General features: G+C 53.3%; 6 protein-coding genes and 2 long non-coding RNA genes across 16 annotated transcripts in view; 5 read left to right on the forward strand and 3 right to left on the reverse strand.

The window, feature by feature from the left end:
* The window catches only part of Disp2 (dispatched RND transporter family member 2), a 15014-nt gene extending 14220 nt beyond the window's left edge, over positions 1-794 (reverse strand). The window contains exon 1 of the mRNA XM_021640589.2: positions 557-794. The gene's annotated coding sequence lies outside the window, so the exon portion shown is untranslated. The remainder of the gene's footprint in view (positions 1-556) is intronic.
* A 16362-nt stretch (positions 795-17156) lies between these two features.
* Ccdc9b (coiled-coil domain containing 9B) lies at positions 17157-26130 on the forward strand. 2 transcript variants are annotated; one of them, XM_021640604.2, is made up of 11 exons: positions 17157-17632; positions 18424-18537; positions 18840-18947; positions 19517-19672; positions 19757-19885; positions 20496-20695; positions 20955-21010; positions 21571-21624; positions 21707-21797; positions 22310-22349; positions 22432-26130. In XM_021640604.2, the coding sequence occupies exons 1-11, from the start codon at positions 17621-17623 to the stop codon at positions 22966-22968; spliced, it is 1497 nt and encodes a 498-aa protein (XP_021496279.1). In that variant the 5' UTR covers positions 17157-17620; the 3' UTR covers positions 22969-26130. The 2 variants fall into 2 exon arrangements, with proteins under 2 accessions (XP_021496279.1, XP_021496280.1); XM_021640605.2 differs by having other exon boundaries at positions 17622-17632; positions 18770-18947.
* Positions 26131-30889: 4759 nt separating this feature from the next.
* Inafm2 (InaF motif containing 2) lies at positions 30890-34063 on the reverse strand. The gene has a single exon (XM_021640607.2). The coding sequence runs from the start codon at positions 33671-33673 to the stop codon at positions 33215-33217; it is 459 nt and encodes a 152-aa protein (XP_021496282.1). The 5' UTR covers positions 33674-34063; the 3' UTR covers positions 30890-33214.
* A 15459-nt stretch (positions 34064-49522) lies between these two features.
* Positions 49523-70041, forward strand: Plcb2 (phospholipase C beta 2). 3 transcript variants are annotated; one of them, XM_060371413.1, is made up of 32 exons: positions 49536-49726; positions 52937-53014; positions 53531-53599; positions 54251-54391; positions 54500-54579; positions 54671-54724; positions 54970-55045; positions 58271-58371; positions 58524-58690; positions 58785-58931; positions 59085-59242; positions 59472-59554; positions 59837-59921; positions 60569-60731; positions 60802-60914; positions 61028-61124; positions 62497-62581; positions 62693-62817; positions 63362-63516; positions 64073-64237; positions 64800-64899; positions 65570-65674; positions 65812-65906; positions 66040-66115; positions 66333-66377; positions 66513-66723; positions 66809-66974; positions 67066-67142; positions 67234-67329; positions 67818-67875; positions 68413-68499; positions 68835-70041. In XM_060371413.1, exons 1-32 carry the CDS (start codon positions 49643-49645, stop codon positions 69036-69038), a joined length of 3546 nt encoding a protein of 1181 aa, XP_060227396.1. In that variant the 5' UTR covers positions 49536-49642; the 3' UTR covers positions 69039-70041. The 3 variants fall into 3 exon arrangements, 2 of the variants coding, with proteins under 2 accessions (XP_060227397.1, XP_060227396.1); XR_009587302.1 differs by lacking the exons at positions 66809-66974; positions 67066-67142; positions 67234-67329; ... (1 more) ...; positions 68413-68499; positions 68835-70041 and having other exon boundaries at positions 49526-49726; positions 66277-66377; positions 66513-66616; XM_060371414.1 differs by lacking the exons at positions 65570-65674; positions 65812-65906; positions 66040-66115; ... (6 more) ...; positions 68413-68499; positions 68835-70041 and adding an exon at positions 65022-65314 and having other exon boundaries at positions 49523-49726.
* Positions 70042-74006: 3965 nt separating this feature from the next.
* Ankrd63 (ankyrin repeat domain 63) lies at positions 74007-79152 on the forward strand. Its single transcript, XM_021640606.2, has one exon. It carries the CDS (start codon positions 74861-74863, stop codon positions 76025-76027), a length of 1167 nt encoding a protein of 388 aa, XP_021496281.2. The 5' UTR covers positions 74007-74860; the 3' UTR covers positions 76028-79152.
* Positions 79153-79911: 759 nt separating this feature from the next.
* Pak6 (p21 (RAC1) activated kinase 6) lies at positions 79912-110402 on the reverse strand. Of its 6 annotated transcripts, none has more exons than XM_060371743.1 (11): positions 109982-110402; positions 108648-108730; positions 97209-97316; positions 88403-88611; positions 86930-87577; positions 83955-84452; positions 83675-83808; positions 83362-83488; positions 83142-83267; positions 82535-82669; positions 79912-81531 (listed from the first exon to the last, which is right to left on the reverse strand). In XM_060371743.1, the coding sequence occupies exons 4-11, from the start codon at positions 88604-88606 to the stop codon at positions 81364-81366; spliced, it is 2040 nt and encodes a 679-aa protein (XP_060227726.1). In that variant the 5' UTR covers positions 88607-88611; positions 97209-97316; positions 108648-108730; positions 109982-110402; the 3' UTR covers positions 79912-81363. The 6 variants fall into 6 exon arrangements, with proteins under 6 accessions (XP_060227726.1, XP_060227725.1, XP_060227723.1 ...); XM_060371742.1 differs by having other exon boundaries at positions 108648-108726; positions 109522-110402; XM_060371740.1 differs by having other exon boundaries at positions 108648-108726; positions 109518-110402.
* On the forward strand, positions 84448-87018 carry LOC132649020 (uncharacterized). Its single transcript, XR_009587409.1, has 3 exons — positions 84448-86095; positions 86661-86788; positions 86896-87018. It is a non-coding gene; the product is annotated as an uncharacterized LOC132649020 (long non-coding RNA).
* LOC132649021 (uncharacterized) lies at positions 98436-100665 on the forward strand. Its single transcript, XR_009587410.1, has 3 exons — positions 98436-98600; positions 98947-99208; positions 99305-100665. It is a non-coding gene; the product is annotated as an uncharacterized LOC132649021 (long non-coding RNA).
* Positions 110403-129091: the final 18689 nt, after the last annotated feature.

The following is a 129091-nucleotide window of genomic DNA, read 5'->3' on the forward strand; positions in this document are numbered from 1 at the left end:
CTAGTTTTTACCAGACACAGGGACTAAAACCAGTATGTACACAAGCAGGAGGCCATGCAGGGGAGACAAACAGCCATATGCTAGGCAGGCGAGCGACCGATGGGAAAGGGCAGACAAGCAACTGATGGTGACGGACAAAGACAGTCAGTCCCGGACGTAGACCCCGAATGTCTGCCCTCTCTCCCCAGGACACCTGCTTTGGCCAGCCCCTCTTTCGCGTTGTACATGCACACCCGTTTGCAGACTGACGTAGCTGCGGATGTGAGGCCCTTTGCAAAGACGCAAAGGCAAGGCCTAGGGGGAGTCCGGGGAGCTCCAGAGGGCAAGGAAATGGACATCTGCGGCCTTAGGGGAAAAGGGAGAAGGGTGGGTGGGGCAGGCCCCCGGGAGGTTAAAGCAATGAGAACTAGCATTATTGAGTGTTGGTGAGAGGATAAATTAACCAGGCGAGATGAAGGTGTGCAAACATACTTGCTCCCGGGGGAGGTGCGGGGGAGCTCTCGGAAGGGCTGGGGAATGAATGAGGGTGATACGTGGCGGCGGCTGTGAAGGATACCTGATGCAGGCGAGCCGAGACGATCTTCCAGCGGGATCTACAGAGAGCTTCTTCCTACTTGTCCCGGCAGCTGCCTTCCGGGGCTAAACGTATTCCCCTCAGGCCTCTGTTCGCTCTTCAGAAACTGGCAACGAGATGAGAGATGATCGTTGCAGCAGCTGGGGCTGCTACCACCGTCCATGCCCGTGGGCGGCGCCGCTGTCCGGGCTCCGGTGCTGAAGCAGCGGCAGCGGTGGGCTCCCGCGCATGCGTCAACTCCGGAGGCCAGTCACTGGGCGGGGCCGAAGAGGAATCCGCCAATGGACACAGGGCAGGAAGGAGGGAGGGGAGACGGGGACACCAGCTGCTGCGGCGCCGCAGCATCGGGGGCTGGGGGTTCGCTGTGGTTAAGGCCGCGGGCTGCAGTACAGGCCTCTCTCCCCTAGCCGGGTCCGATCATTGTCCTCAGGGATGTGGCCAAACCGCTGTTCCTAGACGCCACGTTCTCTTTACAAGAAACTAGACCGAGGGGTTCCACACTTCGTAGCGGAGGGTGGGGGCAGAGAGGTCGGGTCTTATGAGTGCCCCTGTTTCTCCCGGCTTCTCTCCGTGTTCTTCCGTCCTCCCCAGGGGTTAGGTATCCGTTCGGGTTGGGCCATTCTTCCCATTTTGGACCCGGTCTTGAGTCTGAGGCCTCTTCCTACGTTAGAGTTAGATTTTTAAAAGTGCGCAACAAGGGGAAAGGGGAAGTGAGGGGAGGAGAGGCACTCAGAGAGATGCCAGGCTGCTTTCACACCATCAGCACCACTCCCCCACCTCAGCCTTACAGAGACCCACCTCGGAGCCCTTGCCAGCCCCCGCCAAGAACTGGCTGGGGAGGAAAAGAATGTACCGGGGTGCTGGTCAGAGGGCAGGCTTGGCTAGAAGCAGAATTACAATGGATACCAGAAGTAGGAGACGCCTGAGTGCAGAAGAGTGGAGGAATCCCACTCTTGGATAGATTTGGATTGGCGAAAAAGGGTCTCGCAGCAAGCAGGCTGTTCTGAGCCTGGCCGTGTGCGTGAACGTGCCATGCTGAAAGCGCCGGGCTGAGGAGAATCAGACTCAAGAGGGTTTGGATCGAACCTATCTCTTAAGCGTGTCCAAGTGCTGGTCTAGGCAAGGCAAGGGTTATAGGGCATGGGCTGAGTGGATCTAGAGGTTTAGAAGGGACCTGAGTGACTTACAGATGGAGGAAGAAAAAGGCAGCCCTCAATTGTTGCCGGGTGGGGAGGATATGGCTAGACTTACAAGATGGCTGATCCCATCTCTGTTCTGCAGTTTGTGGCAGAGAAGAGGCAGGTGCAAAGAGAGAGGTTTCTTGTAATGGAAGTTTTGGTTTCTTTGTATGCTATGTAAATACGCTTTTGTTTTAATCCCAAGTGTGGGATTTTAGTTGGGCCGAAGTCTGTCCACACATGTTAATTGTCACATGTGGGGCGTGATCTTTGCGGCACAGAGAGGGGCATGGTCTGGGACTCTGAGAGTATAAATATGAGGCCAAGAAAGAGACTGGGTGGCCTTCTGTGTGGCGTGGGGCAGTTTGGAGAGACCAGAGACCAGAGACCAGAGGCGGTGTGGCGGTTTGTAGTAGACAGATGAAGAGAAACGCTTCAGGGCTCAGCGGCGTGGAGGGGGCTGCTAGCTGGGCCTGCAGTTGACAGAGACTGAGCCTTAAAAGAACCCCTTGACCCTAACTAGCAGGAAGAAGTAAAGGGGTCTGGGCCCCCTCTACCCACTAACCTTTTCTCTCTCTTACTTAAGGTTGGGGCATTGGTGGAAGGGAGGTAGAGGCCTAAATACTCCAAATAAAGTAGGGTTTTTTAAAAGACCCCTGCAGGTGGCCTTCAGCTACAGTTTCTCTCTCTATTAGTTTGAATGGAAACTGCCTGGAGACAGTGGGGCTGCAGCTACCTTGGATGGCTTTGAAGATGTGGAGGTATGAAAGACAGGGAGAGCAGGCCTCACCTGGAGTGGGCTCAGACGACTGTAACAGAAGAAGGTTGAGAGGTCATTGTGCTTTCAGGAAGTGGTGAGGATGGCTGCAGACAATAGGGAATGTCAAGTCCCATCAGATGAGTGATCCTAAGCAGCCCTGTACTGTGGGTCCCACCTACTCAAGCTTCTGGGAATGCAAAGATGGATGCCTGCTTTGGACAGTAAGGAAACTCAGACCACCACGTGGATGTGAAGAAAGACAGTCTCTGAGGAGAACAAATATGGCCTCCAGGAGGCTATTTATTTGCAAGGGGGAAGTCTGGTTTAGACCCCGTGCCAAGCCAGCTGGGGATTCTATGCAAACTCTTCATCTTGTGTCTTCTTTTCTTCTGATTTCTCAGTGATGTGGACCGGGATGATGCCCACAGTGCCCTGGGCCATGGCCAGGGGGTGGGCCACCAGGCCCTGGAGGGTGGCTTGCCCCAGGACAATGCCCTGGGCCATGGCCAGGGTGTGGGCCACCTGGAGGGTGATGTCCCCCAGGACAGTGCCCTGGACCATGGCCAGGGTGTGGGCCACCTGGAGGGTGATGTCCCCCAGGACAGTGCCCTGGACCATGGCCAGGGTGTGGGCCACCTGGAGGGTGATGTTCCCCAGGACAGTGCCCTGGACCATGGCTAGGGGCTGGACCACAGTGAGGACGACCCTGGCAATGGGTCTGTGGAAGGAAAGCCAAAAGAGAAATGTCAGAGTCCAAAGCCAATGCCAAGGGTTGCAGTTAACTCCTCTTTACCTACCCTCCCCAAGGGACTCAGTATGCCTGAGCATCTTTGGGGGATCGCGGTGGGAAGTTGGGTGGCAGAGGTGATAAGCAAGGGACTGCTCCTAGCCCTTCTTCTTTAAGGACTGGGCAAGGAAAAGGGAAAGAATCTGGATGTTTTAGGTTTATTTCTTTTGCAGATCTGTGACCTCTTTTTCTGGATCTCAAAAAGAAAAAAAACAAAAAAACAAAAAACAAAAAACAAAACAACAACAACAACAAAAAACAACCAAAAAACCTCACAGCCCCCTTTCCTATCCCAGGGGCCCTAGCAGAATGACTACAAGTGTTGTCTTGCTAGAAATGACAGCTCACTATATTGAGGAGCAAAGGTGAAGCTTGAGAAGGCTGGGTAAGAATTCCCTGACAGCCAGGCAGGGAGAAATCTGGGCTCTGGAGAGAAGAGCAGGTCAAGGCAGGGGGTGAAAAGCAGGATGTGTTTGTGTATAGGTAAGAAGTGTGCGTGTGTGTGTGTGTGTGTGTGTGTGTTGTTATTGTTGTTTTGTTTTTTGGACAGGGTTTCTCTGTGTACCCTGGACTCGCTCTGTAGACCAGGCTGACTTTGAACTCACAGAGATCCACCTGCCTCTGCTGTCCTGAGTGCTGGGATTACAGGTGTGTGCTATCATGCCCGGCACAGAAGTGTGTTAAATTAATATACGATAGCTGTGGTTGTGGAGAGTGGTGGCATAGGACTTTAATGTTTTGAGGGGGAAGAGGCAAGTGGGTCTCCAGAGGTCTGAGGCTAACCTGATCTATACAGTGAGTTTCAGGCCAGGGCTATAGAATGAGGACCCGCCTTTAATTTTTTTTTTTTTTTTTTTTTTTTTTTTGGCCAGGCATGGTGGTGCATGCTTTTAATTGTAGCACTCAGGAGGCAGAGACAGGAGTTCAAGGCCAGTCCGATACACATAGGGAGCTCCAGGCCAGCCAAGGCTATGTGGTGAGATCCTGTCTCAAAAAATAAAACAAAATAAATAAAGATAAATAAAATAAATAAATAAAGATTTAAAGCTATGGCTGGGTATGGAGTTCAGTGATAGAGATTTTATCCAGAAACTACAAACCCAACAATGCAGAAACCAAACCAAACTGTAATTAGATAGCTGCGTCTGGGTATGTGCCCGTGAGGAGGTATGTAAGCAAGCATTTACACTTGCGCAGGTGTCCAGATATGAGCCCACAATGCCTCTGAGCAACTGCCACACCCAATCAGGAAGAAGAGAAAGATAACCTTCCCTTCTCGGATCCAAGAGGCTTGGGAAAGTGTTGTTTAACCTTCTTTTCTGGCTGGAGACCAGGAGTGTTTAGCGCTGGGGTCTGGAGCCCCGTGGGGCAGAGATGGGGTTATGCACCCCCTGCTCTGGGAGTAGATGGCTTCCTACTCTGCCTTGGCCTCGCAGGAGTTTGATTAGGGAAGAATACCGGGAAGCCATTTTCCAGAACTTGGGGCTTTCCTCTTAACAGCAGTTCCTGCCTCATCTAGGCTCAGCCATACTAGGAAACAGCCGCTCCCCACCCTTCTCCTCTCTTCTATGGTGGTGTGGGGCTATGGTCCAGTCCAGGGTGCTGGTCTGCTGCTGGTTGGGAGGGGAGAAGGGGCAAGCAGACAGCCTTCCCTTCCTTGCCTTCCTAGCAGAAGCCTGTCCTTGGAGCCCTGCAGGGTGGCTGGGGTTTGAGAGGTAGCCAGCCACCCAGCCAGGGGAGCTCACCCAGTCTGGGAAGCAGCAGGAGAAAGGATGAGCTGCTGGGCCAGGGGAGGGAAGTGAGGAAAGGAGAGAGACAGATGGGAAAACAGAGGAGGGAATGCCAAGGAGAAGGTTGCAGTTGGCAGGGGGGTGGGCGGATGCCGCAGCACCCCGCCCGCCCTTCCCAGGCTGCTCCCGACTTCGACTTCGTTTGGCGGAGTACTGGTCCAAGAATGAGGTGAGAGGCCTGGAAGAAAGGACCAGGGCCGGAGTGGGGGAAGGGGCGGTGGGCAGCGGGCTGCAGAATGCTCCTACCTTGCAACCTGTGAGAGGGAAGAAAGGGGGAAAAGAAACAGCAGCTTCAGTCATTTGGTTCTGAAGGGGACAACTTGCCCCTGCCTTCTCCCCGATGCGGCTAGTTTTGGGTTCACCCCCCCACACACACAAGGCTCCTCAGCCCTGGCCGCTTGCCTGGCAATCATCCCTTCATTCATCCACCAGCAGCAGATCCATATTGAAAGCCAATACAAAGCTCACTTGTGCATCCCTGTGGGCTCAGGAGCTGGCTGAGTCCCCCTGGGTGGCACCGGGCCAGGTGGGAGGAGGTTAGGGTTTTGTCCACACTGCCAGTGGTCTGCCCTCTTAGCCTTGGTCAGATTTCAGGGCACTGAAGTGGAGAGGCACTCCGCTGTGGTGAACCCCGGTTCTTCCCCCTCCATCTCCCCCTAGGCCCCAGCAGCCTTCCCCCGTTCATCCATGTTACGTCCACTTACAGCCCCTCAGAGCTGTGCGTTGGCTTCTCCTTATATCTTGGTTACAACCTCCTAGTCCCCGCTCCGGGCCTTTGCTCATGCTGTCTTGTCTGCTGCCTGGAAATTCTCTAGCCTCACTCTGCCCTACTGTCCCAGTGCCACATCACTGGGACAGAACTGCTCACTGCAGAAGCCACCTCTGTGCTACTGGGTGTCCCCAAAGGTTACCAGGAGTCCTAGTTTCTTTGTATCTTTTTTGAGGGGAGCCAGTGGTGAGGCTAGGCCCTGCCAAGAGCTAGGCCCTGGGCTCCAGACCCGATGGTGCTTTCATGGTCTCACCCCGAGCACAGTGCCTAACTTCCCTGGGCCTCCTGTGCACCGTGGGAGAGGGACCTGCCTGTTTGTCTCCTGAGGTTAACGAACTGGTGAGCTGAAGGATGGGTAGACTCGTTTCTTAAACTATAAAGTTCGTTTGCATTTGAAACTCTGCACACCCACCTGTACATACACCTGTACACACACACACACACACACACACACACACACACACACACAAACACACACGAGCACACTTGGCATTCAGTAGATATGGCTGATCGCGTGCCTCTGCCCTCTCTCTCTCCTCTCTCCTCTCTTCCCTCTTCTACCTCCTAGACTTCATGCGCTTACCTGGATCCATCTTTCTGCAAGCAGTAACCAGTAAGCAGCACACGGAATACCTGCAGTTAACAGATGAAGTTTTGGTTGGCAGTGATCTAAGCCCACAGTCTCATCTCTTTCCTTTCCTACAAACACAGTTCCTTCAAAACACGAAAGGGGAGCCTGCCAGGAGCCCTTCCCCTTTGGTCTCTGTATAAATACCTGGTAGAAAGGTGGAATAGGGATGTTTGGAGGGCTCGCTGTACCCAGTAGGGAAGGGCAGCACAGATTATGAGCGTTGGCTCCTGGGGACCCAGGAGAGTTTAAGAACTTTGCTCTTGCTGCACAGATGAATAGATAGCCTTCCAGAGCCCTCGCTGCTTATTATTGTCTTCTTCCACAAGGATTGAAAGAGGGTGGGAGGTTTGAGGTCTGAGTCAGTCTGTCATTCACTGAGAAGCTGTCGTGGGGGCTCTTGGGGTCTAACCTCATTTTTTGGAGCCTGGCACACAAATCACAATTGGCAACCCCAGGATGGACCAGTATCTCTAACACAGTACATGAGCATAGATGTTTACACACACACACACACACACACACACACACACACACACACACACACAGCTCTAAAGCAGAAGGTCTAGAGCTGCAGATCAAGTCTAGAGCCTTGTACTTGGAAATCAGGCTCTCTACCACTAAGCCTGACCCCAGCCGTACCAAACCATTCATTTTTTTCTTGGCTTCTGCGTGTTCAGCTGAAATCAGACCCATATTATGCTCCAAGTCTTTCTGGCTCTCTCTCTCTCTTTTTAAAATTATATGTATAGGTGTTTTGCCTTAACTTATGTTTGGGCACCATGTTCTTGCAGTGCCCACAGAGGCCAGAGGAGGATGCCAGATTCCCGGGAACTGGAGTTACATGTGGCTGGGAGAGGCCTTGTGGGTGCTAGGAACTGAACCCAGGTTCTCCAGAAGAGCAGCCACTGGCCTTAACTGCTGAACCATCTTCCAGTCTTGACTGATCCTTACTCTTTACCCTTGACTAATGATGAGCTTGGAAGAGTCTCACGAAGCTGGACTTGGGGGGTGTGAAGGAACGGGATAGGAAACCTTGGGGCCAATCAAGACCTGAGTTAAAAGGGCTGGCTCTCTAAGCAACAGGAACTGTCAGTTCTAGACGAGACTTTGCAAGCCCATAACTCTCAGGTAACCTCTCTACCTGGCAGGTCAGTTCTAACTCCTGCAGAGTGGAGGTATAGGGGCTCTGCAAGCTGGGGAGGACAGACATGCGTACAAACACGCAGCCACCTGGCACAGGCACACACAATCCTTTAGAAACAGATCGACATGTGTGGACATACAACATCCCCAGACACACGGGAGCCAGTTTAGTGCACAAACACACATTCGGAAGAGTCTAGGGCCGCACAGGCACCCAGTCCACCCTCAACAAGCAGGGCCAGGCCCTTACCTGAGAGTGCAGTGTAGTCAGGAAGCCCAGGCTCTTCTCTCTCAGCCCTCTCCCCTCTGGGGAGTAATTTATACAGGAGAGGGTGGGGCTAGGCCTACTCCTGTCCTATGCTCTCGGGAGAGGCTAGAGCTGAGGGTTCAGGGAACGAAGGGGGATGGGCTAGTCACTACCTGGGGCAAAGAGCACTAGGAAACAGGCTGGGGTGGAGCAGTTGAGGAGAGTAGGGAACATTCTCAGAGTCAGATGCGAGGTCACAGGTGACTGCTTCACGCAGGGCTAACGCACTGATTTCTACCAACTAGGCAGGCCCCATGATCTCCTCCCTGCATGTGAAAGAGGAAAAGTGACCCTGAGTACATCCTTGCCTTGGGTTCCACGGCCCAGATGAGTTCTTAAATGGCTGCCCAGTCTAGTGAGCTTATCTGGAAATGGAGATCACACACAGAAAAGCGGACAGCGGGGTCGAGATCTGGATGAGGCAGAAAAGATGAAAACTTGCTTGCCCAGTGCCTGTCAGAGCACCCCAGCTATTGCTATGTGCTGCAATACTTTGCTTGGTGTGCCTTCTCGGGCAGACCAGGAGCCCCTGCTATGAGCTTTCTGCCTCCTGGGATCCTCTCTTCTAATCCCTCTTATCCCCACTGACCTCTGCACCCCTCAGATTCAGGGACTTACTGCTCCCTCAGTCACTTGGCCGTCATCTCCTGGCATTGTTATTTGGTGAATGATTTTTTTTTTTAATTTTAAGAATGTTCATGTGTATAGGTACCTTGCCTGCATGTATGCCTGTGTGCTCCATCCACGCAGGGTCTGTGAAGGTCAGCCAGGATCCCCTGGATTCTGAAGAGGCCTCTGGATCCCCTGGAACTGGAGTTACACACAGTTGTGAGCTGCCATATAGAAGCTGGGAACCGAATCAGGTCTTCTGGAAGAGAAGACCGACTTCTCTTAACTGTGGAGCCTTCTCTCCAGCCCCTTGGTGAATGAGTTTTGATAAATTTTCCGAAGCTGGTTGTTGTTGGGTAACGACCGGCTTCCTTTTTTGAGGTTTATATTTGTCTGGATTTTTTTTTTTTCCCTTCATGATTATGTGGCTTTAAAAGTTATTTTCCGGAAGATGGTTGTGCTCTGTCTTGATACCACAGCATTGCTCAAAACAAGATCCTTACCAGCTAGGCCACAAGATCCTTACCAGCTAGGCCACAGCATGAGAACCATCAAAAATAAAAATAAAAACAAGGCTGGCAATGGTTCAGTGGGTGAAGGCTGGTGCTGCTGCTAAGCCCGACAACCTGAGCTTCATCACCCGAGCCCGCGTGGTGGAAACAGAGAAATGGCCCCCAAAAGTTTTCCTCTGTTGGTGCAGGCCTGTGCTCAGGTAGAGGCAGAGGCAGAGGCAGAGACAGAGGCAGAGGCAGAGGCAGAGGCAGAGGCAGAGGCAGAGGCAGAGGCAGAGGCAGAGGCAGAGGCAGAGGCAGAGAGGCAGAGGCAGAGAGGCAGAAGCAGAGAGACAGAGAGAGGCAGAGGCAGGTTTCCATGATTTCGAGGCCAGCCTAGTTCTAGACCTAGTTCTAGACTGCATAGTAAGACTCTGTCTTTAGAAGAAAGAATGAAAGAAAGAAAGCAAGAAAGAAAAAAAAGGAAGGAAGAAAGAAAGGAAGGAAGGAAGGAAGGAAGGAAGGAAGGAAGGAAGGAAGGAAGGAGGGAGAGATGGCTCAATGGTTAGGAGCACTGGGTACTTCTCTAGAGGACCTTGTTTCAAGTCCTGGCACCCACATGGCAGCTACAACTATCTGTAACTCCAGTTCCAGGGGATCTACGGCACCAGCTACACATGTGGTATATATACATACATGTGACACACATGGAAGCAAGATACCCATACACATAAAACAAATAAAGACAAAACAGAAACAGAAACAAGCCCCAAGCCACCCATCACCCCAGAGAGAGACAGAGACACAGAGAGAGAGAGAGAGACAGAAAGAGAGCAGCTCTTCCTACTCGTTTTGGGACTAGCTAAAGACTGAGACAGTCTCTAACTTCCCCCACTACGTGAATTAATAAACCAATTGTGGTACATACATCAAATAATATGAAGGAATAAACAACTGACACCAGCCATACTATGGCAGAATCTCAGAATAATTATGTGGCGCGAAGAAGCCACTCACAAAGAAAACATGCTGTATGTTTTTGTCTAGAATAAAAATACCTAGAAAACTGATCAGGACAGCAGACCGTGGAGAAACGGGGAGAGGGAGGAACGATAGGGTTGGCGTTACGGCTACTGTCTTGCCTGTGACCATGGCTTCGTGGAGTATACACACACCAAAACAACGTGCACAGTTCAAATATGAATGGCTTATGGAGTGTCCTAATTGACCTCAGTTAGGGCTGTAAAATAAAAAATACCGTGGCCGCCATTAGAAAACAAGAGCAAAGCATTGAGGAACAGGGCGAGTCTTCCTCATCTCGGTGCTGGGGAGGAAGGCCCTGCCAACCAGGATCTTCTGCAGTCTCAGGGAGCTTGGATCAGCTCTAGGTGGTGTTGTTATTTTATATCTAGGTTATAGGATTATTTGGGGGAGGCATTGTTGCACCCCACTTGCTACTAAGTATCTATTAGGGGTTTCTACCCTACTTTAGGCCATTTAGTTCCTGAATAAAAGACACAGAGACCTTTATAATAAGCTTTAAAGCACTAGTTGGGCAGTATCCGCCCTGATGCTAACCTGCTATTTCCCAGGCCATGTACCCCAATATTACTTGCCATATGTTTCATTTGGGCTGCTTCTGCCCACATCCTCTTTCTCCATCTCTTCCTTCTCTCTGCCACACACCCCCATTCTCCCACTTTGGGCTTGTTTTGCACATGTGCATGAGTGTGTACGTGTGTGTGTGTGTGTGTGTGTGTGTGTGTGTGTGTGTGTGAGTGGAGACTTACTCTCTCATAGCTGAGACTGATCTCAGATTCCTGACCCTCTACCTCCACGTCTGGAGTGTTAGAATTTTAGGCATGCACCGCCACATCCAGCTTTATCTTTCCTTCTTTGACAGGTTTTTAAAAGAACCTTAAGAGGTTTGATAGTGTGCTGTAGTCCTAATCAGAGGTTGCTCGGATCTAGATCCTGGGCTTTTCTTAGGTTGAGCCATTTTCCTTTAAGGAAGGCACTTCTAAAAAAAAAAAAAAAAAAAAAAAAAGCACACACACACACAAAACAAACAAGCAAAAAAAAAAATAGCTCCTGCTTTGGAAACTGCCTTGGAAGTCTGTGCTGCGCAGAGGACTTTGGTTTATGAGTAGGCAGGAACTACAACTCTGTGGACATTTGTTGCCATCCTAAGGAGAGGAGCCAGGGCAGAAGCAGCAGACAGGCAGAGCCCTGGAGGAGGTTTACAAAGGTGCGGTGCCTGCTCTCACCCTGCAGTCCAGGCCGGGCCGATGGTCCTGCCTACGCCAACCCCTGTGTTGACCAGCTCCCTTCTTTCAGAGAGCTTCCTGTTCTCTTGAAGGGATACTGACACTACATCTACCCCCCTGCCAGCCTTGGGAGGAGGCTGAAAAGAGCCCTCTGTGTCCTCATAGATGCACCCCTCGCCCCCAGGGAGGGAGCTGGGAGCAATGAATGCCCTGGGCTCCAGATTTGGAGCCACGGTTCCTTCTTTCCCTAGAGTCCTGGCCTAGGGTAGGGAAGGCTAAAGCAGAGGGGCTGAGGGCTTTTGAAGAAGGCTCGAACTTTTGCCTTGATGGGATAAATAGAGAAGATAAGGCACTGTGGGTAGTCTGGGGGCCAGAGACCTTCAGGGACAAGGGGGCTGCCACAGCAGTGATGGGCGCACTGGGGCCAACTTCTGACTGTGGCCTCTTGCCCATCACAACCCTCAGATTCTGAGGGCCATCAGAGCCTCAGCTGTATGGGCATTGCCTCCCATTAAATGTGTGCACCTTCAGAGAGTAAATGCTTGGTTGACAAAGGGCATCTTCCTGTCAGTCATCCCTGGAAAGGTAACCGGTGGAACATGAGGGCATTTTTTATGGTGAGAATCTGGGATCAGGATCATCATGAGAAGGAGATTAAAGGGCTTCTTTTGGGGTAATGGGGGGCAGGACATGGGATCTTTGGGTTGATCAGGACATTCAACAATCTCCCAAAGCAGGATGCTAAGCCTCTCTGCGACCTTCCAATACTTGTTGGCAGAGCTATCAGGCCACTCTGCTCCCTGGCCTGCCCTGGAGGAGGAGGGGAGGTTAGATAGCCAGGTGCCTTAGCCTATGCCTTGGTGGCTGTGCTGACAAAAGGTTAACCCGCCCTGGATATGGGCTGGAGAAAGTGCCAGGGAGGAGGGAGAAGGCCTCACCCACAGGGGCATTTAAGCAGGTCGCCGACCTTGCTCTCCACAGAGATGCCAATAACACCAGCCCGGGCTCATTCACAGCATCTGAGGAGATCAGATGACGTCACAGGTGTGAGACTCAGCGAGCATCGTCTGTGGGTGCAGTATGGTACTGCAGTGAGTCATTGTAAGAATGCCTGGCCTGTGTGACTCTCTGACCCCATCACCCATCCCCTTGCTTCACACTGGGCATCTGGTGGTGGACACACCACCACCTTTGCCTTTTGCGTCCTTCAGAAAATGGCATGATGGCTCCTGAGGGACCCCTTGCTCTCCCTGTCTCTGTCGCTGGAACATTCAGGAGGATGAACATACATTCTGAACAGAGGACTTGGCACAGGGACAGATCTGGTCAAGCAGAGACAACTAGCCACCCTGTCTCTTCCCCCACCCCTCAGGGCTGCCAGCTTTTTCTCATCCATACTTCAGCCTGCTCATGAGCTTTTGTCCTGCCTCCCTTCAAAACTGTGTTAGGCCCCTCTGTTTCCACCGGATGTGGCCTCACCCATGCCGGCCTGAGGTGGTGAGGCTCAAGGTGGTTAGTGCCTGTGTGGCCCAAGATGGCCTTGCAGCTTCTGTCTGTGGGCCTCTACTCCTTCCTCCAGACCCACACGAGCAATGCGCTAGGGAGACACAGCAGGTCTTTCTGCTTCCTGCCTCCTTGAGGGCTCCTGGCTTGAGACTTCATGACTGTTCTGGCTCCGTGTTCATGTAGGTCTCAGTTCCCTGAAGACTTTCCCACTCACTCTTTCCCAGATTCTCCCATGCCATGCCCAGGTGCCACTCTCTGGTGTCTGGACACTGCCTTGGAATGGCCATTCCAGTTCCCTCAAATGACCCATCTAGACTTTCTGGCTTCAGCGTCCTATACTGTCACGTGGCCTCACCAGCCCTGCAGCGAAGCCTTCAGAGAGCTCCCTGATGTCACCTCTCAGGCTGCCCTCTAGTGAACCTCCCCAGTCTGGCTGCTGCCTTCCCCAACCTGACACCCTCTTGTTAGTAAAGGCCACTATGCACACTAAATTCCAGCACTCGGGAGGCAGAGGCAGATGGATCTCTGAGTTTCAGGCCAGCCTGGTCTACAGTGGGAGTTTCAGGACAGCCAGGGCTGCACGGAGAAACCTTGTCTCAACACACAAACACACACACACAGGGAGAGTGAGCGAGAGAGAGAGGGAGAAAGAGAAAGAGAGCGAGAAGGAAGAAGGGAGGAAGAGAAAGAAGGAGAGAGAAGGTCACCATTGTCTCTGCTTCTTCCCACATAGTTCTCGCTTATGTGGCCAGGTGAAGCCCACAGTAGATGCTCTGCCAACGGCATGTGATGGGCAGGCCCTGATGGAGGCCACGTTCATCCTCTACCAAGGCTGGCAGTAGGTAGGAGATGAAATGCAGGGTTCTGGGAGAACTGCTTGAGTCTGTCTCCACCATGAAGAATAGAGGCCCAACCCAAGGAGATGGGGGTGTGGGGGTTCAGCCCCCTACCGGAGTTTGACTCCCAATGCTAGGCTTGGAGTGGCAGAACATACAGACTGGGGGTGCCCTCGGGATGGGCAGTGCAGCCTTGGAAGTTGGGAATGGAGTGAGGTCCCAGGCGGCAACACCCATCCTGAGGACAGGTGGGTCACCTGCTCCCTCTTGTGGCATGTGTGCTTTTGGTAAGGTGGGGCCCAGACTTTGGAGCCTGCTCAGGACTGGTCCCTCCGGCTCTACTTCATGTACCTGAGGCCTCCAATCCAGGCCTAGGAGTCAGGACAGCATTTCATGAGATAGGAATGTCCACAGTAGGAGTGGGTGGGGTTGGGGTCATGCGGCAAAGGAATGTGCTTTGATCTGCCGTCTCCTTCCATCTGGAGGGTGGCGGCCTACCTCACAGCTGGGCCTTATACAGCCTAACATTGTCTATCCTCCTCCTCAGGACTTCCCTACCAGGGACCTTTAAGGACTCGGTCCCAACAAAGAAGATCCATTCCTGAGCGATGGAATAGGAGTTGAGAACAGCCTGCTGGGATCTGCAGGCAGGCAAAAGACAGGCTCTGCTTCCGGAAGCACCAGTGCTGGACTGGGGCCTGAGAAGAGAAGCAGACACAGAGGGTTTCCTGGAGCGTGTGTGTGTGTGTGTGTGTGTGTGTGTGTGTGTGTGTGTGCAGGAGCCTGACTTTGATATGTGGGGTGGGAGTCAGGAAAAGAGATCCAGAAAGGATGCTAAAGGGATACCTCAGGGAATCCCTAGTACAAATAGCCCCTATACACTAGGTGATTGCAATGTGCTCAGACCCCCAGGACTGAGGGAGGCAGCCTTGGGCAGTCCTTAAGGTACATGAAGGAGATGTCTACCGTGAGGTTACCTGAGGCACGAAGAGAACTGTTTGAACCTTACTCCGGCCACACATTGCTCCAAACATGTATGTTGCTAGGGATTTGACTGTTATCATCGTATGACTCACTAAAGGATAGCCACCTGGTTGTAGAAGAGTAAAGACAGAAGGCACACGGCCTGTGAGGAGGAAGGCAACTGCCTCTTAGACCACGGCTGAGGAGCAGGACAAGTGCAAAGAACCATTCTCAACCAACTAGTGGTCCACGGGGATGGTGGGAGTGGGGACAGTCCACAGTGGGGAAGAGGGTCTGAGCAGCGCTACCTCCATAGCGGACTCCTTAGCCTTTCCTCTTGGGCATCTCCCCCCGTTTCTCCCTAGAGAGAAGCTTGGCCATCCAGCCATCTTGTTCTTGGAAGTTAGCTCCAACTGTATTTTTTCCAGACACGACCAATAAATAAAGTTTGTCTGGCGTACGCCCTGAGGGTGTGGCTGCCACCTGCGTTGGCGGGCGGCCTGGAAGGTGGGGAGCCAGTGGGGGGGGGGGAGGGAAAGTAGTGATCCAAGCCCAGGCGAGGTCATCCCGCCCAACCCCAGGATGAGGAAGAGAGACTGTCTGCGGCTCAAACAGGCGGGACATCCCGAGCAAGAAGCAACACCTCTCTGGGCCTGTTCCCTCATCAATAAAATAAAGCTTCGACCACCCGGTAGTCTGTCTGTCGTGATGGAGTTGGAAGGTGGGGTTGAGCTAGACGGATGTGGGAGATGAAAGTCAGGAAGGGGCTGAGGGGAGGAGAAACTTCTCCCCACACCCATAGCCAAGCTTTTGGAATGCTTCTGCCCCTTAGTGGTGACTCAGAGTAAAAGACCCCTGCTTTGGGAATATCCGGCTGCAAATCCTCCTGCGTGGAAGGTCCAGTTTCCTATGTCCACCACCACCCCTGGGGGGGGGCTCCTTCTTTGCTACCCAGCTGTCCTCTTCAGCTTGTGTGCATTCTGAGTGGACACAAAGGCTTTCCCAGCGTGCACACAGGCACCCACAGTGATGTAGAGCCGTGCTAGCGAATTCCGTACAGACCATGAAGCTCTGAGGCATGAGGGCCCTGGGCCAGGCCCTGGGGAACTGGGGAACCTCGGGGCACTTAGCTCAGCATTCCCTGCTCTTGGGCCTCTGTCCAGTGTGAGAGCAGACAGACGAACGGTGGGCTGCGAGGAAGTGGTGAAAGAACGTGGGGGCTTCTCAAGAGCATGACAGGCCGTGTGAGTGACACATGGAAACGCGTGCACAGCAGCTATGGGTTCAGTCTTGACTGTGGGTTTGTCCAGGATACATGGTCCTTCAGCTCCTACGTTCAGGATCTCTTCCTGCTGCCCCTCCAGAGGGCTGGGTGATCCTCTCTGCGGGGTGGGCAGGTCTCTGCCTATGCCTCCTGCCCCTCTGCTCTGACCCTGGCCAGGCATGGGAGCCAAGAAGGACGAATCGAAAGCTTTGCCTCGTCTCTGTTGTCTGTCTTCATCCCTTCTACCTAAACCTGGTCAAGGAACTAAAATTACAAAGAGCAGGGAGAGCGCCAGGTCTCTCTGCTAGGACTGAGGTCTGTGGACCTCTTGGCTGAATGAAGAAGAGCAGGGGTGAGTATGATGGGAAGCTTAGGACTTCCGAAGGTTCCTGGGATAAGGCTGAAAGCAGCATTTGTGGGGCGGGGTGCAGAGAATGTGGGGAGATCATGTGTGTGTCTGTATATGTGTGTGTGTGTCTGTGTGACAAAGGGGGAGGAAGACACACATACACACACACACACACACACGGTGGCGGGGGGGGGAGGAGATCTAGGAGCTTGGGTGCGTCACTGTTGCTGGGAAAGTAGACAAGAGTCTGACTCAGTGGGAACATCCGGCAGGAAGGGAGGAGGGTACACTGTGGCCTTTACAAGCAGGATGGAAGCTCTGGAGCTGCAGAGATGGGGTGTGGGGCCAGGGGTGAAAGCCTGGACAGCAAAGGGGCTGCCGGCGGTGGCAGGAGAACACAGAGGGGGTAGATGGCTGTGAGGGAAGAGAGCTGAGGCCTGGTCAGCCAGGGACATAGGGCACGCCAGAGTTTGTGATGCTCATTCCAAGGCCTGGCAGTCAGGACCTCATAGGTACTGAAGCTGACCTAGGCACCACTTTGCCTCAGCTGTGTGAAGACTCCTGGGGAAGGGGCCTGTGACCTTTCCTGGGATCAGAGAGTCTGGAAAGGTCTTCCCTGGAGTGCAAGGCAGAGAAGGACCCCTCGAGAGGGTTCCCAAGGGAAGAAAGCTGTCGAGTGCTCTGAGTGGAAGTGTTAAGAACCCCGGTGAAAGGCCTGTTCCAGCAGGGTGTGGGACCGTAGACCGGCAGTGTTGGGCCTCCAGGAGCGGCTGTGCTTGGAGTATGGAGAAAACCACATTCTATCTCAGGGACCGAATGATGGAGAGTAGCAGCATTTTAGGTTGTGTGTGATGGCCCTGGGGTGGGGGGAGGGAGAGTGTCTCACTCTTATCTAATAATTTAAACCTACGCTGACTGGACAGGCCAACAGAAAAGCAGAGGGGCCCTCAGGAGGTAGAACCTGAATCCCTTGCCTGATTTTGACTATTGGGAGGGATGAAGGCCTATGTACTCTGACCACTTATCTCATTTGCAGGCAAATACAGGCAGGGGTCTTACGGGGACTCAGGACCAGAGGTGAAAGTGGGCCCTGGGTGCCTAGGCCTCCTGTGTGAGGACACTGAGGCGGGGCAGGGAGAGGTGTTAGACAAGACCAGCCGGCTGCTGGTGCCCTGGTCCTCGCCCTCTGAGAGTGGAAGGGTGGGGGAGGCGGCCGGGCGTTCCTGGCTGGGAGCCCAGAGCACTCTTTTGTAATCACAACATGATCTCTTGTGCTGAGCAGCAAAGCTGAAGCCGGCAGGCAGAGGCATACAGGCCCGGCTCTGGTGGCTTCAGCTTCCCTCCAGCTCTGGCTCCTGGGAGCTGCTTTGGAATTCTCTCAGCGCCCGCTGTTTCCATGCATTTGGCTGTGAGTGGCACCCCCTTGTCTTTGGCGGGGAGCTTCTAAAGGACGGGGGGGGGCTGAACTACCAAGTAGCCACATTCTGGGGACAGCTGGGGACAGCTGGGCCTGGGAGGAAGAGGACCATGATGAGGCAGGTGGTGGGCCGGGCAAAGCTCTGAGCAAAACACAGACCTTGCAGGGGGGACAGAGAAGGACCTCAGATCTTGATGCAGGGACATGGCTTGCCCAGAGTAGCTCCCAGCTGGGGTGGCTATGGACCTGCTGTTCTCCTGCCCCATCAGCCAGCAACTCAGACTCGGAGGGCTGGCTGGGCCTGTGGGAGCTGCTCTCTCCTACAGACTGGGCACAGGCCTAGGGAGAGGGGTCCAGGGCCTGGGAGGCCCAAACCAAGCCTGTCTTTGTGTGTGTGGTTCTAGATTTGGGAGGCAAAGAGTCCCCCCCTCGACCTCCTGAATCCCCTGGCAGCTTCCCAGGCACGGCGGGTTCGGTTGCCAGAGCCATTTTTAACTCCCATTCCATTCTGCTCACAGCAGAACTCCCTGGGGAGCCAGGGGGAGGGGCGGCCTGCTGCCGGGAGCTGAGGCCCTTGGGTATGAAGCCCTGACCTGAGCTCCCTCAGGAGGCAGACTGGCAGACAGGCCTCACTGGGATGGGGCTTGGACCTTCTGGAGACCATCTTCCTAAGGAACGCCCCTTTCACCTTCTGTGTGCCTTAGCCTGGGGCATGACCTGTTCCCTGAGAGGGAAGGTGAAAGTTAGGCCATTTGTGAGCTTGGGTTTCTTGTCTTCCACAGGAGCCTCCCCGAGGAGAGTCCACGATGCGCAGGCATGAGGAAAAAGATGCTGAGCTGGACCGAAGGATAGTTGCCCTGCGTAAAAAGAACCAGGCCTTACTACGCAGGTACCAGGTGAGTATACTGTAACAGCTGAGCCAGCTCCCATGGCTGTTGTCCCTGGCCATCTTCAAAAGGCCGTTTGCACAGTGGGGTTCTCTCTGAGAGCGCTAGACCATGTCTTGAGGCCCTGGCCCTGGCCCAGGGTGTGGGTGGGCAGTGTTTCTCAGAGACACGGTCAGAGCCTTGAGTGCTGGTGATGTGCTGCCTCTGCCCCCTGGTGTCCCATCGGTGTTTCTCTGTGTAGGCCTGTCAGCGTCTGTGTGTCTGTGAGCCCCGGGGGCCTGTGGCCTTGCTGACCCCAGGCCCTCCCACAGGAGATCGAGGAAGATCGTCGGCAGGCAGAGCAGGGGGGCATGGCTGTGACCACTCCAGGGCCCCTCCCATCCGACAGCCTCACCGTCACCATCAGCCAGATTCCTGGTGTAAGTCTTACCTTGGAGACAGGCAGGGTGGAGGCCTGGTCCATGCCTGGGGTGTTGCACCTACCCTGTTTTCTCCTCTTTGCCTTTCTGGGTACCTCCCAGCAAGAGGCCTCCTCAACAAGAGAGCTATCGCTGTCCCTCCAAAGGGTCACGGATGAAAGTCCACAGACCAGAAACCCTTTTACAGACTTTTCCAGTCCCACAGATCTGCACATACGTTCTAAAGCACAGCCCAGACCCTGAGGCCGAAACCCTGCCCGAAGCAGAGGACAGAGAAGCCTGGGCTGAAAGCAAAGGAAACAGAGTCTTAGAGATAAGGCTGTTATTGTCTGCATGCTCCGAATTTCTCTCAACTCAGAGATGACAAGCCCTTGTGGCATCTTGGGTGCCTCCACTGGCCCCGAGCTCTGAATGACTAATGCCATTAGCGTGTGTACTCCTGGAGGGTCAAGCTTCTCCGTGGGCATTCCAGGGAGGGCTGCAACCCAAACCCAGCCCCTCCCCCGAGCACTAGCACTCCACCCGGGATTACCTATGTGGCTTGAGGACACCGGCTTCTCGTTCTGCAGGAGAGGAGGGTGGTCAGCCGACACCGGGCCAGGGTGCCCCTTTCACCCGGGGTGACAGGCACACTGCCAGATGATGAAGATGCTGCAGACCCAATGGGTAACTTCTGCTTGGTGGACCGGGTGGAGCTGGCTGTCACCATGGAAAACAAAGCCAAGGTGAGCCGCCGAGGCTTCTAGACCCCAGGTGGGCAGTCTCCTCTCCCTTGGCTCAGCCATGATGCCCAGCTACACCCTCTCCAGGCCAAACGGATTGTAAGTGAAAAACCTTCGACCCAAGCAAGGACCCCAAGGGCAGCCGGAACATCTGGAGGAGGCCGGGGCGGGAGTTCTCCCGTGCAGATGACTGTCGGCTCAGCTTCAGCAGGGAAGGTACATCTTCAAGAAGGGGTAGGGACACACAAATCGGCAATCCCCGTTCGGGGAAGTCAGGGAAACTATGTCAGATATGTCCCAGTTTGGCCCAGGCACCACCTGTGAGAATTCTCACCCTTTTCCCTTTTCTCTGGCCGAGATCCGCTTTGGTTGCACCTTGCAGTGAAAAATGGTTAAGCCATGATACAGCTCATGACTCGCCCCCAAGGTGTCAGACGGATGTGTAGGCGACTGGCCATGTGCCAGCTGTGACCTCTAGGTGGCAGCAGCCCCTTGTAATTACTCCTGATTTTGCTCCCAGCCTCTGGCTGCCCCTCCTGTCTAGGGCAGGTCTGTCCACGCCAATGTCCCTGAGAAAGGAGACGCCTCCTTTTACAGATAAGGAAAGGATGCCCAGACGGGATAACTTACTTGTCCCAAACTGGCGGCTAACAAGTGATTGGCTGCAGACAGGCCATAGCAATCACAGTGTGCCAGAGATGAGATAGACTTCAGTATATCCTAGGATGTGGAGACCTTGAGAGAGGAGGGCTCAGCCAGTTCTGGAGTACCACTCAAATCCTCTCCCTACTTCTCTCCCACAATCCTAAGTATCTTCCCCTTGCAGGGTGTGCTGGAGCCCCGGAGCCCAGGCAGGGACCCAGGCCCACCTCCCCAACAGCCCACGGGCCTGCCCCCCGAGGCCAGCTGGGACTACATGCAGTGGAAACAGGAACGAGAGCAGATTGACCTGGCTCGCCTTGCCCGGCACAGAAATGCACAGGGTGACTGGAGCCGCCCGTGGGACCTGGACAAAGCCAAGCCCATGTGGGTGGCATGGCTGAGCAGCTTGCTGAGCTATTGTGATTGTGGGACTGGGGTAGGGCTGACGACGGGTGCCTCTTGGATGGAGAGGACTTGCCTGGGACTTCTGGTCAGACCCTGAGCTCAGGGTTCTGCGTGCCCCCTCTTTCTCGGGTCCACCAATCTGTGTTGCTCTGAGCTCTGGGGTTGGGGGAGACAGTGTCGGGGTGGAGCCTCTGCCCACATTACCACCAGTGACCTAACGCTCTTTCTGTCTACACAGGCCCCAGGACCGCAACAAGCCGAGGAACAAGGACCTGACCACGGGCAGCAGAAAGGGTGAGCCAACATCCACCTCATGTCCTTGTGTCTTGTTTGTTTTTTGAGATAGTCTCAGCCCAGGTAGGCCCAGGACTCGTGATCCCTCTGTCTCATCTTGGATCCCACTCTCCACTCTATTCTGTCCCATCAGAGATCATAGGCAGCGTGGAAAAAGCTCTTTCTTCCTCCCCTCCCACAGTATTTGACCTCTCTTCTGTTTTCTGAGCTACAGCTCAGGCTGGACTCAGTGGGAGCTGAGCTAGGTCTTTCCAGATGGTCCTTATGGGGGGAGAGTCCTAGTGATGTGAGAACAGTCCTGTGGATTTCTGGTGCCTTCCTTCTTCAGACACAGAACCTAGGGGCCAACGAGCTGGCCGAGTCACCTAGCTGGGGAGAGTAAAAACAGCCTGGCACCCCAGGCCAGGCCAGGCTTTTCTGCGAAGGTGTCTTTGGCTTTGGGGAAGGTAGGAGAACTCCTAAGGGAATTACCACCGGTAGCTCCCTGGTACTAAAAACCTGCTGTTTTTGTTTCCGATCCTTTGACACCCTCCTTCCACATTTGCTTTGTCTCCTCTTAGGTCCTAGGACCCACCAGAAACTACAGCCCCCACCATCATCCCCAGATGGGAAATGTGAGTTGGGAGAGGAAAAGGAGCAGGGTTGCTTCTGATGAAGGCAGTTGTCACAGCCCTCTGTCCTCCTAATGGCTGGCAGGTCATGGTGTACCATCTGGAAGACCCTTGGTGACATCCGCCACAGGCAGCAAAGCCCAGGGGAAGGAAAGACTGACTGGCAGGGCCCGAAGGTAACTGACAGGGGACAAAATCAAGGCAGGTGTGTAGGTGTCCTCATTTCCTGGACTGGCCAGGGTCGTTCGGCTCCATCCCCAGGGCCCCTGCTTCCTGGCTGCTTGTTGCCTGCCACAGGTTAATGAGATGCCAAGAAAAGGCCAGCAGCAGAGGCCTTTCTGAGCCTGGTGCCCAGAGGCTGCGCTAATTACAACAGCCCGCTTCCCCTGGGACGTGAGGTGTGCCTTTCCCCAGGTGGAGCATGCAGGGACATGCCTGGAGTCCCCGTGGATCGCAAGGTGCAGCAAGCTTGGTCATCAACAGCAGCTGGGGACCCAGGGTCAATGCTCAGAGGAAACAGCTGGGCTCAAGGAGCGAGGCCAGGCCGGAGGGAAACAACCTGGGGACTCGTTGTGGCTCTGCTCCTGCTCTGAAACCACTGGGCTGTAGCTTCTCCCTGGGGTACACAGGCCACTGGCTGTGAAGGTGGAGCCTGGAGCAGACCTGCTGCTTGCTTGTGTTTCTACAGGTATGACGTGAAAGAAGATGAGAAGCTGCAGAGCCAGGAGGTGGGTACTTAGGCATAGGGTAGGACAAGCTGGGGATGGGAGCCCCAAATTTACAGTCAGCTCAGATATTCTTTTGCTTCAGGGAAGCCAGAGCACCCCAAAGACTCCCACCACAGAGGAAGAACACGGACAGAAGCAAATGGAGGCGGGCACACAGGAGACCGTGCCTGCAACCAGCCCCACTCCGGCCTCTCCAGAGGGGCTAAAAGTGGAGCCAGGAGCTTCTACCGTCAGTTTGGCCCTAGACTCCCCACAACATTCTGACTTGGCTCCTCTTGACCTTTCTCTAGGAGGAGCTAGCAGCCCCAAGCCTGGAAAAAGTACGTGTGATCTCAGTCCAAAATCTGAGGCTCAGGAAAGCCCAGTGCCATGGCCAACTAGTTCTGAGCAGCAGGGCCTGGGGTGGAATGACCACCAGCCTGGGCATGGAGTCCACGCTTCTGCCGAGTCACAGAGAGAAGCAGAAGCCTCCCAGCCCAAAGAGGACAGGGCTGGTAAGGCTGGGGCCCAGCAGAACCTGGCACCAAGAAGCAGGCCCCCCAGAGGAATTGGCCAAAGGGCAAGGGGCACAAGTAAAAGAACCAGAGAAGGAGGTCCTGGCCCTGCAGGAAGGCGCTGAATAAAGCTCATGGGAGTTGGGGAGCCAGGCTGTGGAGGGGAAAACGCAGTCAAGATGCTTCTGTGTGGGAGTCTGGTGGCTGGTGGGAGTCTTGTACCTTTCTGGTTGAGCAATGTTGCAAAATTCTGCAGGGACACCATGCGAGGGCCTCCTGTGCACATCTTTCTACACAAGTGGGTTTTCACTGGTAGACAAGGCCCTTGGTGTATTTGCCTGGTTGGGACCTCTTGTTCAAGGTTGGTATTCCTGGCCTGGGCCTGCTCCTGCCTTAGGCCGCACGCCTTTCCCACAAAGCAAGATTTGGTAGTGCCCCAGTATGTGGGGCTCCTGGCTCCTTGTTCTCCCTCATTGCCAGGTCTCTCTCCCCAGTCAAAGCCTTAGCTCCGGGCAGTCTCAAGACTAGTGTGGCCAGCCCAGCCCTGTTCTGATTACCCAGGCCTGATCCCCAGGCATGGCCTTCCGAGATAGCCAAACCGGGATTTCAGCAGTTGCCTGGCACCCAGAGAGAGTGGGTTGGGACTCATAGCTTACAGGAACAGGCTTGGAGTGGAGGAGTAGAACCCAAGGCTTCTTGGGGAAAAGGGGACTTCTAGAAGGCTTCTTTGAACGGGGCTGGACTTCACTTAGCCGTCCCCACCAGAGAATGGGAGAGCCCACTAACGGGTCCTGAGCCTGCATCCTCCGTATCCAGATCAGACACCATAGGTGTGGCCCAAACTGACCTTGCAGCCCAGGACCATTTCCTGTCCTCTCTTCCTTCTTCTCCACTTCTCCTCACCAAGGCCATGCAAAGGCAAGGCACACAGCCGAGGTAGAGGAATAGCAACTAAGCTAAGTGCAGCACCAGGCTGAGTCTGTCTAACTCCATCTCCGTCCAGGCTCCTCCCCTGAGGCCCACGTCTGGGGCATTATCCAGACTCTGCACAAGCTGTGGCTTCCTTTCAGTACAACAAACATTTCCTGAGCATCCTCTTCCAGCGATCCAGCCAGTGGGCGACGGTGACTCTGCCAGCAGGAGGGAGGGGAAAGACGCTCAGTCATCAGACAGCTCAAGGCTGAATGGCAAGTGCTGTTCTCATCTGCACAAGCCTGGCAGCACTAGTTATGGTGAGGGTAGGAGCCCGAGGAGACCCACCCCACCTCCCCTCCCCTCCTTTGATATGGCATGTACCCTTTGCTTCCAGACCCTTGTCTTCATGGCACCATGCTGCCCCACCCCCCAAGGGGAAGTGGTTCTCACATAACCCTCTGAAGCTCTGGGGGAAAGTCCTCGTCATCCATCTTTACACGTGAGGCCTGAAACTTGGGTTCCTGTCTTGGCCTTCCTTCCTGGCTCTTGGTTCCATCTCTATTCCCTCTACCCAGGCAGGGCTGAATCTTCAGCAGGTCAGGCTGTTTAGAGGGCTCTTCTCGAGCTTCTGCCTCTGTGTGACCTGTGGCGCAGGTTGAACTCAATGGCATTGGAGGATGCTTGAAAGTTTGCATTTCCAATAGGTCCCAGCTGAGGGAGGCAAGGCTGCTCGTTTTTTTTTTGGCCTGAAGAACCCTTTAAGGAGTCGGGTTCTAGGCTTGCGTGCATGCAGGGTTCAGGTGAGAGACTAGTCTAGATCTAAGGCAAGTTGCTAGGCAGGAACCGTTTGCTAGGCAAACCATGCCAAGGGAAAGAGGCTTCCTGGCTCCAGAGGCCCCTGGGGACTCCTTTGCTCATTGGGTGGTGGGGTCAGCTCTATGGAGCATCAAAAGAAAGGTGACCGGGGGTGTGGCAGGATGGAGGGGGTGGAAGGGTCAGGGTCGTTGATTTGTCAGAGGAAGTTCAGAAAAGCAACAAGTAAGATATATATATATACCTGTATATCTGTATATGTGAGACATATCTGGGCCAGAGAGAAGAATCCATATTCAAGTTTTCATCTTGTCTTCCAGTCTCAGGTATATGACTTTGGAGTATGATATGACCCTGGTGCTAATGACTACTGAAAGATGGGGCTGAAATCGAGCATGTTCAGGCAGAGCTCTTGAATTCAGATGTTGAAAAAAAAAAAAAAAGACTGTGATCAAGAATTTGAACTCTTGGCTGAAGATGTAGGTCGGTAGGATCCGTTCTCAGCATACATGAGCCCCTAGGTTCAATCTTTAGGATCCCCAAGATGAGAAAGAGGGAGGGAGAGAGAAAGAGAGAGAGAGAGGAGAGATGAGGGGAGAAAAGGAGAGAGCAGGGAAGAGGGAGGGAGAGAGAAAAGAGAAGATTCACAGTTTGCTTCCCGCTGGACAATGCGCTTCATCAGGCAACACAGGGCCAGGCATGTTTCACCACAGGTTGAGTTTGTACAGATCTGGCAGGGTTCTGGCTCAGTCTTTACACGGGACCTACGCCGGAGAAAGGGGACTGGCAAAGAGGCCTGAGAGGACCTGGGGCTTTTCTTCATGGACAACAGCCATTAGAGTACTGGGGGGAGCTGTCCTAGGGACTGGGGAGAATGGAAGCCTATGCAGCCATCTTGCTTCCAGAAGCCTGCAGTGCCAGCAGCAACAGAAACCTCCAGAGAAAAGGAAGTACTCTAGGACAAGTCCAGGTGATGCCTCCCAGCTCTCTGTCCAGGGTGTGGCCACTCTGCTTTGTTAAGAGTCAACTATGGAGCAGGAGGAACCCATGTCAGTTATCCTCGTGAGGCTATGACTTTTCCTGCTTGCTTCCTTTAAGGGTCTAACCTGGGGTTTTCCATTAGGAAGCCCTCTTCCCTTCAACAACCGGACAAGACTTTTCTGAAAATAGGGGTCTTCATTAAACACAGCTCTGGGGAAACAGATGCAGGGCCCGAAGGAGTCTAGCAAGGAGGGTCCCCAGGAGGACCTGGCAGGAAGAGGGCACCTTGAAACAAGGAGGGTAGAAGGAAATGGAGATCATATTGCGTGCCCCAAGCACCACTGTAGAGAACACGCTTTGGAGCCTGAGAGACTCCTATCTACCTTGCTCAACTTTAACCTCTAAAAGCCTCAGTCTCCTTACCTGCAAAAGGAGGCTTGCAGTACTGACCTTGAAGGGTTGCCGAGAAAGAGAAAGCTTGAGTGTGCAAAGTATGCCTATGCTCAGTAGGCACTCTGGGAACAGTAGCCCAGCACACACAGAGAATGTTGAATAAATGAGGTGAAGGTTTGACATGAGGTCTATGCCTGCTTGAGTTCTGTCTTTTTTTTTTTTTTTTTTTTAACTTCCCTTTTGCTGGGGATCAGTACTCTCTCAGGGAAAGGAGCGGCGGCTCAAGCCCTTCTTTTACTTCCCTGAAGGAAGGGTGTCTAGTGAGGTGCCCTTGCTCATGGGGAGTACATCCTGTCTGCTCTGTCCGTCATTTTGCTCTCAACTCCACAGCTGACTCTAGCTAGAAGGGCTCTTCTTTTCTCCTGTTCAAAACGAAAACAATCTCATGAATTCACAGCATAGTTTTCGTTTCATTGTTTTCCTCCAGAAGCCACCTCCATCACTCCCCCCGCCCCCCCCCCCCCGCCAGGGAGCTTCCTCTGTGTCTCCCAGAATTAAGCCTCAGCTATTTAAAACAAGGTACAAGTTTGGAAGGCCTGACCACCAGTTAAACTCCAGACCTGATCCTGCTGTCAGGGATAAGACTTACAGGAAAATATGGCACTGGTCCTTAAAAACACCAATAAATGGCATTTTTCCCCCCATATGACCGTCTTTTCTGGGGGTGGGGGATAAACCTGGGTGGGGATCGACAAGAGACTAGAGATAAACAAAAGCACCACCATGTCACACCGTCTAGTGTCATTTATCAGTGTCCACAGACTCCACCAGCATCTCCTTCCGAGCTGGGGTTATCTGGGCTACCAGAGGAGAGACAGATCAGGTGACCATGGCTTCCTCAGAGGTAAAATTTGGGGCTGGGAAAGGCAAAGAGGAGAGCCAGCAGAAGGCCCAGACTGTGGCTGCTTTCTCTCAAGTCTGCTGCGCCTACGTCACGCCTCTCATTAAGCATCCACTTGACGCCAGGGAGGTGAAATAACACAGACCTGGCACCAGAAAGAACAGTGTGGCATCCACTGCTCCTTTTAAGGACTGGCTGGGGAAGCAGCAGGCCCCAGGGCAGGGGGTGAGGCAAATACATCAGCACCTTCGCAGCAGAGGGAGGAGGCTCTCATGCCTACCTCCATCTTAACAAGCTCTCCAGGGCAAACTGTCAAAAATAATGGACAGTGTAGGCTTTTTTTCCCTTTTTCTTACAAACTCTGGAGACACAGTGCTTCCTCTCTCCTGTACAGGGCAACTGGTTCCACTGAAGCAAAAGGGCCGAAAGCCACATTGATAGTCAGCTAGCAAAACAAAGATACCTATGCTACAGAATCAGAGGGGAAGGCTGGCTCTCCAACTTCAGCACACATTGGAATCACCTGGAAAGCTGGCTTTTGATTGTTTGTTTGTCTGTCTGTTGTTCCTTTGAGACAGGGTTTCTTTGTGTGGTCCTGGCCATCCTAGAACTCATTATGTGGACCAGGCCGACCCAGAGATTCGCCTGGCTCTGCCTTCTGAGTGCTGGGATTAAAGGTGTGCGCAACCACTGCCCGGCTGGAAAGCTGATTTTAAACAGAAGGCCTGCCTTCACCTCTGAGACAGCCGCTCAGTTGGTCTGGGCTGTGGCCCTGTGTCGCACTTCTACCAATTTCCCAGGTGAGGCTGACGCTGGCTCTCTGGGAGGTGAGTGTCGTGTTTACTGGCCTTCCTTTCGCATTACTTTCCATTTATCATTCCCACCCCCCCCAAAGGGATGGATATTCCCTTGAAAATACATTACTTCATGTGCATGCACAGTCCTTCTGCTCCCAAGGTCTTAAAGTTCTTTCACATCCATTACCTCCACTAGATTTCATGGCATGCCACTTGGTTGACAGAACAGGAGGCTGAGGCCTTTACCAATGCTACTGGTTTCTTACCATCTGTTCAGGGATCCCTTCTGAGAACACGCTGCCCTCACACCCAGGTCCTGGTCATGCCATGAGCTAACTACAGCTCAGAGATGGGCTCCTGTAACTTTTTAAATATATAATTTATTCTGTATAGGCATGGCTGTTTTGTCTGTGTTATGTCGGCGCACCACATCATGTCTGGTGCTTGTGGAGGCCATAAGAGCGTGGGGTATCCCCTACTGTTAAGTCGCCATGTGGGTCTAGCCTGGGTCCTCTGGAAGAGCAACAAGTGCTCTTAACTGCTGAACTGTCCCTGCAGTTCTGCGTTGACACTGCCCAGCAGGCACCTAAGGGGACAGGCGACCCCCTAGGACACAAGTAGGAAAAGATCTTATCCAGTGACTATGAAACCACTTCTGATGAACACAGTTGCTTTTTAAAAAAAAATTTTTTTTTGAAAAGTCCATTTTGAGAGCTTTGAAGTTCACTTGGCTCAGTAAATACCAGATTGAGGGTAGTGGTTTGTGGAAAATATTCCTGACGATATTAAATGGAATCTTGCTACTGGCATTAAAAACTAATGGCTGAGATTAGGAAAATGGGGCTGTTGAGGTGATAGAGCATGACAGCCGTGGACAAGAAGTGTGTGGTGATTTTCTAGTCCCCATCTTGTACCCTAACCAATGCTTCCAGAACCAAATAGGACCACAAGAGCTGGCTCAGCGAGGGTACCTACTACTGACCAGGGGACTCACGTGTGAGGGACGACTGGGGGCCGGGCTTGCTGTGTCTGCGGGCATCCTAACAGAGTCTGGGTGTGTGACAGAGACAGGCTTTGTTTGTTTTTTTTTTGATGAGCTATTGGAGGGAACAAGAGTCGTAACACAGGCTCTCTGCAGCAGAAAGCGTTTGTGAGGGAAACAGATGTGACCAAAACATCGTCAACAGCGCAGCTATTTTTGCAGCTCTCCATTAGGGCTGGGACAGAGAGGACAATGAACGGGTCGAATAGCCTATGCTACACCCACATGGATGACAGGCATGGACTTCTGGTTCCTGGATAAAACTAGAGGACCAAACCCAGGCCTGTCGACATGGGAGGAAGAACCTGTTCAGCCATGTCAGCGCAGCTATAGTTTGAATGGGATTGTGGCCTGTGTTCCGGACAGGTTCTAGGAGTGGCCCGTGACTGGGACACCATGATGACAAGCCAATTACATCCAGCATGGTGGCCACCCAGGTGATCAATCATCTCTGAGGACCCGGTGCTCTGTGGCAGGCACTGAGCTGGCACTGGTCGCGAGCAAAGCTTCTGCACCTTTCCTCCCCTGAGGAAGGCCAATTAAACAGTACAGCTGTGGCCCTTTTGTTACTGACTTGCAATTCCAGAAATACCTCCATTTTCTGCAGACAGGAAAGGGAGGACGGTTATTACCCTTTGAAATAACTGCAGTGGCCCTAAAGCCACCAACCTTTCGGTGCTCCTTAGAGCAGCCTGTAGGAACAAGTAGATGTTCCGCCTTGAGCATTTCAAAACAGGATATAAATACTCAACTGCAGAACATACCAGCTTAGAATTCCCCAGTGAAAACTGAAAAGCAAGGTAGACAGAAAAGCTCCCCAGACCGTGGCACCACATACCATGCAGAAATATGCAGCTGTTGGTAGGGAAAGGATTCTGCCTAAATCTTCAGAGGAACTCTTCTTTGTGCCTGAACATCCATGAAGGAAAGAGAAAGATACAGGCTTTTCCAGAGGGCTCCCTGACCCTGTACGTTCAAAACTTCATTCTTTTGAATTCAGGCTGTCAGGGAATGAATGATGCTAACTCTCAATATAAGCAAACACCCAGGGATTGTCCCATTGCAAAGCGGGTAGACAGAAAATAGCTACCTCCCTTTGCACAGACCTTCCAGGCTTAAAAACATGGACGTTTTTGCTCCTTCCCAACATTTGCAAAGAAAGCTGTTCTGATGCCTGTTCCCATCCCATCAGGCCCTGTTCTAGCCATCCAGCAGGCTCTCCGTGTACCTACTGCTGTCTTTGGCCAATGTGGTAAAGCTGTGTGCAGCTGCAGAAGCCACATGTCCCCATCTGCAGAAAGGAGGGGCGGAGTCAAAAAGCCACTAAACTCTGTCTCCTGCTCTGCCTTCCCAGGCCCTCTCACACAAAGCCCTTGTGTAGGCTGAAGAGGGGAAGAAAGGAAGGGCGGGACTTTTTCCTGGCCTCCCTGCAGACCACGAGGTGGGGTAAAAGCACAGCGGCTACCCCCTAACTGCTCTGGAGAAGGGCAGGCCACAGGGGGCTCCACCAACACTGCCTTCTCACTCCACATTTGTGCCCGGCACCATTGTCTGCTAATGAGCCGAGCCCAATTTCCTACCATGTATTTCTGCAGCATAACTAATCCCTTACAGTTATGCTTTTCACCCACATGTCTTTTTTTTTTTTTTTTTTTTTCCTTCTGTAAGGAGAGGAAAAACCATTACCTTTGAAGCACCCTGCACCTCCCAGCAGCTTGACTCCAGGGGAGGCAGGTTCTGATCAGGCAATACAGATTCAGGCAATCCAGACGCACGGGTTTGTCTTTTCCAGTGTTAGCACTTCCTGAGTTAGCAAAAGGCCAACATCTTCAGGTGAGCATGTGATGCCAGCAGGCAACTGTATCTTCACCTCAGACAGCTACACGTCTGTGATTAAAACTTAATATTCACATCTATTAGTCCTCTAGCCAGGTATCTGCTTAAGAGTCCCACGAGTAAAACTTTTTTCACCCTCCAGCTTTTTTAGGTTGGCAAAGGCTGGCATCATTTTCCGACCCCGTGACGGCTTCCTGACTAAGATGGATCCTGCCGCCCTTCTCTAATCTGTTCAATTGCAGGCACTGCGAACAGCCAGGCTATTGCCTTTTCCTTCTAAACCTATCCATCACCGCCTATCCACTGCATCTGAGACCACCTTGAGTCCTTCTCCATGAAGTAAGAAAAATGATCATCTTACACAGGCGTAGGCAGAGTTCTTAGAATGTATTTTTGTTCACCTGAAAAATAAAACTTTTAAAAAATATACAGGACTTTTAAAGTACAGGTATATCTTGAATGGCTGAATTATAAATAATGTCTCTGGTCATGTTCACAGCTAGGGCTGGAGAAAATGTCCCAATTCCAGTGAAGGCTTTAGAGAGTCAGGAGGCCAGCTGACCACGAGGGGTCTTGCTGGACTCTTTGATTCATCCCAAAGTGGATTTACAGTCCGTAAAGCAGGATCAGGCGGGGAAGAGGAATGGACTCGCAGACACTCTACCACGAGTCCAGGGGATTCTTGGAATAAGAGATCAATTTACAAGTTATTAAAATATAGGACTAAAAATTCACACCATAAATATAAATTACAGGCTATTATTGAAGTTATAAAGTGGCATTTTGTGTTTTTCCCCCCCTACCCCCCAGTCTCTCATCAAAAATTTAAAAAGTCCCCATGGGCCTCCTAATGACTGAAGTCCTCATCAGCTGTGAAGAAATCTCCAAGCCCAGACACCTTGGGGTGTTAGCAGCCTGCTGGGAGGCTCCCAGCTTGGTTGCTATTTTCTTGCCCAGGACAGGACATGGCTTAAATCAAGACTGTTGTCCTGTAAACCTGAATCAAAACTAACTACAAGGTAGGCCAGAAAATGGGATAGACAGTTTCAGGAGTAAGGTGGGCAAGGTTCCTGTTTTGTTTTTCAAAAGTAGCTCATTTCCCAAAAAGGAAACACTAAGGAGTTTGATCTCTGTCACTACCCGCACTCAACTGCCTAAAAGCAAGTGGCAGGAGGAAATGGAATCCAAATTGAAGGAGTATAATTCTTGCTGCCCCAGAGCTATGCATATACGTGCGTGTGTGTGTGTCCATCCGTCCCTTGACATTTGTCACCACCTCTAGAAAACTTGGCTGCATTTAAGCGGGCGCAGCATATCCGGAATGAGAAAGACAAGCTGCCAGGTCAATCTTCCCATGGCTGGTCTCTTCCCTGGCTATCTAAGCACACTTCTGACCTTGAATCCCAACCCTCTGCTCTTTCTGACCCTGTAAAGTAACTCAGAATCCTATCAGAGCTCTGGGTTTGCCAGTGATATAGTCCTAACGGCAAGCTGCTGTGTTGTTTCAGGCTCAGAAAATAGGAAATGCAAAAAAAAATGAGTAAGACAAGATCTAGAAGGGCAAGAAATTAAATAAGACAAAAATCTGGAACCGATAAGAAAATTGAAGAGACAGAAAAGGAATGAGAGAAAACACTTGCCAATCACTGTACTTAAAAAGGCTTGCTCTTCCTAAAGGAATTCTGTCATGCGAAGGGACTCATCCAAACCCAGCAGCCTTACTCCTTCTCTCCACTGCCCCTGGCACCAATCCAGACGCTCAGGGCTACAACAGGAAGCCACTTTGGTGGGAGCACGGGGATGGGAACTGGACGGAGATCAGCACATCCCCACCCTCCCTGAACTGATTCTCCTGCTGAGGTTTTTCCACTGCCATGTCAGCAGCCTTAAGAACGATTAGACCCTTGTGTTAGAACGTCAGAAACTTATCTTTCTGAATCCGGAAGAGAACAGGTGAAAGAGTGGGTGATGGAAAAGAAAAAAGAAAAAGCTGTGTTTGTGCCCTTCTGACTAAGTGCAGTTTGAAGGCCAGCAAATAGCCCTTGCTGGACCCCACCATTCAGTAGTCACCCAGGGTGTGGGGAAATACAGAGTTCTATGTGATTATAGCTTCGAGTGCATATGTCAATAACTATATACAGGGAACTATAAATTAAACGCATGTCTGGCCACTGCAACTGGGTTGACGTACCTGAGCTCCGCTACTTTTGGTGCTCTCTTCTTTTTGGAGAGCCTCGGCATATTAAAAAAAAAGAAGAAGAAGAAAAAGAAAAGAGCCCCTACACAACTCCCTACCTTCCCCTGAGTCTTGGGGAGGGGGTTTAGGATACACACCAGAGTAGCGGCGCAAACGGGCTGGGTGTTCGACTCTCCCCCCCTCCCCCCCAATTCCCCTCATGGCTCAGGGCCCTGGCGCAGCTCGGCGCTGGGAAGATCAAACCCAGAGTCCCCGGCGGATCGCGGTCCCTTGGCTGAAGATCCGGTAGTGCGTTCACCCGCTCCCGGGGACGAGCCGGCGATCCCCGAGGTGTGTGTGGGGGGGCGTTCGCTCGCGTAGGGGGGGGTCGCTTCGGCGGGCTCCGGGGTGGTGGGGGGCAGACAGACGGTCCTGCTGCAAAGTCCTGCCCGTGGGCTCCGAGGGGGGGGGGTTGGGGGACGACGGCGCTTCCCGACCGCCCCCGACGCGGAGAGGTTCAACGGCTCCGGGGCGCAGCGGCCTCCTCCTCTTCGTCCTCGTCCAGCCCCCGCGGGCGCTCGAGCGGCCCGGCCAGGGGACCGTCCGCGGCGGGCTCCGGGGCCGCCGGCCCCACCGCCTGCAGCGGGGGCGCGTCGCGAGGCGCCTCGCGGCGGGACGGCCCGGTGGCGTTGGGCCCCGCCGCCGCCCCCGAAGTCCCAGACGGGCCGGTGGCGTTGGAGCCGCCGGGGGGCGGGCCGGCGGCTCCCCCCGAGGTCCCGGCGCCCACCGGCTGCCAGATGAGGCTGTAGTAGACGGCCAGCACGATGGCGGCCAGCGACACGGAGAGCACGTAGGCGAACACCGTGGCCAGCCGGACCCACTTCTTGTTGGTCTTGGCCGCCATCTTCGCCTTCTTGTCCCCGGTGTAGGTGGCCGGCTTGCCCCGCTCGGCCGGGGCCGGGTCGCGCTCCTTCATGGGGGGGCCCCGGCCTTTGCCCCGGTGCTCCACGGCCCCGGCTGGAGGGGGCCTGGCGGCCTGCGAGGACTGGGCAGGGGGCGTCCCGGCGCCCTGGCTTCCCGGCGGCCCCGCGCTCCGCCGCCGCTCCTCACTCCGCCCGCCCGCAGCCCGCCACCGCGTCGCCGCCGCCGCCGCCGGGGCCTTGGGCCCGTCACCGCCGCCAGCGCCGCCGCCGCCGCCGGCCCGCCAGCTGCTTCCCGGCCGCCGCCACAGCCACAGCCGCCCGGCTCCGCGTCCCCATCCGCTGCCGCCGCCCGCTCCGGCCGCCGGCCGCCCGGTCTCCAGTGGGGCCGCGCGGACCGCGCGCTCCGGCTCCAGCCCGGCTCCCCCGCGGGGCGCGCCGGTGCAGGGGGCGGGGCCGCGCGCCGCCCGGGGGAAGGGGGGGCCGCCTCTTAAAAGGGCGATGGCGGGGCCCGGAAGCGGAGCGCCGGGAGGAGGCCGCGGCGGGTCTTCGCGGCGGGGCCCCCCGCGGGGGACGCCCAGTTAAGAGGGAGTTCGGGGAGGCTGGGCCTTAAAGGGGCCGCGGGCTCCTCTCTAAAGGGGGTGGGGGGGGGGGGAAACGGCGCTCCGCGGGAGGGAGTGTGGAGCCCGGAGGCGGCGGGGAGGGGCAGGCTGGGCGGAGAGCTGTCAACCCAGGCACCTCCCCACACCGCCCCAAACTAGGAGGTTGGGGAGCCAACCCGGCCCCTGCGCCCTAGGCCTCCGAAGTGGGGCTAACACTGAGCTTGTGCTCTCCACGTAGCTCTCGCGGATGGAGGGGGGGGTCGTCCCAGACCCCTTTACCCCCCAAGAGCCTGGTTCTGGTCTGGAAACCCGACGGCCCGCACGCGGGAACCGCTGTCTGTCGTGCTTCGCTTCTTCTATTGGGCTGGCTCTGAGAATACTCGAATCTTGCCAGATTGGGTCCTCTTAGGACCCCCGAGTCAGGGACTGTCCTGCCACCTTAATCTCAAAACTCACAACAGGGTCTCAGGTACCCAAGGGGCTGCACTGAACTGGTGGAGGGCATCTCCCAGCCCTCCTCCTCCCTTGATCCTCTCCAGCCTCGGGATCTAGAGAATTGTCTTTTCCCATTGAGGCTTGTTCTCCCAGGCTACAGACAGACTCTGTGTTGGCTCTTCTGCCCCTCTGCACGCAGGGACTCTGTGGTTACCTTTCCTATCCCTTCACTCCTTTGCTTCTTCCTTCCTGTTTCCTTTTTGTAACTCATCGTGATTCCCGGGTCCCTCCTGCTTGAATCTTTCTGTGTTCCCCCCACCGTCTTTGTGAACAGCCTGGATGTCTGAATGGATGAGAGAACTGTCTATGAGTGTGTATGGGAGAGAAGACCGCGGCCCTGATGAAGCGGAGTGGGGGGTGGGTGGGGTTGGGGGTGGGATGTTCCTTCTCTGTGGCCTCTGCAAGGGCCTGGCTGGCTTCTGGCCCTGTGGGCAGGACTCCCTGTGTCCTTTCCACCTCTTCTCCTTTTCCAGGATCTGTTGACTTTCCTTACCCGAGCCTTTCCCCAATCCTCCCATCGTCCCCAGGCACGGAAGCAGCTACCGGAATGAAGTGTTACTAGTGGGCTGCTGGAACCACGAGCTTCAGCTCCAGTCCTGGTGGAGGATCAGGTGGGGCTGTGGAACTAGCAATGGCCCACCCGATGCCATTTCAAGGAAAAGCTTGCTTTTTCAGTTTCTGTGAAATTACAAGGACATTGGAAGTTTGGAGTGGTTATTGGCTTCTGTGGATTGATAGGCAGTGTGTGTGTGTGTGTGTGTGTGTGAGAGAGAGAGAGAGAGAGAGAGAGAGAGACAGACAGACAGACAGAGACAGAGACAGAGACAGAGAGACAGAGGGAGACCTTATTCTCAGGGCAGCCAGAGCTGGTCTTGAAGGTGGTCTGAAAGCAGACTGTAATATTAACATCCCTGAATTGCCATCAAATCTTATTTTTTCTTTTCTCCATTGCTCTCTGACTTCTTGGCAAAACTGATCACACCACCAGCCCAAGGTGAATTATGCTTTAAGATCTCACATGAGACATATAGAGCCCCTTGATCCCCTTTCTGGAATGCATTCCATATTGCTTCATATTGCTTTCTGTTGCAAATTACACTTGCTTTTTCTTGCTTGCTTCCCAGCAGAGTAGGAAAACAGCATGTCACTCTTTTTTTATTCTAAACAATGATGTACTTGAAGCCCTTATTCAATTCCTCTCCCTGTTCTTCCCCAAATGAAACAGTGCCAGATTCTTTAACCTATCATCAATAAGCCACTATTTATTATCTGGATTTACATAGTGTCTTTTACCCCTGGAACTCAAAATGCTTTCAGATATAATTGAGCCTGATCTCCCCGGTGCCTGAACCATTAAGAAACCATTAGTGTATTCCTGTTGCCGGCAAGTAAATGGCCCCCTAGTGGCCTGAAAGTGAATACGCTCTTCTAAGTGCCTCTCCCCCCACCAAGGTTAGGCAGGGACTCAAGAATCAAGGCAAGTTTGAGGACAGAATGGACCCAAAAGGCCGTCTTTGGTGAAAATCCTCAACCGCCCTAGAGCCTCTTGTATGCCATCCCCGTGGCGCACTCTGCAGCGTCAGCTAAATGACTGTCTCTGCTGGTGAGCCTCATTGTCTGCTCCCTGAAGAAGCCCTTTTGGCCTCTGGAAAGGTTCAAAGCAATCAAAGCGGCAGCATAAACTGTGGTCGTGGTCTGTGCCAGGCACTGTGTCGAGAATCAGAATTATCTGCAATTTATCAGGTAGTTACTGCCTATCTCTGTTTTGTAGGAAAAAAAAAAAAAAAACGGCTTTAGAAAGGGTTAAGGCACTTACCCCGGGTCATCTAACTAGAATTCAATTAAAACCCAAGTCTTCCTGACGCCAGGGCTTAGGCACTTGATTCTTGCTCAGCTCTCCTTGGCAGCACAGCCAAACCTTGTCTCTGTAGTGGATTTTGTGGGGCACCGGCCATGGTGGACCCCACATGTGTCCTGGGGTGGAGATACTCATTCCTCCAGCTGACGAGAGAGTTGGCTATGGACAGCTCCCTGCTGCCACTGTCCCTGGGAATCGTCCCCAGGCACCAAAGGAAGTTGTTTCTTTATCCCCATCTACAAGACCAGTAAGTGGAGTGAAAGAGCAATGAAGCCCAGGCAGAGCCCTGCAGGGCCCTTGTGGGAAAGAGGGAAGGCCTTGTGCACCTTGCACCCCTAAAGAGCTGCGGAAGTAGATATTGTGCTCCGGCAGGAGCCAGAGGCAGGGGTGTAGTGTAGGTTGGCGGGGTGTGGGAAGGGCTGGATGTGACCTTAAGTTAGGGAGTCTGTCGTTAGTGGAAGCACTGGCCTGCAGAGCAGGATTTAATACCCTGACAAAGACCCTGGGAGACTGGAGAAACACCAGTGTAAAATGGAAATGCCAGCGCTGCCGTGGAGGAAGGGTTCAAAACACTGAGAGTTGGGGTGCCACTGTGGATAGCCCATGTATGGCTAGAAGCCTGTTTAAGTCTGGTGAGAAGACTCAGACAAGGAATCGGCTGGGAGAAGGATACCAATGTCGTGGAGCTTCTCCGTGTGAGCTGTCTTCCCGAGGCCAGCAAGACACCCTTCAAGAAGCTGGTTGTTGACATAGCTAGTACAATGAGCCCCCAGTGTGTGTGGGGTGCTGGCGAGTACATCTGTGGAACAGGCTGATGCCATAGCATCCGTGGGCAAGCTAGCTGGCAGCTCGTAATGTAACTGAGCTACATCGTAGCTCAGTTGTGCCTGGGCTTCTCAGGCATTCTAGTTTCAGGTTTCCAGAGCTAGCCTTGGGAACACACCCATATAGTCCCAACTACTAGAGAGGTTGAGGTAGGAAAAATGCTTCAGGCCAGGAGTTCAAGTCTTGGCAACTGAAAGGCAGACATAAAAATATTGAGATTGGCCAAAACAAAACATAACAAAAACCTTTTGTTTGTGTGGGCTATTTTATTTTTTTAAGAGTTATTAAGTTGCCAAGGCTGTCCTTGAACTCACAATTTTCCTGTCTCAGGATTCTGAGTGCTGGGATTACAGGGATCCCTGGAGTTCCTTGAACTTGCTACGTAGCTGAGACTAGGCTCAAACTCACAGAGATCTGCCTGTCTCTGCCTCCCCGGTGTTGTGATTAAAGGCATGTGCCACTATGCCTGGCCGGTTTCACATTTTTACAACTCTCTCTTTGCTCTATGGAAGACAGCTGGAGTCTTACTTTTACTTTTGCTGGCACTGTGTTCCTTCGGTCAAAATATATAAAGAAAATCTGGCATCATGTAGCTACGTGGTTGGAAAATAGAAGAGTATTTTAGTAGTCTTCAGATCCTTGTGGCTATTTTTTGTACTACACCAAATCTCAACAAGTCCTAAATGGAAGTTGCAATGCAGACTATAAAACATTATTACTATCTGGTGCTGGTAGCAGCAGCGCATGCCTTTAATCTCGCACTCGAGGCAGAGGTACCTGGGTCTCTGGGAATTCAAGGCCAGCCTGGTCTACAGAGTGAGTTCCAGGATAGCCAGGGCTACACAGAGAAACCCTGGCTCAGAAAACCAAACCAAACAAACAAAAATGTCATACCCCATTGCCGCTCTAGCAATGTAATTTTGGTACTAACTTGGTTAAAGTCATTGTCTGCCTTGCCCTTGGAAAGGCGCTTTTACCTATGTATGATTTTGTAACATCCTGTTTTGGCTATTAGGAAAATATTGATTTACTGACATATTTTCAAATATTGATACATTTAATTATGCATACGGTAATCATATTTGGTAATACCAGAAACAGTTCAAACCCTTGGAAATCAGTCATGGTCATAATACAGGGCATACAGGTTATTCCAAATTCTATTCATACTTGAAAGGTCAGGTTGTTATCATTGGCAACGGAGGTCAGTTTTCCTTAAAGTGACAGGGACACCTGGTTCCCATTTGAGAAGACATCTATCTGCCAAGCAGTGAAGTCCAGGTGACAAAAGCTTAGTGTCAGTCATTCTTCAAAAGTAATGCTCTGTAGCACTGGTGCCCAGCCATGCAAGTGATTTTCCCGGAAGGACAATTATACCTCCGCGTACAGTAGAGTGCTCTTTATTCCGTCACCTAGAATCTTGGAAAGAGGTGTGCATAAGTGACGTGGTTTAGCAGAGTTTAACAATGGTTGTTGATTTGGGAAGGATGTTGTTAAGGAGGGGGAGGGGAGCCTGTGGGGAGACGGGATGGGAAACTTTGCCAGCTATCCCTCTGACAGGGGATTAATATCCAGAATATATCAAGAATTCAGGGGCTGGAGAGATGGTTCAATGGCTAAGAGCACTGACTGCTTTCCAGGAGGATCCAGTTTCAGTTCCCAGGACCCACATGGCCCCTCACGACCACCTGTCTGTACCCCAGTCCCAGGGGATCTGAGGGCACTAGGCCCCCTTGGGGTGCGGAGACCCACGTAGACAAAACACCCGTACATACTAAATAAATAGGATTAAAAAAAGAATTTAAAAGGTTAAACACCAAGATAACAAATAATCTGGTCAATAAGTGGACGAATGCGCTGAGCATAGAGTTCTCCAAAGCAAAGAAAGCCCAAGGGGGGTGGTTAAGAACACTTGCTGTTTTTGCAGAGGACCTGAGTTTGGTCCCCAGTACCTACTGGAGTTACAGTTGTAACTCTGGCACCCTCTTCTAGGCTGTGTGGACAGCAAGCATATACATAACACACATATATACACCCACACAAACACTCATACACATGAAATAAAAATAAACCTTTAAAGGTAAATGGTTTAAAAATTATTGAAATAAAAAAATACTCATAAAGCTGTTTATCCTTATCCATCAGGCAAAAGCAAGCAAGCAAGCAAGCAAACAAACAAACAAAGCATCCCAACTTACCCTAGTTAAAATAATCAAGAAAAACGGGAATAACAAGCTGGTGGCATGGGGGCGTTTAATCCTTGCACTCAGGAGGCAGAGGCAGGTGAATATGAGTTCAAGGACAGCCTGGTCTACATAGTGAGTTCCAGGCCAGCCAGGGTTACATAGTGAAACCCTATCTCAAAAAACCAAACAGAAGAAGGCAGCAAAGGAGGAGGAGGAGGTAAATAAGTTAGTTATGTCGGCCTGGAGAGTTGGCTCAGTCTGCTCTTCCAAAGGACCTGGGTTCAATTCCCAGCATCCACATGGCAGCTCACAACTGTCTGTACCACCAATTCCAAGGGATCTGACACCATCGCATGAATGCACATAAAATTAAAAATATTGCATGAATGCACATAAAATAAAATTAAATTAATTATCAAAAAAAGTTATGTCTTTTTTGGAAAATGGATCTAACTTGAGATCATAATGTTAATTAAAATAAGCCAGACTCAAAGACAAAGGTCACATTTTCTTTCACATGAGGAACTGTATTTGGGTTCTTTAAAGGAACAGAACTGGAAAAATGGGTTGTTTTACGGGATGATGTACAGGGAGTCCGACAATGGCCACCTTACATTGTGGAGGCCAAGGATCCAGTAGTCTACCAGGCTAGGCTCTTTGCAGTCCTGATCTGGCTCTGACGGTCTGAAGGAGCCCTAAAGAGATGCTGCTATTGTCTATGTTGAAATCCTGAAGATGTTGGTTCTAAAATTGGCGAAGGAACGCCACAGTAACCAGATAGATGGATTTGCCAGCAAGAAGGAGGGAAAGCAGGCAAAAAGCAAGGATACCTTCGTAGCTGCCACCAGAAGGGGTAGCCCAGATTTCAGGTGAGCCTTCCTGCTCCAAATGATCTGATTTAGGAAATCCTGCACCAGAGTGCTGAGCAGCTTGGTTTCAGGTAATTCCAGATGTAGTCAAGTTGACAACCAGAATCATCCATCATAGGAATCTAGGTTTCAAAAAAGACATGAAAGTAGAAGAGGAGGAAGTGTGGGGGCAAGACAGAACGGTGTATATTATCTACATGTATGAAAATGTCATCTTAAAACTCATTGTCAAGATATGCTAATAGGGCTATCGAGATGGCTCATCAGGTAAAGGTGCCTGTTGCTTGATGACCTGAGATTGGTCCCTGGAAGGAGAGAAGACAAGAACCCAATCCCATAAGTTGTCCTCTGACCTCCATATACACACCATTGCACACCCATGCCCACAAACATACTGATACACATACACACACACACATAAAACACGTTTCAAAATGCACTAAAGATGCACCAACAAAACAAAAATGAAGGATGAAAGAGCAAGAACCTGATGGTAGTTGCTCCCATAAAAAGCTGTGTATGTTTTGACACCTACAACCTGACTGTGGAAGTTTGAATGAGACTGGACCCCATAGGCTCATATATTGGAATGCCTGGTGTGGCGGTTGAATAGGAACGGCCCCCATGGACTCCTGTGTTTGAATGCTCGGCACTATTAAGCGGTGTGGCCTTGTCGGAGTAGGTGCGGTCTTTTTGGAGGAAGTGCGTCACCGTGGGGGTGGGCTTTGAGGTCTCCTATGCTCAAGCTGTGCCCAGGGACGCACGCAATCTCCTGCTGCCCGCCGATCAAGATGTAGGCCTCTCAGCTCCTTCCCCAGCACCGTGTCTGCCTGCGTGCCGCCATGTTTCCCCACCATGATGGTAATGGACTAGACCCCTGAAACTGTAAGCAGCCCCGGTTAGATGTTTTCCTCTATACGACTTGCCGTGGTCATTGTGTTTCTTCAAAAGCAATACAACTTGAACTAAGATATTTGTCCACCAGGGAGGGGCACTACTTGAGAGGGATCAGGAAGTGTGGACTTATCGGAACAGGAAGTGTGGCCTTGTTGGAGGAAGTGTGTCACGGGAGTGGGCTTTGAGGCTTCACAAGCCCAAGCCCAGCCCAGCGTCTCTCTCTCCCTCAAGCCTGTGTATCCGGATGTAGAGTTCCCAGCTTCTTCTCCTGCACCACGTCTGCCTGCTCGCCACCATGACAACAACGGACTGAACCTCTGGAACTGTAAGCCAGGCCCAATTAGATGCTTTCCTTTGTGAGAGTTGCTGTGGTCATGGTGTCTCTTCAAAGCAATAGAGCAGTGACTAAAACATCGACTTGGGGGTCATGTTTCTACGAGGAAGGCCCCCACAGCACCCCAATGCAGTCATAATTTCCCTACTTCTTCGGAGGTGCCAGGGCAAGCGAGTGCCCAAGCAAGTAGGAAAAGCCAAGTGCCCACTATAGTGTCCAAGTGGACACTGAAACCTGCCTGGAGATTACCCTGCTATCGTGGCCTTCCAGTACAGAAGTCTCAAGCGAATATCTGTTCAGGCTCATGAGGTACATCAAACGAAGAGTGGGACGGCGCTGTATCTATGGGAATAGACACAAAGTGGAGGAAGTCTGTGTCCACTCAAGAGAAGCCACCACAGAGGCTGCTCGATAGAATGACTGGTCACAGGAGTGGCCGCAGTGGCCTAGAAGGAGGTTGTGCACAGGCATGTAAGTGACGGTAGGGGTGGCCACCAGAATGGAGTCCCGTACAGCAAAACTGACCTCTCTGTCACTTCCCAGACTGAATGGCCAGCCTGCCATATGGTGACAAGTTGGTTCTTGTACCTGTTTTGCTCTAGAAGGGTTGGTGCCTCAGCTGACTCGAACTGGCATGTATCCTGGATATGATGCTGGCTTTCCGTCTGGGATGCTTCGAAACACACCATGCCGACATGGGGTCTCACAGAAGAGTGTACCTCGTAACAAAAATAAGAACACGCCGGAGCCTTTTGGCCTCTTGCACAACTAACTGCCCTGACGCTACAGGTTGAAGAGAGCTGACATGAGGTAGAAATAGGAATGATCCCATTTATCTGTCATTCCCTGTGTTCCTACAGTCCTAAGTAGGAACTCTCGTGTTCAGAATGCGGTTCCAGAGCCGGGAAGATCCCACCCACTGAAGAAAGAGAGAGAATCCAACCTCCATAAAATGTGCTGCTCTCTATCCAGAATCCTTCTGCAAATAAACCAATAAGCAAGAACGGGAGTCACCGGCTGGCCTTCCTTTGGAAGACACAGACTGCCATTATGTGGGTTTTGTTTGGTTTGGGTTGGGCTGGGTTTTTAGAGACAGAGTTTCTCTTTGTAGCTCTGGCTGCCCTGAATTCGCTCTCTAGACCAGGCTGGCCTCGAAGTCACAGAAATCAAAGGCATGTGCACCCCCCCCCCCAGACTTCCGTTATGTAATGAAGCGAGGAAACTATGTTTAGCATTCACAGGGTCTACTGGCACTCCCTTGCCTGATTTCGATGGAAAACAGGCATAGGTAGAATCGTGGTGTGACGATAACCCACCTAGATTAGCAGCAGGACATGCTACAGGCAAAGAAGCTGGGCAATGGGTGACAGAGGACAGGGATAGGTCATCAAGACCTGTCCTAGCACTGGGATTACCATATGACTCATCCATTTAAATTTTGTAAGTTTCCCAGAGAAAAATGACAGCATTGTGAAAGAGTTAGTCCTGGTAGATTGGGCTTACTCTGTGAAGGGAGAAGGTCTGTGCTAAGCAGAGAAACACCCCAAGCAGATCTTGTCTTTAGCACCAAGTTTCCAGGAGCGTTGGCTTCGGGGCGGGGGGGGGGGGGGTGGTGTAGGGGGCGGCTCATGACTGAATTTCTCCCCAGAGAACTCCTTCAGCTGCCAAACAGAACTGCCTTGCCTGGCCTCGGGATCCATCTCAAAGGTACAAATCCCTTTATTTAGTAAGTGCTAGCTCAGCAGGGACATCCAACCCCAGAGCTCCTGGCCTTAGTTACTCTTCTATTGCTGGGAAGAGACACCATGACCAAGGCAACCCTGAGAAAGGAGGGCATTTACTTGGGGACTTGCTTACAGTTTCAGAGGCTTTGTCCATTATTGTCCTGGCGGGAGCATGGCCGCAGGCTGGCGTGGTGCTTGAGCGATAGCTAAGAGCTTTACATCATGAACCACAGATAGGCAGGAACAGAGAGAGAAAAGAGAGGGGAGAGAGAGAGACCAGGCCTGGTGTGGGCTTTTGAAACCTCAGAGTCCAACCCCGTGGGCACACTTCCTTCAGCAAGGCCACACCTCCCAATCCTTCCAAACAGTTCAGCAACTGAGGACCTAACATACAAATATATGGAGCCAATCTCCTTCAAACCACTACACTCCCTGTGGAGGCGTTCTGGATTGTGACCCTATCTTTGATTTCCTCTTTGTGTTTTGCCCTGTCTTGTTCCCATTTTAGAAATGTTTTCTCTAAAAGTACCCCCGACACGCTCCTAGCCCCAAAGTCATCTCTAATTCTGGCCTTTAGGACCCAGAGACTAAGGCTCATTCTTATGAAGGTGGAGCCCGGACACCTGTGTTTTCTCTCCCGAGATTCCCACACTGGTCCAACAAAATGTTGCACGCATCCTACCTCCTGGATGACCTCTACTAAATGCCCTCCAGTTTATGCAATTCCTGCAATAAAGCAACTGAAGCAGAAATGCACAAGTATTTCAGATGTGGTAATGCAGAGAGCAAGAACGGGGCAGAGCCATCCATCCTTGGTTCTAGGGCACTGACCGCTCCTGGCACCAAGGAGCGAAGATCTACAGAAGTCCCAGATTCCCAACTGCCTTGTGCTCTCCTCTCATTTTAGATCCCGATTCCAAGGGTCTGGACACAGCCAAGAACATGTAGCGTCGGCAGGTGGTTCCGATGGAATTTCAAGATGGAGACGCGCTAGGCTCAGAGTCGGCTTCAATCCGGCAACTCAAGAGTGTCCGCTTTTATTGGCAGCTCTGCCTTTGACTCAGATGGAGCTGGCTGTCAGCAAAATCCCTGTTTTATTCACACATGCTTCTGCTAAGCCGACACTTCCCCACCCTGTCCCTGTACAGCCGGTGTCTTGGAGCGAAGCCTGGCTCTCTCAGTGAAGCCTTTTCATACCTTGTGGGTTTGTGCTGTTGCAACCAGGGTAGGTTGCGTTTGGTCCTGATTCTCCCAAAATATTCTTGTAATCGCTAGCTTCCTGCTAGCCACAGAACGGAGAAGCTGTGCTTTTTCTCGGATTCTAATTAAAACATAAAATAAAATAAAATAAAATAAAATAAAATAAAATAGGTTGGAGGTGGATCAAATAAGGAGTAAAGCCAGAAGCAATCAGTCATACCTAGGACATTTTATGTGTGTGATGCACTGTGCCCACTTAGGAACAGACATCAGTTAATTTATTTTCATTGTGCATATGAAAACTGGCCCTTTTTACAGATGCATAAACAGAGGCGGAAGAGCTAAGTGACCATGTCTAAAGAACACAAACGGAGTCAAGTGTCACGTTTTCTCTGTCATCTGCAGCCCTCCCCCCCAAGCTGACCATCTCTTGGCAACACAGGTGGCAAGGATGACCCTCCTGATTGGAATGAGAGTTTTACAACTAGAGGAATCTGGACCTGATTAAGTTCATTAGATACTCAAGCTCAGTCATTTTGCCAGGAGTTCACAGCAAACTTTTGGGACGTGGGGCTACCACCTAGGCTTTTTTGTATGGAACAGGTAACCTTGATCCAAAAATGCCACTTTTAAAGGGGACATACAACCAGGAGTGGTGGCGCACACCTTTGATCCCAACACTGGGGAGCCAGAGGCAGTTGGATCTCTGTGAGTTCAAGGCTAGCTTGATCTACGGGTGGCCAGGGCTATGACAGGCTACACAGATGTACCCTATCTCAAAAAAAAAAAAAAAAAAAAAAGCCAAAACGTAACCAAAAACTATACCCGAGACTGTATTTTTCCATGTTGAGGGTCTAGATGGTTCTCCTGTAGTCCAGAGGGCTGGGAAGGGAGGACAAACATCTCATCCCTAGAATTCTAGAGAATTTTACTTACTCATTTGCTTATTTTTGAGGCAGAATTGTTGAAGGCAGAAGGTTGCCTTCAAACTTGTGATCTTCCTGCTTCAGCCTCTTGAGTGTTAGGGTTATAGGTAAGTACCACTATGCCTGGCTACAGAGAACTCTTCTCTTTTTTGAAAATTTAATTTCATTAATTTTTTGAGCTAGAGACTCAGTCTGGCCACAAACTTGTGGCCATCTTCCTGCCTCAGCCTTCTAAATTCTGAGATCACAGGCATAAGCCATACCAGCTTCAGAGGACACTTGAACTCGGTTGGCTCCCTTAGTACCTTGACACCTGCTCCATCTTTGTCCCTGCCTCTGCTCACCCTCAAACTCCAGCACTGCAGTGGGCAGCTAGTGTGTGTGTGTGTGTGTGGGGGGGAGGTCTCAGTTGATGCACAGCTGGACAGTGATTGCCCTGGGTCCTCATCCTTGTGTCCATTTCATCAGCTGTGGGGGCTGAACTGAGACACTCATGGGAAGCTGCCGTCTGTCAATAATTTGAGCCCCGATGCTCCTAACTGCATGAGCTCGGGCAGCTCGGGGACAGCAGATTTCAAGACCACAGTTGGAGCAGCTATAATTTAGCTTGCTCTGCGAAGGTGGGTCCAGCACCTGATTCATGCAAACTGTGTGTGTGTGTGTGTGTGTGTGTGTGTGTGTGTGTGTAAAGAAAAACATGTATAAAATTGTCCCTTGGTATACATGGCTGTTGGCTCCTGGATCCCCTACAAACTCCAGAATCCAAAGATACCCCTTAGATAAGATGGTATAACTTTTGCATATTGCCTACCACGCCTTCCACATTCTTTAAGCCGTATCTAGATCACTTGTGCCTGATATGATGTAAATGCCATGTAAATAGCTATTACCCTGTATTATTTTAAAAATAGTGACAAGGAAAACACATTTGCATATTCAGTACGGATACCATTTTTTTTAGCATTGAAAAAAAAAATCTGTGGTTGGTTGACTCCATAGACACAGAACCGACTGTTTGGAGGCTGGCTCGCTGAGGAGGAATAAGAAAAGGCTGAGCACACTGGTCGGTGCTTGTACTTCCAGCCCTGGAGAAGCTGAGGCGCAAGGGAGTGTCCTAGGTCAGGCTGTGAGCATGGGCAGTTGGGACCTGTCCTTGGGAGGCAGCTGTTGAGGTCCCCACAGCTCCCACGTGTCACACTCGGCATCACAAATGGCATATCTACCAGCAGCCTTCTAGGATGGTTGCCTCTCCCGGGTCCACCCCCGTTCCGCAGCAAGCTCAGGGACACCCATCTGAGGTAAAAGTGTTCCCACTTTACAGATGAGAAGGATGAGGTGCACAAAAAGGTGAGCGTCACAAGATAAACCTACTTGGTAATGGGTTGGGTTCATAGAGCAGAGTGTGGGAAACAGGCTCCGGAGGATGCAACGAGCGAACCATCTCTAGCTCAGGAGAGAGCTGGCCTTTGGCCCACGGCACACAGTGTGCCTCCCTGTTCCTGAATCCCACTGCATCGGGTTTGAAAATCATCTCTTCCGCAGGTAACTCCGGCACCGGTACCCAGAGATAAGGGGTTAGCCTCGACCGCTGAACGTGGCTGACGCTGGCGAGCGGATTGGAAACCTGTTAGTGCCAGCTGACCGGTGAACATGGGAAGCTGGGACCTCCTCCCCCCTCCCCCTGAAGAGATAGCTGTTGAATCTAAGCTCCTTCCCCGTCTACAGCCCACAGATCCCGCCTGTCAAACTCAGCATCACAAACAACACGGATCTACCAGCGGCTTCCTGGAGTGGCTGATTCTTGAGTCCGCCCCTTTCCCCAGCAGGCTCGGCTTTCCGATGCACCCAGCAGGGGGCATCCTTGCCCTTCCACTGTCCACCGTGGGGGCCAGATTGGCCAACTGCCAACGAAGCCTCCCCCATCAGCGATCAGTCCGAGGCCAACTTCCCAGCTGTATTCCTGAGGCTTCCCTCCCTCCAGCCACAGGCTACTCTGCTATTTATTTACATCGTCATCATCATCATTATTATTTATTATTATTATTGTCACCATTTTTTAAAACTTGAACTCCAGGGTTCTAGCGATCCTCCAGCCTCAGCTCCCCAAAGAACTGTGACCACAGACATATGGCACCAGGCTGGGCAACCTATACATATTTTTAAAAGAGGAAACTCCTCTTCAGGAAAGGTCTTTCAAATAGCTTGCTGTTCTTAGGGCTGGCACCCGGATTTGGCAGGAGAGTACGGGACTCCACTGACGTGACAGCTGGGAATCCCAGGACCTGTCCAGGGGGTGCCTTCATGGTAAGGCTATAAGGCCTCCCTCCACACCCGCTGCCCGATGGGCTCAGGGCCTGAGATTGAAGGAGCAGAGAGTCCAGAAATCTTGGAGAGAGGAACAGAGACATCTTTCTAGGCCATTGTCCAGGCCTATGGCTGCAGGCAAGACAGGGAGAAGGAACTTGGATGTGAGGACCAGATCCGTTGCAGGTGACAGGTGTAGGGCTTTGAGAAGGCGCAGGGATTTCCCTTGCAAAATTCATTCAAACTGAGAGGAAAACGGATCCCAGGGAGACAGCCAGATTTGCAGGGGCTCCCAGGAGGCCCCCCCCGAAGATCCAAGGCTAGAGGAGGGGGCAAGGAGAGAGCTGGAGCACGTGTGACCTGCAGGAGTCCAGGACTGTTTGTTTCCAAGTGGCTTATAAGGCTCTTGCTCTGGGCTCTGCTCCTTCTGGTTTTAGAATTGCTTTTCTGGGGATTATCTTTGAGCTAGCTCTCTCTCTCTCTCTCTCTGAGGTGTTGAGGTGTTCACTCCTTTTTTTTTTTTTTTTTTTTTTTTTTTTTTTTTTTTATAGGCTCTCTTGTAGCCCAGGCTGGCTTGAACTCCTGAGCCCCATCCCTCAAACCTTCAAGTACTGGGACAACTGGCATTCTCACTGGCTAGCCTGTTCCTCTAACCTCTTCTCCCTCTTGCCCACCCCCACTGTCCCGCACTGGCTCTGAGCTGCAGAGGTAGTTCCAGGGAAGGGGGAAGGTCTCACTGTGACCCGCCACGGGACCTATTTCGGAAAGCAAGGGCCTCAGAGGGGGAAGGAAATCATGGGTAAAGCTTCTAGCCTCCCTGGCTGGGCTAAGATACTCGATAAGAGTGGGTGAAGTAAGAGGAAGTGGCTGGGGCCAAGCTGAACTGAACCTCTGGGATAGAGAGGGACACGGTGAGGATCACAGCAGCCCGGAAGGGTGAAGAGCAGGATCATCTCCCGCCTCCCGGGATCCCTGTGTGAAGCAGAGCATTCAGTGGAGGCTGGTGGCCAAGGGTTTCTCCAGGATGTGAGCAGCAGTGGCTACAGGGTCTACACTGAAAGGCTCAAAAGGCCCCGGGGAGCTGTCGTAGGTGACAGGCATATTGCCTCACCTGACTCATTTTCATGGGGAGGAAGCATTGAGAAAGACGAGCCGGCTGTTCGAGTAACTTTGCTTATTCAAAACACTCAAGGCCAGCTGGGACCTGGCCCATCCTGGACTCCCACCTCCAGAGTGGTCCCACCTTCTGAGGACGGAACCCCTGTTTTGTGAAAGACCCTTTTCCTATCTACGTTCTCCCCCTCAATCCGAGGCTCTGTGATGGCAGTTCACCACATCTTAGCCCCTTCTTCCAGCAGCTGGGCGGAATCTGAGCAGGGACTATATCCTTGTAAAGGAGGCCCTGGCCCCTGGAGTTCTGGACCTCACGCAACCGCCCCTCAGTTCACAGAAGCCCAGAGAAGGAAGCCCAGAGCAGGAAGTGCTGAGGCAGGGGGTGGGGAGGGACTCCCAGGAGGGAAACCCAGCCCCCTGGGCAGAAACAGCTCTTGCAGCCCCCCCCCTTGAGGTAAAGGAGGAGGCTGATTTACAAGGCAGATCGCCCCCCCACCCCCCGCCTGGAGCTCAGAGTCCTGTATCCAGCCACTGCCACCCTGCAGGCTATAAGAGCACCCCAACTTCCGGACCAGTACTGGGCGGGTGCCATGTGAGCCCAGCCCAGCTTCCCCTCCTGTTCACTCTCCTTCCTTCCCTCCTCCTGTCCGCTGGTATTTGCCCAACATCTTCAAAGAGGGACACCTGACATCATGTCTCTGCTCAACCCCGTCCTGTTGCCCCCTGACGTGAAGGCGTATCTGAGCCAAGGGGAGCGCTTCATCAAATGGGATGATGTGAGTAGGATGGGCTCCCCCCCCCCCCCCGCCCCACGATCCCCGGGTGTGGCAGGGGCTGCTTGGGTGCTTTGCAGAACTGAGCTTTGGTTTATGTCTCCCAGCACCCGGGGCGCCTATGTGGCTTGGCCAGGCAGCTGGCACAACCATCTAGATAAACAAGTCTGGGGTGAGGGTGGGTGTCCCTGGCTGCTTTAGCGAAGCCTTTGCGCCTGGGAATAAGGAGGTGGGGCTGCCGTATGTGGGGAGAGTTTGGGGGGGGGGGGACAGAGGGTCAGTATTGGAGAGGTTAATCTCTTTGGACCTGATTTGCCCCTTTCAAATCCCTGACGATAAAGGATTCTAGTAACGTCAGTGCTGGTAGGGAATGCGTGTCCCCCCCCCCCCGAAGCTGAGATAAGCAAAAGATAAGCAAAAGAGATCAGCCAGGCCCCCATCCCAGCACAGACACCCCAAGTTTGTTCTACCGCTGGAGTCCACAGAACCAAGATGTGTCCTGTCCCAGGGAAGCCATGTTCTTTTTCAAGCTACTACCATGGGGGCAGTCACAAAAGGGCCGTGGACCCAGACTCAAGCTTCTGAGGTCTGGCAAGGAGCCAGCTGACTTCTGCACCCCTTTGGTGGCTCAGCTTGGCTCGGCTCAGCCTTCTACTTGCTACTACCCACCAACCTGTCTGCAGGGGTGGGAAAGACAGCATTGCACCCCAGTCCCTGAGTCTGCTCCTTCCTAAATCGTCTCGGGTCCTTCTGGGCCCCGAAAACACTGCCATCCACCACAGGATCTTTCGGTCTTGGAAGAATAAAACAAGAACTGTTCTTTTCGAAGGGGTAGGCCTCCTTAAGAGAGAGCTCTAGGCTGGCCTCGGGAAGGCTTGGCGTTTTCAAAAGCACATGACTTTAAGAAGGTCACCTACAATTATTACGTCAGCTCCCTGGATTGGCTTGTGATGTTTGTCCCTGGTTTCTCCGTGCACTGAGGAGAATCTGAGTCTAGATCCTTTGGGACAATGCTGGGTTAAGGTACCTGGTTGCCAAAGCTGTGGGTACGAGGCCCTGGGATGAAAGGCTTCCTGTTTCCCTGGCAGTGTTTTGGTTGGTGTGACATGGGGCTAGCATGGTGGGGACATGGAGGTGATGCGGCCTGTCTTAGGAGCCTGGGGAAGAAGGGAAATGACTCACAATGAAAAGTGAAGTGACTCTCTCAGTTCCTCCGGGAAGCGTGTATAACCTGAGTGGGCAGTGGGTCCCCAGGGGTAGGGACATGCGATGTGGCTTCTTCTCTCCAACCTGCGTATCCGGTTGACCATTGCCTTCCCCAAGCCAGAGTCAGGGGACACATGGCCTATGAGGCAGGTTCTGCTCTCGGGCTGCTTTGGGCAGAGTTTAGTAGATGGCAGGGACGTATCACACTCTATTGGTAAGTGTAGTGTAAAAAATATCACCAAACCTAACTCTGAGGACCCTCCCACAGCCCCTTCAAAACACATGTAGCCGGAGAAGCTCTCCTCACTGTGAGGAGAGGCCCAGCAAGCTATCGGACATGAGCCTTGGGCAAGAGTCCAGTGTTTCCCACAAAATCCAGTCCTGTTCCAGGAGCAAGCTAGAAGCAAAACTCCAAGCTTGCTTCAGCGCTGCTTTTTGCCTTCCTCCTTCCGGGACAAGGGAGGGCTGCAGGCTCCCTTGAAAGAGCCAATGGTGGGATTCTCAGCTCCTTCTCTTCCAGGTCCTTCTAAGTGGGGGAGAGGAAGGAATGAGAGTCCACTTTCAATACATGCTGTCGACAGACAGCTACCTTGGACTTTCTAAGCCTGACAGCACTGAAAAGCTTACTCTTTCTCTGGAGATCTTTTCGATGATTTGGGGGAGCCCCTCTTCCCTGTATTGGGTCTTACTCGTTTGCAATCTCCCAATTCCTCTGCTGGGGGGGGGTGTCAATCACAATCACTCCTGCAGCTTCCTGTTACCAGTTTTTTCCTCTCTCTGCAGCCGTGGGCCTTTCGCCCACCCCTCACCCATGAGTCTACTTTGGGTCTAGCAAACCCACAACACTGCTGCCTTGACAAGTTCTGAGCCCTCAGGCCCATCCCATACGGCAGCAACTGTGCAAGCAGAGGCAGCCCTCCCGACACTTTCTGGGTTGCCCAGGCTGGACACCAGCCCCTGTCTAAGCTGTCCCATACCAAATAGTCTTAAGGTCAGGGAGCCAGCACTGACCCTCCCTTGGGGAGGAAAGGACCCAGAGCTCACTGTATAGCTTTTTTCCAAAATCAGCTTTCTTATAAAATCTCTCCCCTATACTCTAACCGCCTCTAAAGTGGGAATCTTTCTTGTATCATTTCCTTGGTAGATCCCCTATTTGCTCTGCTGTGTCAGCAGCAATCATCATGCATCGTTGGAAACTTCGGTTGTAATATCTTGTTTGTGTATGCAAAGGCTATTAAAATAAAAGATGGTTTATGTGCTCCGTGAATGGAGTAGGAATCTGAAGGCCAGTTTGCTCATTCATTCAGGTAGTTATCCATCCAACTCCAAGGTCAACCTCTAAGCACCAAGTTGCAGGTCTAGCTGGATTACTTCCCAGAGCGTGCTTGAGCTCACAGGGATTTCCCAGCTATGTTTCTACATCTGCGTACCAGAGCCTGACCATGCCCTCCACGCGATAATATCAGCACATTTCAGGAAAGCCTTTTCTGAAGGGGTGGGGTGTGGGCAGCTCTTTGGAGACAGTTCAGGCTGAGGGGGGTTGAGTACTTCACTTTGGGGGTGGGAAGGAACTTGATGTCTCTTTGGGCCGTTTGGATGGGAGGGGAAGGCAGTGCTCATGCTGAATGGAAGGACTCCTGAGGACCAGGGCTGCCACCAGATTGTGCAGGGCCTTGACCATGAGGACCAGAGCTCGGGTCCTCAGCTCCCACTGGGCCAAGCTTTCCAGGGAGCGGAATCTTGGAGAGAGATATTCTACGCTTTGGTGGCGCCACAACCCCTGAGAGCATGGAGAGGTTAGAGGCATTGCTTGGGGTCCAGAAAGAGCACCTCTCCTCTAGCAATTCCACCTCCCATCCTCAAGGTCTCCCCACTGTTAGCTTAGAGGACGAAGGGAAAGGCCTTCTAATTTCTAGGAAGGAGATGGACTCTGTCTGAATCCTTGGCCCGGGCCAGGGAAGTTGGCCTGAGATCTCAGAGCAGAGAGCTACCCCTTTCTCCCTGCAGGAGACTTCAATAGCCTCCCCAGTTATCCTCCGTGTGGATCCCAAGGGCTATTACTTGTACTGGACATATCAGAGTAAGGTAAGACACAGCCCAACACGGCCCTCAGCTCCGACTGATCCAGTGAGAGCTCTGCCTGACTCCTGGTGGGATAGGATGGAGGCAGGGGAGTGGAGAATGGCTTGGGAGACTAGCCCCCCTAGGCTCTCCTATGGACAGGGGAGGGACGATGCGGTCACTTCACTCCGTGACTGCCTGGGGCCCACCTAGTCCCAAGAGAGTACCCCCTAGAAGAGAGTGGGAAAAGACAAGTCGCTGAGCCTAAGGGCTGTGATCTACCGATGGCTCCAGGTCATTTCAGAGCTCAGAGAAACGGAAGAGGGCCCGAGGGATTCCGGGCTCCCCATTATTAGAGAGAAGCTGATGAGTAGAAACTCAGGGAAGGATCCATGTAGTCTCCAACAGTCTTGCCATCCACAGAAGGCAGAAGCTAGGATCTGAAGGGATGTGGAAGCGCTCTCCACTCTGTGTCCTTATTCTCCACTTGATCTTTTTGTCCTCACCCATCTTTGCTCCTACTGGGAAACTGGCTACCAGGAGATGGAGTTTCTGGATGTCACGAGCATCCGAGACACTCGCTTTGGGAAGTTTGCCAAGATGCCCAAGGTAAGCGAGCCCAGAAGCAGCCACCGTTGAACAGGGCAAGGGATGAGTCTCTACTAGGGGTGGGGAACCTGTCTGTGGGACGGGATGAATGGGTTCCTGGCTGCGAGGCAGCAAGGATACTAGCTCAGGCCAAGGAAGGGTGGTGTGCTGTCTGCTGCTCTGCTTGTCTGGATTCTGAGCCTGGGAACTGGACACAGTGAGCCAAGATGGCAGGGATGCGGGAGAGGGAGGAGCCAGTTCCTGCCCCCGAGTATGTCAGACTGTCTGGGAAGTTTCTTGCTCCCCACATCTTGGTGGCTGCTTTGCCTACATTTGCCTAAAGCTGGCGAGAAGATTGAAGCGATTGACAGTTGGAAAACAGGATTCCCTGAGTTAGGGAGCTAAGAACGTATCTTCAAACGAAATTCCCAGGATTCCCAAGTTCTGCTGCCTTGGCCAAGCTCTTCCTATGGGCTTTCCCTTCCCATGGCAGTTGCTGGAGCCAGGGGGACCGGGATGTTGAGGCCTGTGGTTCCATGGTTCCTAGGTTCCATGGCCATTCTGCCCCAGGAGCCTGCAGTTTAAATGGCCGATGAGGAGACAGAGGAAAAGACATGTTAGGCAGAACTATGAGCATACCTCTGACCCTCGCTGCGTCACTGTCTCCTACAGAGCCAGAAACTCCGGGAAGTCTTCAATATGGACTTTCCAGACAACCACTTCCTGTTGAAAGCATTCACAGTGGTGTCCGGCCCTGATATGGTGGACCTCACCTTCCACAACTTCGTCTCTTACAAGGAGAATGTGGGCAAGGTGCATTGGGTACAGGGTTGACACTTGGGACAGCCTGGCCTTCCACAGGGTCCTAGGCCTGGGCCACAGGGCTCAGGTGCACCTGTGACAGGGCTCTGTGCTCTCCAGGATTGGGCTGAGGATGTCCTGGCTCTTGCCAAACACCCGATGACAGCCAACGCTCCCCGAAGCATTTTCCTAGACAAGATGTAAGTGCCTGTCCCCCCCCCCCCCCCGCCCTGAGCTCAAGGGGTTGGTTCTCCAGTCACTAGCCTGACGAGCTGCTGTCCGTCCCTCCAGCCTGGTGAAGCTTAAAATGCAGCTCAACCCCGAAGGGAAGATTCCTGTGAAGAAGTGAGTCTCTTCTCTCTCTTTTTATTTTTATATTCAAGATAGGTTTCTCTGTGTAGCCCTGACTGTCCTGGAACTCACTCTGTAGACCAGGCTGGCCTCGAACTCAGAGATCTGCCTGCCTCTGCCTCCCGAGTGCTGTGGAAGGGAGTCTCTCGAGTTTCCCTTTGGCTGCCACACGGTTCCCCAAGCCTTCCTTCCCTGGGCATGACCCCTCTGCTTCCTGGTACCCCTCTTTGCCCCCTCAGTTTTTTCCAGATGTTTCCTGCCGATCGCAAACGCGTAGAAGCTGCTCTCAGTGCTTGTCACCTCGCAAAGGGAAAGGTGAGTAGTTCTCCAGCTGCAGTCTCCTCCACTAATCCTCATTCCCACAAGACAAAAACATGGCCGGGGGTGGTGATGGACAGGGAGATCAGGAATGACATCGCTGTCCCATCAGCAGCCCCCAAAGCCAAGTAACTCGGAACCTCTGGTTACTGACACCAGGCGTAGGGGTGGGACCAGGCCAGTGGGGCGTGGTGCCGGATTCAGGGTGGGGTGGGGAGACCAGCATCCAGTTGTGCTAGATGCAGTTCTGGGGAGGGAGGGCAGCACATGGGTCTGACCTTCCTATCTTAGCCTTGGGAGTAGGAGCTGGATGTTTTCATTGTGGGAGAGGAAGGGTCGGTAGGGGCAGGAGGCAGGCCCCAGGGATCTGACAGCTCCAGGAAGGGTCTAGTTCTGCAGGGTGCTGGGGAGAGTTGCGGAGCCAAGGGTGGAAGCTGCCAGGGCACAGACTTCAGCTCACACTTCGGAAACACATCTTCCACTTCTTTTTAATTAAGCAATTAATTTTTAATTACAAGTCAGAAGGAAGGTCACCCCATGGGATGTCTTATGTGATTTACCAAAGGGAGAGAGAGAGAGAGAGAAAAAAAAAAAAAGAACCCTCTAGGTAGACACAGCCTGGATGCTGGACTCAAGCTCTTGTCCACCTTGGCCAGTGCCCTTTTGTAATTACAAGCCTCACCCCAGGAAGTCTTTCGCCTGGTAAGAATTTAGAACAATAGAAATGAGTAAAACTAAGGCCCTAAGCACTTGTCTTCATGAACCACACAGAGGCTGGGCTCCCCCATAGGTCCAGCCTCTGTAGCACTGATGACCCCAAGGGCAGCCAGCCACACTGGATCCGAGGAGGAGGAGGCGGGGAGAAGGTGGACTGTGCTCCTGACATGGTCCTCACAGTTTGCAGTGCTTGTCTGCTTCAAGAACACCCGCCCACCTTCTTTCCTGTGCTCGCTCCCATTCCTAGCTGCGTCCTCCTTATTGGTCTGCTTTCCTTGTGTCCCAGTGGTAGCCAGTGACCGGCTTCCGAGGCAGAGCTGGGCTGGGGGAGATCTAGCCAGGCTCTCCTGCTCAGACCCTTACCTCCCAACTCAGACTCATGTTCCTCTTCCAGTGCCATCCTGAATGGCATTTAGCGTTTTGTTTTCTGGAGGAATGAGATGAAAAGCACAGGATCTCTGTAAACTATCCATCTACTCTCCTTTTCTATTTCTGTAGATTCAACTACTCTGGACATTTTATGTAAGGGACTTATACAATGTTTGGTCTTTTATGTTGAGCTTTAGTCACTCAACATAATATTTTCTAGATTCATCCATGTGGTAGCATCAGCACGTCTCCTCCTCCTCCTCCTCCTCCTTTTTCTTCCTCTTTTTCTTCCTCCTCCTCTTCCTCCTCTTCTTTTATTGCAGCTCCATGTTGACAGGTATTTGGTTTCCTTCCACGTTTTGACTATCATAAATAATGCTTCTGTAAGCACTTGGTCGTGATTTTGCTGTCAGTCGTCTTGGGTATATACACCTAGGTGAAATTGTTCAGCTAGATGGTGACTATATTTACCACGCTGAGAAACTGACAAATTATTATCTAGAGCGCCGGCACTGTTTTACTCTCCTGACAGCATTGCATAAGGTTGTCAATGTTCCTACAGCCCACCAACACTATTACTGTCTTTTGTTTGTGCTCTCCTGGTGGGAATGAAATGGCATCTTGTCGTGATTTTAATATGTATTTGCTTAGTAACTAATGGTGGTGAGTGTCTTTTCACGGTCTTAATGATCCTTTCTCTATCTCCTTTGCAGAAACACCATTTCAGATTTATTGTCTTTCACTTGATATTTTTGTATGTGAGTTTGTAGTATATGTATGAATTTGCGTGCATGAGTTTGTACACTTGTAGGGGGGGGCAGAAACTGATGTCAGGGGTTTTTCTCAGTCTCCATCTCTCTCCAACTTTCATCTTATGTTTTAAAGGGTTTTCACTGACCTTGGAGCTCACGTTTGGCTAGGGTGGCTGGCAATGAGCTTCTGGGATCTTCTTGTGTCTGTCTACCACCAATACCGGGACTGCAGACACCCCCACACACACCCACACTTAGCATTTATGTGGTTGCTGGGGGTCTGAACTCAGATCAGCATGCTTTCACAACAGGCCAACCAAGCCATCTCCCCAGCTTTTGGATTTTGTTGTTATCACTTAACAATTTGTAAATATTTTATCTCATTTTGAAGATTGTCTATCCTTCTCTCCCTCCCTCCTTCCTTTCCTCCTGTCCTTTTTCCCTCCCTCCCTCCCTTCCTTTTTCCTTCCCTTATTTCCTTCCTTAGCTCAGGTTAGCCTTCAGTTTCTTAATGGTGTCCGTATAAGCATAAATTTTTGTTGTTTTTGTTGATTGGTTGGTCAGTTTTTCAAGAAAGTTTTTCTGTGTGGCCTTGGCTGTCCTGGAATTCACTTTGTAGGCCAGGTTGGTTTCAAACTCACAAGAGATCCACCCTCCTCTACCTTCCAAGTGCTGGGATTATCCACCACCAAGCATGCATATTTGAAATTTTGATGAAGTCTGATTTTATCTCTTTGTGTCTCTCTTTTGTTTTTCCCAATTGTTTGTCTTTTGTTTGGTGTGTGTGATGTCTGTTTTGCCGGGTGTTTGTTTGTGTTTTGTTTGTTTGGTGTGCATGTGTGTGGTGTGTCTTGTTTGTTTGGTGTGTGTGTGTGTGTGTGTGTGTGTGTGTGGTGCTGGATCTCATGCACATTAGGCGAATACTCTGCTACTGTTTAATTGTCTTCTTTCTTCCTCCAGTTCTGTCAGGCTTTACCTCTCATATTCCAGAGCTCTACTGTGAGGTGCATATTGTCTATATTCAAACTGTTTCTTTAGAAAGTTTGTCCTTCACTTATGAAGAAAAAATAAAGCCCAGTACTCTGGCGGGCAAGCAGCACTCTTTGCTTATGACATTTCATCCTCTTTATTCTGGTCACGCTTGGTTCCAATCCTGTCCCAGCTATGGAATTAGCCACTATCCAAAATCATCGTTAAAGCAAGCTATCTCATGGTGCTGCAGTCAGAAGCCTAGCCCCTTGAGACGTGTGTGCCATATGTCTGCTGCCTGTCTGCCTTGGGTAACCTCTCTGATCAGGTCCCCTTTCCCAGAACCGGGTGTAGGTCATGGTGAGTCTTAGCTCTGAGCAGGTGAAGAAGGCTAACAAGGTGATGGTTCTTCCAGAATGATGCTATCAATCCTGAGGACTTCCCAGAATCTGTGTACAAGAGCTTCCTCATGAGCCTCTGTCCTCGGCCAGAAATTGACGAGATCTTCACTTCTTAGTGAGTTTCTTAGGCTGGCCATGGAGTGGTGGTGAGGACAGTAATTCCTTCCTTCCACCCATCCTTTCGGGAATCACAGGGTTGTACCTGAGGTCAGTCCAGGCCTCCAGGGACAAAGGACGTATACCTGCGCCCTTCTCTCTGGCCTGTAGCCATGCTAAAGCCAAGCCCTACATGACCAAGGAACACTTGACCAAATTCATTAATCAGAAGCAGCGAGACGCTCGGCTCAACTCCCTGCTGTTCCCACCAGCCCGGCCTGAGCAGGTGCAGGCCCTGATCGACAAGTACGAGCCCAGCGGCATCAACGCGCAAAGGGGTGAGGCCTAAGGGAACGCCCGACTGCCCGCAGTCCTGTCCCACCCTGGGAGCTGCGCTGCAGCCTCGACTGCTTGCTGTCCACTGTCACACAGGCCAGCTGTCACCGGAGGGCATGGTCTGGTTTCTCTGTGGACCAGAGAACAGCGCGCTCGCCCATGACACGCTGCTGCTCCACCACGACATGACGCAGCCACTGAACCACTACTTCATCAACTCCTCACACAACACCTACCTGACAGGTGGGTCCTGGAACCCTCACGTGGAGCTGCTCCTGGGGCCCTGGATCCTCCACGGATGCGTCTCGGCTACCGCCTGCCCTGCCAACAGGAACAGGGTAGAGATAGTGAGGGGCCTGTGAGTGATGCGCCTTCCCCTTCTCTCGGCTGGCTCAGCTGGCCAGTTTTCAGGCCTGTCCTCGGCAGAGATGTACCGCCAGGTGCTGCTGTCTGGCTGCCGTTGTGTGGAGCTGGACTGTTGGAAGGGGAAGCCCCCTGACGAAGAGCCCATCATCACCCACGGCTTCACCATGACCACAGACATCTTGTTCAAGGTGGGTCTTGGGGTATGGAAGCTGATCATACCCCAGTGGCCATCAGAAAGGTCCTGAAGAGAAGTTTTCTGAGGTGTGTGTGTGTGGGGGGGAGCCAAGCTGAAGGGGAGAGATATCTGGAATGCCTCCAGCTGTTGGGAAGCTATGTCCGCTAGCTAGTTTTATGTGTGTGCTGGAGGGGCACCACGGGGACGGGCTACCCTCTTCACAGAGCTTCTTTCTCCTCTAGGAAGCAATTGAAGCCATTGCAGAAAGCGCCTTCAAGACCTCCCCCTATCCAGTCATCCTGTCGTTTGAAAACCACGTGGACTCGTGCGTCCCCTGGCCTATTCAGCCCCACTCTCTACCTGCACCCCCAGACTCTTGCTTGAGCACCTCCCCCTGCCTCCCCTTCTCCCCACATACCTTCCCTGGCCTCTAGCCATCCCTTAGAGTTCTGGCCTTAACACAGCCATCTTAGGACCTCCGCTTCTCCTTGCTCTGGTCCTCTCTCCCACACTTTCTGTGCCCCTGATCTGGGTCATCAAGGCACAAAAATGTCGGCAAGGTGCTCAGCGGCTAGCCCCTACCTGTGCTTTTGTCCCCTGCTAACAGGCCCCGCCAGCAGGCTAAGATGGCTGAGTACTGCAGGACCATGTTTGGCGAGACCCTGCTCACGGACCCTCTGGAAAAATTTCCTGTGAGTGCCCAGTCTTGTGGGGGGGGGGGGGCTCTGGACCTGGGGTAAGGTGGCACCAGGCTAAGAGGGCAGAGATACCTGAGTTTACCTGGTGGATTGTGAGTCTGGGATCCTGTCACCCACCATGTGTCAGGGAGTATGCTAGAATTAGGCTCTCCCAGTGACAGAAACTTGATTGAATGCTGGGCATGGTGGTGCTTATCTGTAGTCGCTGCAGCAGGAAGACCTCAAGCTTCATGCCAACCTGGGCTGCATACTGAGACCCTATCTTGAACAAGCAAGACAGTCCCCCCCCCAGGTTTCTGACTCACTTCATGAGGAGACAGACAAGTATCTGGGCTGATTACAGCCAGAAGTAGCTATGGGAGGCAGTGCTTGGGAGACAGAGGATCAGGCAAGGCTTTCTAGAGGGGTGTGATGGTTAAGGTGGAATCTGGGAGATGACAGACACTCCGTGAGCCTGTGAAAAGGGCAATCTAGTCAGATGGAATGGGTGAGACATTGCTGCCAAGGAACGAGTAATTTTGGTCAGGTGGGAAATGAAGGTACAAGAAGCAATGATAGGAAGTGAGTCAACGGATGTAGGCCCACACCAGAGGGACACACAACAGGAGCTGGAATGGTGCTCACCTCTCCCCTGTCTGCAGCTGAAACCTGGCATCCCTCTGCCCAGCCCTGAGGATCTCCGGGGCAAGATCCTCATTAAGAATAAGAAGAACCAGTTCTCTGAGCTAACATCCCCCAGCAAAAAGCCAGGGGGGGTGGCTGAGGACAATGGCCCATCTAGTGTCCCCGTGGAAGAGGACACAGGTGAGTGAGTAACAAGAGTGGGACAGGATTTGGGGAGAGCTAGAGCTGACAAAACTTGTGTGCGTGGCAGTGTGGACTGCTGAGGACCGGGCCGAGGCGGAGGAGGAGGCGGTGGGAGAGGAGGAAGAGGAGGAGTCGGGAAGCCTGGACGAAGAAGAAATAAAGAAGATGCAGTCGGATGAGGTGTGTGGGGACAGTCCCTCTGCCAACTCCACTCTGGTACCCTCTGGGTGGGCATGGGCTGCCATCTAGGCTCTGCACCATTTCTCTCTCTGCTCTCCCCTCTTGCTCTCTAGGGCACAGCGGGCCTGGAGGTGACAGCTTATGAGGAAATGTCCAGCCTTGTCAACTATATCCAGCCCACTAAGTTTATCTCCTTTGAGTTCTCTGCACGTATGTATGTTAGCACGGGGTGGCGGGGGAGAGAGGGCAGGCTCGGTTCAGGAGCAGGCTGACCTTTGTCAAGAGAGGCCTGGTGAGTGGGACGAAAAGACGGGGAGCCTGCTCCCTTCTCAGACGAAGGGCCTTGTCTATAAACACCCAGCTTGGAAGTCAGGCAAAGGGCTTGCTTAAGTGGCCGTGGCTCCCAGCATTTGGATGGAGGAACTTGGCAGCAAATGGAATGTTCTGGAGTGTGTCAGTGACAGACAGGTCGTTATGACAAGGCCACCTCAGCCAGGCCCGTCTGGGGCTTCTGCAGTTTCCTAAGGTTTCGCAGCTCCCGGGCCTGAAGTATGTCAAGGGCTGCCCCAGGCCTAGGAGCCCAGCCCTGGAGGTAAGAGTTCCCGGAAGAGTATGGCTTTAATAGCAGCACTCAGAGCCAGAGGCAGGGGGATCTCTGTGAGTTAGAGGCCAGCCTGGTCTACATATTGAGTTCCAGAACAGCCAGGATTCTAGACAGAGAGAGCCAGTCTAAAGAGAGGGGGGAGGAGAGAGGGACAGAGTTCCCATGAGGGGGCAGAAGGCAGAGCAATCTCCAGGTGCCCACTCACCCCATCGGAGCCTTCCTTTTTTTGTACATCCCCCTGATATTTGCCCTGATCTTTTCAGGATGCGCTTGAGTGCATCCTCCCCAACTCTGTGTGTCTTCTCTGAACACTCTTGTGCAGTTGGGTCTCTGCGAGGCTGACTCCCCATATCTGAATCACAACCTGTTCTGCTGCTGCCCGGGCACACCCAGGATGTGCTGTGGAGGGTATGGGGTGCCACCCTTGCCATGCAGATCCCCCTCTCTGCACCTGTTGATTGATCGTGCGATTCACTCCCTGACCAGCCGAAGTTCCCTGGCTGTGGGGCTTGCAGGAAGGCCTGGCCCCCTTCCTGTGCCAATGGCCTTGGCCAGCGCTTATACTCAGGGGCAGCCATCACAAGCAACATGTGAGCTTTGTGTGTCCCAGGGGCACACACATGGTTGCTTCCAACTGCATGCCCCAGCTCTTTTCTCATTGGGTGCATGCACCACGTGTTCCTGATACCCTGGCCTTAGCCTCATTTGCCCGCCACACCCTCCGTGCCCACCCATGGCATATAGCCCTCACTCTTTACGGCCATGATGCAGGTTCCCTCCCTCCGCCTGTCCACCGGGAACATCTGTCCCTACACGTTCCTCTCAAATCTGGCCACTAAACCCTCAGACCTCAACAGACTCCTGGGCTGGAAGCATCTCTCTGTGGAGGAAGGTGCCCTGGAAAGGAAGGCAGGGCTGAGAGAGAGAGGCCAGCCTGATGCGGACTCCCCCCCCCGCCCCCTTTTTACCCTTGCGCAGAGAAGAACAGGAGCTACGTCATTTCTTCCTTCACGGAGCTCAAGGCCTATGAGCTGCTCTCCAAGGCCTCGATGCAGTTTGTGGAGTATCCTTGAAGGCTTTGCCAAGTCAGGTCCCTTGTGGGATGGGGCTTGAGGGAGGGCCTGGGGTCCTGCCGGTGAAAGTGGCTTTGGCCGGCTCCTATACTCAGCCACAGCTATAATAAACGCCAGATGAGCCGGGTATACCCCAAGGGCACACGCATGGACTCCTCCAACTACATGCCCCAGATGTTCTGGAACGCTGGGTGCCAGATGGTTGCCCTCAATTTCCAGACGATGGGTAAGGACACTCTCAGATCCTGAGAGTGCTCCCCTGGGCCCTGCACTCCCAGACCTCAAGAGCCTTCCCCTGGGCCCTGCTGGCCCATCTTTACCCCTCCCTGGGGTCTTGGATGCAAACTGGGTGCGGTGTCTGTGTAGATTCCGGGTGCATGTCCTGGTTTGTGAGCCCTTTGGGGGAGGGAGCATCCCCTCATGCCTATTTAGCGTGTTCGTATATCAGAGCATATATAAGACACCAAGGCTGGCGTGGCTTCCGGCCGCTCTGTTTGGGTGTGTCTTTGGAAACACCTGCCCAGCTATCCCAGGTCTACTATGAGTTTGCAGCCTGGCCATACCATTGCTCCTGGCTGACTCTAGGTAAAGGACCTTTCCTGAAAGGCTAGGTACCCCAGCGACATGGGACTGGACGTGAGAAACTCTCACCTTCACGATCGACCCAAATCCCCGAGGGGACAAGAGAGGCTTGAGAGTATTGGAAGGAGACTGAGAATAGGTCCCGGTGGCACCGTCCTCACTGAGTGCTCTCGTCCCCCCCCACCCAGACCTGCCCATGCAACAGAACATGGCACTGTTTGAGTTCAACGGGCAGAGTGGCTACCTCCTAAAGCACGAGTTCATGCGCAGGCTGGACAAGCAGTTCAACCCCTTCTCGGTGGACCGAATTGATGTGGTGGTGGCCACCACCCTTTCCATCACGGCAAGGCCCAGGGTTGACAAGTGGCTGGGAGGGCTGGGCTCGTGAGAAGGAAGGCTGAGAAGCCCACTCCTCTACCCCAACCCCCCTTCCCTGATATCCCGAAGACTTCAGCCCCAGCCAGTTCGTGCGTGTGGTAGCAAGTTGCCTTGGAAACTGCCTCCTCCTCAACACTGGAGTCTGCCTCTTGGTCCCCATGGAAACCAAGGGGAAGGGCTGAGGCTTCAGTGGAGGAGGGGAGAGACTGGGCCATTCCGGGCAGCAGGAACCCAGGCTCCAGGCCAGGGGATGGGGGGGGGGGTGTTTGTTTTCCTTGTCTGAGGAGAAACGTGGGTGGCCTACCTCTCCCCCTGAGTGCTGGAAGCACCCGGGTCCTTAGAGCTTGGCTGTAAATATTGAGCCACACAGCCGATATTTGATGGCCAACGCTGGAAGGGGATCTTCAGAGTACCCATAGTAGCTACTTAGCCCTGTGGAGACAGAGGCCTCAGGGGCCGAGGGACCACACCGAGTGGGAGTGGATATCTCATGCTGGCCTCTCCTGGGTCCTCCCCCTTAGGTGATCTCTGGGCAGTTCCTGTCAGAACGCAGTGTGCGTACCTATGTGGAAGTGGAGCTCTTTGGCCTACCAGGGGACCCCAAGAGGCGCTATCGTACCAAGCTGTCAGCCACTGCTAACTCCATCAATCCCGTCTGGAAAGAGGATCCCTTTGTCTTTGAGAAGGTGCTACGGGTGGGGCTGGCATTGGGGGGGGGATCTGTCCCTAGTTCTTAGCTATTGCTTACAGATAGAACAATGGGAGAGGGACTCTCTGACCTACCATCTCTTCTCTCTGCTCCTGTATGCTTTTCTGAATTTCACAAGTCCCAAACTAAAGTTCACAAAGTTTGATTATGTGTGTGTGTAGGGGGTGTGTATGTGCTGGTCCACATTAGGATTAGGGATGGAAACATGAGCTCCCAGCCCAGGGTGAGGGGATGGTGGGATTCCCTGTCTTCTTGGACATGGGCTGGCAAAGCTGCCAAGGGCTGTTTGCACGGGCTCACTGTCCTACGCTGCGGCGCATCTAGCCCCTTTCCCCACATGAGCCCGGGACAAGCTGCGAGATGCCTGTTCGTGGCACAGGACATTGCTTCTGCCTAGCCTCGACAAATCTGGTGGTGCCTTTCAGGATCTCATCCTGGCATTGAGAGACTTCTGGAGTCGGGGGGCGGGGGGCAACTTGGTTCCCCCACCCCACCCTCCATCTGCTCCTCAGCCTCTTCCTGCCCTAAACTACCCCTAGATCTTGATGCCTGAGCTGGCCTCCCTCAGAATAGCTGTGATGGAAGAGGGTGGCAAATTTCTCGGACACCGAATCATCCCCGTCAATGCCTTACGTTCTGGTAAGGAACGGGTCTTAGCTATGTGCAGAGAGTTTGGGACCCAAGACCAGCATCCTGTGGGGGGGGGGGGTGCGGGAGGGTCAGGCGGGGTCTCCGAGGCCTCCACGCCCTCATGTTATCAGCTTATCTACGGAGTGGGTCAGGAATAGACTTTCTCCAGGAAACCTGACTGGTGGGGACAAAACGCCCCAGGATCTTCTGGAGTCGCTGTTACAGATCCCCGAGCAGCTGGCATCTGCGGGCACTTGGCATGTGTGGCCCAGCGGGTTAGAGACACTTGCTGCTAAGCCTGGCAACCTGAGTCTGACCCCTAGGTACCACATGGTGAAAGCAGACCCGCAGGCTGACCTCTGCATGTGCGCGCAGGCCCTCGAGGGGTCAATAAATAAAAGTGTGACTAAAAAAAAAAAAAAAAGTGTGAAGAGCTTATAACACGTCCTCCTAATAAACACGCACCGCAGATGGGTGAGGAGAGGCTTAGCGTTAACCTGACCTGCCCAAAGTCACGCAGCAGGGAAGCACAGCATTAGACTTCCAAGACTGTGAAGCCGGAAGTCTGGGGGCACGTGTGTGCATGCGTGCGTGCGTGCGTGTGTGTGTGTGTGTGTGTGTGTGTGGCGCTGGGCAGGGATGGGCTCTGTCTTACCATCCCCCTCACCGTGTCCCACAGGGTACCACCACCTGTGCCTGCGCAGCGAGAGCAACATGCCTCTCACCATGCCCGCACTCTTCGTCTTTCTGGAGATGAAGGACTATGTGCCCGACACCTGGGCAGGTAGGACCCCTGTGGCGTGCCAGGGGCGCCAGGCTGTCCGTCTCCTTTCCCCTCCTTAAGCCTTCCTCCGAAGTGGAACAAGAAATCCGGGCCCGACTCCACACGGTACCGGGCTGATCGTGTCCTGTGCTTCCCAGATCTTACTGTGGCTCTCGCCAACCCCATCAAGTACTTCAATGCCCATGACAAGAAGTCGATGAAGCTCAAGGAGGGGACAGGAAGTCTGCCTGAGGTCTGTGTTGCCTGGACCTGCCTGGACTGCTGCACCGGAACTCTCCAAGAGCAATGAGTGGGGGAGGGGCAGAGCCCCCTAGTCAGGGAAGCAGGTGTTTGGGCCACCTTCCTAACAGGCCGTTCTCACACAGAGGCCCTTCTCCTCTGGGATTCCTGTCGTCAGCCAGCCCAATGGGGCATCGGTCACAGCAGGCAACGGGTGGACGGGTAGGTAGTTCTGGGCCCACCTGCCTTCCGCTCTCCACCTCTCCCACCGCACCCGCAGCCCCCCAGGGTCTAACCTTTTCATCGGGGGTGGGAAGATCTGGGCCTGAAGCCTCCACGCTAGAAAGGGGTAGTTGCAGAGGGCTTAAACTACACCCCTGCAGGAACCAAACTGAGGTGCCTCCAGGGTACCTGACAGTCCAGTCCTGTGCTCTTACAGCAGCTGGGACCAAGGCCAAAGAAGAAGCCACGAAGGAAGTGACAGGTAAGGCCTGCTGAGCCCTGTGATCTTGGGACAGGATCTGGGAGAAGAGCCTGGGACTTTGGAGGGCCAGCCGGACAGGGGGGTGGGGGTGGGGGATGCTCTGGGTGCCGTGGCGCCTCAACCCTGCCTCTGCAGAGCCACAGACCGCCAACTTGGAAGAGCTGCAGGAGCTGAAGGGTGTGGTGAGGCTGCAGAGGAGACACGACAAGGAGCTTCGAGAGCTGGAGAGGCGTGGAGCCCGGCGCTGGGAGGAGCTGCTGCAACGTGGCGCCGCGCAGCTGGCGGAGCTCCGGGCCCCAGCGGCTGGCTGCAAGCTCCGCCCGGGCAAGGGCTCCCGTAAGAAGAGGTAAGGGCCCTTCCCGGAGGACCCTTCCCTTCCCGAGAGAGTGGTGGCGCCTGGCTCAGGGCCGGCTCCCACCGGGCTCCTGCAGGACGCTGCCCTGTGAGGAGGCCGTCGTGGCGCCTGGCGAGCTCTCCGAGGGTGCTGCGGACTCGCGCGTGCTGGAGCTGAGGGACAGGCTGGAGCAGGAGCTCCTGCAGCAGGGCGAGGAGCAGCATCGCGCCGTCCTCAAGCGCAAGGAGCAGCACGTGACGGAGGTGTGGGCTACAGCAAGCTCAGCAGCAACCCGCCCCGCCCCTTCTGCACAGCCAAGGGCTTCTCCCTAAGCTGGTCCTTTCTCCTCCGCAGCAAATCGCCAAGATGATGGAGCTGGCCAGAGAGAAACAGGCCGCTGAACTCAAGACTTTCAAGGAAACCTCAGAAACGTAAAGCCGCCTCCCTTTTCCGCCTGTTCCTACTCCCCCCTGTAAAAGTCGGAGCCCACTGGAGTATCTCCATCTCTCTGTCTCCCCGCAGTGACACCAAAGAGATGAAGAAGAAACTGGAGGCCAAAAGGCTGGAACGGATCCAAGCCATGACCAAAGTCACCGCAGACAAGGTGGCCCAGGAGAGGTAGCTCCTGGAGGGGAGGCCCAGCTGAGCAGGCCCTGCTCCAGCTGGAAGGGAATCACCCTGCAAGGGATCCTGACCTGCTCTCCGAAGATCTGTCCCTGTCTTGACCCTTGACAAGTTGGTCCCATTGCTGTATCTCTCAGAGTCTCCCTCGAGCAGAACACGGATGCCAATGGCACTTAAGCAGAGAGGGGCAATCGGGGGGAAGCCATGCACAAAGAGAGGAAGATGGGGAGAGCAGCCTGTCCACTTAGATCTCTGCGCTCTCCACCTGTGCCCACCCTGGGCACCTTTCAGTCAGGGTGTTTCAGTGAAGGAGTGGGCCCCTGGCCCTGGGGCTCCGTAGGCTGTCTCTCTGTCTTCCATGTTGGTCTCTCTGCTCCTTCCTGCTTCAGTGATGGGGTTCTTGGTTTTCGTAGCCCTAGGGTGATTTTATTGACCCCGTCCCCCAGGAAGGCCCTTTTGTAAAGCTCCAATTATACCAACAGGCTCAAGAGAGAAATTAACAACTCCCACATCCAGGAAGTAGTACAGGCTGTCAAGCAGGTATGCGGGGCTGTGTCCTTCCCAGACACCCTCTCCACGGTGTCCTTCCCTTGAGCCCTTATGCCATGCTTTCCGGAAGTGCCCACGAAGCTAGGAATGGGAGGAAATATCCTGAGGTTCTGGCCTGTGTGTGTAGGCTGGGGTGCCAGGCTGAGGGGAACTGCCTGGGAAACATGAGTTAGCCCGTCACGGAATAATGGGATTGGATGGGATGGGTGAGGAAGGCTTCCTGGGGTGTCACAGAATGGAAAGAGGAAGGGAAGCCCTGCTCCTTCCCTGGGGCACCGCCACAGCAGTGGGCCTTCCACCTGCTGTGTCCTGACCTTGTGTCGGGCAATGTGGCAGGGGCTTCCTGTGCGACCCGTCAGCACCCCGAGCTGAGTGGGATCACCTCACTCTACAGACTGCAAAAACTGCCCAGAGGTTGAGGGCTTTGTCCCCAAGTCTCCCTACTGGTTAGCTGAGGCCAGAGCTGGAACCCTGCCTCTGTGCTGCCTGCCTGTACCGTCTGATTCTCTGCCTCTCACCCCTACCCAGATGACAGAGACCCTGGAGCGTCACCAGGAGAGGCTGGAGGAGAAGCAGACAGCCTGCTTGGAGCAGATCCGGCTGATGGAAAAGCAGGTGAGAAGATCTCCGTGTGGCCCAGTGGACCTAAGTGGGCTCTGGGGCAGAAAGGGCTCAACCCCCTGGGGGCTCCGGGCAGGAGGTCTGGGAAGGGGTCCCTCACACCTCACCACAGGGTCACAGGCAGGTTCCCATGGTGCCCCAGGGCCCTTTCAAATGAAACATCTCTGCAGATTTCTTCTCCTGGAAGGTCCTCTGATGGGCCTCACTGGCTCCATCTCCTACCCCAGTCTCTTGGGAGTCCTTAATAGATTGGGCATCTTAGTGTTCTATAGCCGGGGGTGGGCAGGGCCCCTTCCTGACCCCGGTAGTGGTCCCTGCTGTCCCTACAGTTACAGGAGAAGGCGCTGGCTGAGTATGAAGTCAGGATGAAGGACCTGGAGACTGAAGTAAAGGAGTCAGTGAGGGTCTGCTTCAAGGCCTGCTTCACCTCTGAGACAGAGGATAAGTCTGAGAGCTCCTGTGAGGCCCCCAAGGCACTGTGTCCACAGGAGCCGCTTGAGCACAAGGCAGACATCCAGGAGAGCCGCCTCTGACGACAGCATCTCACTCAGGCATTTTAGTAGGGATATTCACACTCTTTTCTGCAACATGGTCCCATTGTCCAGGAGAAGAGAACCCTGACACCCCAGGCTGTGAGAGCCCGGGGCTCCCTTGGATGCTGCAGCCCCTTCTCAGCCAGATAAAGGCAGGAATAAGAGAGCATCGGGGCAAGAGCCCACCTGGAACCTGGGTCTTTTCTAAGCTGGCCTCTTCTGTCCATCTCACCTATAGTGAGTGCCATGTACTCATTGAAGGCAAAGGAGTATGGACCAAGAAAGAAGAGATTTGGTTCTGGTCACCCCCTCTGCCTTTCCTAATGTACAACTAACTAGTGGCTCGCCACGCCACTCAGAGCTCGGTTTCCTTTCCTGGAGGCTTGGCTTTGCTCCCTGGAACTTCAGTCTTGTGGGTGTGGCTCCAGCAGAACCAAATCCAAGCCCACACCTTTTTGTTTTGTTTTGTTTTTTGAGACAGAGTTTCTCTTTGTAGCCTTGGCTGTCCTAGACTGGCTCTGTAGACCAGGTTGGCCTTGAACTCATAGAGATCAACTGCCTCTGCCTCCCAAGCTGGAATTAAAGGCGTGTGACACCACCACCTGCCGGCTAAGCCCTCCCACCTTGATGTGGTACCTAACACACAGGCTTCTGGGCCTCATCTCAAGCCTGCCTTGAGCACAGAGCATTGCCAACTCCTTAAGGCAGAGCCTGGCATGGCCTCAGAACTCTCTGGGGATGACTGCTTCCAGAATGGCAGCAAAGGTGGCCCTCACCTCCTGCCTATGGGGATAGGTGGCTGCATGGGAAAGTTTCCTCAATGGATCAAATACTGAGGGGTTGGGGGGGTTATGCCTGGTGGCAAAGAGAGACTGTAGCTTCCGGGCATTCTCTCTCCTACTCTAACCCTGGCTCGCCTGTTTTTCTGGGCCTGGCACTTTTCTATCAGGTGGGTCACTCAAGGAGTTCATTGTCATTTTCATTCCTGAATGTGTGTGATTTATTTATTTTTGTCTTTTCTTTGCCCACCAAAGGACCTGAACCCAGACTCTCCTGCCTTAGGCTGGCCTCTGTTTTCCAGTTAGGAAAAGACAGGCAGGGAAGTGGAATGCCTCTGAAATGAAGCTGCTTGAACGGGGGGGGGGGGGGGGGAGTGGGAATGGGTCCCTCGGGGGCTGCTCAAAGGTTAAGGGCCCTTCTGGGGCCCTATAAAATGCCCTACCTCTGGCCTTGAACAGGAGTCGCTCCCCCATCTGCTGGCCCCGATGCCAGACCAGTTAAAAGATGATGTCACTCCCTGCTCTCGCCACCCACACAGATATGGCCCTTTCTTGGCTCCCCCTGTTGCCCCACCCCCCAGGGCTGGAGCAGAAGATCCCAAAAGTGCACCCCACCCTGTCAGTGACCCCAAGCCTTTAGGTTATCTGGGCCTCTTTAGGAAGACTTGGAGTGAGCACACACCTAGGAAGCTGCCTCCCCCCCACCCCCACCCCCACCCCCGCTGTGGCTGGTTCCAATAAACTTGCTGGAGGCAGGGCTTGTGGGCAGCCATTCCCCACATCTACAGCGCGGTCCCAAATCCCAAGTGGGGTGATTCTGGGAAGTGGTTGTTTTCTTATCAGAGAGTTACAACAGATGCCATTAGCTGTGAGCACCTGTGCCTTTTGGAAAATGAACAGGGACACCTTCCCCCATCCCTCCCAGGGCCTGACCTCAGGGGTCCCTACCAGTCCCTGGCCACAGGGTAAAGCGAAGTCCTGCTCATTCATAGGACTGAAGCCTGGCTTTCATCAGCCAGCCTTCCTGTGTTGTAGCTACACTGGATACCACCAGGATGGGCCATCTATACCTCAATACCTAAAGTCCTATTTTTGCCTTCTCCCTCCCGGGGCTAGAGCCCGGTGGGGATGAAGACCCAGACTGAGAGGAACTCACTGAGCCAGGTACACGGGCATTAGTCAGAGCCAGCATAGCCCACTGGGCAATAGCCACAGTCAATACCCATGTACTCACAGGGTAAGGAAAAGCTGCCTTCAGTTCTCTTCTTGCCAGGCCAGGAGGGAGCTGAGCAGCCCATGAATGGCAAAGGGGGTACAATCCTACTTCCCGAAAGGGGCTTCTAAATGGCTTCTCAAGCAGTATGGGTACCCACTGTTGCCTGTTTTCGGTCTGATGCCCAAAGGTCAGGTTCTAGGCCCTGGAGATTAAATTAATCTCTGGCCACTGGGGAAGTACAGAGGAAGAGTTGGTGCTCTTCCATGGGCCCTGGGCACTGGGCAGGTAAAAGACACCTGGATTCCATCCCTTCCATCCCTGTTGTGCCATAAAGCCAGGGCCAGGTTCCCTTTTCGCTCATGATTTCCATTTACCTTGGCATGGAGAAGGAAGGGTTGTCACCCCTCAGCAGTCCCATGGCTGACTCAGTGCCAGAGTCTCTGCTGACTCACCCCCTCCCTCCGAACCGCTCCCCCCCCCCCCCCCCGCCAGCTCCCTGCAGCTCCGCGGGCAGGCACGTGCCACTAGGCTCAACCCTGAGGAGCTAGCTGTTGCAGTTCGACAGGGCGAGGGGGCTGGTGACACCTGAGGAGGAAAGAAGGGGGCGGGGAGGGGCAGTTACAGACAGACAGACAGACCTGCCAACTGAGGCGTCTCTGGGAGGAAGCTCTTTTGCCAGCCTGGGGCCTGCAGGAGGAGAAGCCAGGCGGGTGGGAGGGGAGGAGTGCGCAGTGCCTGCCTGCCCCCTGCCTTCATAGCTCCTTCTCCTGTCAGCCTTCAGCTCCCTAAGCGACAGCTTCTAATTCCGGCTGTCGGTGCCTCTGTGCTCGCTTTTTTTTTTTTTTTTTTTTTTTTTTTTCTTCTTCTCCAGCTTTGCTGTTTCTTTTCTGTTCAGAACATAGTGAGCCCAGGGGGCGGGAAAAAGTCAGGAGCGAAGGCTCTAGGGCCTGAGACCTGGGATCACTGCCCATCTGAGAACTCAGCGCAGGCCGGACTGAGGTTCTGAAGAGGACTCTCCCCCATCCCCTGCCTGTTTCCCTCCACCACAGGCAACAGGGGCAGCAGCGGAGCTTAGCTGGTTCAGGGAGGCCCTTGGGAAGAGGGGCGTGGCCAATTCCCCCTGGGTGTTTTGATGCTTTTCTTCTCCTCCTGGAGAAACACAACCTAACCTTCCTCCTGATCCTGAAGGCAGACAGAGGGAAGGAAGTGTTTTCTCTCGTGATGCAGACGGGGGTGGGGAAAACCGAGTCCTGAGGGGACAAAAACCCTTCTTTGGCTGAGTGAAGAGGGAGAGTGCCCCTGTTCCCTTGCTGGAGTGGAGAGGGTCACCCGATCTTCCGGTGGGGCACACATTGAGGGCCAGTAGCTGAACAACGATGTGGTGCTTTCTCTGACATGCGGCTCCCTGATCCTGTGTGGAGCAGGCTGAGCTGGCAGACTTTGCTTCCTCTTACAGGTGGGAATGCGCAGGCCCGGGGCTGACACTGCTGGTACGGGACACAAGCTGAGGCCTAAGCCTCATGCCAAGAAAGGCGTGGGGGCTCGCTTCACAGAGCATGCGCTTAGTACATGCCCCCCCCCCAGGACAAAGGAGGCTGTGAGAGCCCAAATCCACAGTGTTTGTCCTGGAGCCTGGGAGTTCCAGAAGACACGGAGGCTTCCTGGGCCCTTTGCCCTGTTTCCAGGAGACCTGTGCTTCAGGGGTCTCCTGCATAGCATCCTGCTCTGCCCAGGCCGAGCACCCCTCAATTCTTCCCCAAGTTTCCTGTCTCTTATAGCCTAGGACCCCTAACGCAACCCTCAACGTTGTTGCTGTTAGGCGCCTTTGGCCCTGTAACCCCTCTGTCTGTTTCTTGGCGGCCAGCGTCACTCGTTCTTGAAGGACCTAGTCCGCCGCTGTCTTCAGAAGACCCCGGATTCCTCTCCTTTCCGTCAGTCCATCCTTTCTTCTGGAAACTGGCTGGCTGCAGGTTGTCTTTAGCAGATTAATGAAGCCTTGGACAACAGCCCACCCCACCCCCCACGCTTATATCCTGGGTTTGTCTTCCTGATTGCGAATGCAAGTCTCATTCATTCAGCCTCAGAATCCAGTTTGTGAATCACATTCAATAGTTGATGCAACAGTTCACTTTTTCTTTTCTTTCTTGCTTGCTTGCTTTTTATTTATTTATTTATTTATTTTGAGACAGGAGACAGGAGTCTCATGTAGCCCAGGCTGGCCTCAGACTTACTATGTAGCTGAGGATGAGCCTCTTGCCTCCATCTCTCAAGTGCTGGGGCCACAGGTGGGCAGCACCTCACCTGGTTTCGGGCGGGGAATCTAACCAATGGTTTTGTGTAGATTGGACTCCACCAGCTGAGGAAAATCCCTAGCCCTTCACTTACTCTGCAAATAAACTCCAGAGATCCTCATGCCCTCTGAACATGGGAGTTTGTGAGGCACTCATTGTAACTCATCTCACCCGAGGCCTTCAGACCCCTCCCCATGGCCAAGGAACCGGTTGGCCAAAGGGAGATCATGTCCGGTGGCTTTTCCACACATCAGAATGGGGGGGGGGAATGGATGTCAGGCTCTCCCCCTTTCTTTAGGGGGGCTAGGAAGTAATGCCTGGGGAGTCCTAACGCCTGCACACTCTCGGGTCCTAAGCCACCTGCCGCGGGTAACAGCAGGTCAGCTTGCTCCTCAGCGAGCGTGGAACGGGCACGCGGGCGCGCTGTCAGGTTTGGAGACGTCTGAGACTGGAGAACACACCCCCACCCAGCTCTGAGTGAGCGTGTGCGGGAGGCACGACTGTGTTTGACTGTGATTCGCTGCACTTTAGATGGCAGTTATCAGCCAGACTGAGCGCCCTCAGTCCGGAGGACAAACGCTTTCAACACCCCAGATTACTCCCCACCCTGTCTCTGAGCCCCACCCCAGTCTCGCGGACTGTCCGGTCCCGTCCCCGTGGAGGCCCAGTCCCTTTAGCCCAGAACCGATGGCGGGAGCTCCCGCCAGTTTCTAAGCAGCCGAGGCTACCGACTCGGGCGGAGGCGGGGGGCGGGGAAAGAAGGCTGCGACTTTAGGATTGGCCCCGCCGGGTGCATGTGGCCCCCCGGCGAGCAGCCTCCGCCCCCGCCCCGCAACCGCCGCCGCATTCCCAGGGGAGCGCGGAGGAGGAGCCGCTCCCCAACTCCGTGGGCCCACGGAAAGGGTGGGGGTCAGGGGCGGTCCCCCTCACCCTGTCCGTCTCTGCCCCGAAGGCGCAGCCCGCTTCCAGGGCTGCCATTGTCATGGAGACCCCCGCCACCACCGCCAGGCTATAAAGCCAGCTCTCTAGACGTCGAGCACCTCACGAGCCGGTGAGCCCCCCAAGTCAAAAAAGCAAGCGTCCCGGCCCCCGCGAGAGAGGAGGAGGCGGGGAGAGGCTCCAGGAGCTGGAGGAGAGGCGCTCCCCGCCGAGGCAGGAGGCAGGCGCGCCAGGCGGGCGCCACCCGCTCAGCAGGGGGTCCCGGGGTGCCGGGGGAGCGGCACCGCTCCAAGCCACGCGGGACCGAGGGGCGCCGGATGCGGGAAAGAAGAACCCGAGAGTTGAGGAGGCCCAGCTCGAGCTCCGGGGGTCGGGAGCAGCAGGCGGCCCACACCTCCAGGCGGGACGCGCCGGGAGCGGCGAGGCAGCGGGCAGCCTCGGGGTGACCGGAGCGGGCACGGCAGGAGGACCCCCGGCTTGCAGCGGAGAGGGCGGTACCGGTGTCCGGGCCCGGGGCCGGGACCCCGAAGGTGGGTGAGGGAACGGGGGCGCCCCCGTGCGGAGCTGTCGGACTTCCGGGGCTCGCTCGGCCGAGCCATGCTCAAGCCCAAAGACCTGTGCCCCCGAGCGGGGACGCGCACCTTCCTGGAGGCCATGCAGGCGGGCAAAGTGCACTTGGCCCGCTTCGTGCTGGACGCGCTGGACCGCAGCATCATCGACTGCCGAGCCGAGCAGGGCCGCACGCCGCTCATGGTGGCCGTGGGGCTGCCGGACCCCGCGATGCGCTCGCGCTTCGTGCGGCTGCTGCTGGAGCAGGGCGCGGCCGTGAACCTGCGCGACGAGCGCGGCCGCACCGCCCTCAGCCTGGCCTGCGAGCGGGGCCACCTGGACGCCGTGCAGCTGCTCGTGCAGTTCAGCGGCGACCCGGAGGCCACGGACTCGGCCGGCAACAGCCCGGTCATGTGGGCGGCGGCGTGCGGCCACGGGGCGGTGCTGGAGTTCCTGGTGCGCTCCTTCCGCCGCCTGGGCCTGCGCCTCGACCGCACCAACCGCGCGGGCCTCACCGCGCTGCAGCTGGCCGCCTCCCGCGGCCACGGGACCTGTGTGCAGGCCCTCACGGGGCCTTGGGGTCGGGCGGCCGCGGCCGCGGCGGCCCGGGGTTCCAACTCCGACAGCCCCCCCGGCCGCCCGGCCCCGGCGCCCAGCCCGGAGCGTCGACGACCCAGCCCCCGCCGTCTACCGCGGCCTCTTTTGGCACGGTTTGCTCGAGCTGCCGGCGGCCACGGCCACGGTCACGGCCACGGCCACGGGGGTGAGCTCATCCCTGCTGGCAAGGGCTCGGGCCGTCACAGGGCGCAAGGCGGTGAGAGGCCGGAGCTGGGCCGGAGCATGAGCCTAGCGCTGGGTACCATGACGGAGGAGGAGACAGCGCGCCTTCGGGCGGGGGCTCTGATGGCCCGGTCAAACTCACCCCAGTCTTCCGGGGGTGGGCGGTGGCGCTCGCACGAGGTGCTGGAGGGAGCGCCGCCAACCCTAGCACAAGCCCCTATCGGCCTCAGTCCCCACCCCGAGGGTGGCCCCGGCTCCGGCCGCCTGGGCTTACGCCGACGTTCCACAGCCCCAGACATCCCCAGCCTGGTCGGGGAGGCCTCGGGGCCCGAGAGTGGCCCAGAATTGGAGAACGACGCTCTGCCTTTCTCGGCGCCCGGGCCAAAGGCCTGGCAGGCGGGCACAGAGGCTGTGGTGCTGCAGGCTCAGCGGTGAGGGCCATGGAGGTCGAGCCCTGCAGAGCCCACTCTGTCTGTGGTCACTGAGCTGTCTCCCTTTCCTCAGAGTCTTTCACTGCGATTTGCTCCCCGCCCCGTCCCCGCTGCTAAAGGGAGACCTCCATCCAGATGTAAGAAACGGACCCTATCTTTGTGTGTGTGTGTGTGTGTGTGTGTGTATGTGCGTGCTCTTTGGTATTTCCCGTGTAGATAGCTCACCTTCCTTCAACCTGACTTTCTTGTCCTGGGGGGGGGGGGGGGAGGCTAGAGGTGGGGAAGGCTCCTTCTGTAGGCTTCTGCTTTCTAGCTAGGAAAGTGAACCCCTCAGCCCCAGCCCCAGCCCTGAGGCTCAGCTGCCTAGGTTCTGCTTCCGTTCCCGCAGGACCCCCTGCCTATTTCTTACTTCCCAGTCGCCTCGGCGGCCAGGTACCAAGCAGAGCTGGCGTTAAAGAACGAAGGCCCAGCCGGCCGTGCATACCGACGCTGACCATAGTAGTTTTGACAAAACACCAAAGTGTCCCTTCCCTGTAAGTGCTGGAGAACGGGAGGAACGAGGCGGCCCCGTGAGCTTTTTGGACAAGGGGGCTGACTATGAAGGAATCTAGTGGTTAAGGCTTTCTGAGGCGCAACCTCCTCCTTCAACACAGTGAGAATGTTTAGGCGTTGTTTACCGGTTGTTCTCTTCTGGGGGATAAACTTCTGACTCTGTCTCAGTCAGACCCAGGGATCAATTTCATTGATATTGTAGGGTCACTGCCCCCCCCCCCCCACTCGCTCTTGGCTCCTAGGCCAGCTTGACCGCAGCATGACTGCATTTGAATTTCCTCTGTGAGGTTCAATGCTTCACTCATCCTGGCCCAGCCTTGTATTTCCGCTCAGTCCCAGAGGCCTGAAATGGAAAGGACATAGCGCTCCACCTCCTCCTTCCAGCTCCCCCATTCTGCACGTGGGTGCTCCGGGAGGGTGGAACAGTTAGGAAGGTTTGCTTAATTGTATTTCTTCCAACTCTCAAAAGAACTCGTGTTTTGAGCCTTTTGTGTTTAAGGCAGAAAGCAGCAGGTCTGATCCGAGGCTTAAGAACCTGACAATGTCTCTTTAAATAGCACCTCAGCGAGGGGGATAATTGACTGGAGTGTTTGCAACGTTAACCGGCGGGGCGCGCGCGGGAGTCGGGAGCCCACACGAACCACAGGTCCCGGTCTAAATTACATCCAGCTCGGGAGAGAGGATGGGAGGGGGAGGGCTTGCTGAACGTCTCCTGCCTCTTGCTGGGCTGTTAATGGAGGGCAGGGCGGACGACGGATGCTAGATCGAGCCCGAGGCCCCCTGCTTGTGCCCCACCGTGCGGGATGCAGGCCAGCCCAAGTTCCAGCTTTTATTACTGGGCAGATTAGTGAGTCAGAGGCAACTGTGGAGAAGCAGTTAGGCCCCCGCCCCGCCAAGTCTTTTTGTCCTCTCCTTCTCCGCCCCTGCCCTGAGAGGGGGCGAAGAAAGGGGTTTGACAGGTCGTGCGCTTTAAGACCCAGTGTCAGCGCTGGCTCCTGGTGGGAGAGCTGTACCAGCAGGGCGGGGTTAAAACTCCCGCTGCAAGGCAGCGAGAGCTTTCCGGCCGTGACAGTACCTTGGGTTTCTGTTTGTGAACCCCGAGGTGTAAGCATTGTAGCCCCTCACCTGCCTGCGGTGAAGTCTTTTTAAGATGTCGACCCGATCAGTCTCTGGGGAAAGGTTTCTCACCGAGGGAACTGCCCGGAGGGAGAATGCTGGTGGTCAGGAACCAGTCTTTGCAGGGGTCAGACACCGACCCTGTTCCTGGCCTCGCTAGCGTCCGGGGCCGCGCGCCGGCCCACAATTTGGACTGTGATACTTGCTGCCCCCTGGTGGCACCTCTGCGTTCTCCTCGCTGCGCCCTGGGAGCTCAGACTTGGCAGTCACCGGAGATCTTCAGATGTGTCACGTCTCCCTCTGTGTACATTTTACCCACGAAGCGTGTCCCTCTTGTAGAATATTAAATCCGGATACTTGAAGTCGCCTCACTTCAATGAAGTGAGGAACAAGGAAAGCCGGGTGTAGTGAAACGTGCCCAGAGCCCCCCACCAAGGACCCCTTTAGCAGGAACCCCAAGCCATTTGCAAGCTAAGGCTGCTGTTGGAAGATCTCCTGCCATCTTTAGATAGGACACCTGGAGCTGCCAACCCCTGTGGCTTCCAGACCTTGACCGGACCGTGTGTGTTGTCTTCTTAAGATGATAGTTGCTTTCCATTCTGTGGTGATCTCTGCCACCCCACACAGACACCCGGAGCCCCGAGCCCCGAGCCCTAGCCCCAGCCCCGCCCCTCCCACACAAGCACACACACCTGCCTTTCTTCAGTCCCCCCGAGTGACAGATGAACAACACGGTGTCTGAAAAGCCAGAGGAGGTCAGGGCTGGGACGCCGCTCCAAGCGAATACTGCTTTTTCTCTGACCCTTCCTCGCTCGCATTCCGTTTTCGACTGTGTTTTAATTTTAACGACGTTTTGTTTTTTTAATGGTGTATGAGTACCAACATTTTTGGCTTAGGAGCATCATGAAATTTGGCTCGCCCGTTGTGTCAGGGGCGCTGTCAGTCTTCAGCGCCACTGGCGTGTATTCTGTGGGAAGAGCACCTTGGAGAGTCTCTGTGGGTTAGACAAGCGCTGCTCCCGCTTGGGGTCTGTGGAGTGGCTGGGAGGCGCATGGCTGGAAGTGATGTTTCTGGAACACTGCAGTAGATTTTCCCTGCCTGAACGGAGCTGCCACCGGCCGTCGACTGCCTTGCTGACCGGACAGCACAGACTCCTCGGCAAGCTCCGTGCAGAACTCCAGCACCCTTCACTCTCCCCGAACCTCCTGTCGGTTCTCGGTATGGATGCTGGAGCTGCCGTCCCACCTCGTCCCCTCCCACGGTGGAAAAGGCCTTGCCGTGTATTCTGCTTTTCGTATGATTGTCATCATTTTGAAGAGTCACCCAGGCCGCTGGCGCTCAGTACCGGCTGGTGTGGAAGGCTGAAGGGCGTTGGCACATGCTTTTGGAGTATGACACATGTGGTGAAAAGGACTAATGGGAGTGAGAGCAGCTAATAAACCCAGTGTTGTTCCGTTTGCAGAGCTGGCCTCTCTTCGCCTTCCCACTCACTCCTGCCTCGTCTCCCTTTGAAAAAATGGAAGTACAAGCGCCTACCTTCATCAGCCTTGGCCCCTGCCATTCTACAGCTAGAGAGGCTCCAGGGCTGCTTCTCCTGGAACTGCTGGGGCTGGGCTGAAGCTGGGCTTGGGGCTGGTGGCTGCAGGCTAGGGCTGGCTCCTTTCTCCTCGTTAAGTGGTTTCAGTGAGCACTGCGTTGGGTGGAGAGCTCAGAAAAGGAAGACTGGAATCATTGTCAGAGTAGAAGTTATAAGGTCATTTTTCTCACCTCCTAACACCAGGACCAGAATCTTGGATTCTGGCCACTTTCCTGCACTTTTGAAATTTCAAACTGACCCAGTTTTAAGAAATGAACAGGGTCTGCTTTTCTCTCAGGTAGAAGCTTCAGGGAACTTTCTGTGGGTAGCCTGAGGACCAGGTGAAGAAGCCAAAGTTGAAAGCGGTCAGCTTCTGTGGTTACATGTTGCCAGAGCCCCTGTGGCTCCTCAGGCTCAGCCCTGGCCAGAGCCCTCTTACTCCTTGGCTTCCATCCCGAGGGCCTTTCACTTCCTGCTTCCTTCTTCTTCTGCCCTCACATTAGATATACAAGCCACAAGAGAAGCTGGGTGTTCTGTGGACTCAAGTGACCATGCAGGAGCCCACCAAACACCCACTCCAAAGGCATCCAGCTCCAAGAAAGCCTAGTCCTAGCCCCAGCCCCAGATAATGGAAAGCCCAGAGGTTCGAACATTCAGTTTAATTTAAAACAGGCACAAGTGCAAACAAGTCACAAAAAAAAAATTTTTTTTTCCTAGGGAAGATGCTTTTGTTTTTAAAACTCTGACCCTTACAAAAAGACCTTGCAATTTCTTTGCCCTAATGAAGGTTTCCAGGGAGCAGAGGAAATCTAAAAATGTTATCTGGACAGGGTCCAGACACTGGAGTTCTTGGCATTCCCTGTCTCACAACAGCCAGGAAGGTGGGAAGGGAGGGAGGTCAGGGAGGCAGGTGAGTATCAGCTGGGGCAGCAGGTTCACGCAGGAGGTACCCATTACCCATCCCTCAGCATGAGGGACCCCCCTTCCTCGAGGCGGTTCACCTTTCTGTCCCAACTCAGGGTTCTGAAGAGGAGGGGTCCCTGATGATCTGGCTACCGAGAAGTTGCTGACAGGTAAAACAAAGTTTATTTCCCTTACTATTTCTGTCTCAGTACGTGAGGAACTCAGAAACCTTGAGGGCCCCCAGCATGTATTAGACTTGACATGTAACACACCCCTTCACTGTTTAGATAACATGAGACTTGAGGCCCAAAAGGCAGGTCCTTTCAGAGTGGAGCTTGGTAGAAAAGAGGATGGGGAAGGTGGACAGCTCTTCTGAGGCTCTCCGTGGGTAACTGGAAGAGCCTGGACCATTGGGGGACTTTACACACACACACACACACACACACACACACACACACACACACATACACACACAGAGAGAGAATATGAGAATATGTTCCCTCCATCTTGGAAAATGGAACCACTTTTACCGTCTGCTTCACTCACTCTCTCTCTCACAAGATCCCCCTTGCCACTCCGATGGCCTACACACAGGCAATTCACAGTTCTGTGGAGGCTTTCTAAGGAGAGGCAGTGCCAGGGGACAGGCAGGAAACAGGTGCAAGTGGGGCTTCCGGAAGTCAGACCAAGGGAAGAGGAAGAAGGATTCAGGCAATAAAATCCTTCCCCATGGCCCTCTGGGACTCCAGGGTTTGCAGCTGTAGCCGAGAATAGCCGGTATCCATGTGCAGATCGGGCAGGCACCCTCTTGGTGGCCCAGGGCACTAGCGGACACCACCTTTAAAAACCTGCAGCAGCCTGTCAGCTTTGCTGGCTGGTGGCCAGGAGCACCACTCTCCATGTTTCTTAGAAACATCCCTGTGCAAATAACAAAGGGGCCAAACCTGCAGGGGGTGGGGGTGGGGGGGTCACCGTCATCCCAAAGGCAACTGGGACTCCGAGGAGGAAGAGACTGAGGGGGGCAGGTCCGGCCTGGCCCAATGGGCAAAAGGGCAAGAGGGAAGGGGTGGGACTTCACATTCAATCTTTGGAGAGAATACTGAGAGAACAAGGCAGGTAGGCCCTGCCAGTGGGCTGGCTGCCCGGCGTCCTTTGCCTGTTGGCACAGGTAGTGGGTGCACCCCGGGATGGGCTCAGCAGGTGGAGGTCTGCTTGCGGTAGAGCTGTATGAGAGGCACCAGGCACTCGGGCAGCCCCGTCTGCAGCAGAAAGGGGTGGTCCAGGAGCTCCTGGGCTGTGGCTCTCTCTTGGGGTTCCCGTACCAGCATCCGTTCCAGGAAGTCTCTCAGCACTGGGGAGACCTGCGGGGCAGAGCGGTGAGAATGGAGCTCACAGTCACTTCCCTGCTGTGGCTAGACTGTCGGGCCTCCCGCTGTTTTGAGCCAGGGGAGGATTTCTTACTTCCTGGTTCCTCCCAGGCTCACTGGTTGTTGGATTAGGGAAGCAGGGAAAGGAGGCCAGTTCGCCCGTCACAGGAGCTGCAGAGCAATGGAATGAGGATGTCCGGAACCCTGGGGAGCGGGGTTCCATACGTAGCCCATTACCCCTGCCTGCTTCTCAGGGCTCTTGGCATTCAGGCTCTGCAGCCCTGTGAGATGGGCATGGAACTGTCATGGGCGACCCAGTCCCAGAGCTAGAAGGCTGCCTTACGAGGCTTCAGAAGGCTGCCTCCCTGGGGCAGGTCACTAATGGGTGCTCTTCTGCACCCGCTTATCTCAGACTTAGCAGGTCACTTCTCCAAGGACCAAGCTGTCTTGGAGCCGCTTAGAAACTGTTTCAATCCTCTGGGACAATTTTTTTTTTGCTTTGGCCACCAGGTGGCAGTACCATTGAGCTGTCCTGTGCCCATCTGCCAGCAGAGAGACGGATGTGGCAGGAGAGAGTTAATTATAATTAGTATATATCCTGGTTCTAGGGGACAAGCAGTGGCTCAGCTAAGGTCAGGATGTGCCATACAAGAGGACAAGCACATTCGTGGGATAGCACTGGGTTGGTATGGGGACCCTTGACAAGGAGGGTGGGTTCCTCCTTGGGAGACAGCTGGGAGTCCTGGGGTCCTCACTCTTCTTCCTTACAGATACCGGCTGCGAGGGGGGGGAGAGGGGAATTTGCTGGCGTACAAACAGGGGAGTTTGTACATAAATGTTACTTTGCACCCAGTACAGGTTTTACAGGGAACAAGACCAAAAGCAACACCCTTCTGCTTCCATGCAGCCTACGCACCCGTGCTCTTGTCTGGGGGGCGGGGGTGGGATGGACTTGGGGTGTGAGGTTGGGGGGTTCCCACCCTGCACGGTAACCGACCTTGTAAGAGTTCTTTAGCTTGGGTGGGGGGCTGTCCCGGAGCCTCTTCATGGCTTGCACTGGGGAGTCACTGAAGTAGGGAGGCTCCCCGTCCACCATCTCAATCACCATGATGCCCAGAGACCAGATATCCACCTGCAGGAGAATGGCCCTGACTCTGCTGCTGGGGCCTGGCCATGTTGGGTGGAGCATCTTGTCTCCTTAGGGAGTCTGCCTCCCCCCTCCCCTGGTCAGCTGCTCTCTGGGCGAGCAGCCAGTGGACATAGAAGCCATCCCTCATGGAGATCACTGGCTGTACGCTCTTGAGCTAAAGAGAGCAGTGGGTGGCAGGGCCCGTTGCACAGTGGAGTCTCAGGTGAGAGTGTCTCCACTGAAAGGGGGAGGCGGATATCTGTGAGTTCGAGGCCAGTCTGGTCTACATAGTGAGTCCCAGGAAATCCAGGGCTACACAGAGAAGGCCCTGTCTCAAAAAGGAGGCAGGGGACAGGTGCTGATTAAGGGAGGACCTCGGAACTACGGTTATTAGTGGTGGGAGCCCTTAACAGGGACAAAACAGAGGCTCCCCTGAGCCTCTCTGGGAAGGCCGGGCTGTGGAGGGGATAGTTACCTCAGTAGCATACAGGGACCTGGAGATCACTTCAGGAGCCATCCAGTAGGGGGTTCCTACCAGGGATTTCCTCTTGGGGACATCTTTGCTGATCTGAGCACAGAATCCAAAGTCTGAGAGCTTCACCTGAAGTTGACAAGGAAGTAGGTAGAGACCAGGAGGAGTAGGGGAGCTGGAGAGGATGGGGTGGGCGGCTGAGCCACAGGAACGGGGCACCTACCCTGCCATCAAGGGTCAGCAGGATGGAATCGCTCTTGATGTCCCGGTGGATGACACCCTGGGCATGCAGGTAAGCCAAGGCCTGAAGCACAGCTTCGCACACGGTAGCAATCTGCTCCTCATTCAGCCTGGACAGGGAAGGCGGGCCACCCACGGGAGAGCCGAGTTATCAGGGGGGCCGGGCTGGGTAGAGAGGAGTCCCAGACAAACGGCCCGAAACTCCCAGGCAGCATATCCATACAGGCTGTAAACCCTCCCCCCCGCCCGCACCTCAGGCTGGCTCTTCCCTCAGCCCAGCCATGTCAACCACCCACCTGACTTGGGAGATGATATCTGTGAGGGCCCCGCCCTGCAGGAACTCCATCAGCACCCACAGCTCCTCGCCCACCAGGTAACTCTTGTACATCTCTACCACGTTGAGGTGCTGGTAGTCACGCATGATCACCACCTGAGGGCGGAGAGAGGCCTGAGTGCCTGGCACAGCATCCCATGGTCAGGCCACCCTGCCTTCCTGCCACGTCACTCCCGGGCACCGAGCCCTCCCCTCGCACCGCACACCTAAGTGCCCTGCTTGAGGCCCCAGCCAGTCCCCACCTCATTAAAGAGCAGCTCCCTGCGTTGCTGCTTTCTGAGGTCCATCATCTTGACCGCCACCTGGCGACCCGAGTGCTTCTCCCGGGCCAGACACACGATGCCCGTGGAGCCCTCCCCAATCTTCACATAGCTGTCCAGCAGCAGCCTGGGGTCACCCTGGTCCACCACCATCCTGAGTGCAGCCTTGAACTGCTCATGGGTCACAACGCCCGTGTCCTCGCCAGCCAGGGGCCCCTTGGCCACTGTGGGGTCCTGGGGCAGGTAGAGGTTGCTGGTGCTGATCTGAGCATGCCGAGTGCGGGGGGAGCCTGCCGGAGAGGACCGGCCCGGAAGTGGGCAGGCGGCTGGGGCTGTGCGGAGGGACTTCTGGGGACTGCTGGTATCTGAGGTGGTCAGAGGACTGAAGGTCCCCGTGGGCTGATCCGAGGGCAAGGACTGTGCCTTGGCCACTGGGTTTGAGGAGGGGTCTTTTTGTGGTGGTCGGAAAGCAGAATTGAGCTGTGAAGACAAGGGAACAGAAAACAATGGAGAGTCAGGGCACATTTGAGGCAAGTTCCTTACAGGCGGGGGTGGCTGATGTGGCCTGGACCCCGGCGGGGTCACCCGAGACTTCAGAGTAATTTGAGGAAGCGGACAACTGAAGCTGAGGCCTAAGCACAGCCACACAGGCATTCCCCAACCCCCAAGCTCCCAGGTGACAGGCCCAAGAGCATTTCTTTATATCTACTCTACCATAGACAGGAAGTCCCCAGGGTGTCCTCCAGCTGGGTATTTCTTCCTGGGCAACTGACAGGTGGACCTCAGGGAGGCCATTCTGAGACAGATTCCTCTGAGAAGCTGGGTCAGGGGCTCCTGGCATGAGCGGAAGAAGCCCTGGGCAAGGGGCAGTGGGTGGCTGTGACTGGCTTCCAGAACCAAGACGGGAAGGAAGCCACAGCTGGGGTCCAGCGGCCCTCTTGGGAGGCTGTGTATCTAGGAGGTGATACCTACCAAGAGGCTCTTGGGTAAAGAACCCGTGGGGAGTTAGTCTCACAGCCTTGGTGGTGGGTGAGGCAGAGGAGAGACAGCCCATCCCTAGGAGCCCACGAAGCCCTCTCCTGAGTTCAAGCCTTCCTGCCAGCACTGGAGTTAAAGGATCCCACCCTCCCCAGCCTCCTAGGATCTTGTGTTTTTAAAAGGTGTGAGGAGAGGGACCCTCTAGGAGCTACTCAGAGGGCTGCCTAGGTCTCCCCTAAGTCCACCACAGCACTCACTAGGTTTTGCAAATGGCCGCAGCACTGAACTCACTCAAGGGCCTCTCCTGGAGCCACCACTTTGGGCTGCTTGCTCAGGCGCCCCAAATCTAAGTCCTGCCAAAGGCTTGCCAGCTCTATGCTCCCACTCCCAGGCTTTTTTTTTAGGGGGGGTCTCACTTCCCACCCAGCATAGGCCCCGGTCTTGCTGGGAGTCTGCAGGTATCCAGGGACGGTTGAAGGAAGATTGTCATGCCTTGGAGAGCCCCAGTTAGCCAGGTAGTGGTTACACATGGTTTTAATCCCAGCACTCAGAGAGACAGGTGCATCTCTATGAGTTCAAAGCCAGCCTGAGTCCAGGACAGCCAGGGCTACACAGAGAAACTGCAGAGAGAGAGCCTCAGCTAGAGAACATTTATCTGGAAAGTCTGCCTTGAAGGAAACCACTCCCCTGTGTTTGGAACCATGTGGGGGTGCTCAGGCCTACAGTGCCCACGGGGGGTTCTCAGTAGTGACTGGGGATGAGCAGTGTGCTGACAGATGATGTCAAGCCCTTTCCTCCAGACCCCTGCCGCCCACCCAAGCAGGCTCGGGGCATCAACTGACCCTCACCTCCCTAGTGCTACGCCTGCCTTGTCCTGTCCCACCTCAGTCCAATGGGGATATTTCCCAAGTCAAAGCCTTCCAGAGACCCCCTAACCTCACAGACACGTGAGGGGCATGATGGCAGAGCTTTGTACACAAGACCCAGGAGCCCGGGGCGCCTGAGACAGGATGACAGCTCCGAGAGGCTGCCTTCCCCGCCTGCTTCTGTGATTCTCTGGAGATCCTAGCGTTAGCTCAGCCTGAGCGGTTGATCATCTGCCCAATGGGGAAGGGCGCTCCCGTCACTGCGGACAGGATGAGCAGGTCGATAAGATGTGAACCGGGCTAATCTGCCTGCCAAGGAATGCCACCGAGCCTCCCTCCCCTCTTCCTGGTTGTCTCGGGAAAGGAGTCCTCTGTCCGGCTGTCAGTCCCCTTGATTCTCATAGCACACACTCTCTGGAAAGTTGTACCCCTCCAGGGACATTGAAAAATTAAGGAGGGGCAAGACAACCCACAATATGGAAGTGAGAACTGGAGCCTTGACTCTTGTCTGACCCTTTGGTCTTCTCATGACACGCTGCAGAAGAAATAACTATGGGGAGAAAAGGGAAACGGGGAAGGGGAGGAGGTGGTCACTGTAGGCAGCGGTACCCAGAATCCCCTGCAGTTCTCAGGGAAGCAGGGGGCTCCAGAAGTGCCCCTCAAAGAGGGAGACGGAGGGACCCTGCTCTGTCCAGGCCGGGGCACAGATCCCTACTTGGGCCTCCAGGTTCTGCCCTGAGCTTTCGGTTAAACATGCTTTTAAAGGAGAGTCTCCCTCCCGCCGGGGCTCTGAGAATAGGAATGTCAGCCATAATGGGCTCTCCTCTACCTGAAATGCTCACAGCCCACGACTCACACAGGCCGAGCCTTTGGAAGACACGGTTTCAGATGGCGAATTCAGGCTATAGTCATTAGCCGAGGCCACCCTGCTTGGATAGTCCTTTGGATTTCTCACATTCGTGTCCTCACTAGGTAAGCGGGAGTGGGGGTGGGGTGGGGGGTGGGGGAGGCAGGCTTGGCATCTCCACTACTTATTGAGCTACGGATGTCTGCTAGGCGTGCTTCCTTGATCTCCCTAGAGTGACCCCAAGAGGAAGCCCCAGGTGAATATACCTTATTCTGAGGGACCGGCTTGCTGCCACTTGCAGACCCCGTGGCAGGAGCAGACAGAAACATGCTTCGGAAGAGCCGGTGCTTGAGGCTGCTTTCCTGGTTCTTCGGGCTGGGGCTGCCTTCTCCACCCGGCCTACCCACGGCTGAGCCCACCAGGCAGGACTGTGGCCGGGCCTCCTCCGAGCTATGCTTGGCAGCCTTCACCCCACGCCTGCCTGTGGCCATAGGGGGTGAGGCGGCAGGTGGGGAGCTCTGCAGGCAGGCGCCCAGCTGCAGGCAGCGCTGTGAGGCACCCTGGAACTCAGCAGGGCCCAAAGACTGCGCCTTGGAGGCCAGCCCATTGGGCAGGGCCTGAGGGCTCTGTGGCTCCGGCCAGGGCATCTGCCTGTGACTTGCTGGTGTGCCCCCGTTGCAGCTGAGGTAGAGGCCATGGGGATCAGTGCGCTCAGACTGAGGACTTTGGAGGTACATATCCGGGTCCGTGGCCCATTGGTCGTCCCCGAGCAGCCCCAGGGACTGCGCCCGCCGCCGGCTGGTGGGGCTGCGTCCGCGCAGGGTATTGGAGCTGATAACTGACAATTTCTGAATGTCGTTGAGCAGCCCCGAGATGTAGCCCTCCGTGGGCACTGAGCTGCCCCGTACCACCGTCTACAGGAGGAAGACAAAAGAGTGAGGCGAAGCAGCCCCTTCAGGGCAGGGGGTGGCTCAGAACCTACCCGAGGGCCCTGGGAACTAACGCCTATCCACCTACCTCCTTTATCACCCACCCATCCATTAGGGTTTCAGACATTTGCCTGTGGTCACCGTGGGTCAGGCCCATGCTGTGAAGCCTTTGGACGCTGGGAAAAGGCCTTTGTCAGCAGGGAAGATGGGTTATGAAGCGACATGAAAAGTGGGTGGCCGGCTGAGCCTCAGGAGCTAGAGAACTCAGGAGAGATACTTCAGGCTCTAGCTCTTCCTGTGGTCCCCAGGGAGCTGTCTGAGAAAACCAGTTCCAGGGCCTTGCCCCTCCCCCACCCCTCCCCCCCAAACACTAGGGCTCCTGACCCCAACTCTCAAATCTCCACATGTGACCCCAGGTCTATGACAGATGCAACTCCTCGGGCGATACAGGTCTAAATGGCGGACAGGATATTCTTCAAGACTGTTGTTAACTGAAATTCTAATTAATTAGAGAATTAATTTTGGTGGTCTGGTGGGTATTTTTTTTTTCAAGACCCCTGTAGCCTCACCCTGTAGCCTAGGCTGGGCTCCAACTCTTAACAGTATGACTGCCTCAGTCTGCCAAGCGCTGGGCTTATTATCGAGAGCCACCACAGCTGGCTTAAAACCATCTCCAGGTAGAAGGGCTGATTGGCAGAGAACTGAGGCAGGAGGCTGGAATCTGACACCTGAGCCGCCCCTACGGCTTTCACAGACTGCTTCCTGTGGAGTAGCAGAGGCTGAGCATGGCTGTGAGTCTGCCCCCCTTACCTTCATGGGCTGCAGCTGCACCCGCGTGATTCGAGAAGGGTCCACCACGGGCTTGGGCCGTCTCAGAGTATCCAGGATGTTCTGCCATTGTGGGGGCAGGCCCACGAACTTGCCTTCCTTGGGGTCAAAGGAGGTGTGGACACGGTGCTGGAAGTTCTGTGGGGCTGATATCTCAGGACGTTTCTTCTTTTTCTTGCGGAACATGGTGCCTGGAAGAGGAGGGTTAGCTGAGCTGGTCCCAGTGACCCTGGGGGTGGCTCACTGAATGCTGTGAACCAGGCCTCAGGCCTCTGGGTACTAGGCCTCAGGCTTCTGGGTACCAGGCCTCAGGCTTCTGTGTGTCTCTCCCAGCTATGCTCTGTCCCTGGGGCTTCCCTCTGTCTTCTGGACTTCCTCCGGGAAATGGCTGGTTCCCAGCAGAACAATCTTAGAAACAAGAAAAGCACTGTAACAAACAAACAAACAAATATCTAAAAAGCCAACCCAGACCACAAGCCAGGAGATGAGGCATCCATCTTATTGTCTGTGCCCACGTCACCTGCCGAGGAGTGTTTTTATAAAACCCTTTACAGATATCAATCTGTGTCGAAGAATTACAGAAAGAAGGCAGGAAGGTAGGAGTCTGGGAGACTCATTCCGTGAAGCAGGTATAACCTTGACTCTTCAGCCAAAGAAGAAAAGGAAAATCTGAAGCAATCTCACTTAACGTAAGTGTGAGCGGGGCATGGCGTTCCATGGCTGCAATCCCAGCTCTTGGGAGGTTGTGGCAGGGGAATTGCTGTGAGTTTGAGGCTATCGTGGACTATGTAACAAGGCCTTGTCTAGACCGCAGTACCCTGGAAAAGACCATAAACGTGAAGGCCTACTAGCAAATTGAATCAACGCTTTATTAAAAAATTCATCGTGGTCAACTCTTGTTCGTTGCTGACAGACCAACAGGAAACCTGATATACAACATTAACAAGAAGCCAGCAGGCCAACTTGCAGCAGCACTGTTGCCGAGGCTGAGTGGGTATCATGAGACTCGGCAACTCAAGAACGTTCCTCCCCATGAACACGCACTTCGCCTTAATTCTGGAAAGGGCTGAGCCAAAAGGGTAACAAGGTCAAGCACAGGTCACGTTCTCCAAAAAAGTCGCAGAGTCCCACTTACCCACTTTCTGTGGGTTTAAATCTTATCCTAGGACACTGCACAAATGTCTCATGGTCAAGCCTGCACCCCTCACCTTGCTGAGCTGGAGTTGGCTTGAGGCCCTATTGACCTCTGCCAATGGAAATGATGTGGGCTTGGAGAGGGGAACATGGCTAGACCTGAGAGGGGAAACCTGGAAACCCCGAGGATACAGGGGTTTCCCAAGGGAGCCCCAGGCTTGGATCAGCTTACTGATAAACAACGCTTGAGTGCCTTTGAATATGAACTAGCTCAAAACACTTCAGAAATGATATGACTCAGTATGTCTCTGACTCTGCATAAGATCTTACTGTGTTTCCCGGAGGGTTATCCCCCTGCCTCTGGAAGAGCTGGGAGGCTGCGGAGAGACCTGAGGAGAAAGACCAGCACCTAAGAGGTTATGGAGGATGGAGGCTGTCAGTGGACCTTTGGGTAGGAGATAGAGGTTTAGAAATCAGCTAACTCTTCAAACGATGGGAAATCTGTGACCAAAAGGAAGGCCGCTAGGACTCATCCAAAATGTGGTCAGGACAACTGTGAAAGTGGAAAAGCCGGAAGGTTCTGCAACAGCCAAATTAACTTAGAAAGTCCTCAATTCAAGGTCAACATAAGTAAAAGGTAATTGAGTTTCAATATGAAACAAAGCGGGGCACCATAGCTCACACCCGCAGTACCTCATCTCATCTGACAGGGGGATCAGAAATGTACTATAAAGTGACATTGAGGCCGCCCTGGACTAGCGAAGAGGAGGAGGTCGAGGAAGATTAGGTTCTGGAGAGATAGTTCAGTAGGAATGACTACTGACTGCTCTTGCAGAAGACCTGGGTTTGGTTCCCAGCACCCACATGGCAGCTCACAGCTGCCGGGAGCTTCTGTTCCAGCAGATCTGACGCCCCCTTCTGACCTCTACAGGCTCCTGCAGACATGTGGTGCGCAGACATATACGAAACACACATTTTAAAAAGAAGGAAAGGAAATGACATTATTTATCGTTTCACATTAAAAAGAGCAAACACCCAGGGATAAATCTCCTTATTGAAATCCACAAGACATTATTAGAGATATTAAAGAATGTTCATATGTTGAAGGTTTCACACTGTGAAGATGTCAGTTACTCCCAAATCAACCTACAGACTTATTTCGGGCTCAGCATATTTCTTGTGGCAGAAACTGACACACTGATTCTAAAATGTGCGGGGAGAAAGAGAACCAGGAATAGCTGCAGCAGTCTGAGGGAACAAAGTTGGAGGACTATCCTAAATATATATCGAGATTTCTCATAAAGTTACCACAATTAATATGCTGTAGAAAAAGCACAAGGATTGACAAACAGCAATGGGACAGAAGCGAGAACCCAGAAATAGACCCACTCGGATGAGGTCGCTTGATTTATGGCAAAAGTGACATTGCAATGAAGTGGGAATGGATGAGCTTTTCAGTAAATGCAGCTGAAGCAATTAAATATCCATGTGGGGGGAAATGAACCTGAAGAAACGAGCTCAAAGCATACCCCGAAGTTAATTAGACACAGATTATAACCTACACGTGAAAGGTAAAATCATAAAGCTGGTATGTGTGGTTACGGTCTGGCTGTCCCCTCTCCAGTCCCCCAATATGGGATGACTATATTGGGCCCAGGTTCGATGGGGTCTTCTGGAATTGATGATAGGCTGGAGCCCAAACCTGTCTATGTTCATGGATCCCAGAGGTAAATTAAACCAGCAAGGTATTCTCTGTCTAATCAGGAAGAGTAGGGGATCATTACTTAAAATTTCACCCCTGCCATTTGTCAGTGTAGAAGGAAGGAAATAATTGCTGAGCTTAACTGTTGGAGTGATAGGGGTTTCCTCCTTTGACACCACCCTATTCTTCTAAGGAAAACAATCTATTTTTCGGACATGATTTTTATGATGGCACCCAGGCTGGCCTCCTGTTGATCCTTCTGCTTCTGACTCTCAAGTGTTGGACATACAGGGGTGGGTCTCACCCAAATAAAAATATTTTCATCTATTTTATAACAGTTTGTGTATATGTGTGTGTGTACCTGTGTTTAGGTATGTGAGTGCAGGTACCCTCAAATGCCAGAAGAGGGTGTTGGACCTCTGGAAGTGGAGGTACAGGCGGTTGTACGACACCCGACTTAGATGCCAGGAACCAAACTGCAAGAGCAGAACATGCGCTTAAGCACTGAGCCATCCCTGCTTAGTCAGAGGTCTCCAAGTTGCCATCTCTAGGGCCTCTTTCCAACATCCTTCCCAGAGCCCTAAAAGTGCAGTTGCTGCATTTGCCAGCCAGGCTGTGGTGTTAACCAAATCAGGCAACAACATCAAACTTTAAATGTCGCCCCAGGATCCCCACCTGAGGAGCTAGGGTCAAAGAGGAGCAAGGCAGGAGCAGCTGCCTCTTTCTTCCGCCTAGCCTGAGAAAGAGGGCATGGCCTCAGACCTGATGAAAAACCGGGCCGCCACAGGCAGCCTCTCCCCTTTGGTTGGTCGGACACTAGCTCTGAGCCAGGACAGGGAGGCTGGCTGAGGATCAGACCTCAGGCTAGGAATGCACTGCGGTGTTTAAGGAGTGCTTTCAGGATTTCCTTCCAGCTCTGACCCATGACTGGATCAGAGCTGGGTGCCCACTGTTGGGAGGAAGGACTCCAGCCAAGACCAGTTAGAGAAGGAGGCTCCCCTGGCAGGGAGCCTGGCAGATAGGAATTCGGCAGTCCCTGGCAGAAGCTTTCTGGACGAAGTGCCACACATAGCTAGTAAACACATAGCTAGTGTCAGTTCAGGGAGCCACAGGCCTGGGACCACTGGAAGACACAGAATCAGAAAAAGCAGGAATTGTTAGGCCCATTCTGAAGGCTAGCAGATCTGCAAGGAAGGAATTATCATTACTCATCATCTAGGTAAGGCTCACAGAAACAGGAAATGACTGTGCATGGGGGGAGAAGGGAGGGGACACTAAACCTAGATCAGATTCCATGGGACCTGCTCTATCCCTCTGCCCACCTATGCCCTGTGAGCAATGCTCTGCCAACAGTCTTCTTCTTGGCATGGAACAGGATTCAGCTTATGGCCTAGTGAAAACTCACAGAAGTCGAAAGTGGGAGGGACAGGGGCTTCTCCCTCCACCTGACCTGGGGCTTGTCTAAGCCCAGGAAAGCAGGGCCAGCCTGACTCGTAGGATGACCCTTACCTTATATGGAACCAGTATTTCTTATACTCTGTGAGGGATGGGCAAAATGTTTTGGGTTTTTTTTGTTGTTGTTGTTTTGGTTTGGTTTTTTGTTGTTTGTTTTGGGATTTTTCAAGACAGGGTTTCTCTGTGTAGCCTTGGCTGTCCTGGACTGGCTCTGTGGACTAGGCCTGCCTCTGCCTCCCCGAGTACTGGGATTACAGGTGTGTGCCACCGCACCCGCAAAATGTTTTTAAAAGGTTGCACTTGGGTCTGTGATGACCAGGTCTAGCATATATGAAAAACAAGGCCCCAGGGGACAGAGGTGACCATGGACTTGGTTCACAGGGCAGTGGGCAGCCTTCCACGTTTGAGGCCACCAATCCACGGGGACAAGGAAGAACAGTTCAAGTGCCCACTGCTGCTCCTGGAGGAGAGAAGAAAACCACTTGCCACGCCGGCTCCTCACAGACCCAGGACAGAGCTATGGAGGCCTAAGAGTGACAGACCTTATAGCAGAGACGTTGGGGTGGACATCTGTTGCAAGCGTGCTCTGCTATTTGGGAACCACCTTTGGGTCCTACCACGGATCACCGTCACTTGTTCTTCTAACCTGTCAGCCCTGCTTTTCACCGGCAGTGAGCGTCCGGGGTGCTCACCCACCTTACCCTGTCACACCTGGCTTCGGATGGCTTCGGGTCTCTGCACCTTGAATGCCTTTCGAGGAGTCACGGAAAGGATTTAGAGAATGGACCACAGGCTGAGAAAAAAGTGAATGGAAGCCAGGTGTGGTGCTGCACGGGTTCAGTCCCAGCACCCAGGGAGGCAGAGGGAAGTGGATCGCTGTGAGTTTGAGGCCAGCCTGGTCTACAAAGTGAGTCCAGGAGAGCCAGGGCTACACAGAGAAACCTTGTCTTGAAAAAACAAAAACAAAACGTGAATGGAGAGAGGTGCGCAGATTCAGTTACTAACACAAGTGCATTCTGGGATACTGGGGTGAGGCTGGTGGGATCCCCACCTTTTCTGGGAATCAGGTTGACAGAACAGTGAAGGACACCCAGCTTAGGTACCAGTGACATAGTGGCGAGTAACGTAGCAGTCTCCTCCCGAGAAGGCTCAGGGCATGCTTATCAGAGCGTGGTCTAGGGCTGAAAAGCTCAGCATGCCCTTGGGACCCGTGGCCTTGACCTACTGTGTGCATGTGCTGCTGACAAGAGAAGGAATGCATTTCCCTTGGCTAGCTTCTTCAGGCACGGCAGAAGGAGAGTAGCAGGCTGTTCTTACTCAGGGAGCTGTTAGGGCGGCTCTAATAAGAATCCCTCAGGGAGAGTCTGGTTGAAGTACCAGCATGTCACCTTCATGAGCGCTATCCAGGGGTCTGGGAGGAGCAGTTTACTGTCTGCTGTGGAGGTGAAAAGAAGGAGATGGCTACAAGAACTAAGTTGCCCGAGCAGAGCAGCAAGGAGAGAAAGAGCCCGCTCTAGACCCCAAGGCAAAGTTGGGGTATTTCCCAAGATTTCTTGAAGAAGGACCTACTTAGAGATCAAGCTGCAAGATGGAGGCAACCTCCCTGGATTGTCCAGAGCTGAGAAGTGTGCCCCTTATTGCCATTATTGGGGCCCAAATTCTTGACACTCACCTTGGGCCCATCATCCCACCGTGTCCTTATCAGCTCCTGATTGGTCTCAGCTGTCTCACTGGTCGGGAGCTTTTTCTCAGCCTTTGCTCTCTGGAGTTGGCTTATATATCAGATTGTATCATTACGCATTGTCTCCACTCTTGGCCCTGTACGTCGTGGTGAACAAGGCTTCGCCTCTGGGAGAGGTAAGCTGGCCTCTTCCAAGCAGATGTGGCCATGGGGTTAGCCTGCCGCAGCGGAAGAGAGGCTCACGCCACGGAGCCTCTGACCTGCTCCTCTGCCTCTGCCCAGATGTCCATCCCCGTGGCATTCCCAAGAGGAGTCTAGCTGCATTCTGCTTAAATATGTTCAGCAACAGGGAGTTCCTGTTCCTGCCCAAGGCCTGTCGGGTCCCCTCATTGCTCATCCTTCACAAGGGTCCAGCCCTCGCCATTTGCTTCTCTTCACATGGCCTGACAGTCAGAAGAGGTGGCACCCCAGCTCCCCATTCTGATGCCCCAAACCATACCAGGAGGAAGTTTCACCTGCTTTTTGCTCAGTGGCTACCGTCAGGGTGAGACCTGAAACCTGGGCCACAGCCCTTTGCTCTGTGGCCTGCTGGCTTTGAAGAGCTGCCCAGAGCCACATTGTTGAGGTGTAGAAGGCCCCAGGACGTTGAGCGGGACACAGAGGTTCTGTCATCCCATTTGTGTGACCCAGGGAGATGAAGTAAGTCTGAATCCTCCCACCATTCCCACACTGCAGGCCCCAGAGACTCCCAGGAGAGAGATAATGTGTTGTTTAAAAGAATACGGTGGAGCTCATTCAGCAGCTTATGTCAACACTACTGCTGAATGAGAGGCTGAAGAGCAGGCTGGCCAGCTGAGGACAGACACTATTGACTTGGGCCTTGTCTGGGCCCAGTTCCAAACCATTCTAACAGTGCTGTGGTCCAGCAGCCGCTTACTCCAGCCCAGCCCTCTGACCTCTGCGTGCCGTACCCAAAGTCCCAGTCTTTTCCCATTCTGCTTCTGGTGCACAGCACTGGGCTGGCCTGGGCGCTAACTCTAAGGATGGAGAATGACACATTCAGGAAGCTACAGGCCAGGGCCCTTCTTATTGGCAGATTTCGACCGACAGAGCCCTGGTACTCAGGACCTTTCTACAAGAACCTCAGCAGTTCCCCAACCACAAGACTGCTTTACATTTCCATGGCCCTTAACTTTCCAGATCTGTTTTGTTTACCTGCTTGCTTTATGCTCACAGAACCACTCTGAGATAGGTGGAACCTTTTTTGCTAACCTTTTCTTTCTCTCTCTCTCTCTCTTTCTTTTCTTCCTTCCTTCCTTTCTCCCTTCCTTCCTTCCTTCCTTCCTTCCTTCCTTCCTTCCTTCCTTCCTCTCTTTCTCCTGACTGTCTTAGATCTCACTATGTAGACCAGGCTGGCCTTGAACTCACAGAGATCCTCTTGCCTCTGTCCCTCAATTACTGAGATTAAAGGCATATAATGCCTGCCATGAGCCAACATGCGGTCCTAGGTGCTTCTGATCCTTGCACTGAGTGGTTTGTGTAGCTCTTCCCGGCTCCCTGTGACAAGTGGAAACTGGAGAAACTGAGGTTCTAAGGAAAGCTGCCCTGCTTGACTGCACCTGGAGAGGTGGGATCCACAGTCCCTCGGCCTCCAAGCTCCCCCGCCATGAGGAGTGCCCAGAGACATCAAACAGCCTGCCCTGCCTCACCGCCGCTTAGAGCAGAGATGGACACAGAAGCCACAAGCCAACGGTGCCTGGTGTCCCAGAAACACCCGAGGTAAGGGTCTGCTCGGGTCAGGTGGTGAGCGTGTGAGAATGGGTATGCTCTCCCTGTCTGTGAAGTGGACCTCCTTCCAGAAATGGTCCCTTCTCCCACACTAGCGGTGGTGAGTTAGGGTCTCCTATTATTTACCTTCCTCAGACCCTCCCTCTGCCTTGGTTTTAGGCCCATCATTTGTCTCAAAAAATATCACTGTGTTCTCCAAAGCCCCCAGCTCAAGGCAGCTTAAAGCCTTCTGGCTGAAGGCCGGTGAGGTGGCCTTCTGGGTTGTTAAACATTAACCACTCCAGCTTCACATTTCATCTCTTCGATGAGGACAGCTTTATCGTCACCATTTTACACTGAACTCCACTTCACAGACATTAAAATTTTTAGAGAGGAGGTAAAGCAAACTTGTCTAAGGACTCAACAGCAGAGTGTGTGTGTGTGGAACCATTTGGTTCCAAAGGTTGTGTTCTCAGCCCACTGTCCGATATGCCTGGGGACCCCTCCCCACCTTCACACAGAAAAAAGCCAAAAGAACCTAAAAAGTTACTAGAACGTGGCAAAAATACAGAGCATATGGCTATAGCTAGCATCCCAGAAACTCTTGTGTCTAAGCCCCTGGTGATCCTGGCAGCTGACCCCACGGACAAGCTACCCTCTGAGTGTGGGAAAAGCTGGAGCCCGTCGGCAGAGCAAGCGTCCCGCATTGATCAGCACAAACTTGAGTTCGCTCCTGTCTTTCTCATCCCGGGGCATCTTGCATGCATTCCGTGAACCCGGGCTGTCAGACACTGCCTTGTCCAGCCAGTTATCAAACCCGGTGACATCAGAGGCTGGGCCCGAGGCTGGGCGGGCCATTTGAAGCCCTGCTGGCCTACCATGTGCTGTAAGGGGTTGCAAATGACTTATCAGGCACACTCCACGGTTCAGCAATGGCACCTCCACCGGGCCACCGCCACTGCCTCACGAGGAATCCAGCTCAGGAGGGCCCCCTGGCCTCCCACTGTCCCTCCCAACCTAGCTTCTGGAGCAGCAGGTTCCTCACTCACCTCCTGTGGCCTTCTCGCCTCTCCTTTCACCCTTCTGCGGTCAGCTGTCTAGAGCATGGAGGAGAGACAAGATCCCCAGGACCTTCCAAAGCCAGTCCTCCGCCGGGCCTAGGTAGAAGCACACTGTGATCAATGTAATTAAGTGTCCCCGCAGAGCCTGCGGCTGGCTGGAGTCCAGGATGTTGGGAACCGCACCCCGCCCGCCTAGCGACAGAGCCAACTCGGGTGCCTGCTGAGCCGCAGACCGAGGAGCTGGAGAGGGTGGGGGAGGGGGAGCGCCGCGCCGCTTCCGAGGTCGCCCCCCGCCGCGTCCCCCGCGCGCTCGGTCCCCGTGCGGCGCTCACGCCGAGGTGGCCCGCCGAGCCCAAGGGCCCCCGAGGTCCCGAGGCCCGGGCCAACCCCGAACTTCGGGGGTTGCGAATCCGGGGCAGGGGGCGTGCGCGCACGAGCAGCCTGGTCCCCCCGAGGGAGTCGCGATCCCCGCTCGGATCCCGGGGGATCCCCCGGCCCCTCCGCGGCGCCCCGGGGCACCCACCTGCCAAGCGGGAAGCCGCGCAGAGCACCGGAGAGGTCCCGGCCCGCCCTCGGCGGGAGGGACCTCGGCGCGGGCACGGTAAGGAGGGGCCGCCCGCTTCACCTGGAGCGGAGTAGTTGGACAGCAGGGTGTGGCTTCAGGTGGGACACCGAGGGCGCCGGGGCTCCTGGAGAGATCGCCGGGGCGCTCGGGGCTCCGGGCTCGGCCTCAGGGGCGGCTGCACGCCCGCCGCCTTCCTTCCAAGCATCTCTGGGCCCCTGCGAGCCGCGACCTCCCCGCGGCGCCATGCCGGGACCTGGAGGATCTGCTGAGCGGCTGTTGTGCCGCTGGTTATCCTGGCTTAAGTCCTGAGAACTTTCTGTGGCTTTAAGATTACAGGAGAGGGGCTTTGGGGGCGAGATCGCTCTCAGCAGCTTATTCAACAAAATAAGAAGCCGGGCCAGGGGTCCTCTACCTGGCTTGGGGGAGGGGCAGTGACCACCTGGCTGTCTCCTTCCCAAACGGGGAATGGAAAAGAAGGGAAACACCTGCTAGCCCCACAAAGGTCTATGTCCTGTCTGGGTGCAACTCAGACCTCCATGCTCTCAGGCGTCCTGGAGAAGGGCGCAGGCCCCAGTCTGGTGTATTATAGATGCTTCGGCAGCTGGTCACAAATTCTCCCAGTGACCCGCTCGACACATATATTTCATGCCTCTTGGTTGTTTGCTGTCTCTCCTTTCTCCTCTCTCTGTCTTTTCTAAGTGGGGTGTGTTTCCTCTGGACGTTACAAACAAAACCCTGCCTTGTGTGGCCAGCCAGGAAGCCCTTGAAGTGATGCAGAAATGGCCTCCCCACGAATCGGTCACCCCAGAGCCTAGGTACTTCGCCTGATGTTGGCTAGAGGAAGAAGTTCTGGGCTGTGTGGAGGGAAGGGGGAGTTTGGTTGCTGTGTGTTTGAACGAACCCAAGCTGGAATGAAATGTAGCATTGACTCTAGAATCAACCCCCTGAACTACTCTTTACTGATCCACAAGTGTGCATTTGAATTACTGTCTTCTCATAAAATACCTTTACGCGCCAAAACCGTGGCTCTAAGCGTTAATTTTGAACTGTTGAGCTACAATGAAATATGAATATTAGAATATTATCGGAAATCAACTGGTATCAAATTTGGTGTATGCATCTCCGAGTAGCTATTGACCAAGTCTTGTCCTTTCTTTACAGGGAATAGGTTTAGAAAACCCTGGGGTCCCCTCCACCCTTGGAAGCTGAACTGGGGCCTCAAGAAAGGCAAGGGCCCCCAAGCAAGATGCGTCAGGAAGGCGATGGCTCCACCCCTGATGAAGTTAACCCAGCCCGCCATCAGAAAGATCGCTAGAGAAAAGGTCCCGCCCTCAGGACAGGTCTACACTGGGGCACCTCTCGGGCTCATGATCTAACATTTGTGCATTTCCCGCTGCTGCTACGCAACGTTCCACTGCAGCAGGTTGGATGATGGCCCGCAGGATGGGCTGACAGAGATAGTCGGGGTGGATTGAGAGGCTGACTCCTGCTTCTCTCTCTCCCTCTTCCCTGTGCCCAGCTCAGCCCGACCCCAAAGGAGAGAGCAGGACCGTAGCATAGAGAATGCTAGCAACAGATTGCGACAGACGGTTGCCTCCAGCGTGCACGCACCTCGCTCCAGGCCTCTTTTCCCCACCGTGGTGCCAAGAACACAGGACACCAGGCCTACACTCCCCGGAGGAGACTTGGTCTCTGGCATGGCTCTGTTGCAGAAGGAGTTTATGTGGTGCTATTCACACATCAGGCAGGAGCCTTGGAGAACACACAGGTAACACCTGGAGAAAAGGCTCTCGGAATATCGGCCAAGCCAGCCAGCACAGTCAAGTGCCTCAGGGTGGTACATAAGGGTGGGGTGGGCACCACCCAATTCTCTCTCAGCCAGTGGCTGTCGGGCCTGTTGTAACATCTGACCAGCACAGCCAGGGCTGAGAGCCCAGGTTAGGGCCAAAGAGGAAAGATATGGATCAACTTGTGGTTTAGAAATACAAACACATTATCCTTCCTTGCTCAGAACTTGAAAAGCTTCCTAGGAACCACCAGCTTGCTAACATCCTATCTCTGGATGCCTCTGCCCTCCTGACAACAGTAGTTATCACACCTGCCAATTACTGAGTGCTTCCTGTGGGTGGAGCCCCGGGCTTAGCTCTTTTTCACTCTGTCTGGTGGAAGCACCGTCCCAGTATTATTACTTTACAGGTGATGAAACTGAGGCATACGGTGACTGAGAAAGGACCAATTATTCCTGCAATTCGAGCAAATGTATGGACTCTCCCCACCCACACATACACTTAACACATTCATATGTTGAGGCCTAATCACCAATGTGAAAAGGTTATTAAGAGGCAGAGTCTTAGAGGTGATTAGCATCTGAAGGCCCCCTGCAAACTCCCCCTGTGGTTAACCCCAGCCAGCACTCAACCCAGAGAGGCAGAGACAAGTAGATCTCTGTGAGTTCAAGGACAGCCTGGTCTGCATACCCACTTCCGGGACAACCAGGGCTACAGAGAGAAGACCTATCTCCAAAAAACAAAGAAACAAGCCAACACCGCCCAAGGAACTGTCCTGGCTAGCAGGGAGATATTCTACAGAGAAACGCTTATGCCCCTCCCTTCCAGCAATCAGACTATGAGGTAGTGGACCACAAAGAATTATGATTTTCTGCTTGAATTCCTTTCTATGGGAAGGGATAAGCGGAAGCCCTGGTGCCAGTCAGAACTTGCCTGCCAGGGAGGGACTTCCTGCAGATCCAACAACCTGTCTGCCCACCTAGCAGGATGTTTCTGAGACCCAGACGGGCTACGGATGTGCAATACCACGCCTTGAGGAGGACTAGTTATAAATTCCCCTGCCCTTTATTTAAAAACAAACCTGTCAGTGCCCTTGAAGATGGACTTGGGGGTCACTGGATCCCTTCTTTCGTTCCTCTTCCCCAATGTGGCCATATTGAATAAATCTTTTTTTTTTTTCTGTACTCCCATCCCCCATTACTCCTTTCTAATAGGCATTAGCAGTGAGGTGGTTATGCCTAGCTTGTTGGGGCTGACAGATCATGGGCTTTTACCCTAAAAAAAAAAAAAAAAAAAACAAAAAACAAGCCCATAACATATCATGGGTAGGAATTAGAGCCCTAATGGGAAGACCCCAGAATAGGCCCCAGTCTCTAGCCAGCTGGTGTTTTTATGAAAAGACAACCATTTATATACCAGGGAACGGGCCTTTACTGAACACCACATCTTCAGGCATCTGAACCTTGGACTTCTGAGCTCCCAGAGCCCTGAGAAACAGTGTTGAGTATGAGGCACATGGTCAGTAGGATTCTGCACGGCAGCCAGTGGCCGGTTATTGAGTGGGAAAGCTGTCAGTATATGACACAAGTATATGGCTTATGAGCATCTCTTAACTCTGGTGCTCAGATGGCCCTGAGGCCAAGGACAGTCTGGACAGCTGGCAGTGGGAAGGGGCAGACTGATACCACCATGCAGGAGGGGTGAGTCCAGGCATAGGGAGATCTCCACCCCGAACCTCCATAAGCGCAAGGCAAAGGTAATCACTGAATCCCCTGCTAGGAACCAGGCACTAGGCCTCACCAGTCATGAGTCAACACCCTGCCTGCGGATCCTGCATCTAGCTATCTATCCATCACAGACCCAAAATGGGCTTGACATGAGTCCCCACGTTCAGAGACTACTGGGGAGGCGGGCATCGACAAGCCTGCACACTGCAGGGAAGAGGAGGGGTCCTGTGGAGACTGGGCTCTAGGAGGGGCAGTGTGCCCGCTCCCTGGAACTACCCGTCCCACAATCAGGCACTCCTTGGCGAGCATCTGTTTCCGCTCCTCTCTTCTAGGGTGTTCCGCATGTATCTCTTTCTGCTCTGGGATTGGTTCTGGCTATCGCCCTTTCCATGACAGACCACCCACACATTGGCTAATGGGACAAGAGCACAGTGCATACCCCTAAGGGCAGCATGAGTGGGGGTGGGGGTGGGCTAACCTTACCAGATCCTTGGGTCCTCCTGCAGGAGGAGGAGACAGGCAGAGTCTAACTCTAGACGCCATGGGTTCCCGCAGGACTGGAGCTCCTTGTCCCGTCTAGATGTCCAGCTTGACCTCAGCTTTGGTTTCTTGATGTGGATAATGGGGGAAATTTTACTCTCTTCCCTCGGGAAGATGATGAAGCGATGAGGTCTAAGCATTTGGAGGTCCAGTACCTCCAAACAGGATGAAAGCTCCAAATGGCTGCTTTCATCCAAGCAGCCGATGTAAGAGCAAGGAGACTACACAACACACACACACACACACACACACACACACACACAGTATCCACAGACCTTCCACAAAGAGCAGTCAAGCCCACTGTGGTATCCCACAGAGCAGAATCCCAGGATTCTTCCAGAAGATGAACTTCCCGCTACTCCACCAATTCAACAGGTCTATCTACTTCGGAGCCTAGACCAGAACCCAGTCCTGCCTGGGGTCCAGTTAATGTTGGGATAAATGCATGGGTGCCCACCTCATGGGACCATCCATCCATTTGCTGCTGGGACAAGCAGCATACAATTCGCATACCGGCCTCAGCAGAGGGAAACAGCCTCACCCACAACATTCTTTCTCTCTCTGACTACTTTTTCTCAAATTCTGACCCTTCCTAGATTGCCCTCCAAACAAACACTGACAGTGGGAGTTGAACTCGCCAGACCTTCCCAGGGGCCGTGGTAACCTGAGATGAGTCTTTTGGGAGCACTGGCCTCTCTGCAGACCATGGCAGCCTTCCCGGGTGCACGGACTGTGAGCCGAGCCATCCTGGGAAGGCCTGGGAGAACAAAGCCATCTCTGCAGTAAGGTCGCTCGCGTTAGACACATGATGAATTCATTTAATATCTTTTGGCTATAGCTGCTTTGCAGGCTCCACTATTGAAGGCCTCCAAAGTTCCATCCAAACGCCTCTCGCTGGCGCTTCAGCTCTCTGGCTGCCACCGCTCCTGGCTGAACTAACGGCTGGAAGCACCCTTGAATAGAGCCCCTTCATTAGTCCCTCTCTCTCTCCGCTGGACCTGCAGCTGCCGCCCCAGGTCTGAGGCTGGGGCAGGGCTATGACCGTGGCACCCTTGGGTCTGACTTTCTGAAAGCGACAGATGGTGGATGACAGAATGGGTGTTGGGGAGATCTGTGCCCGGCCAGATGAGGACTAAAGTGTCTCAGGGAGTATGATGTTGACTGTCCAAGTACCATCCCAGTTCTTTGGATAGAAGATCAGATTTAGGGTCTGGGATGTGTGGTGTCCGGGGCGCTCTGACCACGGGACTGATATTTGAAGGCATGACTTGCTTCACTGCCACTTGGCTGCTCTGTGCCTGACTGTTCGTTCCCTCTGGCTCTTTCTTTTCCTAGCCCTCTGGCACATACTGGGCAAAGCTCCTGTTTGCTTACTGTGACCACTGACAGGGTGGCCACGCCACTGTCACGCCCATGGCTGTGCCCCTGCTTGGCCGGTGGATAGTGGGGAGGTGTTCCCCCCATTGCTCTTGCGTGCTTCGTAGAGTCCTGAATATCTGCCTTCTCTGCCCTACCTGCTGTGAGTCTGGCCCCATTCTTCCCGTAGGCCGACACTCCCCCTTCACCCCTCCTTGCTGGACAATGGACCCACCATCTTCTTCCAGCAAGTTTTACCCTAAAAGTCTTTTTGCTGACCTGAGACCATGCTCCTCCTCCTCCTCCTGGGAACTGACCTCTGGTGGTGATGGCTACACACTTACATTCCTTCCTCGGGAGCTAATAGGATGGCTCAGGGGGCAAAGCACTTGCTGTGCAAGCAATCATGAGAACCTGAACCCATACCCGCTCCCCTGCCAAAACCCACACAGAATGTATCCCCAGCTCCTGGGGGAAGGCAGGACACAGGTAGACCCCCAGGGATTTAAAAGGGGGTAGAGGGGGTTTGGGAGATGACTCAGCACTTTAGAGTTCTTTCTGCCCTTCCAGAGGACCCAAGTTCAGCTCCCAGCACCCGCATCAGATGGCTCACTGCTGCCTGTAAGTCCAGCTCCAGGGGACCCGCTACCTTCTCCCGGCCTGCGTGCACACGTGGCATCCACATACACAGGCACACACATATGCAAAACTAAATTTCTAAAAAACAGACAAACAAACAAACAAACAAACAAAATACTAATGTATAGAAAAAGTAATGAGCACACCAGCATATAACACACAGACAGAAAAACAGATAGACAGACAGACAGACACACACACACACATACACACTCCTTGCTAGAAAGTAAATATATACTGGTGAAAGGGTGGCCTGAGGTATCCCTCCCCGATATGCCTCCCCTCCCCTCTGCTCATATGCTCTCAATTCCAGATACTGGCATCATTGCCCCCTTCATGGCCTGAGGCTTTCACAGCCTGCGATAACCTGGGACACACAGCTCTTGAGTCAATCCAATTACAAACGAGTTAGATCTGTTTATTGGCCAGCGGCCTAGTGCAGTGCCTAGGAACGATGTCTGTCCTTGGGGAGTACTTGGTTAATAAACGCAGGCCACACTGAGGCACCATGTCGAGCAGGATGCGGGGTGAGATGGCGGAGCGCAGGCCCCTGTGAGAACAGCATGCACAGAGCAGGAGCAGCGACCTGTCCAGCCTCCCACTGTCAGGCCAAAGCACCTCCCTCAAAATCATCAGGCTACCAGCCATTCCTGCCTGCTGGCCAAGGGCGGGGCTTCTAGTTAGCTGGGTGACCTCAGAACCCAGCCTTTTCTCTCCCTGCCTGTTTTCCTCTATAAATCAATGAGAGTTGGATTAAACATTGTCCTTTGTCTTTGAAGGCCCTGCAGCATCTAAAGAGGGCCCGCTCTTTTACGGATAGCCTTTTCGCCCCAGGGCGACTTGGACTCTGGCCGAAGAGCTGTAGTCTAACTGGTCCCCTAGCTCCTTCTACCTCAGTACCCTCTTGTACAATTCCACATGATGCCTCATTGGAAGCCGAAAGAAAGAAAATGGAGCTGGAGATGCTCCAGGCCAGGAGACCAAACTACAGAACCAGTCCTCCCAGTTTCCACTCTGCTGATGCCGTAGCTTTTGGGAGTCCAGGTGCCATGCAGATAGCATTGAGCAAGGTGACTGGTTTGTTGCTATTTTCCCTGGGGGACAGTGGGCTGGGCCCCGCTGCACCGAGTTCAGAGGCAGAACAACGCATAGCTCACCTAAGGTTTCCGCACCTAATTTCCTCTCTAAGCACTCAGGGAAGCCCCTGTCCAAGCTTTGGGAAGCCTGAAGGGAGGAAGGACACAGCCACTGTGCTTTCCCTCATCCAGAGGTCTGGGGTCCTAGGAGACAAAAACAGAGCACCCCCAGGACAGCGCTGTCTCATTTGCTGGTTAAACAGGGCGATAGAATCGTGTGCCCCAGAGGAGCCCTGATTGTCCAAAAGTGGACATCAGCATCCCTCTGTAAATACTTGGGTCTCCGAACTGCACTAATGCTATAATGAGCTTTTATAGACATTACTGAGCAGTGTGAGTGTTCCTGGTCCCCTTGCTGGGGCCAAGGTCCTGTGGCCTCTAGCCCAGAGGCCACATGATTTCTCCCAGCTTAACAAAAGAACTTCTCATGTTCTGGGTTTGTCTTTGTTTCTAGATGAAATCAAAGGATGGGGGTACCTTTTCTCAATTACTAGGACATGCAACCATTTGGTAGAAAAAGTTTTAAAAGGTCTTAGCGTTGAGCATCTCCAAGTCTTTCATCTCAGCGGTCCCATCTGCACGGAGCCTTCCAAGCTTTGGAAGGAGTATCAGATGGAGATGGTAAGGACACAGCTCCTTAAGAACCGCAGCCACCATGTGAGAAAAGATGTTAGGCTCAGGCAGAAGCAGCACCAGATAGTCACGCCTCTTCTCCATCCAAGAGCCCCGTCCAAATGATCAGGACCCTGAACTCGGGACCTCAGAAGGAACTGTTATCAGTAGCCCAGGGGACAGTAGGCAATTTGCTCTACGGGACAAATGGATCTGGTATTGCTATTCTCCCTCGCTTTTTGGGGGCCTGGATCCATCAGCATGGTGATGCTTTGGCTTCTCTCTGGGGGAGAATCTTCCACAGACACCCAGCCATCCTTTCCTGGGTCTCTTCTTCCCAGCACCTTGATCCTCTGATAGTCTCAGCAGTTTCCATAGCATCATAGTTACCCCTCAGCAGTGGGTTGGGAGAGGAGACTGAGCCGGAGAGACACGGTTACCAGAAGCAGCCGTGCAGGCTGACACACACACTCTGCATGGTGACTGTGGTCCTGCCCCGGCTGACTTACCCCTGAGCACTCCTTGCTGGGCCTAGAGATAGGAGTGGCTTCCACCTGTACTTTTCACTCAGACCTTAGGGGATTTGTGTGTGTGTGGGGGTACATTTTTATGAAGTTCTAGTTCAGGACTGGTTGGAATTCATAAATTATTTGGACTGGATGAGTCATGGGTGACTTCAGGGAAGGCAGAAGGACGAAGCCACCTAGTCATAACCCCGCTCTGTGGCTCAGCTGGTTTCTGGTGGCCTTGACCCCAGGCTCAGCTTCCCTCTACATCCCTCTCCCGGTGGCCAACTTCCCCAGGCCCAGATCTCTCTTGTTTATCTCCGTCCCACTCCCTCTTCGTTACTTAGTAGCCAGGCAATCACTAGAGGCAAGCCAGTGAGCAGAGCCACAGGCTTGCTGGATCTCACAGCGCACCAGGTGCTACAACCGCCTACTGGGAACCCAGTGCAACAGGGTTGAGAGGTGTTTGGGTCGCCAGGGTACCAGCCTCACAAGCAGATCACTGTCCTTATCACAATTTACTGTAAAAGGGAGTTCAGCCCTCTTGCCTTTCTGCCTTCTGCCATGCAATGACTCAGTCAGCACAAAGGCTTTCGCATTGGCTCAATACGGGCCCTTTGACCGTGAACTTCCTGGCCTCCCGATACAAATAAAGCTCCATTGTGTGTGAATTACCAAGATGTGCATACTATGTTGTGGTAACACAGATCAGGCTGCGATGCGAGGGAAGACAAAGCCTCCTTCATCTCATTGGCCCCATTCTCAGCGTATGGCTTCCTGGACCCAGAGTCTAAGTTATAAAAGAGGTGGAGTCAGGAACATAGTTCACAAACTCAGGAGGGCCAACCTCGCTTGAAAACTTTCCATTTTCTAGGCTGTGCCCCAAGCTGCTGGCTAGCCTCGCTTCTACCAGGAGACTCAAAGAAATGAGTTGTTTTGTTTGTTTGTTCGTTTGTTTGTTTCTGCAACCGCCTCCCTACTAAGGCTGGCTACGAAATGCCCGACAGTGAGGTTTGCGGGGCCTCAGTACCACCCCGTCTGACCACCCACTCGCCTGCTGGGTCTTCAGCCACAGGTCTCCCAGGAGCCCTTTCTGCCTTCTGCAAGGGAGACATCCTGCACTGGAGGCACCTCTGGGCCGCGTGGGTAAGGAATGTCATCTTTTAGTGTCTTGGTCTCTTCCTCGACTGGCTCTGCCAGTGCCCTGTGCCAAGAATCTCCCACGGAGACGGATATGGTCAGAAACCAGCCCAGAGGCTTCACTGAACCTTCGGAAGCCCCCAGCAACCTGCCCATCTCCCAGGGGCCTGGCTTCTACCCTAGGCTTCCTCCCGGCCAAGCCAGCTGCCTCCCTATGGGACCGCCGTTTGCTTGGGTACTCGCCACTCTATCCCCAGCTGGGTCCTGGCTTCCGCTCAGCTCTGCAGACCTGGAGGCTCCCAAGGTTAAGAGTCACCTCCTGGGAGGAAGCAAGAAGCCCTTCTGTAGCCTGGTAGTCTCCTCCTGACTGCGGTCCTATGTGCTCTCTCTTCCGGGACAGGGTCATGTTAAATGATACATAGAGCATGCTGGAGCCGCCCTGGCCTGTACCTTCCCCGTGCCTGGCGAATCCCAAGTGCATATTCAATGTATCGGGGGAGGAGGAGGGGTCACCAGAAAGGTTATGCCATCCTACCTAGGTGCCCTGCAGGGACTCAGAGTTGCCAAGTCAGATATTTGCAGAAGGGTTTTGCTCTTGGTGCCAACTGGCCATTGGATTCCAGGACTTACCACCAGAAAAAAAAATGTGGGTAAAACTGCCCATAGAAGGGGGAACCTTCTTGGCCCAAAGGCCAAACCTCCATCTTACCTAGGTGAGTTCCCAAGCTTGCCCTGGGGACTCAGTTTCCATCAGAACCAACTTAGGGAAAGACAACCTCCCCCACCCCCAACACACAAACCCAGAAGAAACGCAGACTCCTCTGACCTTGGCATTCCACACCAGAGGCTGCACTGCATTAGCCTTGCTCCCTGGAGCATGAACCTGAGTTCGTGGGGCCTGATGGGCGCCCACCAGCTAAGGAGAGCTAAGCCTCTGAGCAGAGGCTGAGAGCCCAATGAAGATTAAGGGAAACAACGGCGTGTCCCAGCGCGGGCCCCTGGCCCTGGCCTCACGCTGACTTTTAGAGCCCGGTTAAGTTCAGGGAAGGGGAGGAAGCCAGCAGGCAGAGGACGCACCATAAATATTTGTGAAATGACTACACCAGGGGCAGGTGAGAAGGGCTTCTTGGAAGGAGTCCTGGTGGCCCTGGCTTGGTCTGGTAGGAGCAGGAAGCAAATGCGAGCACTGCAGAAACAAGCCCGGGAGGCCGAAGCTGGTTTCCACAGAGCTGTTTCAAAATCTACTGAAGAGGGGCTGGCAAAGAGTCAGGCAGCTCAGGAATCTTCAGTCCAGGACCTCACAGCTTTTTTTGTGACATGGCGTGAGCTTTTCTGGCCTAGGCGAGGAGTGGCCTCCATGGATGGATACCCCGTCCCCAGCTCAAGAACCCAAAGCTGCTGCCACAGTGGAGGTCTTACCTTGGTGCTCTTTCTGGAAGCTGGGCCTCACCCTCTCCCACTGCAGGCCGGTGCTTGTTGGGAGCCTGGAAAGCTGCTTCTACCTTGAGGCAAAAATTAAAAAAAAAAAAAGGAAGAAAAAGGAAAACCTCAGTGATTTTCTCCTTCAGCCTCCTTTCTCCGGAAGGTCCCTGATGGGTGTCATCTTGTCTCCGTGGGCACAACCTCCCTGCCTGCAGCAGCTTACTCACCGGTGTGCCAAAAAGCCTGCCAGTGGGGGTGGGGGGGTGGGGAGGAAGGGGGCCTACACCCCTCTGCCTCCTGACACTTTGAGGCATGCCTGGAATGGGGTTTTGGGGTGGCCCCCAGCTGAGCCCCAGACTGTAGCTGGCTCACTGAATGTGACTGAGTTCAGCAGGGGACATACATGGGAGCTGACCAGCTCTGCACGGGAGAGTGACAAGATCTTGGTAGGAAGGTGTTCCCTGAGCGCCCTGGGGCCTGTCCGGAAGGCAGAGCACTGGACCTGCAGCTAGCCCCACACCTTGTAAGTTTAGCTGCTGCACATGGCCGGGCCTCAGGACCACTTCCTACCTTGGCATCTGGCCATGCCTCCGTCCTGTGGACCCAGCAAGGGCTTGGGCCTGCCTGAGCAGGCAGCTGTTCCTCAGTCTGCTCAGGCCATGTGTTTGGTGATCCTTCTCCCCGGCATGCATTCAAGCCCAAGCCCTCCCCAGCATCCGTCAGGATCAACTGCTCTCAAGTCCTCCTCCCCAGCGCTCTGCTGACCAGCCGCCCGTCCTCAGATCTGGCTGTGCGCACACCCTGTGACACGCCCTCACCCTCTCTCTCACACACACACACGTGGGTCCACACCCAGTACAGAGCCACCTACCTGCACAGGCCTGCCTATGCCAATCCAGCCTTGCTCTCCAAATACCAATGACCCTGGAAGCCACGCGTTTTTACAGAAAGATCCCCTTGAGAGGTGAGCTCAGAACCAGCCCGGAAGGACTCCGGTCGGTGCGGACCAGACTCCCCTTCTCTCCCAGAACCTTCAGAGGACACCCAGGCAGCCCAATCACCATGTCTGCTATTGTATTCTGCCAGCTGCCGTCTCTCCCTGGGCACCTCTGGCTCCCTCGGTGCCTTCCATGTCCTTAGAGGGTAGTGCCAGCCTCCCAGCGAGTTCCATCTTCCTCCAGGCCGAGGTAGGGAGGGGAGAGTTAGAAGGGGCGGGCCTCAGGTACACCTCCAAGTTTTCCAGCTCCCCAAATAAATCAGATGGCAAAGGGGGGAAGGAAGAAAAGCCAGGGCGGGTGGCTGACTCAGAGGCGGTGGGCCGGCTTAGTCACCTGGAGAGCTGCTGGCTGCTCCCGGAGCTGGCTCCGTCAGGAACGTCAGGAACGGAGCAGCGGCCCTCCCCCCACCTGCTGTGGTCCGCGGCTGCTGTCAGGAGGAGCTGGCGTGGAGCTCCCCCCCCCCCCCTCACCCGCGTCTCCAGGCTGCGGGGCAAGCGGCATCCGCTCCCGCCTTCCTCTGGCGAATCAATCAGGGCCCAGCACCCCCAGCCGCGGTGCACCCCTCCTTCAGCCTGCACCCCAGCTCACTTCGGGATTTCTCCATTAGCTCCTCAGGCGGAGACCTGCTCCTTTAGGGCGCGAGCAGCTCCAACGTTGCCTGGCAATTTTGATATCGTCGGGGGTTGCCATGGGGAGGAGGGTGATGTCATTGACACACACACACACACACACACGCGCGCGCGCGCACACACACACATACACACACACACATACACACAAAAACCCACTGAATTTACAAATCAGCTGGGGCCGGAGCTATTTATAAAAACACGTTTCTCACTGCTTTCCTTTGATGAGGGGAGGGCGAGGAACGGCGGAGGGGTGGGGCTCGGGGAAGCTACTGTGTGTGGTTCACCTCACCGTCGTTCCCCAGGAGCCAGATCTTCTTTGGCACTCCGCCAAGCCTAAACCCCCCATCCCCGCCCCAGGTTTGCAGCTGTGAGGCTCAGCCCTGCAGGCGTGGCCACAGCTGGGCTGCACACCCCTTACTGGTGCTCATCTGGTTTTGTCCTAAAGGGCAAAAAGGGTGAGGATGGAGGATGGGGGAATCAGCCCCGTGGGTACGAGCCTTCCCTTTCCCCCTGCCCCAGTTTCGTGACTAGAACAGCTGCAATGGCTGGAAAGGAGACGTGGGCTCGAAGGATGCCCACCTGAAGGTTCCCTGTTGAACCTAGCCACTCTCCCTGTCTTGAGCCTGCTTCATTGGCTGTTTTTATTTTATTTTATTTTTTCTCATGTCCACCTGGGAAGTGCCCAAGATCCAGTCTCGGCCAATTGTTTGTCTTTTCCCTGTTCCCATCCATCATTCCATTGTAACACCCTCTCTCTGTGGCTTCCACTAAGCTCTGGTAAAGGCTAGCCTCAAACTGTGTAGCACCTGCCCCATTGTGGGTTGCCCACCCCACGCACTGCCCAACATATGGTTCTAGACCCGCAAGTGCTGACAGGGAAGATCTGGGGGTTCTTGATTCTAACTACCCGATGCCCACGGTGCCACTAAGGTGTACATATTATTTTTAAATATTCGTTCTTAAAATTTGGCTGACACCCCAAGCTCTGGATTTTTAATCTTGGGGTCACATCTCAGCCCGGCTGTTCATTAGCTGAGTGACTTCGGCATGCTGTTTAACTAACTGAGCCTCGGTGTCATCCTCTATAAAATGGAGACAATTTCACCTGCCTCCCAGGATTGTGTGAATTCAGTGAACAAATCTCCCAGCTCCAGGACTATTTGTCCCAGAGCTCAATAAACACCTGCTTTCTTCTCAGTTGGCCTCTGTCGTTTATTGCTCATTCTTATCTCCCCAGTCACCAAGTTAATCTCCTAAAACTATGACTCCCAGTCACTGCCTCTGAAAAGGTCTCAGGCTGTACACGGGGACAATTTCATCACGGACGTTAAAATCCAAATCCAAACATCACTGAGGGGCCAGCAGGAAACTGTAGTGACAATACTGGGATTTTTTAGTTTCTTTAAAAACATAGCAGTGTTATACGAATGTGTTTTCATTCTAACCCCAGATGTGGGGAAACGGGGCTGCTTCATAGCAGCTGACTGTGATTTGCCTCGTGCTCTAGCAGAGGCCTGGCTTTGGCAGCTGCAGATAGTTTCTGGAACTGTGTGATGTTTTGATTTCTGGGAAATTTTCAGAGGTTATTTAAATGCTAAAGCCCTGACGAGTGTGGTGGGTGGTTCTTCTTCATTCAGGGGGTTGGCTGAGGTTTGTTAGTGGTCCCCGATTAAAGAAGAAATTAGATTCAGGGATCTCTCTCTCTCCTTTCTCCTTCCTTCTCTATCTAGTGATAGGGGATGAAGTTAGGGGAATAAAGGGCGAGAAAAAGAAGAACCCACAAAGGTAGCAAAGACCCGCTACAGGGAACATTTCTCTTTAGCTAGGTAGCAGCTCCTTTTGGGAAACTGTGTTTCCTTTTAGTCACTCAACATGACACTGTGGGGAAGCAGTTATAAAGGGCCGACCTAGGCTCTAAAAACCAGGCAGATGCAAGTGAAGTCAGAAGGAAATCTGTGGTGTCTCATACTTGTAATTCCAGCACCCAGAAAGCTAAGGCAGGAGGATTACTCTCAGCTTGAGGCTTGTGGTACATAAGGAGCTCTAGGCCCGCTGGGGATACGGAGCATCTGATATCTCTCTATTGTGCCTCCTTATAGTTGTATTGTTTATGATCAGAAAACAAAACAAAACAAAACAAGGAAAGCTATAAAAAGGCTCACAAATAGGGAATTCACTAATATAGGATGGTATTTTCTCGTGCAACCAAGTACCTGGATACTAAGGAAGGATGGAGTTAGGCCAGCAAAATGGCTCAGTGGGAAAAAGTGCTAGCCACACAACCCTGACAACCTGAGTTAGGGCACCAGATCCCATGGTAGAGGGAGAGAAGTTGCCCCCACATGTGTGCCCTTGCATTGATGCTCACAGGAACATGCATACACACACACACGCTAAATAAAATAAAACTTAAAATTGTTATCTTTTTCCATGTGGGGAAAGAATGGCAGTGACAACAGAGAAAAAAAAAGACACCAACTTGCTGCAAGACTATTGGAAAACATCACCTCATGTTCACTGAAAAGTGAAAGAAATGTCTATACCCGTTTTTTAACAATGAACCCCCACACTGTTACCGTGAGATGGGATCTAGTGACTCTTTGACTTTTCTTCTTAAGTTTTGACTTTTGCATTATCTGAAATTTTCACTGAGCATATTTTTTTAGTTTTGAACACAAGAAGGGGGCTGGAGAGCTGGTTCAGAGGTCGAGAGCACTGACTGCTCTTCCCGAGGACCTGGGTTCAGTTACCAGCAACCACATGGTGGCTCACAACTGTCTGTAACTCCAAGGTTTGACACCCTCATACATTCATGTAGACAAAACACCAGTGTACACAGAATTTAAAAATTACTTTTAAAAATAAGCAAAAAGGGCTGGAGAGCTATCTCAATGGTTAAGAGCACTGGCTGCATTTCCAGGGACCCAGGTTTGATTCCCAACACCGCATGGCAACTTGAACCACCTGAAACCCTAATTCCAGGGGGATCTGACGCCCTCTTCTGGCCTCTGTGGGCACCACACACACCTGGTGCTCAGGCAACCATGCAGGCAAATGTTCATGCACGTAAGATAAGGACATAAGCTTACAAGGACATACGCATTAGTTTAAAATTTCAAATACAGAATGCAAGGCTAACATAGAAACCCACAATCTGCTAAAACACATACATTTGAACATTCCCCCTCATTTCCATTTTAAGGCAATGTGGGCATATGAAAAAAAACAGGAAGAGCAACGTAAAGATTGAGGGTGGGTTGTTGATTACGCTGTGTTGGAAAGAATGAATAATTGGTTGGGATAACAATAAGGGTCTCCCTCTTTAGGAAATGTAACATTTCTAAGTTCCTGTTGGCTTACAAGAGGTAGCCAGAATTTCCGATGAAACTGTCAGCAGCTGTGACCCAGACAACTCTCCCTTATGCTACAATCCCAGCAGGCACAGATAACAGCGAGTACAGGAAGAGAACAACACTTGACACCTCCCCCTCCCCCTCTGGATCAGCCACGGTCTTCAAACACCACACTGGCCCCGGGATCCAGGACAGAACGGAGAAGTCAGGCCCTCAGGGCCCCTAAGCGGCAGCACAGACCCCAGTCTCCACAGATGCTCACACCTGGACAAAAGACGCTGGGGAACACCTACTGCATCCTCTGCCAACACCCTCCCCCCCCCCGCCCCCTTACACGCGCTGGGCCTGAGGAGATTCTGATTGGTTGGCTCAGGTCATGTGCCCACCTCTCTGACAAAGCGGAGGGAGATTCTGCTATGCCTATGATGTGGGCTGGAAGATTCGTATGCTACCTACCATTAAAGGAGAGGGGACTAGGGGCCAGGCTATGGGGAAAAAAAATTAAAAAATTGACCCCCAACGACAACAAATACACCAGGCCGGTCACAACAGCTCTAGCGCTTTTTCTAATTAAGGTCAGTTCCTGAGTATGTGAGCGTGCAGTTGCTGACTCTTAGATTCCTCACAGCGTTGGAGACTTCTGGAAACCGATGGCCTGCACAGACGGAGACCAGTCCTCTCTTGAGTCGCATGGCTGGGAGCTGCGGTGAGATATATGTAAACTCGGGTCTATACCCATGAGCACGCACGAGCTCACGCACACACTCATACACACGTGCACATACGCACGGGCCGAATCTAGGAGGGACCTGCGGGCCGTAGGGAGAATTCCTGAAAAGGCTTGGCTGCCTGTTGCAAGTGAGAGGTCTCAGATATCCCAAGTCTGGCTGGTGGCATGCCCCGTGCCCTCCTTACCCTTCTGGGATAACCTCTCTCACTCCGGGTAGCCTGAGAGCTCTCTAGGACAGGACAGAGCAGCTTGCCGGTGTCATTTAGTTGAATGAATGAGTGAGCAAACATCTGAAGAGGACACATGATTCAGGGCTCAAATGGATTCGAGGAAGCCCCACCCCTCCTTCTGAAGATGCCAACTGCCAACTGCAGCCCTGGGAGATGAGGTGACTCAGCGGAAACACAGAGGAAATTTGGGGCGGTCAGGACTTAAGTTGCCCCTCTCAGGGGCATGGTTCCCCTGACTGCTGACAAGGCCCGCTACAGAGGCAGCCCTGAGTGTGATGTTTCGGTAATTCCATCAAGGCAGCGGCAGTCCTGTTCTTGTGGACATTTTGGCTCTCAGGGATCTGCCGCAGCGTGAGTCAGCCAAGCCAGTGTCCTTACAACTTCAAAGAAAGTCTTTCACTTTGCTCTCTTCGGGGTTTTTTTTTTTGTGAATGAACAAACTCAGTAGTAACTGACTTTACTTCGCAGGATAACCGCTTGTGCCGGCACTGCCCCACTTTGTGACTTTTAAACTATCGTTTGGGGGTGCCCTAGGAAAAGCCATGCCAATAGTGAAACCTGAAGTTCTCATAAACCAGTAGGTCCAACATTTCCCTGAGTAATAAAAATGTTTGGATGCAAACTTTGGGGGTTCTGGTGTGTCCAAAAACTTCCCCCTTACAGCCCCAAATGTCTAGATCTTCTGGTGCTTCCACACACTCCCACCCACCTTTCCTAGGCCTTTCTGCTGACTGAGCTGGGCTTGTCCCCACCTGCCTACCCTGGCAGGGCCTAGAAGGAAGGCACAGACTTCCTGCCACACCCAGCCCAACCCAGGGCGAGCTTGAGAGGAACAGCCAGGATACACGAGAAGGTGTGGCCACTGGAGGCCTATTCGTCCATCTGGCACCTCAGAGCTGGCCTTCCCCTGGCCTGCAGGGGGCTAGCCCAGGGTGGGGGGTTAATCAGGTATCCAAGGCCACAGCTCCCAGTCTAGGGAGTTTGCTGCAGAGGGGAGAACCACTTTGTCTGTTCAAGGGGTTCCTAGAGGGAAGGGGACCCCAAGGCCCTGTTGGTGGGGTGCTCTGGGTCTCTGGTGTGCTCTCTCCTGGCTCTGCTCCTGCCCCTTCCCTGTGCGATTCAGAGGCCAGAAAAGCCTGGTTGGCAAGACTGCCACCATTCTCCATTCTAGATTCGGATGCCAGGGGCAGCAGCTTACAGAGTGTCCTCGGGAACTCCCCCTCTGCTGACAAGGCCAACTGAGTGCTGGGAGAAGGGACCACCAGAGGCCACCTGGTAGAGGCCGATGTGGGCCACGCCCCTCCAGCCATGACCTTGCGGGGAAGGTTACTTCTCTTCCTGGAAGGAAGAGGAGGAAGAGGAGCCTTCCAATATACAGGGCTGGAGCTGTGAGGAACCTGAAGGAAGGCAGGGGTTACCAGAGACACCTCCACACCCTCCACGCCTCTGATTCAAGGAGCTTTTTGGTCCCAATGCTGTGGGGGAGGTGAGTCCGAATGTCACATGGTCAAGAGCGACCCTGGTAAGGGACTCACTCTCCTCCGGGGGAGGTTTCGCTTGGAACAGGGATTTTCAAGTAGGACCTTTCCTATTTAGGAGATGGAATTATTTGTCCCAGGACAAGGTGTGTGGAACTGTGAAGACACCGGCTTCGTAGGACGGAGGCCGCACAGAGAAAAGCCCTCATCGTGAGGCGGCCAGGCTCTCTCTACCTCCTTTCAGGACTGACTCCTGAAAAGAGCTGAGGCCAGTGCGATTACCCTCAGAGGAGGCTGCAGCTCAATGCCTGAAGAGCTTGTCCCATGTCAGAGAGGGACCGGCAAGCGCAGGCTCTGGGGTCCAGGTCGGGCCTTTTTCAGGGGCAGCTGGGGGCAGAGGCGAGGCTTGCTGAGGAGCATGGCAGTCTTTGGATGACACAGCGCAGGGTTGTGTCATTGTGCCTCCGTGGCTGGAGGTTTCAACATCTGTGGGCCAGGAAAGCCGGGAACTTGGGCCTCAGGTGGGAGCGGCTCTCCGTCTGTAGCTGTTCTGCAGCTGGCAGCAGGCCCAGCAGCAGCCTTACTTACTGATGGCCAAGCGTTTCACCCCCTACAGGGGAACCTGCATACGAGAGCAGAGCAGCGGCTCCAGGAGGGGCTGCCCACCGCTGTCAGAGCAGGGAGGAAAAGATGAAAAAGAAAAGCCTTTTTCGAAAGTCAGTGATCCAGATCCCGGCTAGGTGGCCTTGGAAGTGAGCGAGGCTGGTCCAGGGAGGGGCGGGGTTCACCCTGAGGGGTTAAGGCCATGTGGAGAGCTGCTCAGAAGCCAGCCGGAGGAGAGTTACAAACTGAAGTGCCAAATACGGCCTGGCTGAAAGCCAGGGAGCTACAGGTACTGGTGTTCGGGCCCCCTACCAGCGTAGGAAGGGATGGGCCTTTGTGTTTCAGTGCCATCGGCCTTCTTAGAACCTCCCAGCTTCTGCGAGGCCAAGGGCAGCAGGAAGCACGTGGGGGGGGGCAGCTCCTGCAACCCCAGCAACTCCGTAAGGGATGCAGCCGAAGGGAATTTTCTCCCCACTCGTACGACAGATTACTCACCCGGCTAATCCCTTATTAAACATGAACTCTTCTAAACCTCACAAACACCTCAGTGAACGAACCCTCCCGTTCGGCAAACACTTAGTGGGTGCCTGCTAACTGCCAGAGATAACTCAGCCAGGTCCCCATCTGCATGGAATTTGTAAGCTGGGCAAAAAAACAAAAAAAACAAAAAACGATTATCCCATTTTAGAGACGGGGAAACTGAGGCTTCAGGCAGTGGCAGAGCATAGCTGAGAAACCATCCTTTCTTCTCCTGGCCTTTTCTGCTTCCTAGCACTGTTGATGCAGCAAACACCATTGGGTGCCCTTCTAAACCAGCCTCGCCTCCCTTCTTTGTGGGTGAAGGCCACTTATCTGAATGGACACTTCTACCTATGTGTCCGGGAAGAAGTCCCCTCTGCACCCTGGGGATGAATGTGGGTTAGATCAAAGCCATCTTTAGAAACTTTCTTTTTCTCACTTAGGCAGGAGTTGGCTTAAGCCCCAGTATGTGACTCTCTGGCCAAGAGAGACGTGGCGAAACTGGGTTTCTGTAAGCGTTTTTGTTTGTTTGTTTGGTTGGTTGGTTTCGGTTTTTTCCCAGCTTCAAGTTGCCCAAACTGTGGTAGCCAACTGCTCTCATAAGGGGACCAGTCTGAGGCAAAAGCTACCTTTTAATGGCAGGACAGGAGGCTGGCAAGAAGCCGCTTTTTAATATACTGGCCTGCTGAGCTCCAGGCTTTGTTATGTGAGGTAGCCTGGCCTTTCTGATTTTTTTTTTTTCTTTTTTTTCGCCCCAGTTCCAGACTGCTTAACTCCAGGCAGCTCCAACTGCTGGCTGGCTGTGGTGGCTCCTGGACGCCCCGTCCACTGGTTTTCACTTTCTGAGTGTCCTGACATAGACCATGGGCTCTACATCTTTAGCGCTTGATTGTGGCTTTCCTTGAGACAGCTCTCTAAAGCGTCTCCTACCCCCGTGGCCCAGAGGTTCAGAGAGGTTACCGCTCTTACAGACCTGAGCTTGGTTCTCGGCACCCACACGGAGACTCATTGCCGGCGTGTCAACTTCCAGGGGCTCCAATACCCCCCGAGACAGTATGTGACCATACACATACAGACAAAAATAGCTTTTACACTTTTCTTTTTTGTGTGCATTGGGGGTGGCAAGGATCACCTATGCTATGGCTACTTGGAGGTATATGGAAGTCGGAGGACAACTCTGTGGAGTCATTTCTCTCCTACCGCTCATACAGTTTATGGATTGATCTGGGTTGCCAGGCTCGTGTGGAAAGTACCTTTACCCACGAGCCATCTTGTTGGCCTAAGTTCACTCTCTTGGATTTATTTCCCTCGTGTGCTTTCTTGGCCATTCTGTTGTTATATCCCATTAATTCTAAATTATAAACTCCTTTCCGGGAGTAGCAGGCCTTCCGTTTCTTTAAATCCTGTTATAGATGAGGGGCCATGATAGAGCTTAATAAATATTTATTGGCTAATTTTTTTCCCCCTACATTCCAGGATATCATTTGCTAGCCAGGAGGAGGTCCATGAACTGGTTTCAACAAGCAGTAAAACAGGAGTCAATGTCTGCAGCTGGAGGCCTGGGTGAACAGGCATGTGAGGCATCTCACTTGCTCGCTCTCCTGGCTTGCATTCAGCAGTGGGGCAGCTCCAGCCACACTTTTCTCTGGGCGGGATGCCGGCAGATGACCCTGTGGCTTGCTGTGAGCCCAGGCAAGGTCCTGCTCCTCTCTGTCCTGCTCACTCTCACAGCCCTGGAGGTAGGAAGCACAGGCCCTGAGGGACGGCGATGGCTGACTGGCCTGCTCTGATACATGACTGCTTTCTCAGTTCCTGAATCAGGCTCCCAGAACTTCCTATTTCTCTCTGACTTTTTCCTATGAAGCAACGGGTGGCCTGGTATTCATTGACTCAGAGAAGGATACAAAAAAAAAAAAAAAAAAAAGGTTCCAAAAGTCCGAGTCCAAGCAGGAGGGGACCTTATGTGAGGTCAGCAGACCCTACTCCCCAAGACAGCCAGATATTTCCCCCCAAGGGAAAAGAAGAGGGGAGAGGAAGGACACCCTGTCTGTGGGTGGGCGGTGGGCCACAGGGCTCTGCCTGGTGCATGGATGTAGAAAGGACCCGAGAAAAGGCTTTCTGCACTCTGCACACAGAGCAGAAGTCCCGCTGGCAAGCAGTGACGCTGGCTCTTCATTCCATCTACCCCCACTCAGAGTCTCTTGGGCTTTCTCTGTGCTGTTGTTCATGGGTGTTCTACTACCCACAGGGAGCTTGGTCCCCCTGCTCTTGCTCCTGCTCCTGCTCCCCACGGCCCAGGCTGCTTCATCCCTATCTGTGTTTGGGGCGTTTCTGCATTCCCGTGGCCTGTCTGCCATGTTGACCCACTAGCAGATAAGGAATCCTGGTGAGTTAGGAGGTGGCCGTCCCGATGACCCCCTTGCCACCAAGGGCTGGAGGAACAAATCCCCAAGCTGTTGTTATTTTGCTTTTGCGCTGCTGGCTTTGACATCAGGGCCCGCCTGACTCATTCGTGCAGAGCAAGGGCTGTACCGCCACCGGGGCCACACCCAGGTCCATGCGCTCGTCATTTGGAAATTAACCATTGATCTTCATGGTGCTGGCAATGGGTCCTAGGGCCTCGCAAGTGCTAGACAAGCATTCTGCCACTGAGCTACGTCTCCAGCTCACGAGTGCTTTTAAACATACCTCACTGAGGTGAGAGGAAGAGTTGGAGTTTAATTAGGCTTCGGCTCCTTCAAAGCGCTGGGAACCATACCTTGACAGGGGTGGAGGGGAAATGTCAAACCAGCCTCACAAACACCTCCTGAGCAGGACAGCCCCCGGCCTCAGAGCAGTCCTTGGGAAGTCCGGGGGGACCTTACCCCTCCCACAGCCACTGTCACCTCTGCCCTTTCTTTGTAACCAGTCTGGTAACAAGCCAGCCACTTTTTGAGACATGGCAATAAGCATTGCGTATATACAGAACATCTCCTTTCGAATCGTGTTACTCTGCCAAGGAAAGAACCCAAATTCTTTGAAGCTTGGGAGCAGACAGGATTTCTAAGAGTTAGTGGCTTCGCTCTGTTCTCTGTAATGTAGGACCACCAGGTTATAATTGCTTTTGAAGGGTGTTATGTGAGCTGGAGAGCACGCAGAGCCCTGGGTTCCATCTCAGCACCTCCTAAAACAGGGGGGGAGGGGGGCAAGGGTGTGGCGACACAGGCCTTTGATCCCGGCACTCGGGAGGCCGAGGTGGTAGGACCTGTGTGAAATGGCGGCGAGCCTGGTTGACGCAGCGAGTTCCAGGAGAGCCAGGGACACATGCAGGGCCTTTCTAGAGACCGGCCATGAGTAGGTTACAGCATTTGCTGCCAAACTGGCTATTGGAGTTCAACCCTCTGAACCCACACGGTAGGAGGGAAATGACTCCTGAAGGTTGTCCTCTGATTTCAACAAGTGCGTGGCATGCATGTGTCACACACACACACACACACACACACACACACACACACACAGATAAATAAATGTAATAAGAAACAGAAACCTGCTAGCATTGCGGTGTCTTGATATAAGGCTTATAACAAAGCACAGGAGACCACTGGTGTGTACACATATGATAGCCAGGCTCCAATCAATTAGCTGAGATCCCAATCTTGAGAAGTCTTTCATGGAACCTTGGGCGGTGAAACATTAGAACTAAGTCAACACAAACAAGTGTGCTGAGATCATCAGCTTTCAACACCTGTGAAGCAGGCTCTTGGGTTATGTTAGAAGATGGCCTGGAGGTTAAGAGCACTGACTAGTCTTTCAAAGGTCCTGGGTTCAATTCCCAGCAACCCCATGGTGGCTCATAACTATCTGTAGTGAGATCTGGTGCCCTCTACTGGCGTACAGGCATATACACAGGCAGAATGCTGTATGAATAATAAATCTTTTCAGAAGATGGCTTTGGCTCAGGGAAGTTGAGGTATACAGCTAAAATTCAAGTCCTTGAGAGGGAGAAGCAGGAGGATCACCATAAGTTCAAAGCTAGCTTTGTCTTCACAGCAAGTCCTAGGTCACCAGTGCTTTATAGCGAGGCCATCTTAAAAACAAACAAACAAACAAACAAACAGGGCAGATTTCCGGCCATTGCACTTTGTCCCGTCTGGCAGGCAAACACCACACTGAGAACCAAGCAGGCCCAGACCTGAAAAGCTGGTCCCTGTAATGTAGAGCCTGACCCCACCTCCACAGAGCTGACCTGAACTGGGAACGCAAAGAACACAAGGCAAATGCAACTTATTAGATAGCAGATGAAGAAGCAAAAGCATAGAGCTAGCTGTGGGGTGGCCCCAAGGGCCTCGCTGGAGGATAGGGCCTGCCTGTCTGAACCCTGAGCAACGCCTCTCTTGTCTGGGTAGTGATGGCATGCCCTTGGTCTGGAAGACGCTACCAGACAGCTTGTTTCCGCTGCCTCTCTTATCTTTCTGACTCCTGTGCTAATGCAGCTTCTCATCCCGGTGACACACTCATCCTTGCCGTGTTTCCTCGGAGCCAGCCTTGGCGAAACTTCCCGAGTGTACCTTTCCCACCCTTGTTCCATTTTAAAACACAAAAGCGAACAGATACAGATTGGTCTCGTTTAAAGATTTTAAGCGGGTTTTTTACTTACTTATGGATGGGGGTGTCCCTGTGTAGCCTTGGCTGGCCTGGCACTCACAGAGATCCGCCTGCTTCTGTTGCTGGAGTGCCGGACCAAAGGTGTGTGCTACCAAGCCTGGCTTTTCATCTAGTCTGCGACAGTCAGGCCCGGTGGGCGACAGACTCACCATCCAGGTGAGGACAGTCAGCTTCGGAACCTCCTGCCTCCACCTCCCGGGTGTTGGGATTGCGGAAGGATCACCAGAGCTGGTGTATGCGGAGCTGGCTCCGGCGGGCGGGTCGCGTCCCTCGTTCGGCATTTGCTTTTAGGAAGTACAGTCGTCAACCCGCAAATCTCAGAACAGCAGCAGAGAGCGTCACACGACTCAGGCTGGTAAGTTGAACAGAGGCTGAAACGGCGGCAGCGCGGAGGCCCCCGGTTGCCTCAGCTGAGCGCGAACCCGGATGAAGCAGGCACAGAGATGAAAAGCACCCTCCACAGAGAGGACCCTTCACTTGCTTTTAGAAATAGTCTCTGTATGTAGCCCAGGCTGGCCCCAACCTCGAAGCCCCGCTCCTGCTGGGTTACAGGCCTGCACCACCACACCTGGCATGACATTTCTCCTCAAAGGGGCGACCCAGACAGTGGATTAACCAACAGGCGGTTAGCTCGGTAAAACAGCCTATTAAAGTGGCACGCTGAAAGCGAGACCCAAGGGCAGGCATCGACCTCAGAACCGATATAACCTGACTCTGAATTTGTAGCCGTACCCCTCCCAGTGTTTTCGTTTGTGAGAATTACACACATTTCTGGATCCAGGGCAATAGACACACAGTCCCTCGCTTACAAGTGGTTTGAAAGACCCATCAGCCTGAGCAGCCTCCGTGACACAGGGAAAGACGGATGGGAACTCATGGAACGAGTGCATCAAGTCAGCTGTGGGAGCCTCTCGGGAGCAATAGCGGAAGCAGATGCCCGGGTGGGGGAAACAGCCCGCTTACAGATGTTCACCTGACATCCATCAGCGAGCCTCTCGGAACCGTACAACGTGGGCTGTGACAGCTCAGGCTTTTATTCAGAAATATTCTAAAATTACATCTACTTATTTATTTGTTTATTTATTTATTTATTCATCTGTGTATATGTGCAGGCACAAAGACAACTTGCAAGAGATGGTTCTGTGCTTCCACAGTGTGGGGCCAAAGAATCTAACGTAAGCCGTCAGGCTCAGAGGCATTTTATCTGATGAGCCATCTCACTGCACACACTCACGCACAGATGCACACTCGAGGAGGTCAGAGAACAACATTCAGGAGCTGGTTCTCTTCTCCTAGTCCATGGGGTCCAGGTATCAAACTTAGGTGGGTCAGGCTTGCTGCTAAGTGCCTTCACCCACTGAGGATTTTGTTTTTGTTTTGCTGTTTGGTTTTTCAAGACAGGGTTTCTCTGTGTCCTGAACTCTGTGTCCTGTCTGTCGCCCAGGCTGGCCTCAAACTCGGGAGATCCACCTGCCTCTGCCTCCCACGTGCTAGGATCAAAGGCATGTGCCACCACTATCTGGCTCCCACTGAGTTATTTCAAGGGCCATTATTCTGAAAACAAAAGTTGGACTGTAGGTCATTCAATCCCTTGCTCACAGACCTAAGAGAGCATAACAGGAACAGACATAGTGGTTGTAGAAGCATTATCTAACATATTACAAACATTCAGACACAAACTAATTTTCAGCCTATGACAAACAGAAGTTTAGATGCGGGCTCTCTAATGATTTCAAAATGAAGAACCGAGGGCTGGCTTGGTGATTAAGGGCACTTGATGCTCTTGCGGACAACCCGAGTTTGGTTCCCAGCACCCACCTAAATGGAGGCTCTCAACCATCTGTAACTCCAAATCCAGGGGATCCAGAACCCTCATCTGACTTCCACAGGCAGCAGGTACGTAAGCTGTGCACGAACATCCAAGCAGGCAAAATACCCTGTCTTAGCTGGGGTTTTATTGCTGTTGGCAACTCTTACACAGGAAAACATTTAACAAGTTTCAGAGGTTTAGCCCATTATCATCATGACGAGAAGCATGGACGCATACAGGTGCTGGAGAATTAGCTAAGAGTTCTACATCTTGATCAGCAGGCAGCAAGAGGAGACTGTGTGCCTCACAAGGCATAGCTTGACAGTAGGAGATCTCAAAGCCCACCTCCACAACGACTCACTTCCTCCAATGAGGCCACATGTTGCAGAACATTTGATCACACTGTGAACACTGAGGTGTTTTTGTTTTTTTTTTTTTTTTACTGGAAAAATCTGTTTCTAATTATGTGTGACTCAGCCTTAGCACGCAACTTTAATCCGAGGGTCTTCTGTTTGAATACTGTAAACAGGGATTGAATAAAGTCAACCATAGGTCAAGAGGCAGAGAAAGCAACCAGTTGATAGTAAGTCAAAAAGAAAAAAAAAAAAAAAAAAAAAAAAGGAACATCAAAAAGGAAAAAAAGCCACAGAGGGTAAGAGGACGTCAGGGGGACACAGAGAGAGACCCACAGGAAGTAGGAGGGGGAGATATTCAGATTGAGGGTATTTGAGCTGCCACTGCAGGGAAGAAGCATGTTACCTGAGGAGGAAGGTCAGTTGGGTGCTTTCTCTACCTCTCTGAGCTATCAGGCGTCTACCTGGCTCCCAGTTTTCATTGGTAAAATCAAACAATTGAAATTTTGTTAAAAACGATAGCCACACCTACTCCAGCAAGGACACATCTCCTCCAGGGCCATTTTCCCTATGGGCCAAGCATTCAAATACATGGGTCTATGTATTTAAACCACCAAATTCCACTCCCTGGACACCATAGGCTTGAAGCCTTAACACGATGCAAAGTGCATTCAGTCCTCATAGTCGATCACGGTCTCAACAATGTTTAAACGTCCAAAGTTCAAATTCCCTTCTGACATTCATGCAATCTCCTATAAAACCAAAGCCGGCAGATCACATACTTCCACCATATAATGGCACAGGATATATATATTACTGTTCCAAAATGTAGATAAGGGAGCTTAGTGAGAAAAATACTGCATCAAAGCAAGACCAAAAACCAGCTGGGCAAACTGCAAAATCTGCATCTCCATGTCCGATGTCGAAATGCTCTTCAGATCTCCACTCCTTTCAGCTTATCGGCCGTAACACACTTCTTTCTCTTGAGCTGGCTCCACTTCCTGTTAGCAGTTCTCCTCTGCAGATTTCCCATGGCTCTGCCATCTCTAACCTCTAACTCTTAGGGTCTCCAAGGCAGTCCAGGCTTCACCTTCACTGTTTCACACAAAGGTCTCTCTGAGCCTCCAATGCAGGGACGCTCCTGCCACATGCCTGGCCTCAGTGGTTTTCTTTTGTCATTGAGGGAGATTCTACAACCCCTTCTTCTATTCTTGACTTTAAAGCCGGAACCACGCAGTCTAGCAGCTGCTTGCTGGGTCTGGAACACGGACTCCTTGTTCAATGACATCTTTATCAGCTTTCTGTTTTCCGTGGTTTCCTTCACTGCCTAACCTTGGCTGTTCTAGAACTTGCTCTATAGACCAGGCTGACCTTGAACTCAGAGATCTGCATGCCTCTGTCTCCTGAGTGCCAGCACTAAATGCATGTACTACCACAAGTGGACTTAAACTGTTCTCTTCACAAGATAGAGTCTTAGTTGGGTGGGGTCTTCCCCTGAGGTCCCGGCTCCTTTATTCCATTTCTTAAGCTGCTTATCTCCTTGAACACAGGACTCAGCTCCACTCCACTTTTTGGTGCCCCTTTTCACGTTTTGCATTTTTCCTTGCTTAGCTTGCTCCTTTTCATCAAAATGGATGGTAGCAACCACACAACAGCTATACAAGGCTCTTTTGAGATTTTCTTTGCTAATGCAATTAATCTAAATGTCTTCACTTTAGCCTCAGACAAGGGCAAAAAGCAGCCACATTCTTCACTAAAACATCACAGAAGGATCTCTAGGCGCCACATTCTAAAGTTCTCCTCTGAAACCTCTTGAGCCAGGCCCCCAGTTCAAATCACCCTCAGCACCACTGTCTTCCATGCTTCTACTAGTATGACCTAGTAAGCCCCATTTATGCCATTCCACTGTTTTGCTAATCCAAAGTCCCCAAATCAACACTCCCCCTAAATTTGTTTCTTTGAGCACGGTAAGGCCTACCACAGCAATGCTTTATTTCCTGGCATCAGCTTCTGTCTTAGCTAGGGTTTCATTGCTGTGAAGAGACACCATGACCAAGGCAACTCCTTTTGTTGTTTGATTTTCAAGACAGGGTTTCTCTTTGTAGCCTTGGCTGTTCTGCACTCACTTTGTATACCAGGCTGGCCTCGAACTCACAGCAGTCCACCTGCCTCTGCCTCCCAGAACGCTGACATCAAAGTCTGGCCCCACAGTGACTCACTTCCTCTAACAAGGCCACATCTCCTAACAGTGTCACTCCCTCCCTATAGGCCAAGCATTCACACAGTCTATGGAGGCCAGACCTATTCTAACCACCACATACCCACAGATGAGATAAACAAATCCTTAAGAATAAATAAAAATGATAACGCTTCCTTAATTTCCCAGGCTTTGAAGTTTGCTCTTTCCTTCCCTTTCCTTCTTTCTTTCTGACAGGGTCCTGTCTGTCCTAGAACTGCCTATGTAGACCAGGCTGGCTTGAACTCAGAGATCCACCTGTCCCAGCCTCCAGAGAGTTGTGATTAAAAGTATGGGCGACCATGACTGGCACCCTAGTTTTTGTTTTTTGTTTTTTTTTAAACACAGGCGGGAAGTGACTGCTTGTCTCAGGCTCTGTCATCTCTAAGGAGGTCTCATGGCAAACTGGTGCTAATGACGATGTCTGGGGTGTCACATGGGTGTGACAATGTGTCCTTCCTGGGGAAAATGAGTCTTACACTGAGAGCAGTGTTAGTGCACCCTAGCAATGTTTTGGTAATATAAATTGCATATACATTTAAAACATACATATTAGATTTTATGAGTGTTTTGCCTGCATGTATGTATGTGTACCTCGTACATACCTGGCGGTCTCAGAGGTCAGAAGAGGAAGGCTGGATCCCCTGGAACTGGAATAACAGATGATTTTGAGCCACCATGTAGGACCAAGCCTAGGCCTCTAAAACAGCAACAAGTGCTCTTAACCTGAGTCATCTCTCCAGCCTCTCACCAACACAATATTCATTCCTGTAAATGATGTAGTTTCATTGTATTTCATTAAAGTGACACTGACCTTCTCACTTAAGTGTCTTAGTAGGCTGTTCACTTCCTGTGTGTTTCTGTTCTGTTTTTCTTGTTCTTTAGTACTTTGGTAAATGGTCTTATTTATACCTAGGTGCTGTTCTACGTACGTATCAGAGTGAAGAACATAAATTCCTTTAAATTGCAGTAGTAGGATATGGAAAAAGGGGTTTGAACATACAAGCATACATGGGATCACTCCCACGTGCACATCATGGTGAAAGGTGCTATAAAAAAATACAAAGAGCAAAAAAAGACCGGGAGCAACAGCGAAGAATGCATAGGATGCTACATCGCATAAGGCAGACAGGGAGGACCTCTCTGGTCAAGAGATTTGAGAAAGCACCTTCTTGAAGAAAGCAAATGAGCCATCCACAGAAATGGAAAAGATTTCCAGGCAGAAGAACATGGCAGGAGGGACGTGAGTTGACATATTGAGCAAGGAAGGCGAAGAGGAGTTAGGGAATGGGGCAGGGACCACTGAGGAGTCGAGATGGCTTAGGGGGACGTGGGAGAAGCAAGTGACTAGAACCTGAGGTGATGAGCACTTGCTGAGGAACAGAAGACCCTCCACGTTCGCAGACTCAGCTAATCCTGGCTTGGAAAAACAAAGCCCCTTGGACTCAATCTAGCAGAACACTCCAAAATCACCAGAAACTGGTAGTGGTAGAACATGCCAGGAATCCCAGCATCTGGGAGAGGGAGGCAGGAGTTCAAGGCCACCCTGCCTGCATGAGATTTTTTTTTTTTTTTTAATTGACCTATCCAAATTGGTCTGGGAAACGAGTTTAGCAGATTAAACCAAAACCACAACATTGGTTCATTCTATTCACAAGGCACCAGAGGTTTTTTTTTGTTTTTTGTTTTTTTTTTTTGGGGGTGGGGGATGCTGTTGAGCTTCGGCGCGCTGGGAAATCGTGGGGCAGGGTGAAGGCATTCTATGAGCTGATGGGGCACCAGGAATAGGGTTCAAGCTTTAAGTCACGGTGTCAACATTGGATGCTGAGCAGTCCATCCTTTCTCACGCTGATCTTTAAAATTTTTTCTTGATGTTTATTTATTGTGGGTCTGTATGCATTTGTTTGGGCTCGTGCGACATGCGTGTGTACAGAGTCGGAGGATAACTTACAGGGAGTCTGTTCTCTCTTCCACCATGCAGAGGGCAGGCTCTGGTCCTCAGGGTTACTGGCAAGTACCCTTAGCCACTGAGTCATCTTTATCTTGGTAAATACTCAGCTTCTATGCCTCTGACCTCATTAAGGCCAAAGTTTGTCATGTTAAAAATATGTTTCAAATGTACCCTGCTCACTAGAGGACTCAGTTTTTGAAGTCAGAATAGAATAACTTTGAAAGAAAAAGAATTCCTCATTTTCGATGCAGTGAAAAGCACTTCTTTGCTTAGACTTTGACCTAAGGACATCAACAAGTTATTCTGAAGGGCCATATGCTAACCCTTGAAAGGCTCTTCTACTGACCTGAGCTAACAGCTCAAGCAAAACTCCAAGTATCCCTCTTGTAGGAAAGGTTTCACTTCTAGATTAAAGTCTGGCATCACTTAGAACATTCTGACTCAGGGGGAGGAAGCCCCTAACAGGCCCCAGAGCAAGTGAGGGCACACATTCTTTGTGAATGGGGATATCTTATTCCAGTCTTTTTTCGAATAGGTAAAAATCCTATTTTCCCTAGTTGGGTATCATTTTTCCCTTCTCTCAGGCCCAGCGTTAAGCTCTTCATCTGAGACCAGATTAAGAGCCATCTGAACCTTCTGCAGAAAGACAGAGGTTTCCTTCTCCCAGGACAATAGGCATAAAATACAAGGGAGTCTGGTGGACACCTGGAATGCCAGCACTCTGGAGAAGGTGACCAGCACACCTCGAGTTTGATGTCAGCCTGTGCTACACTGTGATCCTATCTCAAAGGTTAGAAAAATGAGAGGGAAATGCAAAGGATCTTATTTTGCGGTTTTATGCTTTTGTAGAGAAAATCTAAGTGATGACAGGCACTGCTCCACCAATTCCTGCTTGTACTTTTAG

Source organism: Meriones unguiculatus, chromosome 18, assembly GCF_030254825.1.
Source record: "Meriones unguiculatus strain TT.TT164.6M chromosome 18, Bangor_MerUng_6.1, whole genome shotgun sequence".
NCBI classification, from domain to species: domain Eukaryota; kingdom Metazoa; phylum Chordata; class Mammalia; order Rodentia; family Muridae; genus Meriones; species Meriones unguiculatus.

Coding starts and splice junctions, on each gene's coding strand:
- Ccdc9b (XM_021640604.2), top strand. Junction 19,673..19,756: donor CCATGGAAAACAAAGCCAAG/GTGAGCCGCCGA, acceptor CACCCTCTCCAG/GCCAAACGGATTGTAAGTGA. Junction 20,696..20,954: donor CTGGACAAAGCCAAGCCCAT/GTGGGTGGCATG, acceptor CTGTCTACACAG/GCCCCAGGACCGCAACAAGC.
- Inafm2 (XM_021640607.2), bottom strand. CDS start 33,673: ATGAAGGAGCGCGACCCGGCCCCGGCCGAGCGGGGCAAGCCGGCCACC.
- Plcb2 (XM_060371413.1), top strand. CDS start 49,643: ATGTCTCTGCTCAACCCCGTCCTGTTGCCCCCTGACGTGAAGGCGTAT. Junction 54,580..54,670: donor AGCATTTTCCTAGACAAGAT/GTAAGTGCCTGT, acceptor CCGTCCCTCCAG/CCTGGTGAAGCTTAAAATGC. Junction 59,243..59,471: donor CCACAGACATCTTGTTCAAG/GTGGGTCTTGGG, acceptor TTTCTCCTCTAG/GAAGCAATTGAAGCCATTGC.
- Ankrd63 (XM_021640606.2), top strand. CDS start 74,861: ATGCTCAAGCCCAAAGACCTGTGCCCCCGAGCGGGGACGCGCACCTTC.
- Pak6 (XM_060371743.1), bottom strand. CDS start 88,606: ATGTTCCGCAAGAAAAAGAAGAAACGTCCTGAGATATCAGCCCCACAG. Junction 83,809..83,954: donor GGGAGCTGCTCTTTAATGAG/GTGGGGACTGGC, acceptor CTCCGCCCTCAG/GTGGTGATCATGCGTGACTA. Junction 83,489..83,674: donor GATATCATCTCCCAAGTCAG/GTGGGTGGTTGA, acceptor TTCCCTGTCCAG/GCTGAATGAGGAGCAGATTG.